This window comes from Equus caballus, chromosome 5 (assembly GCF_041296265.1).
Source record: "Equus caballus isolate H_3958 breed thoroughbred chromosome 5, TB-T2T, whole genome shotgun sequence".
NCBI lineage: Eukaryota > Metazoa > Chordata > Mammalia > Perissodactyla > Equidae > Equus > Equus caballus.
The window spans coordinates 70,031,192-70,175,370 of record NC_091688.1 but is presented as its reverse complement, the minus strand read 5'-3'; the positions used below and the strand labels follow the sequence as shown (position 1 = coordinate 70,175,370).

Sequence of the window (144,179 nt, the reverse complement as noted above, 5' to 3'; positions counted from 1 at the left end):
GTGGACGTTGGGGCCGGGTCCTTGGCCCGGGTTGGAGTCCAGTCTCAAGTAGCCCCTTTCTGGTCTCCCTGGTTTGCCCTCCACATGTTCTCTTTCTCAGAGTTGGTCTTGCCTTCCCCCTCCCGCCCACTCTGGGCCCCCGGAGCCTCAAGTCTTGCCTGAACCTGCAGAAAGACGGCCCTTCGAGTCCTAGAGGAATTCGCTGGTGACATCATCAGGCATCCCTTTTTCAGTGAGAAGTGGGGGTTCACTTAGGGATTGTACTTTTTGATCAACATGTTAATTTTTCTGACCTGTTGGACAGGTAGTGCTTAGATGTCCGATTTGATAGTTGTTACACAGCTACACGTCCACACACCTACGGGGAGGTACTCTTTTACTTGATAGTAAGGTAAGCTTACTTACACCAAAAGAATTAAGGTAGATGTTGTTCTTACTAGCTTAATATGATGACTGTGTTCCCGGTTTATGAATATGTGCGATCACAGAAGAATTTGCTTCAGAGTAACTCTCTTAGCAGCCACCAAAATGATCTTTAATGTCTTTCTCAACAGTTAAAACAACTTTATTCTTCTTAAGTCCAACAAAGACCTTTTTCTGGAGCTGGGACTCCTAATTGGGACTCTTGGCTAGGGTATGACCGTGACCAGAGTCCCACGTTGAGGCTCTCGCACACAAGAGCTCTGGACTCCGGGCCTCCTCACAGCCAGCTGCCCAGGTCAGGGACTGACTTGACTCAGGCCTCACGCGTGTTCCCCGAATTGGCCTGCCTCCCAGCTCGGAGAAAGGATGAGGAGGGCGTGTGTTTTACAACGTAAATCAATCAGAAAAGTCTTCCAGAAAATCGAATGCCGCTGGAACAGTTTGTATAGTAGAGATGAACCCGTGGTATTAAATACAGACCGCCCACCCCAAATTTAGGGTCGTTGGAGTATTTCCCTGACATACATGATGATTCCTCTCTCTGTTCCTAACAGAAGACAGAAGCACGGGAAGCGTCTGTGGCTCCGATATTAAGACGAGTTTCAGAAAGTTTCCCTTTTCTCTTCTACTGAATATTCCTTATGTCAGTAGGACCTGGAGAAGTGATAGGAAGGCCAGGAAAACCCTGACATTTTCGTGCTCTGTTCGAATTCAGGGGATTCCGTTATCGTTTAAGTTAGTGATTCTGCGCTAATATTCAAATGAGAAACTGAAGTTGTCTGTTCATTCACAAATAATTTGAGTCCACAGCAACCATCAGTCTCTTTTCCCTGCCGAATTGCTCTGGCCAAAACCTCCAGGACTATGTTGAATAAGACTGGTGAAAGTGGGCACCCTTGTCTTGTTCCTGTTCTGAGAGGGATGGGTTTCAGTTTTTGTCCGTTGACTATGATGTCGGCTGTGGCTTTGTGATATATGGCCTTTATTATGTTGAGGTACTTTCCTTCTATACCTATTTTATTGAGAGTTTTTATCATAAACGGATGTGGGATCTTGTCGAATGCTTTCTCTGCATCTATTGAGATGGTCATGTGGTTTTTGTTTCTCGTTTTGTTAATGTAGTGAATCATGTTGATTGACTTGCAGATGTTGAACCATCCCTGTGTCCCTGGTATAAATCCCACTTGATCATGGTGTATAATCTTTTTGATGTATTGCTGTATTCAGTTTGCCAGAATTTTGTTGAGGATTTTTGCATCTATGTTCATCAGTGATATCGGCCTGTAGTTTTCCTTCTTTGCATTGTCTTTGTCAGGTTTGGGGATCAGAGTGATGTTGGCTTCATAGAATGTGTTAGGGAGTGCTCCATCTTCCTCTATTTTCTGGAACAGTTTGAGAAGGATAGGTATTAAATCTTCTTTGAATGTTTGGTAGAATTCTGCAGAGAAGCCGTCTGGTCCTGGACTCTTATTTTTGGGGAGGCTTTTGATTACTGTTTCTATTTATTTACTGTGATTGGTCTATTCGGATTCTCTATTTCTTCCTGATTCAGTTTGGGTAGGTTGTATGAGTCTAGGAATTTATCCATTTCTTCTAGGTTTTTCAATTTGTTGGCATATAGTTTTTCATAGTATTCTCTTATGATCCTTTGTATTTCTTCGGTATCTGTTGTGATTTCTCCTCTCTCGTTTCTAATTTTATTTATTTGAGACTTCTCTCTTTTCTTTTTTAGTGAGTCTGGCTAAGGGTTTGTCGATTTTGTTAATTTTTTCGAAGAACCAACTCTTTGTTTCATTGATCCTTTCTACTGTCTTTTTTGTTTCAATATCATTTATTTCTGCTCTAATGTTTATTATTTCCCTCCTTCTACTGACTTTGGGCTTTGCTTGTTCTTCTTTTTCTAATTCCGTTAGGTGTCATTTGAGGTTGTTTATGTAAGATTTTTCTTGCTTATTGAGGTGAGCCTGTATTGCAATGAATTTCCCCCTTAGGACTGCCTTTGCTGTGTCCCAAATAATTTGGTATGGTGTGTTTTCATTTTCATTTGTCTCCAGATAATATTTGATTTCTTCTTTAATTTCTTAATAATCCATTGTTTGTTCAGTAGCATGTTGTTTAATCTCCACATTTTGGGCCCTTTCCCAGCTTTATTCTTGTAGTTGATTTCTAGTTTCATAGCATTATGATCAGAAAAGATGCTTGATATTATTTCAACCCTCTTGAACTTATTGATGCTTGCTTTGTTTCCCAAGATATGGTCTATCCTTGAGAATGTTCCATGCACGCTTGAGAAGAATGTGTAACCTGCTGTTTTTGGATGAAGTGTCCTATATATATCTATTAGGTCCATCTGATCTAATTTTTCATTTAATTCTATAATTTCCTTGTTGATTTTCTGTCTGGATGATCTGTCCATTGGTGTTAATGGGGTGTTGAGGTCTCCTACTATTATTGTATTGCTGTTGATGTCTCCTTTTAGTTTTGTTAATAGTTTCTTTACGAATTTTGGTGCTCCTGTGTTAGGTGCATATATAAGTGTTATGTCATCCTGCTGGAGTGTCCCTTTTATCATTATATACTGCCCCTCTTTGTCTTTCTTTATCTGTTTTGCTTTGAAGTCTACTTTGTCTGATATAAGTATGGCAACACCTGCTTTCTTTTGTTCATTATTAGCTTGGAGTATTGTCTTCCATCCCTTCACTTTGAGTCTTTGGGGCTGAGGTGTGTTTCCTGGAGGCAGCATATTGTTGGATCTTGTTCTTTGATCCATCCTGCCACTCTGTGCCTTTTGATTGGAGAGTTCAATCCGTTCACGTTTAGAATGACTATTGAAACGTGAGGGCCTACTGTTGCCATTTTATCACTTGTTTTCCAGTTCTTTTGCATTTTGTCCTGATGGAGAGCTGTTACTTTGTGTTATTGTCCTTCTGCTTATCTCCTTTGTTCTGGATTTTGTAACCCCTTTCCTTTTTTTGATTTTTCAGGAATGAGGTTCTTCCTGAGCATTTCCTGAAGAGGAGGTTTTGTGGTGATGAACTCCCTTAACTTTTGTTTATCTGGGAAAGTTTTTATTTCTCCATCATATTTGAAGGATATTTTCGCTGGGTAGAGTATTCTTGGCTGCAGGTTTTTGTCCTTCAGAGTTTTGAATATTTCATTCCAATCTCTTCTAGCCTGTAAGGTCTCTCCTGAGAAATCTGCTGATAGCCTTATGGGGTTTCCTTTGTAAGTTATTTTCTTCTGCCTGGCTGCCCTTAGTATTTTCTCTTTGTCGTTGACTTTTGCTAGTTTCACTACTATATGCCTTGGGGTTGGTCTTCTTGCATTAATAAAGTTTGGAGATCTATTGGCTTCTGTCACATGGAGTTCCATCTCTTTTCCCAAGTTTGGAAAGTTGTCAGGTATTATTTCTTTGAACAGGCCTTCTGCCCCCTTCTCCTTCTCTTCTCCCTCTGGTACACCTATAATCCTTATGTTGCATTTCCTAATTGAGTCAGATAATTCTCAGAGAGTTTCTTCATTTCGTTTTAGTCTTAGTTCTCTCTCCTCCTCTGTCTGCAGCATTTCTATATTCCTATCCTCCAAATTGCTAATTCTGCCCTCCATATTATCGACCTTACTGTTCAGAGAGTCCAGATTTTTCTTAATCTCCTCCATTGTGTTCTTCATCTCCAGTATTTCTAATTGGTTCTTCTTTATAGTGTCAAGCTCTTTTGTGACATAGCTCCTGAACTCATTGAGTTGTCTATCTGAATTCTCTTTTAACTCGTTGAGTTTTTTAATAATGGCAGTTTTGAAATCATCGTCATTTAGGTTATAGATTTCATTGTCTTTGGGATTATTTTCTGGGTGCTTATCATTTTCCTTCTGTTCTGGAGATTTAATATATTTTTTCATACTGCTTCATGGCGTGGATTTGTGCCTCCGCATAGAGATAGAGTTTAGTCTCTGCTTCCACTTGTTGTGACTGGTGTCAGGGGTGGGGGGCAGCTGTTTAGACTGCACCAACCAGGAACTCTGTCAGCTGTTACTGACTGGACCTGGACCCCTCCTCGTAGTCACAGTGGTCCTGTGGGGTCCCTTGTCAGCTGTGGGGGTAATCGCAAGGGGGCCTCAGGCTGCTGGTGCCTACTGTTGCAGCCCACTTAGACGCGCTCCTTCCTTGGGGTCTGCAGAGGTGTTGTGGGCTTTCCCAGCAGCCAGGAGCAGGATCACCTCTAATCGCCGCTTTGTCCCTAACAGAGCCCACAAGATCACACTTGTCCCCTATAGGTCTCAGCAGAGCTACGGGTATCTTCTGCAGTCTGTCATTAGCTCACCTAACTGTGCTACTTTTGCCCCAGGGCCTTCCCGCCTTGCAATTGCCAGTTGGGACCTCTCCACTAGTGCTGTGCAGAGGCTTTTGCTGAGGCTGCTGTAGGAATCTGGAGTTCCCCCCTGGGCTACGTAGCCATTTCACTGGAGCTCCACTCTGCCCCACTCCACTCTCACGGGATCTCTGGGAGCCCCTTGCCTTGTCTGGGACACGGCCAGAGTTTGTGGGCCTGGTGGTGGCTTGTAAGCTGCTGCCTTGTGGGGAATTCTGCTCTAGGAAGCTTCCTGGTGTTCCGAATGCTGGGAGGGGCCTCCCTGCCAATGCCGAGCATAGGCTTTCCCTGCTGGGGGGGTGCGGGACCCTGGAGCCTCCCCCTGAGCCGCAGAGCCGGGCACTGGAGCTCCAACCCTGTCCCCAAGCACATCCACGGGAAGCTCGGGCGCCCCCTGTACCGACCCATGTGCCAGAGACCGTGGGCCCAGCAGCAGCTTGCGGTCTGGTGCCATGCCGGAGAGTCCGCCTGCTGGGAGCTTCCCTTTATTCTGGATTCTGGGCAGTGCCTCCCTGCTAATGGCGAGTGGAGGCCTTCCCTGCCAGTGGGTGCGGGACCCTGGGGATACCCCCTGGGCTTAGGTGTAATCATGGGGGGCTTGATTAGGGCTGTTGTCACCTGTTTCCACCATCACTTCGTTGGTGAGTGCACACTCCTGCCCTTGGTGTGTGGCAATACTATGGGGGAGTCTGCTGGAAGAGAGCCTCCTGCAGGAACTAGGCTGTCCGGGGGTCGGGGGTCGGAGAGTTTTCACCTATTTCCATCTCCTCCCGGGGGGAAGTCCGTCCGCCTTCTGATGTATAGTAGCACGAGACTCTTAGGTGTCTTGAGATGCTATCTGGATATCCGTAGGTTGGCTCCTGCCTGGCCAGCTGAGAAGCTCTGCTGCTCCCAAAGGTGGCTTTTTTCCTCTCTGGCCAGAGTTACTGCCTCTTCTGCTTTCGTCAGGACTGTCCCTTGTTTTGGGGGTTCTTTTTATCCAGTTTTCAGTTTTCAATACAGGGTGATTCTTCCTAAAATTGTTGTAACCTGGTTGTGTTTGTGGGAGGAGGCGAGTTCAACGTCTGCTCACAGCGCTATCTTCCAGGTTGAATCCCTCAGGTATCTCATTTTTAACAGACTTCTCAGGTGATACTTAGACACAGTAATGATTGAGAATCGGTTTACAGGCTTGGGCATCAGGAGAGAAGCCCGGTGATCAGGGTCACTATGATCCTAGTGGGAAATGTAGTAAGTAGTGTACTATAGTATGATGTAGTGCAAACTGAGTATGATGGTTAATTTTATATGTCAGCTTGTCTAGGTCATGGTACTGAGATATTTGGTAAAACATTTTTCTAGGTGTTACTGTGAAGGTATTTTTTAGATTAATTAACATTTAAATCATTTAGACTTGGAGTAAAGCACATTATCTTTCACAATGGGGGTGGACCTCATTCAATCAGTTGAAGGCTTAGATAGTAAAAGATTGACCTTCCTGGAAGAGGAGAGAATTCTGCTAGCAGTCAGTCTTTGGACCTGAACTGCACCTCTTCCCTGGCTCTCCAGCCTGCAGGCTTACCCTGCAGATTTTGGACTTGCCATCCTCCATGATCACGCTCCTGTTAGTTCTGCTTCTCTGGAGAACTCTGACCAATACACTGGGACACAAGGATCCCCTTGGGGGATGTGAGGACGTAGTCTCTGGCTTTCAGAGTGAGAATTTAAAAATTTTGTGTTTGCATTTAACAATAATCTTGATAATTGAATACTGATATTCAGGATCATCTAGATGTTTACCTCCTATCGGAAGGCCATCATATGATTTTAGTCATGAAATTTGTGATTGGGTCATGATTCTTGGGGCTAGTTGAGAGGCTTAAGTGACAGTATTTAATCTTTACAGTGTTTCTGAGACTTGAGTACATAGACCTTTATATAGGGTTGCCAGAGAAAATGCTGGAGGCCCAGTTAAATTTGAATTTCAGATAAGCAACTAATAATTTTTTAATATAAGTATGTCCTAAATATTGCATGAGACATATTTATACTACTCATTTTGTTGTTTATCTGAAATTCAAATTTACCTGGGTATCCTGTACTTTTATTCGCTAAATCTGGCAATCCTAATTTTGAGGGTATATTTCCGCAGGTCCGGGCCTTCTCAGATTTGAGGGTGTTCTTTGCATGTACTTTTGCATGTGGTTGTGTACACGTGTGTGTGAAGCAGGTAGGCGCTGCTTCTTGATTACTGCATTTTGTCATAGTTACCTCTATGGTACCCTTCTTGGTCCTCTGTTTCATCAGTCTCTGGGAGATTTATTGACATTAACCAAACTCTCAAAAGACCTCTTTGTAATTCCTAAAGACAGTATTGATTTACAACAGGAGATGCTTTTGGCCCATTCTAGTTAAGGTTTTTCTGTGGCTGGATTCACTTAGAAAACCAAATGGCATAAGAAAATAGAGCTTGAGGGGCCGGCCCATGGCTGAGTGGCTAAGTTCACGCACTCCGCTTCGGTGACCTGGGGTTTGACCTATTTAGATCCAGGCATGGACATGGCACTGCTCATCAGGCCATGCTGAGGTGGCATCCCACGTAGCACAACTAGAGGCCCTCACAACTAGAATATACAACTGTGTACTGGGAGCTTTGAGGAAGAAGAAGGGAAAAAAAAGAAAAGATGGGCAACAGATGTTAGCTCAGGTGCCAAAAAAAAAAAAAAAATTAGCTCGATAAAGTCCTTTTCATTTTTCTAGAATTTTTTTGGATTAAAATAATTTGGATTAAAAAAAGTTCAGATGCTCTCTTCCATTGAACATGGCTGAAGCACAGAGCTGAAATACTCTCTTACAACTCTCCTTCCTGTAGTCCCTGCACTGGCCCAAAACTCAGCTCTTATTTCAGTTTTCTACCTCGCTGCAAACCTTCCAAACATCTTTACAATGTCAACATCCAATTTTACAGTGACTACCTTTTCAATGGACTGTCTCCTAATTGCTTCTGAGATGTTTTCTAAGTGCCAACGGCTCTTACTCATTTTGTGTGGATTACTTTAGTCTCACAGAATGTGTCCTTCTTATGTCCTTGCTCTTTCCACCTGTTTTCTAATTTTTAATGTTCAGAGCTAAGCAAATAATAGGAGGGCATTTAACTCTTGGACCTTATGTGGTCACTGCCTCTTCTCCAGGTAAAGTGTAATACACATCCTTCTTAAACCTGGAATTGTAGTCATACGCTTATTTCATACAACCATTGTGGTTGTCTAATAACCCACAATCTAGGCTCCTAAGTGAAAGTTGAATCTTTATCCATAGGAAAAAAATTCGCTCTGTAGCCTATGCATTAAAAACCATATGACTTTTTAATTGCATTCCTTTCTTTTCTAAGTGCTCCCATTTACTATAAAATCTAATTTAGTTGGTGATTTAGAAGAATGGAAAGTATTAAAGTAAAACTAACCAAAAATTAAAGTTACTTTATAGAGGAGGGGTGGGAATCCCATAACATTTTCTTATTATAAGCACTCTTAGAAGAGTTCACAATGCAACATATACAGTTAAAGAATGACAGTAGTTTTCCCAAATACTATAATTTAATATAGAGATATTACCTTTTATTCTAGAAGATGAATTTTCTTCCAGAGTTCAGATTTATCCTTTAACACCAAATATGAATTTATTCAACCAGTTGGAAACCTTGAAAAAAAATAACAACAAATGCCACTAAAGGTGATGCCATCTAAAATCTCTTTTAGCCCAACTTTTCTCTAATATTGTCATAAAACACACACACACACACGCATAGACACTTATACATCTTCTTTCTCCAAATGCCTAAATTTGTATTTAGCTTTACTGTTTAATAAAGACACTCAGGACACTAAGGATGCAGTTACATCCCAACAATGACATTATTTCTCATTTTTAACAATTATGCTTTATATTTGCAGATGCTTTGGCATTTACAAAAAACCTAGTAGGCATGCAGGGCAGATACAACTACCTTTTATTTTCATTTTATAGGTGAAGGAAGTGAGGATTATAGAAGTTCAGTGCCACGTGCAGTTAAAAACTGAGAAAGTGGGAACTAAAAGTTCAGTCTTTTTAACTCCAAATTCTGTTCTCCTTTCAATACAGTAAGACTTGTCATGAGCTTTATGAGAGGTAATGTGTGAAAAATGCTCTAGAGTATTAGTTGTTATAATATGTTCTCCAACTCAGTGTTCCCAAACCTGGCTGACTATCAGATTCCTCAAGAATCTGTACCTTTTTTTTTTTGGTGAGGAAGATCTGCTCAGAGCCAACATCCATTGCCAAACCTTTTTTTTTTTTGCTGAGGAAGATTAGCCCTGAGCTAGCATCTGAGCCAATCCTCCTCTACTTTGCATGTGGGTCACTGCCACATCATGGCTTGATGAGTGGTGTATGTCTGTGCCTGGGAACTGAATCCAAAAAGCCAGGCTTCCAAAGAGGAGCACTCTGGACTCAACTGCTATGCCACAGGGCCTGGCCCCAGGAATCTGTACTTTTAAAAATACTCCACAGGTGATTCTAAAGCTCCGCTAGAATGGAGAACAGCTTCTTGGGTTACATTCCCAGAAAATCAACTGCCTGGGGATGTCAGTACACTGTGGGCCGTGTATTTCATTCAAACATGTTCCCTACTGCCTACCTTCAAGTTGTAAAGTCTTACTCTCCTCATAAGAAGACATCATGATAATGGAAATTATCTTTACCTTTACCTTTACATCTCTCACTTGTAGGTCACGTCTTAGAGGCCATGGGCATTATCAAAATGTGAGGGAGGTAGTATTATCACCATCTTACAGACTAGGATGCTGCGGCTCAGAGGAATAGTAAGTTTCCCAAAGAAATTGCCATTGAATAAGTTGGTTTGGTTAACATAACGTTGATATTAGTTCATTAATGATAACAATCTGGAGTAACCGAAGCACCTTCAAGTTCAGCCATCAGTGCCTTTCCAAAACAAAGGCACACGGGCTCTTTTATTTAAACAGTTTTATTCAGAAAACTTCCAAAGTCTCTCTCTTTCTCATAGCACATGCACACACACATACACACACACACACACACACACAGAGTCATTTAAAAAAAAAATCTGAAACGTGGGGCTGACCTGTTGGCGCAGCGGTTAAGTGCACACGTTCTGCTTCGTTGGCCCTGGGTTCACCAGTTCGGATCCTGGGTGTGGACATGGCAATGCTTATCAAGCCATGCTTTGGTAGGCGTCCCACGTATAAAGTAGAGGAAGATGGGCACGGATGTGAGCTCAGGGCCAGTCTTCTTCAGCAAAAAGACAAGGATTGGCAGCTGATGTTAGCTCAGGGCTAATCTTCCTAAAAACAAAAAAAAATCTGAAACCTGATTTTTCAAAACTCTTATTTGATAGAACAATTTATTTATGTAAATGAATAACAACTTTAAAGGACTTTCCAGACCGTATTTTCTTTAAACCTTAAATATTTTAGTTCATCCCTTGAAGAAACATTTGCTTTTTAAAAGGGCTGATGGTTTTCGAGTAACATACTTTGCTTCGATCCCACTTTCTGCCTGGGGAAGAACATGTCTTATTCATCATTCAATGTGTAAAGTTTTATTGTTACTCCAGTGTTAGGGGAAGAGAAAAATAACCGAAGACAACTGCAGTTTGAGAGAATACCCAAGGGCTTGGAAGATGATATGAGATGATTCTAGACTTAAAAATGATATTTTATGTTCAAAGTATCCTCTAGAGCTTGCAAATTTGTTTACACATTTAGCTTAACTTTGAAAGGAGAACCTTAAATCAAGAAAGTGGTTTTAACTATACCATGCCTAGTTTTAAGAATGTCGTCAAGTCAGCTCTAACTTGAACAAAACAGTCATGGTTACAGCAAATGCAGCTTTTCCTTCAGCCTGTCTAGAGCCTTAGTGTGTGCAAGTTACTGAATCACTCTTGTCAATAAGGCTAGTCATCCCTGTCTCACAATAGAAATTACAAAAATCAATGTGTCACACCTCGCTTCCTTGGAAAGCGGCACTGAGGATCTATCAGTCAATAGCAACTACAACAGAAACTATTAATGTCACCTGCCCCTTTGTCCTTTGTCCCCACCAGAGAGAAGCCTGGGTTAGTGGCCTCTCAGTGGGCCCTGCTTATCTATTTACTGTAACAACAGCCAATTAATATCTATTGAACATTCATAATGAGCTTGACATTGTGCCAGGTGCTGGCTCCCATCTTACAGGCTTTGCAGTATCTGTTTGTCTGCCTGGAAGGTTCTCCTCATTGATCTTTACATGACTGGTTTCATCTTGTCATTCAAATATTAACTAAAATCTTCCATGTCACCACTCCAAAAAGGTCTTCTTTCAATCTGAAGTGAACATCTAGTCACATTCTATTATATCGTCTTATTTTAATTCTCTGCATAGCACTTATTATCATGTGTTATTCTTCTTATTTGAAAAAATGTATTTGTCACTGTCTGTCTCCTATTACTATAGTGTCAGTACTACAACAGATGGAACCTTCTCTATCTTGTTATTACTGTGTCCTCAGTACCTAGAATATTTCCTGACACATGAGTATTTGTTAACTGAGTGAGAGATATAGGATGCAAGGGTGGGACAAAAGTAGACATGGTTCCTGATTTCATGAGCCTGCTTGTAGTTTAGTGAGTGCGATAGACATTAATCAGAGAATCCTACAATTTAACGCATAAATGTGGAGATGGATAAATGTGGAGGTGGAGGGCTTCTAGGATGACTTGGGAATGGGGCAATTAACCACAAAATGGAGGTCACACTAGGATCTCAGAAAGGGCAACAGGGTGAGATAAAATCTAAAAGAAGAGGTGAAAGGAGAACGAGGTGGATAGAGAGATTGTTTAAGACCAAGGAAGTTTTATGTTCCAGGTTCCATGCCTGGAGGGAACATGCCCACCCCACAAAAAAAGCCAGTATGGTTGGCTTGCAGAGGGAAAGTGGAAGGACGGTTTTGAGATGAGGCAGGCCAAGGCGAGATCTTGTGGGCAATGTTAAGCATTTGGATCATCAGCCTAAGATTGTTGGGGGGCCTCTGATGAGTTTTAAGCAGTAGTGGGATGATATGATCAGATTGCAATTTGAAAAAGATCACTCTGCATTGTAGAGAATGGACTAATGGTGGTGTAAATGGGAAAAATACTGCCACTGTTCAAGCAAGAGATGTAGGTAGTTTGGATCAGGATACTATAGAGGAGATGCAGTATAGTAGACAGACTCAGGAGGTATCTCAGAAGTCAAATCAGCGAGGTATGGTTTTGGAGCAGTTATTAGGGCTGAGAGTGTTGTCAGAGACGATTTTTAGATTTCAGGCATGCTGACCAGAATGGAGGCTTGTGTCATTCCCTAATAGTGGCCACTGCAAGAAAACCATGGAGATGGGGTTTGGAGCTGGAAACAATAAATTCAGTTTTGCATTATGCTGTGCTTGAAGTGCCTTTCAGATCGCCAAGTAGGGACATTCGGTTGGTAATTGGTTTTATGAGTCTGTAACTCCAAACAGAGATCTGTGCCTGAGAAATACTCACAAATTTGTGAGTCATGTGTAAATAGGTGAAAATTAAAGTCATTGATGTGGATATAACAGCCTGAATATAAAAATTGGAAAGAGAGACAGGCTAAGACAGAGACTTGAGGAACTTCCATCATTTAATATCATGTAATTATTGGATAGAGAGGATGATCATGCAAAGCAGAGAGAGAAGGATGTGCCAGAGAATAGGAATAAACCAGAAGAGAGTTGTGTGATGGAAGCCAAGGGAAGATTCATCCATGTCAGAAGCTGTGAAGAGACTGAAAAAATGACATGTCTATTTCCCCCACTATCATGTAAATTTCTTACATTCACTGTTGTACACAGAGCAACGAACAACTTTGGCCTATGGTAGGCTTTTAACAAATAATTTTTTAATTAGTCAATGAATATTGAATAAGAGGTATGAAATCTTTGAGGAAGATAGATGTAGGGCATAAGGGAAAATGGGGGAAGTCATAACATAAGGTGGGATTGAGGAGAAAAGTGAAGATTTCTGAAAATATATCCATTGTGATGTTTGTGGTCAATTATTAGTGTTAGACTTAAAATACAGAACCTAAATAGATCACCTCCCTGCCTTCTAGGCATTATATGGACATGATGGCAAATTCCGGAAGAAGAGCAGTGGGGTCCTGTGTCACTGGGAGGTCTCACAAAGAAAAAAAGGTGCGGGCGTGCTTGTCACTTTGATACTTATGGAGTGCTCTTTGACTTTGATCTTTGGGGAATTCTACAGCTACTGCTCTACAGCCAGCCCTAGTGGTCTAGTGGTTAAGACTCGGCGGTCTCACCACTGCGGCCTCGGTTTGTTTCCTAGTGGGGAACTGCACCACCTGTCCATCAGTTGTCATGCTGTTGTGCCTGTGTGTTGCTGTGATGCTGAAAGAAATGTCAATGGTATTTCAAATATCAGCAGGGTCACCCATGGTGGGCAGCAGAGCTTCCAGACTAAGACAGATTAAGAAGGCTCTGGCCATCCATTTCTGAAAAAATTGGCTATGAAAGCTGTATGAATAGAGGTGGAGCATTGTCTAATACAGCACCAGAAGGTGAGAGGATGGTGCAAAAAGACCTGGCAGGGTTCTGCTCTGCTGTATACAGGGTCACTAGGAGTTGGAATGGACTTCACAGCACTAACAACAATTGTTCTACAGCAATTTAAGTTGTAGGCTTCAGAACTTGTTATAAAATGTTGCTGCTTTGGCTAAATATGCATTTATTTTAATTACTGTAGTGAAGACTTAAATTACACATGGTCAGTGCTGTCTATAACAACCCCTAAAATTATTTGGCTTAGCCCAATGGAATCTGTCTCATTCCTATAGCATTTCTGTGTAGGTGTGTGGTGGGCGGGCTTCCCTGAGGTGATTTATGAATGCAGAGTCCCTCTGTCTTGTGGCTCCACTGTCCCTTAGAGCTGTGGAGGCCTCTGCAGAATCCTCTGCTCCCAGCCAGCCAGTGGGAGAAGAGAGAAAAGGGAGAATGATGAGGGTGGTTCTTTTAAGGACTGGGCTAGAGTTAGTGTCCATCTCTTCCACTTACATTCCACGGGTCAGAACTCAGTCCTGGGGCCACACTTTACTGCCAGGGAGGCTGGGGAATGTAGTCTGGCCATGTACCTATGTGGAAAGGCAAACAGATTTGGTAAATGTGTCCATCTCTCTCCATAGGGCCCTTTTTCATATATTCTGCTACCTTGAGAAACTAATTAAGCCCTTATACTTTTCCTTGTGGTGAACAGATGACAAGCAGTAGGATATATTGAAGCATGTGAGGAAGCCATTTGGTGTAAAGCTAATTTGGCCTGTGCTCGTATTTCCAAAAAGGTCTGATGTGGCCTGTTGAGCATGCATTGTACATCTGCTTTAAACATTTACAATGTCTCAAAGACAAGAATAATGCCCTTAAAGACAGGAATGTGGCTTCCCCCATATCTGCATTTCTTTCTTATTTTTTCGGTGATGAAGGTTGTCCCTGAGTTAACATCTGCACCAATCTTCCACTACTTTGTATGTGGGATGCCACCACAGCATGGTTTGACTTGCGGTGTGTAGGTCTGCGCCCAGGATCCAGACCCGCAGACCACGGGCTGCCAAAGCAGATTTCATGAACTTAATCACTATGCCACCAGGCTGGACCCCTATGGGCATTTCTTTAAGGATGAGCATCTCTTCCTAGAAACTAAGGATTAATTACTGACTTGCTGAGTAAGACCTCGCCTCTGGCACTCAAGCTGATTTTCTTCTCCCAAAACTATTATTTCTCTCTGGCTTTACCTTTGAGTTTTAAAAAAATATTTTTATGGGTTCTAGTTCAGCAAAACTTTGGGGAAATTTGGGGTTTAGAGTTTGGTTTTTGTCTAAAACAGTGGCCCTTAAACTTTCAGAATTGCCTGGAGGGCTGCCCCCACCCTCAGAAGTTCTGAATCTCTGGGTCCAGGGTGAGGGCTGAGATTTGCATTTCTAACAAATCCCCAAGTGATTCTCATGCTGCTCATTCAGGGACCACACTCTGAGAACCACTGACCTAAAATAAACTGCTTTTTATTTTTCTAAAGAGGACGTCTTGCTTTCCTAACCCTGAAATTTTGTTCACATGTGAAGATAACACAATAGAAAATACACTTTAACATCAGAAAAAAGCTTAGAGATAAAAAAATCTTCATCCTTGCTTTGAACCAGCCACTTTTTAGTCAGTAGTACGCAAATTGGCAAGTCATTCTACCGCTCAGATTTTCATTTCTTTATTTATAAAATGATGATAATAACATCTACTTTTCCTGGAACAAGAGATTTTTGTCCCACGCTAATCGGGAGCAGAGCAGCCAGGAGATTTGCTTGTTTCTAAGGAAAGAGAGATTTACATCCCATCAGAGAACTTCCCGGGGGCTGACTACCCACAGGGAAAACTATTGTGTAGACTCCATAAATGAGGCCACCTTAGTTTTGTGGAAGGCAGTGTACACTCAGCCCATGGACCAAATTTTAAAACAATGCACCAGCAACAGAGCTGAAAGGTCAGCACTGCATCCCTGTGATTCTCAAGGCAGCTCTGTGACAGAATCACCCCTGTAGCTTTGAAAAAAATGCCTGTGTCTTGGCCTTGTGCATTCTGGGGCCTGCTCATCTGGAAATGCATCTGATGTGTGAACTGGGGTTGAGCACCTTCCTGTGGGAAACCAACTGTGGCCCTGTCCTGGTCAGTGAAGTGGGTTGTACTGTGACTTCTGGTTTACAGATGATGGGCACATTCTGTGCGCTGCAGAGTTTGATTGCATTGGGGATATTAAATTCCCATGCAGCAAGCACTCTATCACAGGACAAACGAGAGTGTCAGAGCAGGCTTTTTAAGGCCCTGTGTTATTATGTTGAATGATAAACTGCTTGCAGGTGATTAAGCTGCCGCCATGGGCTCAGCCCTCACTTCTTTTGTTTTCCAGGTGTGCCGTCTATCTTTGTATTTTTTTCCACCAAAGAGAAAGCACAAACATGTTGAATTGCTGCAAAGCAACCCTGATGCTAGGGAAGTAGATTGAATTTGATGCTTTATTCTTTATTTTCCTAGTCATGCAGAACTGGATCAAATGTAATATAGCTGTATTGTAAGAAATCGGGCAGCTGTAAGTAATCTTGGGTTTTAATATTTGATTTTCAGCTTTTATTTTGGCTTTTATCACTAGGATAAAGGCAAGCAGAGCCATAATTGTGAGAAGGAAGTGAAACAGCCTGGGTAGGAGATATAATTTCCACTATGGCCTCTGCTCCTTTCTCGGTGTACGTTACTTGGGTTTCTGTTGTTTCAGCAGAAAAATGGGCCCAAGGACAAGGTTAATTGTTTGGTAAAGGATTGCTTAAACTTGCTTCCTGAGCTCTCCATGTTTGCTCTTTTGAAAAGCCATTATTATTAATATACTTGACATTACAATAATTTGGCCTGCGTGATATTTGTCTCAGAACAACTTTCATTAGGTTCACACACCAGCACTAAGTGACTTTCGATGATTCTAGAATGAGGCAGTTAGAAAACCCAAATTGTGGAGCTTCTGGTAAACTGAATTCCATAGTTGAATGAACACTTTAGGATTAAGGCCTGTTATTTTCTGCAAATGTTCTGATAAGGAAAGAGCAACTTTGTCACGGGCCTGTCATTTTGGTAATTTTGACTGTGTGGAGGTGATGAAAAATTTTCATCAGATGCTGTGATCAATGTTTTCTGATACTTCTCTTCATCTGGAAACTTATTTTCTGATTACCTATTGGCTAAGCTTTTCTGATGACCTAGCTTTTGTTTAGAATGATTGCTTCTGGAAAAACTGTGTTAGCATCCCTGCAGGAAAAGATGATGGTGTGGCGTTCTCCTGAGGATGGGGAGCTGGGACAGGCTGCTAGTTCAAGTCATTGCAGCTAGTGGGAAACGGGGGCTTAGTGCCAGATGGAATCAGTCTGCCCAGTGGGTGAGGAGGGCGCCAAGCGCAGAAGTGGCCTCAGATTCTAGATAAGGCGGAGAGCAGCTCGTCAGCTGAAGGCACCTTCCCCAACTACGTTGAGGAGCCCGCACGTGGGCTTCCCAAGGCTGGTGCAGGGTTCTAGGCTCCGGGAACAAAGGCTGGCACTACAGTGCCTTAGACTAGAAATGAGATAGAAGAGGCTTGTGTCTTATTGTTTTACTGCCAGGAGAGGGAAAAAAACAACTTGTAAATAAGGTGGATGGAAATTGGGAAATGAGAAAGATTTCCTTGTTGAAGGTAACCCTTTTTTCCCTCTTTTTTTTAGGTACTTGTGAAAAGGCAAGTATGGCTGAATCCCCTTCTGTTCTTCGGGAATTCTGTTAAAGGTATTTTGTTCTTTGTCTTAGATCGGTTCTGAAAAAGTGACACCGTATGTTACTGTTATCATATTCTGTAGGTGAAACACAGACTCCAGAACTTGATGTGGTGTGGTGTAATTTTTCTGTCTAATTAGCCCTAGAACTCTAAGTTAAAGGCTCACACTTCATGTCCTTTGGCAGGACATCTGTCCGCATTGACTCTGATTGTCAGCAGGAGTCTAAGCATTTGAGCCAAAGCGTTTTGCCTAGACTTTACATTAGTGTTCAAAGAAAATTTCTGTGTAAGGAAAAGACAGCATTTTTGATATTATTATTCCGTCTTCCTTGGAATTAGTACCTATCCAAATTAACCCTCCCTAACAGCTCATACTTTCCCAATAGGTACACCTCCTGAACTTCTTTAGTCACCCCCACCCCCCAAAATGGGAATAATAATCCTTTGTAATTAGCTTTCTAGAGATAGAAAAGTCACAGCTTTTAAACCCAAGTTATATCACATGTGAAGTTTCAACCTAATGAACAAGCTGTAAGTACTCATGCTGCCTTTCTACATAGTCGAACTTGATGGAAGCTCTGGTTTTGTAACTTCAGGCTATTGATTAAACAACTGGACTGTTTTGATGATGATTGTTTCTGTTGTTGTACACTCATCATCTTAAGTTTGGAAGAATTATTAAAGATATTAAAGTTATTAAAGGTCACTAATCTGTCCCCTCACCCACCAGTGCTGGTACCCTCTTTACAACATCTCCCCCAAGTGGTAGTCTTAACCATGATAGAACCCATCTAAAGATAGTGAAGAAAAAACAGACTCCAGCATGCAGCAGACAGTTATAACTTAGAATTATCTCTTGATACAGTTTATTTAAAACTATAGTGAGCTTCGGCTTAGGAGAGGACCTAAATATATCAATAGACAAACTGATATAAAATGTAGTGAATGCTTTGATAGAGAGACAAATAAGTTGTTTGGAAACAACTAACCATGTGGAAGACTCTGGGAAAGATATTCAGAGGGGATGTTTAAATTTATCTAGAAGGGTGAGTAGATGTGTGTGCAGGGAGGTAGGAGTGGGGAAGAGTATTTGCACAGAAAGGATGACAGGTGCAAAGATATGGAATCTAGGAAAGGCTGTGTTAAGACAGGTTAAGAAGTTCAGAATGGCTAGACGGAAGGGTTTATGAGGTGGAATGGTGAAAGAGATGACTTGGGCCAGGCTCTTTGGAGCTTTGCCTGCCCAATCAAAAAGTTTAGATTTTATGGGCGAGAGGAGGCTTCAAAAGGTTTAAAGCATGGGAGTGACTTGATCAGATTCCTGTTTTAGGAGGTAATCCCGGTGGCAGTTTTGAGGATTCATTTGATGGAGGAGAGACTGACTCAGGGGTACAGGTTGGATCTAAAGCTCTCTGCCCTGCTGGCAGCCCATGTGTCCTGTTTTTGGTTCAGAAAGTAAGGTCGCTGTATGCAAAGTCAGCCTTAATTGGTTGTGGTGGATTATTGTAAAACGTTATGCCTAATGTTGTGTGAATACCAGCAAAGTAAAATGGAAAATTGTGACTATTACTTGGATTGTGCAGGGAAACAAAAATTGACTTAAAATACTAACATAAAGATTTTTAAGATGAGAAACACCTAGGTCATTGAGCAAGGTTTTTTCCCATGAAATGTCCAACATTAATTTGACTGGATGTGGCCTGAGGCACATACTCTGTAATTTGATGATTTCAGCAGTATGCTATTCTGTGACATCCTTCTGGATCAGAAAGTCATTATGGAGTAGGACAAAATGAAATCACAGAAACATGGTATTCTAAGAAGGAAAGGTCAAAATAATATTAGGAGAGGCATTAGACATTTGCATGTACTTCACAACCTGTGTTCTATCAGCTGGAGTGTGGGTACAGATGATGCATTTTTGATCGTCTTTCAGGAAATGCAGCGGTGGTCGGAAGGTGAGGGGTTGAACCTGCTGATTCTCCCCCACATTCACTTCCACTTTTTGAGGTTTACTTCATCTGCCCTTTTTGGCTTTGCTGGCTAACCAATTCCCATTCCATGTGCCATAAATAAGGGCTCCTAAGATAAATAATCTCACACACAGAACTTTAGACCGTTTTAGAAAAAGATGAGGGGGGATATGCCTGGATTAAAGCCATGAAACAAATCCTCAACTATCCTCACTAATTTAACAGGAAAAATAGGCTTTCAATAGCTTATTTTTATTAATGTTACATGTTTATTTAGTAGCATCCTCCCGTGGAGGAAAGTAGATTTGTTACCAACTGACAGGAGAGTTCAGTCTGGACATTGGATGTCTTCCCTGCAGGGCTGGTTGGCCTCTATGCTCTGTCATCTTCCAGAGGTTTCCTGATAAAGAAATGCGTGCTGGCCAGAATTGATCTCTGGCATTACCGTCAACGGCACCCATGATTTGGCCCACACGGGCACATTTTCTTTTGACTGGTCTGTAGCTGCAACCTACGCTTTCATATTTGCGGCATGCTCCATCAAACTAATAAAGCAGCTGTTTATTATGCATGACATGCTCTGCAGCGTGACTGACAGATAACTGCAGCATGTGAAGTCTTATGCTAGATTCTCCATTATGCTGCCAGCCTCCCCATCAAATTCCACAAAAATGTTTCTTGTTATGGACCATCAGAAGTGAAAGTAAACTGTTTCAGGGTCAGACCAACTTGAACCCTGTAAATTTACTGCCAGATTTGAAGACTGGAGTGGATGGGGAGACGCTGTTTGGAAGAAAATGCAATTAAGGACATCAAACATACATGCAAAAAATAGCTTTTTCATAAGCCTGCACATGTGGATATAGATAGAGTACCTTCTATAGAATGTGTGATTCAGAATGAGCTGGAATAGGCCTTTCTATAAGGTTTGGAGGCTGGTGAGAAGAAAACAAGGCCAGGTGACTGGCATTCATTAAGTCCTTACTGTGTGCCCAGTGCTTTGTTGTGTTCTACTGCATGTATTATATCTCCGGTTCTAAAATAACCCTGAGATGCAGGGCTTTTTATTCCCATTTTTTTGGTAACATGAGAAACAAGCTCCGGGAAATTGTGTAACTTTCTTGGTTTCTCACAACTAGTACATGGTGCGGCTGGGGTTGAAACTCAAGTCAGTCTGGCCGCAATTCCTGTGCCCTTTTCACAACTTTTTCCGTGTTCCCAGCTGAGTGACTCCCCAGGGGAGGAGCTCTTTCTGAAGTCAGCTCTGGAGATTCTCAGAGAGGACTTGACAGGTCTCCAATAATTTGCTTTTTGGGTTTCAGTGGTTCGATAGCTAGAGATTGTTCATCCTAACAACACAAAAGCGGATTTCAGTATAGTCTATTTCTATTAAAAAAACATATACGCTAAGTTGGTATTAGCAAATAATGTGGCAACTTTAGAATCATGTTCATAAAAACACGGTTATTTCTTAGGGTTCTGTAGAACACAGTCTGATAACTACAAGCTTAACATATTCCAATAAATATAACTGATTTGACATGTACATCTCCCCGTCTCTTCTTACCTTGAACTCTTGACCTTCAGTTTACTCAAGGTCACTCATTAGCTAGGGGGAGGTCTTGGCTTGTGAGTTGCAAGAATCTGGAATTTGGGCATCAGAGGCCTTACCCCTGAGAATGGTGGGCAGAGCTTGTGCTGTAAGCGATAGATTTGGAAGAATATTTTGTGGATTAGAGGCAGCTTTTCTGATATCCAGATAGATAAAGTTTCTGTGGGATAAAAGAGAGGAGACAAATCAGAAGAGAAACACAGAGCCTTGCTGATGAGTCCCCTGAGAAGGGTCCAACACTTTTTCTAGACTCTTGGGGCTGAATGTTTTTTCAAATTTAAAAATTGTGTATATTTAAGGTGTACAACATGATGATTCGATACACGTATACATAGTGAAAGATTACTATAGTCAAGCTAATCAACGTGTCATCTCCTCACATAGTTACCATGTTTTTGTGATGAGAGTGCCTGAAATCTACTCTTAGCATATTTCCAGTATTCAATACAGTATTATTAACTATAGTCATCACGCTCTGTATTAGATCTCTAGACTTGTTCATACTACATAACTATGACTTTGCGCCCTCCGCTATTCCCTGACTCCTCTACCGCCTGGTAACCTCTGTTCTACTCCCTGCTTCTATGAGTTTGACTTTTTTTTTTTAGATCCCACATATAAGTGAGATCTTATGGTACTTTTCTTTATGTGTCCGACTTGTTTCACTTAGCATAATGTCCTCCAGGTTCATCCATGTTGTTGCAAATGTCATGATTTCTTTCTTTCTCAGGGATGAATAATATTCCAGTGTGTGTGTGTGTATACATATCTGAGATCTTCTTTATCTTCTTTATCCATTCAGCCATAGATGGACATTTGAGTTGCTTTTGTATCTTGGCTACTATGAATCATGTTGCAATAAACATGGGAGTGCAGATATCTCTTTGAGAACCTGTTTTTATTTCCTTTGGATAAATACCCAGGAGTGGGATTGCTGATTCATATAGTAGTTCTATTTTCAACTTTTTGAGGAAACTTCAGAAACTATTTCCATAATGATTGTACCAACTTACGTTCCCATCAAGAGTATACAGGATTCCCTTTCTCCACGTCATCACCAACACCTGCTATTGCCTATCTTTTTGATAGTAGCCATTTTAACAAGTGTGAGGTAATATCTCATTGTGGTGTTGATTTGCATTTCCCTGATGATTAGTGATGTTGAGCATCTTTTCATATGCCTGTTGACCATTTGTATGTCTTTTTAGAAATGTCTTTTCAAGTTTTTTGCTCATTTTTAAATCCCGTTATTTGCTTTCTTGCTATTGAGTTGAGTTCCTTATATATTTTGTATACTAACACCTTATCAGATATATGGTTTGCAAATATTTTCTCCCATTCCATAAGTTGTCTCTTGACTCATTTGGTTGTTTCTCTTGCTGTGCAGAAGATTTTTAGTTTGATGCTATTCCATTTGTCTATTTTTGGCTTTGTTGCCTGTGCTTTTGGGGTCATATCCAAAAGAATCATTGCCAAGACCAATGTCAAGAAGCATTTTTCTTATGTTTTCTTCTAATAGTTTTGTGGTTTCAGGTCTTACACTTAAGCCTTTAATTCATTTTGAGTCTATTTTTGTATATGGAGTGAGATAAGGGTCCAATTCTGTTCTTCTACTGATGGAAAACCAGTTTTCCCAAAATCATTTAATTGTAGAGATTGTCTTTTCCCTATTGTGTGTCCTTGGCACCTTTCTTGAAGATTTATTGACAATAAATGCATGGATTTATTTCTGGGGTTTCTATTCTGTTCTGTTGGTCTATACATCTGTATTTATGCCGGTGCCATGCTGTTGTGATTACTATAGTTTTGTAGTATATTGAAATCAGGTAGTGTGATGCTGCCAATTTTGCTCTTTTTGCTCAAAGTTGCTTTGGGTATTTGCGATCTTTTGTGGTTCTGTATGAATTTTGAGATTGTTTCTTCTGTGTCTGTGAAAAATGCCATCTGAATTTAGAAAGCGATTGAGTCGAATCTGCAAATTGCTTTGGGAAGTATGGATATTTTAATAACATTAATTCTTCCAATCCATGAACACAGGATAGCTTTACATTTACTTGTGTCTTCTTTAATTTCATTCATCAATTTTTATAATTTTCAATATGTAGATCTGCTTGGTTAAATTTATTCCTAAGTATGTGATTTCTTTATGCTATTGTAAATGGGATTATTTTCTTAATTTCCTTTTCTGATTGTTTTTAGTGCATAGAAATGCAGCTGATTTTTGTATGTTGATTTTATTCAACCTTATTGAATTTGTTTATTAGTTCGAACAGTTTTTTGGTGAAATATTTAAGATTTTTTTTATGTATAATAAGATCATGTCATCTGCAAACAGAAATGTTTGCTTCTTCCTTTCTGATTTGGATATCTTTTATTTTTTTCTTTTCTTTTGCCTAATTGCTCAGGCTAGAACTTCCAGTACTCTATGGAAGAGAAATGGTAACAGTGGACATCTTTGCCTTCTTCCTGATCTCAAGAGAAAAGTTTTCAGCTTTTCACTATTGAGTATGTTGTTGGCTGTGGGCTTGTCATATACGGCTTTTATTATGTTGAGGTACATTCCTTCCATAGCTAATTTGTTGAGAGTTTTTATTATCATGGAAGAAGTTGAGTTTTGTCAAATGCTTTTTCTGAATCTATTGAGATGGTCATGATTCTTATCCTTTATTAAGTTATATGACATTTGTTGAACCATCCTTGCTGACCAGGGATAAACACCACTTGATTTAGGTGTATGATACTTTTAATATTGCAGTTGAATTTGGTTTGCTACTATTTTGTGAAGGATTTTTGCATCAAAGTTCATCAAAGGTATTGACCTCTAATTTTTTCCTCTTGCAGTATCCTCAACTGGCTTTGGTATCAGGTGATCCTGGCCTCATAAAATGAGTTTGGAAGCGCTTCTTTCTCTTCTATCTTTTAGAAGAGTTTGAGAAGAGTTGGCATTAATTCTTCTTTAAATGTTTGGTAGAATTCACCAGTGAAGCCATTATGTCCCGGGCTTTTATTTGTTGGGAGGTTTCTGATTACTGATTCAATCTCTTTATTCGTTATTGGTCTGTTCAGATTTTCTATTTCTTCATGATTCAGTCTTGGTAGTTTGTGTGTTTCTAGAAGCTTATCCATTTCTTCTAGGTTATCAATTTCTGGCCTAGGGAAGCAAAACTGTAACACGACATAGGCTAACTCTTTTAACTACCGCTTCAATTCCCATTTTTCCCTAGGAGGCTTGCCCTGGGGGACTTAGCCAATGCTCAATTCATTAATTCAACAAACATGAATTGAAAACCTACCATGTGCCAACTTTAGGGGACATAGGGACCGATGAAATGTGGACGTAGCCCATGTGACATTAAAATCTAAAGAGAAAGATGGTTACCTACTCTGTAAAATAAGAAGTGTTATGATAGAGATAATCTCAAGGTAATACTGACATTATAGGAGAGTACAATTAATTCTGCTTCTAATCATTTTTTTAAAATTAAAACCTCTAGTTTGACCTCTGCTTCTTCATTGCATTGAAAATACTCTTATGTGGGTCATCAAAGGCTTTTATGTGACCCACTCAAAGCATTGCTTTTCTGCCCTCAACTTACTAGACCTGTAGAATCATTCCACAGAGTGGATATTCCTTCCATGTGGAAATTCTCCTCTCTTGGCTGCTAAGTCGTTACAATCTCATCGTTTTCCTCTTTGTTTACCTGAGTCTCCTCCTTTACCTGACATCTAAAACTTGGAGTTTCTCAGGACTCAGTCATGGAACTTCTTCTCTTCTGTAGTTATATTTTTTCCTAGGTATTAGAATCTATACCCATGACTTAAAATTCCATCTATTATACTGCTGAATACTAAATTTCTGTCTCAAATCCTACCTATTCTTTGAATTTCAGGCATATCCATCTCTCCATTTCTATCTCTGTATCATCTTATCAATCTGACATCTCACTTGGTTGTCTCATAGGTACTCCAAATAGCACATCCAAATTTGAATTGCTTATTTTCTTCATCTGTTTTACTTCTAGTGCTCCCCATGTCAGTCACTGGTTCCATCCAATCCTTCAAGCCAGAGTAATGATAGTCAATTTTGACTATTCCTTCTCCCTCGACCTCTATATGCAACCAATCAGAAAGTCCTGTTTCTTTTTTTAACCTCTAAAATATATCTTGAGTATGTCCACTACTCTCCATCTCCATTGACAACACCCTCAAACAGGTCACTTTATATTTTACCTGGACCACTGTAACAACCTCTACTTGGTCTCTTTATTTTTATTCTTTGTCCCCCTAATATCTTCCACTTAAAACAAAGTAAGTTTTAAAACGCAATTTGCCTTATAACATCCTTGCTTAAAATATTTTGAACGCTTTCCATTGCATTTTAAATAAAAATCAGATTTCTTGTCATGACTCCAAAGCTTTTCCTCATTTGGTTCTTGTTGATTTTTTGATCTTCACCTTGTGTCACTCTACTCCTCATCCCACTATTCTTAAGGCACATTGGCATCCTTTTAGTTTCTCCAAAATTGTTTTCCAGCACTTGTAATGCTGTTTCCTCTGCTTTCCTTCTGATCTTCAAAAGGATGATTCCTTGTCATTTCTTTGTTCTTCTTTCCAGAAGCTTTTCCTGGTCACTCTATTTCCAGAGTGATCCTTAGAGTGAAACTTGATCACTGTCCCCTGATACTTGTCTCTATAGCAAGTCTTAACAGTGTAATAAATATATTTATTTATTTTCCTTGTTAACTGTTGGCCTCTTAAATTATATGAGTGTCATAGATATGTCTAATTTATTCACCAGTATATTCTTGCCTTTCATGGGGCTTGAACTATAGAAAAATTCAATGAACATTTATTGAAAGTCTATTTTTGTTGAATACTAACTATCTGTTAGATGTCACGCCAAGCACTATAGATAAAAAGATGTCTAAGATATAAGCTGTGTTCTTAAGTTCTTGAAGAGTAGTAGTGAAGAGATATGTAAACAGATAAGTGCTTTAGAGTATTTCCAGTGTTAAAATAAAATCATACACAGGGTGTAATGGGAACCCCTGAAGGACAGCATCAAAAGAGTGAAGTTGAACTAGAAGGAAATTATCTCTCAAATAGACTAAAATCTAGGTTCTATTAATCTAGGGGTGTGTGTTGGGGGGGAGGTAGTCAGGGGGAGAGGAGAGAATGTGTGGAAAATCTCAAGCTCTGAACTTGGACTACAATGACCTTGTATTGCCAGTTTCCCAGCATTGTAAAATCTTCTTTGGAAGATGATAAATTAGTGCCACTAATAACTTTTCTACTAATAAATGAAATATTTGTTACTAATAAACAAAATATTCAGCATACAATAAAAACTTCTAGATTCAAAGGGAACAAGCTCCTTAGGCAAGAGCCATTAGAAAGCACAGTCAACAGAAGCAGATCCAGAAGAATTCCAGATCCTGGAATTAGCAGAGACAGAGAATGAAACGACTATAGTTACTACTAATAAAATAAAAACTAAGTATAAAATTGGGGTAGATAACTGAAAATCCTAAAGAGGGACATAGCACAGAAAAATTAATTTTTGGAACTAATTTCAACAATTGAAATAAGGAACACAGTGAGTGAGTTTAATAGCAGATTAGACAGAACTGGTGAGATTAGTGAAGTGGATGATGTGACAGAAGGCATTCACCACAATGAAGCACAGAGAGGTCAATTTAAGGAAAATATTGAATAAGCAGTAACATAAATAGTGGACTCAGTGAGAAGAGCAGCCGTAAGTTTAACTGGAGTCCAAGAAGGAGAGGAAAGAGAGAATATGGCAGATGGAATAGCTGAAAAGACAATGGCTGAGAATTTTCTGAAATTGTTGAAACACAGATTCGAAAATCCCAACAAATTCTAAGGATGGTAAATAGAAAGAAATCCATGCCTAGACATAACAGAGTGAAACTTCAGAAAATTAAAGACAAAAAGAGTTTTTAATCTTAAAAGGAGAGGAAAAAAAGACAAATTTCCTTCAATACATCTACAAGAATAAGACTGAAAGTTGACTTTCCACCAGCATTAATGGAAGACTATAAAATGATATGTTCCATGTGCTGAACTGTCAGCCAACTTAAAATTCTATACCTACTAAAAATATCTTTTAATAATAATTTGAAATAAAGACATTCACAACTGATAAAAACTGAAATATTTCTCTACATGCATCCCTATAGGAAAGGAAATACTAAAGAGTGTTCATTAGGCAGAAGAAAAAAAATTATAGATAGAAAGCCACAGACGAAGGGAAGAATAAAAACAACAAAAGGGCAAATATTTGATAAGTCTGAATGAATATTGGCCAAATAAAACAGCCATAAAATATCTTGTGAAGTTCAAAATTATATATATATATGTATGCGTAATAACATATATGATTATATATGACATATATAACATATAAAATAGCCTCATAATATGTGTATATACACATAATTAGAACCTGTATATTAATATATTATGTTAATAATATAACTATATATGTAGATAAAACATACAACAATAATATAATACGAATTTGGGGAGCAGTAAAGGTATTAAAGTATTCCACAGCCCTTGCATTATATATGTGGCAAGAGGGGAAAAGCATCATTTAATGTTCAATTTTAGTGAGTCAATAATATATGTTGTAATTTTCACAAAGTAATAGAAACAGGGAATAAAATCTCCAAAGCAGTAGGTGGAAAATGGAATAATAAAAAATATTCTCAGTCAATCCAAAGGAAAATGAGAGAGGAGATAAACAGGAACATTGAACAAGAGGGACAAATAGTACATAGTGAGATGGTAGATCTAAACTCAAATATGTTTTTAATTTCGTTTAATTTAAGTGGATCAAGTTTCTCAGCTTGAAAGATGAAGATTGACAAACTGGATAAAAACAAAATAACGCAATGTTATTTGAAATACATCTAAATATTAAAACTATAGAAATGTTGAAATCCATTACCAGAAGCAAAGAGGATCTTACAAAATGATAAAAGTGCAATTCACTGAAAAGATAAAAGCATTCCACATTGAATTTGCCAAATAACATGACCCTGAAACATACAAAATAAAAACTAATTTTTTTTTAAAGATTTCACTTTTCCTCTTTCTCCTAAAGGCCCCCAGTACATAGTTTTATGTGGTTTTAGTTGTGGGTCCTTCTAGTTCTCGCACGTGAGATGCCACCTCAGCATGGCCTGACGAGCGGTGCCATGTCCGTGCCCAGGATCCGAACCAGCGAAACCCTGAGCCGCTGCAACGCAGCATGGGAACTTAACCACTCGGCCCCAGGGCCAGCCCCTAAAAACTAATTTTTTAATGGTTTATGGACAAATTTACAGTCAGAACAGGACATTTTAATATACTTCTTTCAGTGATTGACAGAATATGAAGATGAAAAACTTTCGAAGATTGTAAAAGATTTGAATAACAAATTTAGCAAATCTGTTCTATTACATATAATAAATAATGCAATACATAGTATAATGCATGGATATATTAGGATGTATAACATTTAACATATTTCAATTATAATTATATGTTATTCCATATATCATATATTATTTAGCAATATAATTATATATCATTATATACCATATTATATATAATATAAAACATATTATATATATGTTATATAACATTTAATTTGCTTAATGTATATAATAGGTCAAGTTTCATAAATTTGTTGTTCAAAGTTTTTACTCAAATATAAATATATGTAGTCAAGCTTGCTAATTTTGTTTGCTAAGTTTGAAATAGGCCAAATTTACTAATATGTGTACACTCACACATATGGAAATCTCTGTATATTTCCTAATTTTGTAAAACCATGTTTTTACCTTGATGCTGTGCTACTTCAAAATTTGTGTTTGTATTACCACCATAAAACAAATATTTTACTCATCATTAATTTTAAATAGAATTTACAACAGCATTCACAATAATGTCAGATTATTCTCCTTTGGCATAACGATCTTTCAAAAGCTTTGCTGTAACTTCTTGAATTGGATGAGAAAATCAAATCGTTATTGGAATTAACTTATTTTCTCTATAAAGATCTGCAAATACTGCTCTACAACTAGCATCATTTAACAGTTTGCAAAGTTCTGTTGCTGCTAATGGAGCCAATATGTTCACAGCTATTGCTTCACTGTTTGAACGTGCACAAGAAAGCCTGGAATCAAAATGAGGGAAATTAATTTAGAAGAACAGGCATTTGCTTTAAAGGAGAAGATAAACTTCACAGAGTCGTCTGTAAATGCAGTTTCCGCTGCTGCACGTGTTGAATTGTTATTTTCTGACTCAATCTTCTCTTAGCTACTTTTGAAATAAATGTTGAGAATTCTTCAGCAGATTTGTGTGTTTTTATGTGTTCAGTGATATCACTACAACCTTCATAGTGGATGGTAAATGTTGACAATTTTTGTAAGTTACACGGCCATCATTAACTTTCTCAGAGATAGGTAAGTATGACATTTTTTAATTAAACATACACTTCCATTCTTCTGAACTCCCACTGCCAACAGGGTTTATTGAAAATTGAAAAGTGATGAAAAATAATAAAATAAATAGTTACACATTTACAATTTACGCTGAAAATAATGGCAAACCATTGTAACAAGTATGTTCAGACTACTCTCTTTGTGCTCTGCAGCAGGATTGCTCATCGTCCATTTTCCACACATACCTCATGTAGCCCTAACCTATAATTCCCATTTTCCACTGACTCTGCTCATTCGCAGCTTGTGGCTTCGTGTATATCACAGCCCAGGGCATGGCCCAATTAGCTGGTGGACCAGACGGTTGTCAAGGCCAATGGCCTTCTTGTTTGAGTGAGTGTAACTGTTCTACTGGTAAGCCCCTGAGTTTTCCTTGAAAGAAAAATGTTAGTTCTGTGTGTATGAGAAAGAAGTGGAAAAAGAGAAAATGGTTAATGCTGACTGTCTCTCAGCTTTAACCATGAGTTAAAGCTAATGGCACAAGTCTCATACACAAGATGAGACCATGGCAGCAACCAGAAGTACACAGTGGAGGTCTGCTAAACCCGTGAAACACCATGTGCTATGGGTGTTTATTAGATACTTTTTACCAAATTAAGGAAATTTCAAATCATTGTTTGTCCTGCTTTTTTTTTTTTTTTCCCAAGACCGATCAAGGAAAACAGGGAAAGTATGAATAATAATGATCAGGAATAAAGAATAGGACATTATCACATATCCTGCAGTATCAGAAAAGATGATATAGGATATTATGAACACTTTTATGACATAAATCTTAAAATTTGAATGCAATGGAGACACTGCTAGAAAATTACTGTTTATCGAAATGGACATAAAAGAAATAGAAAATGTAAGTTGTTGTACAACTATTATCAAGATTGAAAAGATAATTTGAAAACTTTCCATAGAGAAAAATATCATGCCTAGATGTCTTAATTATTGAGTTTTATCCAATTTTGGGGACACAAGTAACTTCTATCTTCCACAAACTTTTCCAGAGAATTAAAAGACTAGTCTCTCAATTCAATTTATGAGGCTATCATGACTTTAATAACAAATCCAAAGGACATGATGAGAAAATAAAAGTGTAGCAAGTATCTCCTATAAATATAGATGAAAATATCCTAAACACAGGGCCGGCCCCATGGCTGAGTGGTTAAGTTTGCATGCTTCACTTCGTTTCCGCTGCCCAGGGTTTTGTGGGTTCGAATCCTGGGGGCGGACCTAGTGCCGCTCATCAAGCCATGCTAAGGCAGCTCCCACATAGCAGAACTAGGACCTACGACTAGAATATACAACTATGTACTGGGGGGCTTTGGGGAGAAGAAAAAAAAGAAGATTGGCAACAGAGGTTAGATCCTAAACAAAATGCTAGTAAATCTAATACAGAGATAAATAAAAACGATGGTATATGATGAACAAGTTGAGTTTATTCCAAGAGCATGAGGTTGATATAGAAAACTGATGAAATTTATTACATTTGTATATCATACCCTACAGTAAATTTAACAGATGAACAGAGATATTTGTGAAAATTCAGTATCTTCATTAAATCTTTTTTAAAAAAGCTCACAATGTAGGAATGGAATGGAATGGAAGTTCCTTTATTTGATAAAAAAATATTTGATAAACACCTACAGCATGCAGTTGTCCCTCGGTATCCATGGGGGGATTGGTTCCAGGACTCCTGCAGAAAGCAAAATTCATGGATGCTCAAGTCCCTTCTATAAAATGATGTAGTATTTGCATATAACCTATGCACATCCCCTCTTATACTTTAAATCATCTCTAGATTACTTATAATACCTAATACAGTGTAAATGCTATAAAAATAGTTGTTATACTATATTGTTTAGGGAATAATGATGAGAAAAAATTCTATACACGTTCAGTACAGGCGCAAACATTGTAGGCCTTTCAATCCTTGATGGGTTGAATCTGCAGATATGGAACGTGAAAATACGGAGGACCAACTATAGTGTGTTTAATGTTTAATCATATTTAACGCTGAAGCTTTGTAGGATTTTTCTGTGATTTTGGGAGCAAGACAAGGTTGCTCACTATCACTAACTCTATGCAAATTTTTTTCCTGGAGGTTTTATCTGGTTCAATAAGGGAAAAGCAAAAAGAAAACCAACCAAACAAAAATAAACAACCCCCCACACCAAATAACAACAAAACCAAATAAAGCTTATACTCGTTTGAAAGAAAAAACAATATTTGTATTATTCCTGGATAATACAATAATACTGTATGTAGAAAATTTAAGACAGTCTACAAATAAACAATTAGGATTAGTAAGATAATTTAGCAACATAACTCTAGAAAACCAATATGCAAAAGTAATTGTATATACTCGTAATAAGAAAAAAACTGAGGTTTAAATAAGACACTATGGGGCTGGCCCAGTGGCATAGTCGTTAAGTTTGTGCCCTCTGCTTCTGTGGCCCGGGGTATGCAGGTTCTGATCCCAGGCATGGACCTACACACTGCTCATCAAGCCATGCTGTGGTAGCATCCTACACAGAAAATAGAAGAGGATTGGCACAGATGTTAGCTCAGGGCCAATCTTCCTACCCTCCTTCCCCCCAAAAAAGACTTTGTAGGATTAAAATGTCAAGTAGCTAGAAATAAATCTACAGAGAAAATTATAAAACTTTATTAAAATAAACTAAAAAGACTGAAGTAAGCGGAAAGATGGACATTGGTCATGGATTGGAAGATTCAAATTTGCCAAAATGTGACTTTTCCCTAAATTGAACTATCCATTTAATTCAAATCCAATAAAAATTCCAGTAAGTTTTTTTTTTTGTGGAATATGAAATGTTGATTCAAAAATTTATATGAAGCTATAGAGATTAAAGAATAGCCAAATTAATATAATCTCCATTAATTTATACCATGTGGTATTAGCACAAGGATAGACGGGGAATGAGCAGACTACAGTGTCTGGAAACAGAACCAGGCGTATATAGACACTAGATTTATGACAAAGTGACACTGCAGAGCAGTGGGAGAAAGGCTGGTATTTTCAATAAATGGTGCTGGAACAGTAGAACACTTTTATTGCAGAAAATGAAATTGGATCCCCTGCCACATCTAACACAAAAGTCATTTCCAGGTGGATTATAGACTTTCATATAAAAAAACAAAACAATAAGGAGCTGGCCCTACGGTGTTGTGGTTAAGTTTGGAATGCTCTGCTTTGGTGGCCCTGGTTCTTGGGTTCAGATCCTGGGCATGGGCTTACACCACTCATCAGCCACGCTGTGGTGGCAACACACAAGTAAAGTGGAGGACGATTGGCACAGATGTTAGCTCAGGGTTAATCTTCCTCAAGAAAAAAAAGGAGGAAGATTGGCAACAGATGTTAGCTCGGGGCTAATCTTCCTCAGCAAAAACAAAGAAACAAACAATAAAGTTTGTGCTAGATAATTAGGAGAATATCTTCATGACCTCAGGCAGGAAGTGATTTCTTCAACATGACACAAAAGGCATTAGCTAAAAGAGGATTGATAAAGTTGATTTCATGAAAATTAAGAAGTTCTGTTCATTGACATACAAAAGCAACCACAGGGTGGGAGAACCCATTGGCAGCAATTTTAACCAAAATATTTAGAATACGTGGAGAATTGTTACAGATCATTAAAAAAAGAAAAGAAAAAGACTGCCAAACCAATAGAAAAATGAGCAAGAGTCTTCACAGATGAGGAAACCTAATCGACCGGTGTACATTTAAAATGGTGTTCATTCTCATCGGGGATCAGAAAAAGCCTATCAAAATCTCAGTGAGAAACCACTGCATACTCACTAGATTGGAGAAAATGTAAAAGTTGGATAATTCCAAGACAAGAACATGGAGCAATAAAAGCTTTCAAAAACCGGAAGCAGTGAACATTGGTCCAAACACTTTGGAAAATGTTTTGATGGAATCTGGTAATGTGCAGGTGTGCAGAGCCAGAAATTCCTCTCTCAGAGATGTACCTCATTGTTGAAATGTATGCTTATGTGCACTGTGGTGCACTTGACAAGAATGTGCAGCGTTGCTTGTAACAGCCCCAAATGGGATCCTGCCTCGCGTCCGTCGATGGCAAAACGAATACACAAATTGTTTATTCATGTAATGGAATAACATTCAGCAGTGAAAATGGAAAAACTGCAGCTACCTGCAACATATATGAATTCTAAAAACGCAATGTCTATGAAAGAACAAGACATAAATAGACAAAAGTAAACCATATTGGCTAGAGATTCCTGCTTAAGAGGCAAAACTATAGCGCAAAGCAAGGACCAATGATCAGAATAGTCGGGATAGGGGTTACTGCAGGGGAGGGAGGGATTTGAGATCAGGAAGGGACACGCTGGGGGTGTTCTCTGATGCTGATGATGTTCAATATTTTGACCTTGGTGAGTGCTATATGGGGATCCACTGTGATATAATTTGTTAAATTGTGAAGTTTGTTGTAATTTGTGAAACTGTACAGCAATATACATTTTTCTGTGCGTCGTATTTCACGATTAAAAGATGTGTAAGAGTATGCAGGGTATAGAGGGGATATAAGAGCGGGAGAGGTCAGTTCTGTGGGAGGGAGGGAGCAGGAGAGCTTTCTTAGGAGATTGCCCTTGAGCTGAGATTTAGAAGTGGCACAAGGATCAGGAGAGTCACCTCAGTGTTTAATCCCAGTCACAAATGCTTACTTGTTTGTTAGAATGTCTACACTGGGAAGATTGTTTCAACTTGGCTATACCTGGGGGTGGCAGGCAAGATACTGGTGAACACACTGGCCAAAAAAAGTCAACTAATTTAAGGTCCATAGGCAGCATATGGAGTCTAGTTAAGTGTTGTCCTGGGCAGTTGGACTTAGTTGCACAACATCCCTGTTCATTCATTCAATTATTAATCCATTCATTGCCAAATATTTTTTGAGCATCCACTATATGTCATGCATTATTCAAGGTTCTGGGGACACGATGGTGTGCAAGACTAATGTGGTTTCATTGACCGTGATTAGCATGGGATCATTACAGGCGTTTGCAGCGTAGGTTGAGTGATTTGGTTATCTTAGAGTCACCGCAGAGTAAATGTTTGCTTCTTGATATCCTCTAGAACAGTCCAAATCAGGTGTGTTCTTTGATGTAAGGTCTATTAGGTTATATGGGTTTACCTTAGCCTAATACATGCCATCTGGGGCTTTACCTCGCCTCAGATTTGTACCCACAGGGCTCAGCTGATCTTGGCCAATTTTTTAATTTGGGGAAATAAGACAGTATTTACCTATGTAAGTACCTAGGCGTCTCCACCGCTTCAGATTCCTTCAGATTTTAACTTAACCTTCGGCAGAGCTTGTTGGGACCACAGTGGAAGGAAAAAATATGTTTGTAATGCTTTTCTTTATAGGAGACAATTTCAAAAAATAGTGAAAGGTAAAATGAAATAAATCACAAGAATATTTCTGAAATAATTGCTGTTTCAAACTGTAGACACTGGCTTGCCTTTTACTCTAGAAGTTGAAAAGTGTTTGAATTGTTCGTTTCTCAGGAAATTTTACCCCCTCATAGCATAAAATTTGTTGTATGGTGAATTTCACTGGATAGACCTGGGGAAGATCCTAAGATGGAGTTCTTGAGAAGAAATTATTTTTGCACATTTAGTTTACAATATATATGTATTACATGAGTTTCTTTATTCCACATCTCAAGGACGGGTATTAATTCTCTGTTTTTAGTTTGATAACTTTGGCTTTTATCTGATCAAAAGTGGCACGAGGGGCCGGCCTGGTGGCAGCAGTTAAGTTTGCACGTTCCGCTTTGGCAGCCTGGGGTTTGCTGATTCGAATCCCAGGTGCAGACATACACACAGCATATCAGGCCATGCTGTGGCAGGTGTCCTACATATAAAGTAGATGAAGATGGGCACAGATGTTAGCTCAGGGCCAGTCTTCCTCAGCAACAAAAAAGAGGAGGATTGGCAGCAGATATTAGCTCAGGGCTGGTCTTCCTCAAAAAAAAAAAAAAAAAAGTGACATGACCCTTAATTTCTTATCCTGCTGACCTTTCCTGCATTTGATTGGCAAGACAACAACTGATTCATTCAAAGTTTCATGGGATATTTGTTTCCCAAAGTTTACAAATACTCATTTTATAGGACCATATAAATGGCAATTTCTGAATAATTTGTCCTGCTATGGCTTTTTTCTCTTATCATTCTCTTAAAAGAAAGATCTTTTCCCAAAACTACTTCTGAGAGATTATAAACATACTAGAAAATTCAAAAAATGTTTATTGAGTGTCAACTATATTCCAGATACTTTGTTTTGCAGAAAAAAAAAAATAAAAACTAAGATGCAACACCTGTCCTCAGAACTTCACAATTAGTTGAGGATTCAGAGACACAAACTGTCAATGACCAGACAGTGTGATAAGTGTGATGGTAGAGGCTGGAATAGAATGCTAGGTAAGAAAATAGGGTGGATATTTAGCTGATATAGGAAGCAAAAATGAAGGAGTTTCTAGGTGGAAGTTACCAGAGCTGAAATTTGAAGAAGGTGTAGGGCTGGGTCGCTAAGGTAAAGTTGAGAGGATAGACAGTGACCTAGGTGGAAGGAACAAAAGTCCTATGGGACAGAGTGGGAGAGAATGTGGCGAGGTCAGGACTGCAAAGAATTGCATGAGGCTGAAGAACAGGCTGTGAAGGGAGAAGTGGACAGAGTGAGACTAAAGAGGCTGGTAGAATTCAGGTAATCCAGGTAATTAAGGGCCTTATATATCATTCTAAGGCATATTAACCTTATCCTGAAGATAATAGGGAGCATTGAAGAATTCTAAGTATAGAAATAAGAAAATATTTGTATTTTGGACTGATCTCTCTGGTGGTAATTTGGAGAACGGATTGTAGGGTGAAAGCCTGGTGTTTTGGGGATCAGACCATCTGACCAGAGGCAAAGTAGTAGCACTTAACTGAAAAAAATAAATAACTTAGATCTAAGGAGTTAATTTTTTCCCAAATATCAATGTAATTCATATTTTCCTTTGGAAAATTTCCAGATTATTTCCACCTCAATTTGTCAGACTTGTCATAGACCTATATAAGGTAGTAAATAATTTAGTAGAGTTTATGTGAATGAAACATCATTTATTCCTTCTTTGAATAGGGTATGAGATTTCAAGGAAAAAATCTGTCAGATATAACAGCAAAAATACAATGTCAAGAGAGGCCTGACAAATTATTATCAATAAGCAAAGGTGAGGTCTTATGACAGCCTGAACAGTGTTTCAGCAGTCACCAATATCTGGTAGCTAGTGATTTGTTCAATATTTGTCCAAGAGACGGGTTAATGGAAAGTTTGTAGATTACAGCAGGCATCCGCTCAGTCTTCCAGCTGGACAACGTCATCATTTAATAGTGTGACTGGCTCAGTCAGGATTGATAGAGAGAGAGGGAGAAGTTAAGTGAGTCTTCAGAACATTCTATCCATTAAAAAGGAGAACTTGAAAAAAGATCCGAGGGAAAGGGTTCATGCGTCTTTTCTACTTTAGATATATTGGTACATTGAAAGAAGGAAAATAGAAAAGGGAATGAAGAACAGACCTCAAATGGCAAGTTCTGATCTTTTCCCCTCCTTGAGAACCATTAATACAAAACCTCATGATGGCAGCTGAAGTCGAGGGACCTAAAAGCATATATGTTCTAAATGGGTGTCGTAATATGGTATTTCCCATGACAAAACATAGAAATCTAAGCATTATTTGTCAAAGCCTAGAGACCAAGAATCTATGTATAAACTCTGTGGTGTCCAGCTCATCCATTTAAATCTGGAAAGAGCCAAATGTGTGACGTCTTATTTTGAACAAACGCTTGACGTTGCTATCAGATCAAATTACAAGCTGGGACTCTATTCAAAGTCACATTGTAATTAAGCTGTTCTAATTGAATACTCCATCTTTTTTAATAGTTACCCTTGCCTTTGGTTTATTAGTAAACATTATCTAATAAAGTACTCTATTGTATTAGAAATTTTGAGCACAAGGGAAATTGTTTGGGGAAATGAGTAAGCAATGAATAGAATCTGAAATAAAATGTTGCCTCGTAGCAGCCAGGCAATTATGTTCCTTCACAGAATAAGTACTTAGTATCAATTTTGTGCATGGAGAGGGTATCTCTAGTGCTTCAGAGGAGACGGAGAGGCAGTTCTTGGTGATTTCCAGTTCTCATATAAACCATCGCGCTGAACAGTCATGCACTGCCTAATGACGCTTTGGTCAATGACAGACTGCATAAATGACAATGGTCCTTTAAGATTAGTACCTATAGCCTAGGTGTGTAGTAGGCTATTCCATCCAGGTTTGTGTAAATACACTCTATGAAGCTCACACAATGACAAAATCGCCTAAGGACACATTTCTCGGAACATATCCCCTTTGTTAAGCAACGCATGACTCTGGTTAGATGTTTAAAGAATAAAATAATTTTGTTTCCACTACTGGTCATCAGATGATGAATGAATGGGTCCTATGGATCCATTGGATCCTATGATTTCATGACATAAGGAGACTACCATTAGGTCAGTTTTGCCACACTCTCCCTGATTGGCCTTTCTGGAGGGGAGATAGCCCAGTCCTTGATTATAATGATTTGTTCCTTCAGTTTATGTATCTGAAAAAGTTCTTGGCTCCTAAGAGAGCGGTCTGTACTTCCATCCAAGGAGTCAGAGTACTTTCCTCACACAAACAAAATTCAGGATATGTGCTTTGAAAAGTAAGGATGTACCTAATACTAGAAATGGGATTTGAGCTATATATTAGTTACCTACTGCAGTGTAACCAATTACCCTAAAATTGAGTGTCTTACAACAATATACATTTATTATATCACAGTTTCTGTGAGTCAGGAATCTGGGTGTGGCTTAGCTGAATTCCTCTGGCACAGGGTGTCTCACAAGGCTAAAATCAAGATGGTGGCCAGGGTGACCGGTATCTCAAGGCTCAAATAGGGGTGAATCTTCCAGGCTCCCTCAAGTGGTTGTTGATTAGGCTCTGTTCCTAGTGGGCTGTGGGACAGAAGGCCTGAGTTTCTTGCCACATAGAACTCTCCATAGGGCAGCTCACAACATGGCTACTAGCTTTCTTTCTACTAGCTTTCTACTAGTGAGTGAGAAGAGAGTGAAGGAGTGCAGACCAAAATGGAAGGCACAATCTCTCTGTAACCTAATCCTAGAAGTGACATCCCATTATTTTTGCTATGTCCTAGTTGTTAGAAACCATTCTCTAGGTCCAGCCCACGCTCAAGGGGAGGGGCTACACAAGGGCATGAATGTTAAGAGACAGGGATCACTGGGGCCGTTTTAGAGGCTGCCTTCTGGAAACTGGAAAACCTGCAAGTGTGAGCTCTTCTTTAAGCCCCTACTCTTAGTCAAATTCCCGCGACCAAGATTCTAGATACTCTTTCTCTATTGGGATACCTGTCTTGAATCTCCCAATTTCTTCACTTTCAAGGATATTTTGTCTGAAGCTGTTTTTTTAGTATCTGCTTCTAAAAGCCATTAGCAGTGGCCTAAAATTAGACTGGTGGTATGTTCTCAGAGACAGGCATGCTAGCTATAGCCTGTCGTCTCTTTATATAGCAATTTTGAGGATTTAGAAAAACTTTAGAGCCACCTTAGAATATTTTTTACACATTCATTATCAATTTTAAATGTAGGGGGTGTGAAATGTGCTTAAGACTCCAGGCCAGAGAATTTGGAAGATTTGACCTCTGGCTTTGTTTGACTTCTAGGCAAAACTCTTTGTCCTTCAGCCACACATAATCATTATACTTGAAACCTGCTTTATGGGAGGATGGCACATGAAGAGGAAAAATGTCTTGAATTTGCTATCACCCAGGCTGTTAGATCTTTTGATAACTACCAGGCTTCAGTAACTTCTGAACATACCCCTCATTAGGTTTGGGTAATTAATTGCTGAGTTCTGCTGCTTTCTTTTGAGAAAGGGATGGTACATAAAATACATTTTGTAAATAATAATATATTTACTGCATCTGCTTTGAGAATAAATGTTCAATTTCAGGACTGCAATTTAGCAATGTGTTTTAAATTTGTCTATTCCGTTATGAATAAAGCTAGGTCAACAGTTTAATTAGCTGAGCATTTATCAGGCATCAAGTGTTGCCAAGTGTGATGCCAGGGCCCGGGAGGATGAGGATGAGTTACCAACATTCCTGCCCTTGTAGAGTGCTCAGTCTTTTGGGAAGAACAGTCAGGTAAACCAATAATAACAACATAGCGTGATAAAATGGAGCTACGTATGGAGTGCAAAGAGGGCACCGAACAGGGCGTGGCTGATTCTGCCTGGGGCTTTGTGTTCTATCGCTCCCCTTAGAATATAAATCTCAGAAGTATGATGAGTTCGGGAGGAGGGGCAAGGATGCTTGTGGGCTGTGCAATGTTTTTTTCAGCTGTCCTACCCCCAGAGGGGAAGCAGAATTATGTCTTCACTGAAAATTCAAGTTTTTAAATAATGACTAAAGTATTCTCTCTAGAAGGTGGAAAGTAGTTTAATTTTATGATGATAATTCTGTCTTGGAAAGCAACTTCTAAATGGCAAACGCCAAATTGACTTTCCTAATAAACTATTAGCCAGGAAGTCCTTTCGCCAGGAGATGCTTTATTTAGTTTCCTGAAGGTGGTCCTAAAAGACAGTAGAGGGTATGTGTTAAGAATACTTCGTGCTTCGCAGCATGTACAGTGATGTTTCTCACAATTTAATATATTTATTTATGCCTACAAGGCTGTATTGACTTACGTGAAAAATACCAGCTATACCAAGTAGCACAAACTGGCTTGCTTAAAACAAGGTGTCAGCAGAGGCATGCTTCCTGAGAAGGTTCTAGGGTAGAATCCTTCCTTGCCTCCTCCAGCTTCTGGTGGCCCCAGGTGTTTGTTGGTCTAGCAGCATCCATCACTCTGCTCTCTGCCTCCATCCTTTTGTGGCCTCCTCCCCTGTGTCTCTCTGTATTCTCTCTTCTCATTATAAACACGCCAGTCATTGGATATAGGGCCCACTCTAAATCAAGAATGATTTTGTCTCGAGGTCATTAACTAATTTTACATCTGCAAAGACCCTACTTCAAAACAAGGTCAGATTCTAGGTTCTGGATGGACATGAATTTGGGGGAATGCTATTCAACTCGCTACAGCTAGATTTCCAGAAGCAGCAAAAGGTGTGTTTGTAGCTCAAGGGTAAAAGCTTTATCCTTCTTCACATTTAATAAAATGGATCTCTTAATATTATTTTATGTCTGGTGGTAGAAAGAAAAAGAAGTGGGGAAGGGTAGCCATTCAGGGCAGTTAGGTAAAATCCGATAGAGGCAAGGAGCTTTACCATGTGGAAGACTATGAAATGCTGAGGACCAAGATGCAAAGCAGGAAGTGCTGGGACAGCCTAACTGACCCAAAGTTGTCCATTCAAGAATGTTGGCAGATACTTAGAATGGAAGTCAGCAACTTTATTCAAAACAGGGATGGGAGAGAAAGGAACACTGAAAAGTTCTAAACCATTGACACTCTTAAGTATTGACTTGGCAGTTTGAAAGTCCATCTAATTTTTCCTAAGATATAAGTCTGATATGCCATCATTTCATTAAATACCTATATTTAGTTAAATCAAATCAAATCAATACTTATTTATTGAAAAACTGCTTACAAGGGAAGATGCTATATTGTACATAAAGAAACACAAAACTCAGTCTTTTTAAGAAGCTTAGTTGTGGAGATGATCTGAATACATATGAAGAAAGAACTCAGAGCACAGCAGTAAACAACTGTGTTAAGGCCTTATAGCAATTCAGAGGAGTGAAGCCTATGTAGGTAGATTGAGTAGAAAGCAGTTTAATGCAGGGACTTAGAGGCCCACACAAATGTTGGAAGGGCTAGGGAGTGCTGGCTTTCCGGAGACCTGAAACTGCAGGAGTCACAGGGGAGCTACCACTGAAGAGCTCAGCTGTCTGAGACATTGGAGTGGCTGATTCTCAGGAGGATCATTTTATTCTTGGGGAGTCCTCAGTCTGCTGGGCGAAATAATCAGGTAAACTAAACACCATAGTACAATGTGGTACGTGATGTGATAGTTATATGCAGAGTGCAAAAGCGGCACAGAGAAGGGAGTGCCTCTGACCATACACCACATTTGCCACGTGAGTGTACCCACTCATCTACCCGCAGATGCCGCAGGGGAATACCAGCATGTTCACCTGCCTTCCGGTTCTGTTCCTTATTGGTAGAATCCAACGAGCTCTGCTAAAAAAAGCCTGGAAGTGCAGTTTCCAGGATTTCATCCCCTTCTGTACAGGAGAGGGCTTAGAAAGGGAGTGAAGTTTCTGAGAATCTACAGACACATCTGCTACCGTGGCCAAGAAAAGCAACGTGGAAGAGGGATATAATGTGGGCCTTGGAGAAAGGTAAGTTTTGGATAAAAAGGAAGGATGAAGTCATGTTCTCAAGGTGGAACCAGGGCTTAGGGTATCCTAAGATATGTTCAGGGCACAATGATTATAGCAAATTGAATGGAGAGATGTGGGAAGTCAGCGAATGATAGTTCTAAAGGTAGGTTGGGTCAGATTCTGAAAAGTTCAATGCTGAGTTGAAGGGACTGGAATTGATTTTAGGTTAGTGGATCACAACTTGTGGGCCTGAGACCTTTGGGGACCCTGGAGTTATTATTGTAAGGGGATCTCTGAGCCATATGCATACCAAGCATAGCCCGGGCACTGAATAGATTCGTCTCTCACATGTATGTGAGCTACTGTTTATACTTGTCTGTAGGTGATCTGACTTAGAAAAATACAAATTATATGTCTAAATATATATTTAGACATATAAATATACAAGTTACATGTCTAAATTTATTATAGCATTTTATCATCTATTTTTTTCAATTAAAATGTTCTGATAGTAAAACTAGTGTCATGTGGTGATCTGTACAAAATTGTTGATATTACAAAGAGGTTTTCATACCTAAGAACTTTAGGATCACTACTCTAGGCCATATGAGTCCATTGAAGGCTTTTGAGAAGCATAAAGACAAAGTGGATTGATGGTTTAGGGAAATCAATCTGAGAGTGCTCTATAGATTTAGAAGTGGAGACCAAAGGCAGCTAAACCGATAAGAAAGCTCTTGTGGAAACTAAGTTAGAGAAAACCAGTGAGCTGAGAACAAGCAATTTCTAAAGCATGATGTGATGTGTGACAGTGGGTACAAATAAAGAATGGTGCACCAGCTATGAATGTATTACCTCTCAACTCAAACCCACACTTGAATGCCTGCTCTATGATAGGGAAGCTGGGCTCCGTTGCCTGGCTGAAAGTTGTTATGGTTTGTCAGTGAAGGGTGCTGTAGGGTCACTGGAGGAAGGACTTTCTTTTACTGGCCCAAGTGTGCGCCTCTCTGGACTCCTGTAGCACACATGGCTTCTCCAAGGTCTGGCTTTTGTCACATTTGCAACTTCTTCTCTAGCACCTGGTTCCTGTAGCATAAATGCAGCTTCTCCTGGCACCCCTTCAGGTGGCTTTACAGCAAAGCCACCAGTGAAGGACACCTTGTGGGTGGCTTCCCCCATCACCCCAAAGGGCAAATTTCCAGGAAGTTCTGCTGGCACAGCAGCTTAGCAACTGCTCTGCCATCCAATGAGCCATAACTGCACCCTCTCCAGTGAGGTCTGCATCAGCCCTGGTCGGGGAGAGTGTTCCATGGAGCTCTGGCTCAGCCCTAAGGGTACGGCTGCTCCTTTATCTGCTCTTTCTATACTCCTTAGTGTTTTCCTTGTTTCTTACTAGCCAATTCCCTGTTGAATTTAATAAACCTTTATATTAAACATTTGTCATTCAAATTCCTATATAATTCCTGTCTGTTGATCAGACCCTGACTGATATAAATGGTATCCGATTTTGTTGGTCTTCCATACTTAAGCAACATCTTCCACATCTCTCTGTATCTGAAGATATAAAAGGCTATGTATTGTAGTCCAATAAGGTCACGTATTATCCATATTTTTCTTGCTGCTGGAGAACTGTGAAAGCAACATCATATAGGCTTTTTGAAGGCTGCATATATGAGTTTTTTGAAGACATTCTTTGTAAGTCGAAATTAATGTATTAATATTGTTTTTCATATCTTTTCTCTGGTTGATAGAAATTTTATTTATTAATTCTTCTAGTCATTCATTCATGTCTTTTCTCTTATAAAGTGACTTTTTTATGATATTGGTGAAATCCATCTGGGATTACAACACTGGATTTCATCATTAAAACATACATTTGCACTCTCCTACTTTAGGAATTTTAGCAGCAAAGTATCAGATACTGTATTTCCATATTTTTGGTGACATTTATCTAGACCTTAAGGTTTGGAAGGTCAAGAGACTTTTGAGTTTAACTCATTTTGTTCACAAACTTATGCTTAAATACATACTTTTGCTTGAAAAATTATTGCTTAGCTGAGGTTTGGATAGATTGACAAACACTACATACGGGCATGTATAAGAAATATTCGTAAGTTAAAGTGTATGTGTGGGGAGGAGTGGGGGGAGGCCAGCAGAAGAAAATGTGTTTCCTTTTCTTGTTACTTTAATGACTAAAAATAGCCCACATGACAAATTAGAGAATTTAGCAAGATTAAACTTTTATTAAGAAATAAAATGATATCAATGTTCTTATGAGAGTGAAGTCACTTATATATTATCAAATTTATAGTCAACTAATGTTGATTCTTTTTCAAGACATCTTCCTATACCAAGCGTGAAGAAATTGAAAAGTGTATTTCTCCCCTTGCCTTTTGAAAGGCTGTATACCAAGTTCAGAACTCTACAAAATCTAAGGAATGCTTAAGTGGGTTTTCCAAGGTTGACAACGCAGAATTCAAGGACCGTTAGCCTTGCTTTGTTAGATGTTACCGAGAATGTTAGTGATGTTACCCAGCATGTTTGCTAGATGGCGCTAGAATTCACAACTCTTATCGAGACTCCTCTCCACACATCTCATTTGTCTAAACATATTTGGAGAGCAGTCCCTTATTTTTAAAGTCATTATTGTTGGATTTCAAAACTTACTACCTTAAAATTTTTATTTATTAAGAATCTACAGAGTATTACTTTGTTTGACATCATTTTTGATGTCCTCTTCTTCTAGCCCATTACATGAAAAGATCTGACAATACAATATAAAAACATTTTCTCTGAATATTCGTTTAGAGAGTAGAAGACTAAACATGTCCAGAGGAGCTTTTCCAGAAAAAAGTTTTTAGTGAAAATTGAGCTTTCCGTATGTGTATATACTTGAGAATTGAGTGAGGGAATTGAATAGTTACATGCTTACTTTCATCTTAAAAAACATCTTTGCTGCAATTATTTCAATGTTTTAGTTGAAGGGCATCTGTATATGTATATAAACATAGTCTTGTATACTTGTATACGCATATACAAGACTTGCATAGACTTGTATATGCTTACAAACATAGTCTTTATTGACTACAAGAGGGATTTGATATGAAGAAAAAAAATTACCTGTAACACACAGTTTTTATTTAACAGTCATAAATAAGAAAATGTTACATTTTTGAAGAGGTAATATCTTACATTTATTTTCTTCATTTGTTTCAGCTAAAAATTATATTACAGGGGCCAGCCCCATGGCCCAGTGGTTAAGCTTGCTCGCTCTGCTTCAGTGGCCTGGGGTTTCACGAGTTCGGATCCTGGGTGCAGACCTAGCACCACTCATCAAGCCATGCTGAGGCGGCGTCCCACATAGCAGAACTAGAAGGACCTACAGCTAGAATATACAACTGTGTACTGGGGGGCTTTGGAGAAGGAAAAAAAAAAAGGAAATGGCAACAGATGTTAGCTCAGGGCCAATCTTTAAAAATTACAAAAGATGCATATATATATATATATATATATATATATATATATATATATGATATATAGGTGTATATACGAAAAAAGTCTCCTGACCATATCTTCTGCTTTCCCTCACCTAGTCTGACTTTGTAGAGGTGACTGCTGTTAACGGTTTGATGTCTATTTTTCAATAAATTTTCCTAAACATAAAACATAAACTATGTTTTCATATTTGTACATTTTCTCTCTATATCTTTATATGTTGTTGTCTGATCTGTTTATAATACAATTGTACCCCTTGTATACCCAGCTGTCCCCTGATCTAATTAAATGAACAAAAAAACTGTCTAGAGTCCAAGAAAATATTTAAAAGTACTGTGAATCCTACTCCAGTCTTGCACAAAAATATCCAAGGGGGAAACCTTCCCAATGTGTCACAAAATTTCTTTCAAAAATGTCTTTCCCCTAGTCCTTATTGTCCATGTTAGTCACACCCATGGCCATGCTTTAAAGACTTTCTCGTTTCACACTCCAGGCTTCTCTAAATTCTCCATCCAATTCAGTCCAGACCAACCATTTTGTCTTGTCTTTTCTCCTCTCTCTGCAATAGCTCTTTTTTATGTGAATCGGTTTAGCTTCTTCCAAGTTCCTTCAATACCTAGATTCTGCAAAACAAAGTAGAGTCTTGAAGCCAACTGAGCAAATAAGTCAGTCAGCTTCATCTCTCTTCTTTGTGATGGAGATAGAGAGGGGAGAAGATGGTAAACATTACACAATCTTTTCTTTTTATCCCTCTCAAAACACACACACACACAAACACACTCTCACATATCCAGATTCTCTTTCTCTTTTGTAGTTATATAAATGGAAAATAACACTATATATTTTACGGTATCTTGCTTTTTCTGCTGAACAATTTATGACGGACTTTTTTATAACAGTATACGTATATCTACTTCTTAAAAAAATCATGCACTTCATGGTATTCCATGCATTGATGAGCATGGGTGTACTTTATGTAACTGTTTCCCTACTGATATTTGGGTTATTTCTAGTTTTATGGTAATATTCTAAGAATACTCTGGTAGATACATTTGTGTATTTCTGAAGACAACTAGGATTGAAATAACTGGTGTGTAAATTTAAAATTTTAATTGAAAACACCATATCGCTTTCCTAAAAGGTCCTACTGATTTATGCTTCCATCAATAATGCATAAGCATGCCCATTTTCCTATTATCTGGCAAATACTGCTTAGTATCAATCTTTAACATTTTTCTAACATGAATATTAAAATTATTTTATTAAGTATTCTCAAAATTTTTAAATCAAATAAATGAATGTATATCATTTATAAAGTAAAACAGAGCCATAAATGCTATATCTAAAACACCAGCATTTTTTCCAACACTCTTATTTTTGAAACTCCTGTTAGTCAAATGTTGAATGCCCTGGGTTGATTCTCGTTTAAGGTGGATTTTGCTATGATAAATTTCCACTGTGAAGTCTCATTGCTGAACCAAATAACTGCTTGTTTCATTATCATGATCAAAGTGAGTTAGGTGGCACTGGATCTGCTCCACCTGGATCAGATGGACGCTCCACCATTTGCTGCAGAACTAGTCATCTTGACAGGCCAGAGAGTGGAGAATTTCTCCCTCCTCAGCCTGGAGGTAACACATGTTACTTCTGTTCGTATTTCATTGGCTGTTGCTAGTCACATAACCTTGCCTAGTCCCTAGAGTGCTGGGAAATGTAGTAGAATATTTGATGAGTATAAGTATCTCTACCACAAACCTATGGGGATCTCATCTTTTCTTGCCAATTTTTCACCTCTGATATTTTGTTTTGTTTCTTATAACTATAATTTAACCTTTAAGTCTTAAAAGTTAATTCTTTTAAATTTTGCTGTCACATTTTTAATCTCTAAAGTTCTTTCCTTTCATGGTCTTTTTTTTAAAATGTACTTTTTCCTCTGGTTTCATGAACTCAGTATATGTTCTTATTTCTCAGAAGATAATTTTAGTTTTAACTTGTTTTCTTTTTGCCACCTACCAATGCACTGTCATTGTCTCTTCAAATTCCCTTTTTCTGTTTGTTTTTGTGGGCCTTTGTCTTTCCTACTGGAGACTCCTGAAGGGTCTGGTGATCCTTGACTTCCTTTTTATATTTAAGACACTTAAAAGATGATTGGAATCTCTTTGTGCCGCTGCGTGGGACGGTGGGGGAAAGGCTTGTTGAGCGATGTGAAGAATAGTCAGATGCGGGATGTGTGTGGGAAGTCCTGAATATTAAATATTCATATTTGCATATCTCTTCCCTTGGGCTGCTCCGTTCCTCCAGAAGAGACTCCTCCAACCTCTGAATATTTGGGGTGAATAAGCCTTGCTGCCAGTGTTCTGGGAGTCAATTGAGGAAAGGAGTATGCAAACTCACCATCTTGTACATACAGTTTCACTTGGCCAGCCTGTTTCCAGTCTGGTGTTGTGGCAGAATGGCTAACTTGCCACCAACATTTACACTTCTGCATCCATTGTGTATGGAGTTACTATTGGAAGCAGCTTCCCAGTGAGAGCCTATATTTCCCAGGCCCTGTTATATCCAGGTGTATCTAGGTGCCTAGTCCATATGTCTTTGCACAGGAGGTGCTTCATACTCTTTCTTCTTTCATCTGGTTGTGATGGAGATAAATCTCACTTAAACCTTTAAATTTACATTTTGAAGATGGTATATTTTCAGTTTGGATGCCTAGATGACTCTGTAGAAGATGTATTTATTAGCTTCCTATTGCTGCTGTAACAAATTACCAGAAACTTAGTGGCTTAATATTACATATTTATCTTTTGTTTTTTGGTGAGGAACGTTAGCCTTGAGCTAACATCTGTGCCAAACTTCCTATATTTTGTCTGTAGGTCACCACCACAGCACAGCTTGACTGGTGGTGTAGGTCTGTGCCCAGGATCCAAACCTGGGAACGTAGGCTGCCAAAGCGGAGCGCGTGGGACTTAACCACTACCACACGTGGCAAGCCCCCAGATTTATTGTCTTATAGTTCTGGGGATCAGAAGTCTACAATGGGCCAGCTGGACTGTATTCCTTTTGGAAGCTCTAGGGGAAAATTTGTTTCCTTGCTTTTTCCAACTTTCAGAAGCAACTTGAATTCTTTGCTCATAGCTTCTTGCTCACATCATTCTGACCTCTGCTTCTGTTGTCACCTTCTCTCTCTCTGACGCCTCTGTCTCCCTCTTATAAAGACCTTGTGATTACATCGAGCCCCCCAGATATCCAGGATAATCTCTCCATTTCAAGGTCCTTAATTTCATCTGCAAAGTCTCTTTTGCCATGTAAAGTAACATATACATAGGTTTTGGGGATTAGGATGTAGAAATGTTTGGGAGGCTGTTATTCTGTTTACCAAAGAGCAAGACTGCCCTCTCCACCTGTTTATGTGCTTACTGCTGTTCTATAAGCAAAAAAGTCCCAAACATCTATCATATAAATGCAATGAAATTTGAGTGTTTATTTGCTATAACTTTTAGCATTACATTAACTAATACAAAATTAAAGTGGAGTTACAAAAAATACTTAAAACGGTGACGTTGAGTTGGGGATTATATAGTGAGTGGTGAGGAAATATATATGAGAGCCTGTAAAAATGGGCATAAGATTTTGTAAGACTCTTGTTTGTGGTAATACGGAAGGCAACAGGCCAAGTTCCTACTGAGTTTGTAAGTCTCGTGAAAATGGCTGGGAAGAGCAAGCATATTAGTGTGCATTGATTGTTTATTGATGCACTTAGCAAGGCATTTAAAAGGAAGAAATGAGAATTAAGGTGATTAGAGAAAGTTCAGAAATTTGTGGAGTTACAGAATTGGAAGAGCCAACTCCTAGACACCAAACTTGAGGAAATAAAGACTACAGATGGCTTTGAATGGCAAAAACCATTTAAGAGTTCCCAGTTAAACAAATGACTCAACCCTGTGGCAAATATCACATTAAAGACATTACCTTCTCTCTCAAGCTCTTGTTTCAGATGGCCTCAAGGTTCCATTAAGTTGGTAGAGAAAGAGAAATTAAGTTGGAGAGAAGTAACAAATTATAGGAGGCTTGTCTTTGTGACTTTGGGGGTGCTTACGGGCACTAGGAATTGATTGGAAGCAAATAGATCAGAAGCCTACTAAGACTAAGACTTTTGGAGACTTGTGTTACCTAAGAAATTAGGAACTTGGCCTGCAAAAAGCACGTGATGATAAAATAACCATTGAATCTCCAAAATTTTAGCCCAGATTGATGCCCAAAGAGTGTATAATCTCTAGAGCATTTGTATTCATTTTCCTTTGCATGTCACTCATCTTCTTTGTTATCAGCTCCAGTTAGTTTCCTGGGTAGTAGGATTCAACCCACTAAGCAACTTTTTCTATGGCAAAAAACACAACAGGCCAGACATCCAGAAATCTGAAACTCTATATCCCATTATACTTAAAAGGTGAGTTTCCCCCCCACAAAGAAATTACACTTGGGGACCTTTTTTAGGAGCTAGACCTTGCTACAGAATTTTCATAGAATTAGAGCTTGCAAAAGAGCTAGAGAACAGGTGGCATATGTCCAGAGGCTGTTTCCCTTTTTCAGATCTTTTAAGAAAGCTGTGCCACTTAGGACAACCCTAACGTTTTTTGGCTTGAGATCTACCTGATGACCTCTGTACGACAAAGTTCATCACCTGGCACAAAAGCATTCTTGATGAGTGATACTAAAATATTTCCATGCTATGTGACAACCTCATAGGATATTGTGGCCAAAAATACATCAGTGGTTGGTTCCTAATGACTGGGATTGGTCTAGTGTCAAAAAAGACTATAACCTGTAAAGTTTTTAGAGCTCTCTTATCTTGCTATTCTGATGACTGCCTTCAGAATAGTCCCTGATGATTATACATGGTCCATTTTGATCCATCAATTTCTCTTCTCAGAAAAAAAAATTCTTATATATATAACTAAACTCAAGAATTAAGAAAACTGGGTCTCAATTTGCATTTAAACTGTTAATCACTGAAAGAGAATTTGAACAGTTTTCTTCTGCCACCAAGCTTTTTCAATTTATACTTTACAAGAGCCCCCAAAACGTAGATACTCCTACACGCAATGTTCAAAGTATAGCTGGAGAACTAGATAATGTCACTAAGGCTGTGGAACTTGCTAGAGAGGTTCCTGAAATTAGACGGGTGGTGGTACAAAATGTTTGGGATACTGACATCTAGAGGTAGAATTCATGCTGTCATATAAGAATGTTGTACTTACATCCCTAAATACCTCTTTTATATTAATCAAAATATCCAGGAAACAAAGGAACGATGAAAGTAGGTGATTTTGCACGCTCTTTGGTTTGGGAATGGGGTCTTTCCTCTTGGTTTAATTTAGGCAGTCTGGGATCCTGTGTTATGAGTGGACTACAAATTCTGATTACTATTCTTCAATTAGTATTTGTATTTTTCAGGGCTCAAATGTGAGGTTTTCAGAAACCCGAATGCTGTGGAGGAGTCATTTCCCATCAAATGATCCAATTAATGAATTTTCCACCCAAAGAATAAGAAAATCTAGCCCTTATTAGTATTGTAATGACTACCATCATAAGCTTGTGTAGACACAACCAAAACACATAATCCAGCAGTGCAGAACTGGATTAATCATGTGCCCAGTTGATAATTATCTACTTTTCATCTCAGGAGGAAGAATGACCTTAAGGGGGACTATATTAGTTCTCTCTTACAGAGTAACAAAATTATAACAAACTTAGAGGCTTCAAACAACACACATTTATTATCTCACAGTTTCTGTGGGTAAGGAATCTAGGAATGGCTTAGCTAGGTCTTCTGCTTGAGAGTCTCACAACATTATAATCAAAGTTTTGGCTGAGGCTACAGTCTCATCTGAGGTTTGACTGTGGAAGAATTTGCTTCTAAACACATGTGATTGTGGGCAGCTTTTAGTTCCTTGTGGGTAGTTGGACTGAGGACCTCAGTTTCTTGCTGCCTGTCAGCTGGAGGCCACTGTCAGGTCCTTGACAAGTAGGCCTTCTCAACATGGCTGCCTGTTTCCTTAAAGCCAGTAAGAAATAAAATCTAGCAAGACAGATGTTATAATGTCATGCAACATAATCACCTATGTCCCAGCACCTTTGCAGTATTCAATTTGTTAAGAGAAAGTCTTGGGCCACACCCACACTCAGTGGGAGGAGATCATACAGGGCATGAATACTAGGACGCAGGGACCATGCGGGTCACCTTATAAAACTCAAGGGGCTGAGAATTGAAACCAACTAATAATTTCCTGTCCTTGTGTTAACTTACATTATGACTGAGAATACTTCCTGCCCATATGTTAAACCATAATAAGACTGAGAATATTCTTCTCTTCCTATCTTAGATAAAGTTAAGAACAAGCAAAAGTAATTTAACTACTTGCTTCAGGAAATACTTGCTCTTGGAAGTTAAGACTCTGAGCCCACTGTACCTTATCAAGACTAGCAGATTGCTTTTCATGACTTTTTGTTGACTTTTTTCATGACTTTTTGTTAAGACCCTCACCTCTTTCTGCTCATGTGTCTGAAACTATTACATCATCAACTCTCTCTACTACCAAATGTTCCTCACCTTACAAGAATTGCCTTAAAATCACCCAGTTCAGGCTGTAGAACCCTATAAATATCCTCTTGTGATTTCCCTCCTATGATACATTTGTAAGATTCTATCAGGGCATGGTCTGCCTTACTGCAGAAAGCCTAATAAAGTTAGCTTTGTTTGTTCTGGTGGTCTTCTCGAGGAATTAATAATCAACATTACAACTTTATATATTTTTTGGTATCAGTTATGGAATATATCCCTTCTGTGTTGATACAGAGGCTAATATCAAACCCATTTTGCTTAGTCACACTTTGGTCAAAGATAAGGCCTTCTCTTCGTGTTATCTTTGGCCCATAAGTTTACCAAGTTTCCTGTCTTCTATTTTGGAGGAAAGTTTATGAATATTCTGGGTGTGGCATTGTCCTCATTGGAAAGGATTTGCGGCAGTGTCCCATACTGATTGTCTGATGGAAGAAAGGTCTTCTACAGGTGACTGAGGTCCTTTGTGGGGGGCAACCAGGAAAGTTGACTCAGCTTCTACGCAGCCTCCATTGCTGAGGGTGAGAGAAGTTTCCCCTTGGGCCCTTGATCTCTCATTTTCCTTTTCTTAGAGTAACTGGTCTTCTTTCTCTTCTGTGGCCTATGACTTTTTATCTAGTGCCTCAGAGAGAGAAAGACTTAATTTGAAAGGACACGTCTGAATCTTTTTATCTCATAGTAGCATTTAATAGTCAGGGATTTACAGCAAATGTTTCTAATTATGTAGTGAGTGGCTCAAGGCTGGCCATACAAGCTGGGAGGCAGAGTGGAGGAGAGGGGAAGAGGTTTCTGGAGAAACACACATTAACACGTCAGGATATTTTACCACTGTATTTCCTCCCTTTCTACCACATTCCTCCCTCTTTCTTTGCTGAGCATGTACATTTGAAGTGATGTAAGTTAAATAAATATTTCATATGACTCTGTATTTTCTTTTTTTTCAACCTGAAGAAAAATTTTTAAACAACTTTCTTGTTTTAGAACAGTTTTATATTTGCAGAAAAAGTGTGAAGCTAGTATAGAGAGTTCCCACATACCGCACACCCAGTTTCCTTATTATACATTATTATTGAGTAAAGTCTGTACTCTCTTCAGACTTCCTTACTTCTTACCTAAGTACATTTTTCTGTTTCGCCATCCCATCCAGGATACCACATTCCTAGTCAGCACGTCACTTGAGTCTCCTCTTGACTGTGACAGTTCCTCAGACTTTCCCTGTTTTTGATGATCTTGACAGCTTTGAGGAGTACTGGTCAGCTATTTTGAAGGATATCCCTAAACAGGGATTTGTCTGATGTTTTTCTCATGATTAGACAGGGCTTGTGGATTTTTCGAAGGAAGACCATAGAGGTATGGTGCCATTTTTATCACTGACTGGGACACCTGTGTTTGTCAGTTTTCTCTACCGTAAAGTTACTCTTCCTCGTCCCTCATCTTTCCATACTGTATTTTTTGGAAGGAAGTCAGTATGCTCAGTCCATAGGAAAAGAGTGAGGAGTTATGCTCCATCTCCTTAAGGAAAACCTATATAAATTATTTGGAATTCTTCTGTCTCTTTTCCCTCATTTATTTATTCAATCAATCAGTTCTTAATGTCAGTATGACTCATGGATATTTATTTTATACTTTGGGTTATCATCCAATGCTACTTAATTTATTTTCTTGCTCAAATTGTTTCAACTTTGGTCATTGGGAACTCTTTCAGTTAGCTCTTGTGTTCCTTTGACATACCCCATTATTTTTTTTAAAAGCACTTCCTTACTTTCTAGCACTAAAAACTACAAAATCCTCCAGATTCTTCTTGTATACTTCCTGTATTTTCTTTTTAATTACAAAAAGGATGTTAAAAGAGATTTTGAATGAGAATTTATAAATACTTGTTTCACCACAACTAAACTATTTGGTTTAACACATTAACTTTTCTTGTAGATATTTTCCTATTCTCTCTTTTTTAAGCATTGTGATATGAAATCATTGATAACATCACAAAAATAAGATGATAAATCAAGTTGGGTTAACTTCAGAATTTAGGAACCCTGATGAACCTGACATACTTTCCTGTGAGCTATAGATGACATTTCTAAGTGACTAGCTTTGAATGATTCAAGTAATCAGTTGCTGACTATTCATACCCTCATTCCTTATATCTTAGCACAAGGCAGTAGCTTCTACTTTCATATATGCCTAAGCTTTCTTGCTGAGCGAACAGATAGCCTAGAGCTCTGAGTGGGATGGAGTGTTGGGAGAGATGGTTTCTGGTTGGAGGCATGGAACTATGGGAAATTAAAGTCCTCATTCTGGGAAAAGACTGGCTTAAGATGCTATATAGGGAAGAATTCATCCTAAGTCAAAAGGTCTGCAACAAAACAAGAAAGAAGAACAAGAAAGAAAGTAAGGTAGTTCTGGAAGTGAGACCTGGAGATACTCTCAGACCAACAGTATGAAGGGGTGAAAATCTTTTATCTGGCACCTGCTGGCAGGAGAAAGCTGCTAAAAGAAGAAAACCTATCTGAGAGTTGGGAGAAAGTCAACTGGCATCAGACTTTGGTTTCAGACCTGACTATTCCTCTTACTAACTATGCATCGTTGAGAATTCTATGTACCTTCCCTGAGCCTTGGTTTTCTCAAATATAAAAATGGAGCAAATAATGATACTTACCTCATTACATTGCTGAGAGGATTAAATGAGATAATATACAGAATACTTAACAAGGAATTGGGCACCTGATAAGCTCCCAGTAAGTTAGCCACAGTTGTGCTGCTTATTATATAGAGTCCCAAGTCTATTCAAACTAGCCCTAAGCATTATGTAGCTCATTAAAAGAAATTGAAGGTAGGTAAGAATCTAGAATAACACTTTGTTTTTAAACTTTGTGATATTTGTGGAAAAAAAGGTATTTTAAATGTCATGGGAAACATTAAACCTGAAATATGTTACCCAGCCTAGGACTAGGCGAAGATTTATACAAGCTTATTAGTTATGTATTTCCACATAATAAATTACCCTCAAATTTAGTAGCTTAAAACAACGAAAATTTATTATCTCATACAGTTTCTGAAGATCAGAGATCAGACAGTGGCACAGCCAGTAACTTCTGACTCAGGGTCTCTCCTGAGGTTGCCGTCAAGATGTCAGCTGGGTTTCAGTCATCTGAAGGGACTGGAGAATCCACTAACAGGTTCACTCACATGGTTGTTGTCAGAGGCTTCAGTTCTTTACTGTGTGGGTTGCTCAAGAAACATGGCATGTAGCTTCCCCCAAGTGAGTGTTGAGAGAGAGAGAGAGACAGAGAAAGAGATTCAGGATGGAAGCTGCAATCTGTTAATAACTAATCTCGGAAGTGATATACCGTTACTCCTGCTGTATTCTATTTGTTAGAAGCAAGTGACTAAGTCTAGCCCACATTCAAGGAGAAGGAGATTAGGCTTCTCTTCTTAAAGAGAAGAGTATCAAAGAATTTATAAACACATCTTTAAAATCACCACAACAAGTATCATTGTTGTCCTGAGATTTCATGGTGTTTGTTCTTGGTTTTCTTGGCCATGAGTAAGCAAAATTTGGCACCAAAATTGAGTCATTTCCTGGAAAAGATGCAAAGGAAAGGTTAGCTGACAGCCCTAAGTATTTTAGCTTTTGGCATCTTCTCCATTTCCTATAACTCAGGCTTTGTTTACATGTGTAAAGTAAAATGGAAGTTTGATTATTCTTCAGCTAATTGATCAATATATACAGTTGCACTAATTTTAGTAGGTTTTTATGTAGCTGATTTACCATCTTATATGGTATTAGAAAAGCTATCTACTTTTAATTTTTAGGTACTATTTTCTTCAATAGAAGGATTCTTTTATTCTTCATTAGAATAATATATTTTGAAGAAATAAATCACTATTAAGGTGACATGCAAAATAATGGTGTTTACAAAGGCCTTTTAGTTCACTAAGCATTTTCATATAAATTTTCTCAAGACAAACATCCTAGATGTCTGAGATCCAATGAACGAAAAGGACAGAGCTTCCTTTTTAGAATTCCTGGTACCAGTTTAGCTGCAAAATCAAGAGTTCAAATTGTAATAACCTTAGTATATTAGTCAGTGTACTCCAGAGAAACAAAATCAATGATATATATAAAGATTTCTTATCAGGAATTGGCTCACATGATTGTGGAGGCTGAGAAGTCCAGACCCAGGAAAGCCACCTTGTATTCTTTTCAGGCCTTCAACAGATTGATTGAGGTCCACCCACATTGGGGAGGGTAATCTAGGTTACTCAGTGCACAGCTTCAAATGTCAATTTCATCCAGAAACACCCTCATAGACCCACCAGAAAAAATGGTTAATCAAATATCTGGTCATTCGGTGGCCCAGTCAAGTTAGCACATCAAATTAACCATCATACTCAACCACCAGTTCTTTCATCCCAGTGCTTTTCCCAGAGCTTACTGAGCCTCCAGTATTAAGAAGTTCAGGATATAACTAGTGGCCAAGATAGTAAAGTACTATAATTTATAAAGAAGACAAACAAACTCACAAACAATCAACAACTGAAATACCCAGTACGGGTCTATGAAGAACAACAACAATGTGACCCTCCAAAATCCTGCTTTGCTTTAGCCCAGGCCTTGTTCACTGTGGGTAGGGAATATATCAACCAAGCCAGCTGGCACTTGGTCGAAATAACATAGGATTATGGGCAGTATTCCCCAATTGCCTCCTAATGAGTTGTGGTTATAAAGTGGGGTCCAAAGGATCTGTAAAATAGTTGGGATCTAGGATGATAATTATGTACAAAGTATTTGCCTTATGATGAAGCCAGATGAATTTATTCTATATCATTGCTTAATAATAATATTATCTTATACAACATGAGTTTGGAGTACAAGAGGTTAATATCAGTTAGGTCTCAGATTTCTTCTAGTTTCATTATCTTCCCCCAAGGATCCTCTGTTGTCTGTTAATTGGGATAACATAACTACAATATGGCATAAGGACCCTAGGATGTCATGTCTCTCTCTCTTCTCACTGACTCCTCAATCTGTATCTCCATCTTGGACATCTCTTCTCAGCTCAAGACCTTATATCCAATGTCTGACTCTTTCTTGTCACCTTATCACACCATGCCTCATACAGATAATGCAGTGATCCTCAATGAGACTGAATCCTTGATTAGGAGGCCTTAGAAAATTTTTATATAAAGTTTCAGGCAATTCCAAAACCCAGAAGGTAGAAACTGTCTGAAACTTTACCTGTCCTTCGGAGACTCAAGCTTTCTTTAGAGACAACTGCATTTTTGATCTGGGGAAAAGTAAGCACAGGTAGTAGGCACTTTTAGATATTATGTTCGACATGCCCTAAGGCAAGCCACCAACAATTCATACCCTTGTATAGTCCACTCCTCTTGGGTGGGGGTGGACCTGTGACTTGCTTCTAATCAACAGAGTATGGCAAAAGTGATGGAGTTGACACTTCCCATGATTACATTTCATTGTATATGAGTGCATCTTGGCAGAGTCTGCTGGCCTTGAAGAAACAACTGCCATGCTGTGAATTGCCTGTGGAGAGGGCCACATGACAGGGAACTGTGAGTGGCCTCTAGAACTAGAGGGGGACCTCCAGCTGACAGCCAGTAAGAAGTGGACCTTCAGTCCTACAAGCTCAAGAAAATGAATTCTGCCAACAACTTGAAAGGGCTTGGAAGTATATTCTTCCTCAGTCAAGCCTCCAGATGAGAATGTAGCCCAGCCAATACCTCGATCTCTTGTGAGACCCTGATTAAAAGACTCAGCTAAGCCATGCCGGACTCCTGACACATGAAAACTGTGAGATAATGGGTGTGTGTTGTTTTAAGTTGCTAAGTTTGTGATAATTTTGTTATGCATCAGTAGAAAACTAATATACATGCATAACTCCAAGGGAATTTGTCTTCTGTTCTTGGGGAAGATTTTCAAAAACTTTATTGAAATATAAATATATAGAGAAAAGTATGCACATCATAAAAACACAGCTCAAGAAAGTTATGCAAACAGAACACACCAATACCCAAATCCAGAAACAAAACATTACCAGCCCTCCAGAGTCCCTTGAGGAAGATTTGAGTGCCAGGAGCTAACTGAATACTAGTGCTTCAGATGGAGAAGTATTGTGTGTATCACTGCAAACCGGGTAAAACTTTTAGTCATCTGTGTTTATGGAGCTTATATTTAGAGAATATTTTTTTAAAAATAAAGATTTAGACTGTGTTGTATCTGAAAGTTAATGTTTGTTTTTGGGAAATGTATACGCTTAAGGAGCACTGATTTAAGAAACTCTTCCTTCATTTGTATAATACTTTACACCTTGCAGTGCCCTTTCATAGTTATTATTTCATCGTGTTCTCCTGACAGCCCTGCTAAATAGGTATTGCCAGATCTGTAAGTGAGCTGCAGTTATTCATTATTGATTAAATATGTTCAGTATAAATACTCAAGTCATAGCTGATCTTCACCTGGTAGACAGAGGCATAGGTTACTGGTTGGTTTCAGCTGGAGTCCATCCTGACTGGTTGCAGCCCATACTATATATGTTAAGTGTTTTGACTACCACTCTTGGTCTAAGTACACTCAGGATAAAATAATTTCAAACTGAAGGAGTCCATGGAGCTGATGTGTTTCATAGGTCATCCATTGTGTTCCTCAGAACTCTCAAGGTTTCATAGAAGAGCTAGCAGAGGAGGCTGTGGCAAGGATGAAGGTGAAATGGGAGGTGACGGAGAAGGCTCTGGAGAAGGAGCACCACACGACATCCAGCTTAAATTTGAGCCACTCCAACTTTGGTTCTTTTGAACATTGGTTCTGGGTAAGCTTTCACATGAACCAAAGGGTTTTACTACTAAAAGAAAAATTGAAAATCACTTATGTATTGCAACCATCTCATCTTACAAATTAAGAAATTGGAAATCATGAAGATTAAGTGACTATGAGAAAACGACACAGTTATCATAACCTTAGGTAGCAGCAAAATTTAGAAGTGAATTCAGGTTTTTGATTTTTAGGCTTTTTCTCTTTCAGGGAGAAAGAGATGTCTACAGAGTGTAGGATAAAGAACTACGTCAGCCTAATATGTGTATGACTTTAACATTGTCTTAACATGTTTCTCCATGAATCTGCTTGAATATGTGAAAATTATTTATTTATAGCCAATCTTATTCCATGAAGAATCTGAGATGGTTGACAACAACAAATTAGGAATTTGGAGGAGGGAAGTAAGATGGAGCTAGAGGCACACATGCCTACAGGAAGGTCTGGATGGTTGTAGAGGTGGGCTATAAATGGATTGCGAGCATGGTAGACGTCAGTGCAAGGGAACCAATTATACACAAGACACAGTGAGTTTCTGGCATCTTGAAAATGTATGAAATGAAAGCTGGTAGAAAAAACACTGAAAAAATCTGGGCAAGCAAAGATAAGTGTTCCACACTGCCTGTCAGCTCTTCCTGTTCTAGATGTGCAGAAGGCTTACTTATTTCCCTCTGCTCTAACGTACTCAGACTCCAGTGCCCGAACATAATGTGGAGAGTTAAAACAGAGGAGTGCCTCAATTCCCAAAGTGCCTGGCGTCTGTCAGCTTAAGAGGAAACCACTGCCTTGCTTTAATGTTGCATGTGTGTGTGTGCGCCTGCACACACTTTTATTAAACATATGCTGCCAGCCACATTCCACTTGGCAAGATCACAAGAGTAAATAATAGCTACAGGCTGTAAAGAAAAAAATAAAAGAGAATTTTACCAGTTTTTTTAAACGATAAATAAGACCGCCTAAGCCACTTTAAGCATTCATTTACACACTCATTGAGCGTGCATACTAGCTTTCCTTCTGTGTCTGAGTCTCTGTTTACTCACTTCTGCACAAAGATGAATACTGTGATTGTACGTGATGCAAACATTGGAAATCTGTGTGTACATTTGTGTTTCCAGCTGAATATGCTAATAGTGTTTAATCAGCAGTGATGCTGCTTTATATCAATGTTTTGTGTCACGCACCGCCTCAGCGATAATGTTGTGATAACCGAAGTTTTCTCCACATCAAAACTTGGAGACTATCCCAGGTTTTTGAAAGCCATTTGGTTCCAAAATACGATGAAATCCTTTCATCTTCCTCAGGATTATTTCTATGTTCTCAGGAAGCATTAACTATTCCCCTTGTTTCATAAAGGAGTGTGGGGGTGGCTTGGAACAGGCTTCCTCTTGCAGCTGTCCAGAGGTTTGGGTATTCCAGACAAGCTCACGAGCTGGCCAGGAGAAGCGTCAGGAGGAAGCCCCAAGCCTGGTGATGCTCAAGGAAGAAACACTGAGGGCTGCTTGGAGCCTGATTGGGATATTCTGTGGGGAAATCCAGCAGCACGCTGGCCAGAAAAACAGGAATACAGCAGCAGTTGCCTGAGAAGAAGATGGGAAATGACAGGATTTTAGTCTCAAATTTTCAAGAAAAAAAGTTGCTAACTTTCTAATAATCCAGCTAGAGGAGATATAGGGTCTGCAGGAGACTTGATGAGTCTCTGACCTTAGGCGAAATAAGTACTGCAAAGATAAAGCATTATATTCTTGAAGCACGGATATCCGTCTCCTCTCTAAAAAAAAAACAAAAGAAAAGGCAAGAATAGCAGCCCGAAACTGCAACCTTCCTTTCTTAAAATAGAAGTATTTCTTATTCTTGTCTCTGTTCAAGATTGGGAATCCTCTTTTCCAGTGAGTCTGTGAGAACTCTGCTGGTTTTTTGACAGAAACATGACATACTTTTTAAGGAATACTGTCATCTGGGAAACAATCCACACTTTGCATTTTAACCTTGTTAAATTGTATCCAGATTCTCTCTGATGCTGCTTCTCTCACAGGACATAAAACATTTTGGTTCTTAAACACTTATGAGAGGTACGCTGCTTGAGATGTACAGATAGCTTTCATTAGTGCTAATGGGAGTGATGCTTCGGCACCAGGAGAGAATAGAGCCTGAAGATTTTAAATTATGCTTGATGCAAATCTTCCAGATGGAATAAATTACGAGAGATGCTTAGGGGGAAAAGGTCTAAATATCCCCTAAAGCCATATTGTAATAGCAAAGCAATCCTTCTGAGTAATGGAAGTGAAGTCAACAGTAATGGCTTTGCGGCTATCACCATGCTAAGTAGCTGATATTGACTCTTGAAAATTCTTATTGGATTAGTACTGCACTTGAATTCCATTATTTTCCAAAGGACCTGAGAGATAGTTCTCCATCTTGAATAGTCTGCTAAAATGGAATCAATTTGGTTCAGCTTTCAAGGCCATTTATCTTAAAATCAGTAAATTTCTAACTGGCAAGCACAATACCAAGGAGATCTTTATTTTTGTTTCATAATAACCCTTTCTGAAAATGGTGTTCTTTATATCTTTCTTTTGGCGGCATATCTTTTACTTTCTTGTTTTTGAAATGTTTACATTTTATATTGCTTTAAGAATTATTGCCCACACCTCTGAGATCATTTTATTTCTTTCTTATATTGTTCATTTTGTGACATATCTCTTACCTTCTTGTTTTAAACTTTGTTACATTTTATTTTATTTGAGACTTTTTGCTTTGAGAATTATTGCCCCCCTCCCCACACTGAAATGACTGAATAATTGGAGGAATTTATTTTCTATTCTATTGACATAATGGGTCATCACTTTCAATTCATTTCCTGTGAGAGTATTGAGGTCACCTGGAAAATTCCTTCTACTTTCAAATGGAAATTAAACTCTATGTTTAATCAACACTAATTACTATTATAGGTAGAAAAACGGTGGGGCATAGAAGTAGTTAATGAAAGGCAAGGCGCCACCAGGAGAAAACAGGATCGCTACTAAAAGACCTAATCAGCTGATGAATTTACTGTGGTTCAGACCACCTCTGAATACTCAGTATCCAGTATTCACTGGACGTGCAGTAACATCAGTCAAACTTAAAAGAGATTGAAGTGGATAGCCCAGATCAAGAATTTATGAATATACAGTGGGAGATGTGATTTTTCTAGAGTAACATGGTGGTGCTTGCTATTTGGGACATTTTTTCCACGTCTGGAATCAATATACCCAGAAGCCAATCAAACAATCAGAAAGTTGTTCAGTAATCATGCAATCACAGCAGAGGAAAGTGGAAAAATTTGAAGGGATATTTCATCCAAGCCAAGTGATGCCCAGTGAATCATACTGCTCTACAATAAGGTAACCTATCTGGGGCATTCACATGCTCCACATTCCCTGTCACTCTCCCCAGGGTAGGCTGGACACTATTGTCAGTTTCTGGGATGTTGGCATCTTTTTCTTCATCTGACCTTCCTCCTTTGGTTCATTTAGTCCCTCTCTAGACATGGTACAAGTCAATCAAAATGGCTCCTGCTTACCAAGTTACAGTTGCTTTGGTTTCAGTTTTGAGCTTTTCTAAATTCTTTAGATCTATTAGTTAAAATCTACAGATGCTTAACACAACCATCCATCACATATGCATTTTCTAGTTCAGAAGGCATACTCATTTTCTTCAGTTTTGAGTTCATGAGAAGAGAACACCTCATTGTTCATCATCATATACTGCCGCAAATCTGCATCATGATACAATGATAAATTTTTTGAGTGCTTATGATGGGCTGGATACTGCCCTGGCATTATGCGAAATCCTAAAATCAGTCTTTTTTTATAGATGAGAAAACTGAAGTTCAGAAAGGCTAATAAACTTGCCCCAAAACTCCCAGGTCTAAGAGTGGGAGCTGGAATTCACAACCAGGTCTTTCTGGCTCTTTTCACTATGCCCCTCAGCCTCTCATACTGTCTTTTTGATATTTTGTTTGAAATTACTGAAATAGAGAATGGCATTAAGGCAGAGGAAGACACTGCTTTACTGTGTTCTTTTTAGTTCTTTTTTGGGAAACTTACATCATCTCTTCCCCGGACCCTATGTTTCCTTTTACTGTGCCCTAGGATTTGGTTAGTATCCATGTCTGCAATCAAGGAAAATGTAGTGGAAAAGCCATGAAAAGACATGGAAAAGACTTAAATGCATATTTCTAAGTGAAAGAGGCCAATCTGGAAAGGCTACAAACCATATGATTCCAACTATATGACCTTCTGGAAAAAGCAAAATTATGGAGACAGTAAAGTGATCAGTGGTTGCCAGGGACTAGCAGGGAAGAAGGGGTGAATAAGCAGAGCACGGAGGATTTTTAGGGCAGAGAAACTGCTCTGTATGATAATATAATGGTAGATGCATGTCATTATGCATTTGTCAAAATCTGTAGAACGTACAGTGCCAAAAGTGAACCCTAATGAAAACTATGGACTTTGGATGATAGTCATGTGACAATGTAGGTTCACCAGTTGTAACAAACGTGCACTTTGGTGGGGCATGTTGATGATGAGGGTGGTTCTGCATATGTGAGGACAGGAGGTATCTGGGAAGTCTCTGTACCTTCTGTTCAATTTTGCTGTGAACCTAAAACCGCTCTAAAAAGAAAATCTATTTTCAAAAAATGCAGTAGAAAGTGGCAGGAAGAAGTGGGTGTTCTTTGGAAATGACACCTACTCCCTCTTTGGAGTAGAGGTGGCACATCCACTTACACAATCATTTCTCTGCTCTCATAAGCCTCCTTTCTCTGCTTCCGCTCACCCATCCTCGTCCATTTTCCTCACAAAGCTTAAGTTGAAAGTAAAGCATCTTTACGTTTGTGTGTTGATCTGCTATTGCAGGAAGGAGGGAAAATATGATTACCATTTAGGCTGAAGAAAAGAAATAATTATTTTGGTTTCTCCTCTCTCTCCATTTCTCCTCTCTCTCCGTTTCTCCATATAAAGGTGCTTTATTTACCCCCAAATAATTTAGTCCTAGGATTTAAAGCCTCTGTATGACATTTTTTGTGTCAAAGATCGCAGCTCCAAAAATCCATCAAATCAGGCAGCTCACACTGTTACTGGAAAGGAACGTTTGAATATGTGAGCAAGCCTAATGGCCTCTCTTGCGTTTTCAGAATATAAATGGACAATTCTTTACGTGCACACTGCTAACATTAAATGAGCAGCATGGGATAACAAATAGCAAAATAATGACGTGAAATACCTGGGATGACTGCTCCTTGCACAGTGGGGAGACGGAGACTCCATGGGAGGCAGAAAGAAAAAACCAGGCTAGGCTATCTAGATGGCATACTCTGGTTGGCATGGGAGAGGCAGTTGGGCAGCACTGACAGCTGGGCTGCAAGTTTGAAGAGGATGGGAGAGTGGGAGGAACAGACAGGCTTGACTTCAAGCTGTTCCATTTGCATACGGTCCACAAGCTGGCTCCCTGTCAATCCACCACCCTCTCTCCCCTCCTCATCCAGGGTAAGTGTCTGTTTTGGACGTAGTCTGTCAGCCAAAGCAACTGGACATTGAATAGTTGATCTGCTCAGACAGAATTTGTTCCAAAGATAGCAATAAAAAAAATTTAAAAATGAAGAGTGAAGGATGTAGTACTCTGGAGACTTTCCTTTATTGAGATATTAGATTTCAGTCTTGTTGGAATGAAACTGACCTCTCAGGTCAAGGTTGGTGAAGGACATTCCAGGGTAGACAAGGATGGATTTAAGGAGAGGCCTGGAATTTAAGTTTGTGCCGTGGAATTTGCACACCCAATCCCTTTTAACCCAACTGTTGCTAGTATTTTGTTAATGATGGTCTCTGAGAGCTATTGCTGCACTCTGAGAATCACTAGGAAAGCTTTCTCCTCCCATCAGACTGTTTCAGCTGTGCATAGCATAGTTTCTTAAAGGTTTGATAAGAATAGCTGAAGATGTAGAAAAGAATTGTTCAAACAGGATTTAAGTAAACAGCTATCAACATCTGTATTCCATGAGAAGTATTCCACTTAGTATTCCTTCTATCTGTGTTCCACTTAGAAGATTCTGTGTATGTGTGTATTTGTTTTTGGTGGGGTGATTGAAGAGGAAGCATGCCAAATAAATACGGTATTCTTGATGCTGGGCTGTTGGTTGAAAAGATAATGGCTGTGCAAATGTTTAGTAGAGAGCTGTCAACAGTTTCATTTGTGGAAATAAGACCATAGATTTAGACAGTTTTGAAACATAGCTTTTATTGTTTACTCAGGATCTGCATGCAGGAAGAAAAGAGGGATCATCCATCAGTCAGAAGCCAGGTGACCATTCATCTCAATTTTAAATATATCAGTTTTACAAATTCTCTTTCACACAGGAGTACAGCTTCAGCAACCCCCCCCCCCCCCACCCTTCCAGTAATTATTTGAGGATCCATAGAAGAGGGGGGTCCTGTACTCACAAATAAACAAATCTACAATATACATCTGAGAAGCAATTCAAGCTTATATGTTGAAAATAGAGAGAATAACAATAAGCATAGGTAAATATAAATCTAATCAGAGATGCAGACACATATTTGAAAACAAGAGTCACCCTAAACAGGTAAGCTCTTTGTTCTGATTTAGATGTGCATTTGACGCGAGCGGGAGTCACAGTATTCATTTGGAAGTATAAAGGGAGTATGACATTGAGGTTGTAAATCACTAAGGATAATTTTTATTAGTTGAGCTTTTAACTTTCACAATATAAAGCATAAAGGAGGGGGTGTGTGTGCGAGGATTTCCCTTAAAACACCACACTGAACATTTTTATGCTGATATAATTTACCTTTATCATTCAAAATAATTTGGTTTATTTTTCTCCCCATTTTAGATCAGTAGACCAACATTACTACATTTATTTAAAATGGCAGTTTGTCCCAAGTCACATAGTTAACTGGTTCCAGAAATATTAGACTTTGAGAGATGCTGTGAATAAAGCTCCTTTCTCTTGCCTAAATTATTAGCTAAGACAACCTCATGGTTTACTATATGTTGGTCTAAGTGTTCATTGCTTAAATAAACTAAAGTGACTAAAGTGTGAGCATGCCTATGTTGTATTGAGAGTCTTTCCTCAATGTCATTAGACAAGAACTGTTCCTTTCAAACTTTGATCTAATGTTTACAAAGGGTTAGATGTCCAGGAGGTGGCAGTAGTGAGCAATGATTAAGAGTTTGGGCACATCCCTCGCCGAGATTGATTACCTTTTCCAAAACAAGAGGGAACTAAGTGGCTCGGATGTGGCAGATACATGAAGACATCTAAACAAATGAGATACATTTTTCACAGACTGATACCTTTTAAAGTCAGCTGGAGGAGGCGACGTATCTCCAAACCCTATACCGTCTCCTTGATTCATTGAACCAACATGACTATTTTAAAATATGACATCATGGAGATATTTTCTGAGATCTATGAGAGAAGGAGAAGGCATGACAATAGGATTAGTTAGGCCAGATTAGTCTCATACTAGCCTTCCTGGAGTGACTGATGAAATTTAATTCAATCTCGTCAAACGGTCACTTGATTACACTTGATTGCATCTGTGTGTGTGTGTTTGTACTTTGAATGAGCATTTGAAAGGAGATACTAGTCAATGTATTTCCCTATGGGAATTAGCCAGTGGGTAAAAGCTACAAAGAAGAGGGTTATGTATGATTGTGTGTGTTAGTTATCTATTGCTGTGTAACACATTACCCCCAAATTTAGAGGCTTAAAAACAACCTAAACATTCGTTATCTATCACCATTTCTGTGCGTTAAAAATTTGGGACCAGTTTGGCTGGACTATTCTGGCTTGAAGATTCTCATGAGATACCAGTCAGATGTCAGTTGGGGCTACAGTGATCTTAAGGCTTGACTGATCCTGGAGGATCCTCCACCAAGGTAACGAACTCATGTAGCTCGCAAGTTGGAGCTGACTGTTGGTTGGAGGTCTCAGTTCTTCTCCCTGTAGGCCTCTCCATAGGGCTAGTTGACTGTCCTAATGGTACTGTGGCTGGTTTCCACCAAAGTGAGCCATCCAAAAAACTCAAAGCTTCAATGCCATTGATAGCCTATCCTTGGAAATCACGCATTGTCTTGCCTGCTCATACTTTAGTTATCACATAGACCAGCTCTGATTCAATATGAAAGGAGACTGACACAGGGCACAAACACAAGAAGGTGAGCATCATCCGGGGCCATCTTGGAGGCTGGCTACCAACTTTAAGAGAAGTTCCCTTTCCTTTTGCAAGTAGTTGTGGTAGAACATGTTTTCACTAGAAAGTTCTTGTGGATACTTGTCATCAAACTGTGATGTTGAATCATATGGAGGAGCACTGACAGGAGGCAGGAGTGCACTTTGATTACCCCGTGGGGTAATTTTGCTAGAATTTCTATCAAATAGTGGTTGGAAAGAAAGTCTCCACCCCACCAGTCATATTGTCACATTAAAAGAGCAAAACTAAATACAAGTAAACAAAACGAAAAAACTGAACGTCCGTGGAATGCCAACTTTCTGTATTAGAGACCAATGTGAAAAACTTGTCCTCTCTTGAGAAAATATGTATCTTCTTAAAAGAGAAAAGAAGAAGCTTTTAGCCTGTGAATGTTCCAAAACACGAGACAAGTATTGCCAAGAGGCTTTCTTCTGCTCTCTCCCAAGTACCTCAGTGATTGAACTGTACTCCTCATTTGAGTTTACTGGATTATTGAAACTGTCATGTTCTCCTAATTGGAGCCATTTGTTTCTGCACACTGGTTGATGAGTGTTTTAGGTTGCCATTGTACTTAGCTGGCTTATATTCTAGGGTATGATGACTGATTGGCCTGAACTTGGATAATGGAGAGTTGAGAGAGAATTAGCGAGTGGGTAGCAAGGTGTCAATCCATGTTTGCCAGCTCCTATCTCAAAATTTCTTGTTCCGGGTTTCCATTTACCACCCATACCAACTTTCTGCTCCCTTCGTTCCTGCTTGACATTTAAATCTTAATTTGGGTGACCAAAGGCATTCTGATATGTGAACATTCCTTTGAGCAAGTGAATACTTTGTTGTTAGTGCCGTCCACTCGATTCCAACTCCTAGTGACCCTGTGTACAGCAGACCAGAATCCTGCCCACTCGTTTTGCACCATCCTGTCACCTTCCAGCATTATATCAGACAATGCTCCACTGCTATGTATAGGGTTTTCATGGCCAATATTTTGAATTGGGTGACTAGGTCTCTCATCTTAGTCTGTCTTAGTCTGGAAGCTCTGCTGAAATCTGTCCACCATGGCTGACCCTGCTAGTATTTGAAATACTGGTGGCATAGCTTTCAGCATCACAGCAACATGCAGCCGCTGCAGAATGACGAATGACAGACAGGTGGTGTGGTTCCCTGACCAGGAAATGAATCCAGGCTGTGGCAAAGAGTGTGCCGAATCTTAACCACTAGTCTACCAGGGCTGGCAAGTAGGAGAATATTTAATCAAAACGAGTCCCACAAGGGGATTCTGGCCACTGTGATTGATTGGAGACTATTTTAGGGCTGTAAAACTTGTGACATTAAAAATAATTTTTAATGTGTGAGGACCTCGGAAATGTTGTAAGAGAACTCTGCAAATTCAAGTTGTACTGATTCATGAGTGAGTAACAAAGCCAAGCACCATAGCATTTCCTTTCTTTCTAGATCTGTGCTCTACTGACACCCAAGTTTCAAAATAGTCTTTGTCTTGTCATCTACTCAGATTCTTGGCATTTCAGCTGCCGTGGCATAGATTAGTGTTGCTCATCCTAAAATTCATCTCCTCTTCTTAGAACTCTAAGACATGTGATTGTGCCTAGGCATATAATTGGTTGGAATAAGGATGACATTTACAACTAGATATGGTCATATGCCTAAAGTCTAGACAAAAGAATGTAAGTGAAAGTGTGTGGCAGCTTCTGGGAAATATCCTTAAGATAGGTGGTTGGTGTACTTTGACCATGCTTCCCCCTACTTGCTTCCTGCTGTTTCAAACTCATATACGATGGTTGGAGCACCATGTTGGACCAAGTATAAGTCACCACGAAGTGGAACTGAAAGTAATCTAAGTTCCAGGCAATGATGAAACCACTATATCAGCTTTTGTTTGCCTATCCCGGATTTCATGAGAGAAGAAAACTTCTATTTGGTGACACTGTTATTTTGGTGAAAAGCCTCATTGCTGGATCTTTATGAAGGCTTGTATAAGAAAGTGGTCTTTTAATGTGCTGGTAGACACATGTCATTGCCTGTCCCTTTGTAAGCTATGTAGAAATAATGATGACACTTTTCATGTGACAGTCAGGGAGAAGTTGCTTTAGTAGCATCGCAGGGGAGAATCTCAGCACCTTGGTGCAGTCTGTCTACACAGATGCTCCAGATGCTGTCACTTCTGCTGCCAAGCAAGCAGCTGCCTCTCTTGATTCCCTGTTGGTTCCAGTGCACATTCTTGGGTAATTTATCATGGGACATACTCGTTTTTTATGTGACACACTCATTTTTTATGCATCAAAATGAGGAACACTGATTTCAACTTTTGCGATTCATTAATGTTTTCACATATGTAAGGCCATTGAAAGTTTTTGTGACAGCTGTTTTATTGCATTATGACTTCAGTGATAAAATACTAATTTTTTCTTATTAGAGGACAACACATACCAGAAATTCAGGGATCTTTATGTGGTCAAATCAGTCCAAATTTTTTGCAGACAAAAGATGAAAAATAGACTTGGAAATAAATATGCAAAACATGAAATCTATAATTATTTGACTCATAAGCTGTAATCCTTTCCAAATCAAAGCTCATATTTAATATGGATGTTTCAATAGTATCATACCCTTTAAAGTGAAATCATCCGTTGTTTAATTAAAGAATTGCATTTGTGTTCACTGTGGCTATTTTTTGTAAAGTAACTACAGAATCCTTATTATGTATAAAACACTGACTTATGCATTACAATGGGGGGGTACATAAGTGTCTAAAATAGAGAAAACAGCATGAATATGTCATTGTTAAGATGCTGTTATCAGTATAGACTTGCTGTAATTCACTGAAGACTTGAAGGAAATGTGCTGGACTTTTAGCAATAGTTTTTAGTAAAGTGTTGGATATTTGGTGAATCTTTAGGATCACTTGTTTGTTTCCATGCGTACTTGAAAAAAGACTATGTTTTGCAAAATCATGGGTATTATTTGATTATTCATGTTTTCATCACTAGATACCTGTATATAATGTATCTTATAATCTCTTCCAATTAAAAAATGGTGCTACTATAAACATGACTGGCAACTACCTTTATGTCCACATTTTGCAAGTGTGATGAATGGCTTTTCATTTGCTACTGTAATCAGTTCACTAAAACATTTGTTTTTCTATAGCTGACGGTTCTGAAAGCCTTGGCTAAAATAGAGTCAACTCATTCCTTAATGGAGGTGTGGGAGACATTTTTCTGTTGCTTCCTATCATCTCTCAAATGTGTTTTCTACTGGATATATGTTTGCAATAGAGCAGTTTCTTAAGGATCTGGAGAGTGATAATAATGCTTACTATGTGCCAGATATTATACATCTATTTTTATAAACGTCATAATGATTTAAAGGGCAGTTATCATAGCTTCTGTTTTGTTAATGATAAAACCAAGACCTGGAGATTTAAGTTACATCCTTAAGATCCAAATACTCATTAATGGAAAAATCTGGTTTGAACTCAAGTCTGTCAGCAACAAAATTATGCTGTTTCCACTACATGATGCTCCTTTCCTCCTGATACTAGACTTTCACTACTGATAGACCTTTTTAAAGCAGCTGGGATAGTGTAATGACCATTGCTTTGTTTTTAGTGGGTTGAAATATTTCAGGACTTTGTTGTGGAGACCAATTGATTTACCATTTATGTCAGGTAGTGTTCACTGATAATGTGTGTGAAGTTACATAAGAAGGCAAAAATGTAGGCCAGCGATATGACCATACTCTAAAACCACATTCATGGTCTCTTTTCCCCAAAGATCCTTTTTATTGTTAAAGAGGATATGCTGATATGTGATGTTCTAAAATTAAACACTTGGTGAGAATATTTTAGGGAGTCTCAATTAAGAGAAGAGGATGAATATTCTAGTCAGTTGATGCAAACACTACTATAGGGATGGGTGAAAACGACCAAGTGATAATAGACTGTCATTGCAATGGTTTGTAATGCATGGACTGGTCTGTGGAGCAGGCCATTCAACTGGTAATGAGGCAGCAGATACTGCCTTTGGCTTCACATTTAAAGCTTTCTGCCCAATTTCCGGAATGGTAGAGGGAAGCCTGGTAGAACTTTAGAATAGCATTCCTTTAAAGTCATATGCAGAACAAGTCGGATCAGTTGTGTGTTCCTCAAGGCAAGATTCAGGACTGTTCAGATACTCCCTTCTCTCTTGCCCCAATTTATTGTATTGTGTTACAAACGTAAGGCAAACAACGTATTTTCTTACCACTACAAAAGAGAAAACATCACCCAAAGGCTCCATCTCTCTCTCATGTATAAAAATTAAGCTTTTTGGGATCTGTCTACTGCTTTTAAAGGCAACCGAGCAAGGCAAGGTTGGGGATGAGTTGGCCAATGAATGTGCTTAGAGACGACAACATCCTAGAATCCTGCAATTCCTTGAGCTCAGATGCAGCATCTGAAGGGCTGAGAGTTTTCCATATGCAGATTTGAAAATCTCACGTTTTCTAAGAGACAAGCCATTTAGCTCTTGTTTTATCGCTGGCAATTTGAAGCTATCAATGAGAGAGAAAATATGACCTGTGAGACTTCATGGCATACGTAAAACCTTAACCATTTTTCAAGTTAGTCTCATTTGTTTAGCCATTTAGTGAAACAAGATTTCTTGGAAGATAAAACACTACAACCACCACATGCACAAACAAATAAATCAATAACTAACTCTTCCCTCAAACACCTTATCACAAGAAATTCATTCGTTCCTTTCCAAATCCATTATTTGTTTATTTGGAACTTGATTTCTCTGCAAGTTAATCATTGGTTGTTTAAATCAGTACTCACTGCTATTTGAACAAAATCATTCTCACATTGGACCCATTCTCCTTTGAAGTTGGAACTGGAAGCAGGAAGGAGTTGATTATTGTTTGTATTTTGGTACTGTTAAATTAATCAAACAAGGAGGCTGTCAGACTGAGGTAGCTTTAGTGCTCTGGTGCCCTATGTAAGAAAGCCAAAATCTAAGCCTGTAAATGCCTCAAGGCTATGAAATTGAACCCTAGAGACAACCAGTCACAAACAGCCAAGGAAGGCTTTAAGCTCTAGCCAATCAAATTTCCTTTCTTTGTTCCAGCCTTTTCTCCATCAACGTCTCTCCCCTGAGCTCCCATCAGTGGAGCACTCCTAACTCCTTCCAGTTTGGTGCTGCCAGATTCCAATACATTTTTGCTCAAATAAACTTGTTTTTTGATATGCTGCAGATGATCTTTTAACAGTATTAACTGATTTCCCACTCCTTATTCCCCAACTGGTTGGGTAGGCATTTGCTAAATCATATATTCTTAGAATTTCCTGATGACTTTGAACAACGATACTGAGTGGAAGGTTAATTCTTTTGCTGTGTAAGGTAATAATAGTACCTCCCTTATACCATTAATGTAAAGATAAAATGAGTTAATACTACAAGTAAAATGTTTATAATAGTTCCTGACACATAATAGGTGCTCAGTATAAATTGATTGTAATTACTATTTCATTGCTTTAGTCCTGGTCATCATTGTATTTCACCAGAATAACAGCAATAACCTTTTAACTAATCTTTTTTTTTTTGGCCATCAATCTATGTTCCCTCGAGTCTTTTGCCACAGAACAAGCCAGAGTGATCCTTCTCAAGGTGCAAATATGCTTCTCTTAGAGTTGCCCTCTCTTGCTCTCCTTTAGTAGCTTCCTGTTACTCACAAGATGTAATCTAAACTCACTACTGTGATCTGGTTTCTCCTTAGCTCTCCTGCCTCATCTTGTAATCCCTTTACCTCAACATCCATACCTTTTAATTTTATTTGTAACTCTAATGTTAAAAACTAGAATTATTACCTTCAACTTGTTTTGTGATCAATAATCAATTAATTCATAAATTAGTAGATTAAAATTTCCCCAGCAATTAACTCCATTTACAAATTGTTATTTTAATTTTTAAATTTTTTTTTTAAAGATTGGCCCTGAGCTAACATCTGTTGCCAATTGTGGGGACCTGGAAATGGCCACCCCAAGATATGTCTCTTTGGCATCAGGATTATTTGAGGCTGATTGCTTTTGATAAACTGGGACAGGGATGGAGGCTCTAAGGAATGGAACTTGCCCTTTCTTAGGACACATTTACATTTGTAAGGTAAATCTCTATCTGTAAAATGTGCCTCCCTCTCTGTACCAGGAAGAAGAAAGGAGATGACCTTCTTTCTAGAAACTCTTAATCAATACCAAAGGCAAGGACTTAAATCTGCATTTTATTGTGCCTGTTTCTGGTAACCTCCTGTAGCTGACTTCCCTCCCCCTCCCAACTTTGGCATTTCTTTAAGGATTAAGCATCTTTCCTTAGGCTAGGAACTGATTGCTGAGCTCACCTGTGACCACCAGGCTCACGACAATAGACTTGCCTCTGGCTACGCCCTCTGAGATAGCAGACCACTACCTGCTGTGTCCATCAAGTGCTGTGCCGACAGGGCAATCTTGTGACTATTGTAGGAGGGACATTTCAGTCATATGTGAAACACCCTGTTTGGGGGTATAGAACCACTCTGTGCACCCCACTTCTGCGGTGCCCTTTCTTCCTTCGGGGAGAAAGACCCTGGGCCATGGTTCCTCATAAAGCTTTGTTTATTTTCTCTTGCTATTCTGTCTCATGTGAATTTAGTTCGTTCTCCAGCCAGAGGAACCCCCATTTGGGCAGAGGAAATGTCTTCCTCCCCTACACAATCATTTCTTTCTTCCCTTCTTCTTGTCCCCAAAGGCCCCCAGTACATAGTTGTATACTCTAGTTGTAGTTTCTTCTGGTTGTGCTATGTGGGATGCCACCTCAGCATGGCTTGGTGAGCAGTGCTGGGTCCACACCCAGGATCAGAACCGGCGAAACCCTGGGCAGCAGAAGCGAAGTGAAGAATGCTAACTTAACCACTTAGCCACAGGGCTGAGCCCTCAAATTTAGTTATTTTAAACTCCCATAAGTGTTCTTAACTACATTTAAAATTTTTACATGTCTTGATCTTAAAGGTTTTTTTTTTTAAAAAATAACAATCCTTTTTTTTGTTACTATGGTAAAATATGCTTAATATAAAGCTTATCCTTTTTACTATTTTAAGTGTGTAGTTGAGTGGCATTAAGTACATTCACATTGTTGTGCAAATGAACTTTAACTAAAGCCTTAAAAATAGTGTTTGTAAGCACTTAAGCAAATTTGTAAATCTGATAAATCAAACTTATAAATGTTGTAAATAGGTTATCCTAAAAATTTGTATTCTGTCCACAAAGTTAATTTAATTCTTTTATATCCTTTATATTAAAAGAAAAATATCAATTAGATATTTCAATGTAAAATCACGAGGCTATTATGTCAGATTCTCTGAAACATTTAGAACTTTTAAAAGACAGTAAACTAAAACGTTTCAGACAATTTAGTTATGAGAATATGTCAAGGTTCTATACCATCTTGATGGCAAGGGAAAATAGTCCTAGTAGGCCAATAAAAATATTCATTTTCTGTAGGGACGTTATACAGGAAAAGAGAATGGTTACATAATCAATGTTAGATTTGTCAATAAAAAATTCAAAGATTTAGAAATGGGCAAAAGAGATGATTGTCCTTTATGGGAGTGTTGGGGATTCCCTTTAGGGATTATCTGAATTTATAAGGCTATGCTCCTTTGATTGTCCTCTATGGCAATTTTATACCTCTGTAGAAGTAGAAATTAAGTTGTAGAAAATTGATATTTCTCAAATGATTCTCAGTCATAGCGATACAAGTGAACTGTGTCCTGTAGAGACACAATTCGTTTCTATTCGGTAGAGAAGATCACCTGAAACATTATATTTTAAGTTATTAACCAGTTTTCATCTATTAGAAAATTCATTTTAGCAGTCCTGATTGGCTATATATATGTCTGTGCTTCTAATTCTCCTTTGAACCAGTTTTAACACCTTATTGATTTCCTCATTAATTAATGAATTAAATAAAATCTTTGACAGTATTCATTTTATATTTTTATGAGAATCATGTTCTTAATTTTTTAAATAATCAAAATTTAGTAGATTAGATTTAAAGTGTGGGGACCTGGAAGTGGCCACCCCACAATATGTCTCTTTGGCATCAGGATTATTTGAGACTGATTCCTTTTGATAAACTGGGACAGGGAAGAAGGCTCTGAGGAATGGAACTTGCCCTTTGTTAGGACACCTTTACATTTGTAAGGTAAATCTCTATCTGTAAAAGGTGCCTCCCTCTCTGTACCAGGAAGCAGAAAGGCGATGACCTTCTCTGTAGAAACTCTTAATCAATACCAAAGGCAAGGACTTAAAATCTGCATTTTATTGTGCTTCTCTGGTAACCTCCTGCAACTGACTTCCCTCCCCCTCCCAACATTGGCATCTCCTTAAAGATTAAGCATCTTTCTTTAGGCTGGGAACCGATTGCAGCGCTCATCTGTGACCCCCCAGCGTGAGGTAACACACCTGTCACCCTGCGGCGCTCACTGAGACAGCAGACCCATCTGCCGTTTCCATCAAGAGCTGTGCTGACAGAGCAACCTCGTGACTACTGTAAAAGAGACATTTCAATCATATGTGAAACACCCTGTTTGGGGGTATATAACCACTGTGTGCACCCCGCTTCTTCGGTGCCCTTTCTTCCTTCGGGAAGAAAGGCCCCGGGCCATGGTTCCTCATAAAGCTTTGTTTAATTTTCTCTTGCTATTCTGTCTCATGTGAATTTAATACATTCTCCGGCCAGACGAACTCCCATTTGGGAAGAGGAAATGTCTTCCTCCCCTGCAAAAGAAAAGAATGTCTGGTTAAAAGTCTCTTGACTGGTAATTGACAGCACAGTGAGAGTGAACTAGTCACTGGTAGAATAAGTCTTATTCCCTATAAAGTTTATCAGAAAATTGTTTGTGCATTTTATGAAGATTTATTTCCAGAAGAAGTTGTGAATTACAGCATGGAAAACACTTCTGTTCCAGACCAGTTTCGGAAACAAAATTACAAACTTTTATAGTGCTTCCCCAAATTATTCTTAATATTCCTGAGGTTGCAAAACCACTTACCCATCTCTGGCTGTCATTGGGAGTAAAGACTCAGAATGATTCAGCCCAAGACGCAGGTACACACGCGGAGCATCCCCCATCCCTTTCCAAGAAATTTTTTGAGCCGTGTGTGTATATGATATCCATGTATCTTTCTTAGATTTTGGCCTTTCTACTTTTCATCCCCTGATTTTGATAGAGACAATTGCTTACTCCTTTAACCAGTTGCAGCTAATCCCTTTGCAGCACAGTTACATTCAACACGTTTTTATCACCTGATTGAATTCTTCATTGTTATCTTCCTCATTGGACACCATTTGGTCATCGACACCCATCTTCACTCTGCTCTAGTTCACACAGAATTACACATGTTCCCTTAGGACACCAGGTTCTCTCTCACCCTCAGATCTTTGTACCTAAACCTGGAACTGTCCTGCCCCTACTTCTGAGATCAACTTCCTGTGGGAACCTTTTCCTGCTTTGCAACTCAGGGTTAGGTTGGTCTTCTGTGTTCCCACCACAGCTGTATATATCACTCCTGTAGTGCTTATCACAGTGGATCATAAACACCTGTTTCTTTGCCTATTATTTCTACTAAACTTTAATTTTTCTGAGGAGAGTGATAATGTCTGGTTCACTGTTGGATCCTTCACACTAAAGAGAGGCACATAGAAGGTGCTCAATACATACTTATAAGAAAAAAAAATAGATGAAGTTCAGGGAACAGCTCTGAGACCTCAGCACTATATTCTGATCTTCCAAAAGGATTGAGCACTGTAAAGACAAATCTACATTGTTGAAGCTACTAAGGAATCTAGGCCAACTTCAGTAGGATTTTTGCCAGTCTTGTCAATTTATTGATCTTACCTCCTTCATTCTTCATCACTAGTGATATAAGCAGCCTGAGAGTATGGATGGCAAAAGGCACCTGTGGTCTTATTAGGAATGCTTATAGTTGATGCCCTGGATGAGTTATCTAAAGACAAAAATAAAATTTTCTATTGTTCCTACACCGTCTCCTCTCTGCCCGCACAGACAAAAGATTTATATCACAATAAATGATGAGATAATTTGAAGACATCGTATTTTAGCAGCTGCCAGTTTGGTATTTTCTACTGCAGGCAGACATGCTGTCACAGAGTCTTTGCTGCTGTTAAAGGGAAGCCCTGACTGCAGACCATTGCCACAGGTGAGGACTGCTTCCTGGTTTTTGCTTTGTTTTGCCTTTTTTAAAATTTCTTTTGAAATTTTGCTTTGGATCATTGTACATTTCCAATGTTTCTGCAGCAATCCAGTTGGCTATGGCCTGGAGACTTATAAAGAAAACAATTAACATTTTATATTTAGCTGTAATTTCCAATGTATCAACCACATGTGATTGCCCCATATTTCTGCCGAGTGACTCCCTGATTAGTGAAAGTCACAGATGCTGTTGCTACATTCTTGGAATCACTATCTGAACAAAAATAAAGCTAATGTGCTCTTTTTTTAGTTGTAATAAATTTTCAGGTACCACACAAATCATGAAAATAGTCAATGCCAACAGATGTTACCAATTACTTTGTGTTCTGTATTTGGAAAAGAAAAATCAAGGGTTGACTATGCATACCAAATAGAATTTCTTTCTTATATATTTAAATTTGTGAGGAAATGATTGCTGAGAGAAATGAAATAACTCAAAATTATAACACTATTTGTGAAATTGTTGTGCAGAATACCTTTATAATTCTAATGTTAGGGAAGGAGTTGATGCACACTACTATATTACCTTGGGTAATCATGTCTTAATGATTGTCACGTTTTGAGGGATGTGATTTGCCTTTGAGAGCCAGATGGATGTCACAAAGTGTTCCCCCCCAAAAAAGAAGATTCTGAGAGTCCTCTCAACAATTGCGAATTATCTCTTTTAAAAGTTGGAGATGTTTGGCATTCATTTGCTGTAATCCTGTCCCTTCTCTAACCAAGCACCAAAGTCCATTGTCCTATAGTCAGTCTGTATGACAATGATTTCAAAATACATTTCAGTTTTGTGTCATATCTCATGTAATCAGTGAAAGTATTTTCTTACTATCTATTCTGACGATGAAAGAAATGTCTGTATAGGGAAACTTGTTAGCTAATAAAGAAAGCCATCTCATAGTCCAATGATATGAAATGTTATATTATGAAAGTAACTGAAGTGTTCTTCTTTCTTCTAATTATTATCTGTCTTATTCCACATAGAATGTTAGACACTAGAAAGAATATCGCTATTTTAATTTGACTTTTTTTAATTTTTAAGAATTAAAAAAATATATAACCTAAGGCTTTGAAGGAGGAATGATGAAAATGATTAAATTAAGTATTCCAAGGACTAGAAAAAGCTAATCTTAAAGTTAAGAACTATTTTTAGAAAGAATGACTAGAGTATCCACTGTGTAAGATGGCCCCCATGATCCCTGCCTCCTGGTAGTCACATCTTTGTGTAGTTCCTTCTGTCTTGCATCAGAGTTGGTAAGTGCAACAGTAGAATACTGTAGAAGTGATGGCATGTCACTTCCAAGCCTAGCTTATAAAAGGCATTGCGACTTCTGTACTCCAACCCCCCTTTCTCTGATAATGTACTCTGATGTAAGCCAGCTGCCATGTTGTGAGGAGGGGCCCATGTGGTGAGGAACCGAGGCTTCAGGCCAACAGCCAGTGAGGAATTGAGGTCTTTTGCTAACAGCTACATGAGTAAGCCATCTGGGAAGCAGGTCCTCCAGCCCCAGCCAAGCTTTCAGATGATTGTTACTCCAACTGACATCTGAATTGTAACCTCGCGAGAGCCTCTGAGCTAGAGCTGCTCAGTTAAGCTACTTTGGAATTCCTGATCCACAGGTAATGTGAGATAATAAATGTTTGTTTGTAAGCCACTGAGTTTTGGAGTAATTAGTTACACAGCAGTAGATCATCAATACAAAAACTATCAGGGAGCTTACATTGGTTGCACACAGCTTCACACATGCATGCACACAAACACACTTGTACATTCAGAAATATCACATCTTCAACTGCTTACATTTTTAAACCTTGAGAACTCCCAACTTTCCCTTCCTGATAAGATATAAGAGGGGGAATAAAGAACCAATTTCATGATAAGCATTTGTGTGTATGCAGCTCAGAAAGTGGAGGCGATGGAACATGAATGTTATAATAGCAATTTTTTTTTTAAAGATTTTATTTTTTTCCTTTTTCTCCCCAAAGACCCCCGGTACATAGTTGTGTATTCTTCATTGTGGGTCCTTCTAGTTGTGGCATGTGGGACACCGCCTCAGCGTGGCTTGATGAGTGGTGCTATGTCCGCGCCCAGGATTTGAACTGATGAAACACTGGGCCGCCTGCAGCGGAGCGGGCGAACTTAACCACTTGGCTTCGGGGTCAGCCCCTGTAATAGCAAATTTTTTTGTGCGGGGGCTAGACTCCCTGCCAAACATCTCCTGCCTGGAGGGATGGAAAGGATCACTGAGCGACTCAGAGTCATACAAGTAGGGCATTCAGCTAGGATATAGAAGTTACTTTCTCAATCAAAGGCAGACAGCTTAAGTTCAGGGACCATTATGTTGGTTTCTTCTTGGGTAGATCTTGGCATTGTTCATGCATATTAATTTCTAAGACTGTCATAACAAATTACCACAAACTGGGTGGCTTAAAACAACTGAAATGTACTCTGTCACAGTTCTGGAGGCTGGAAGTCTGAAACCAAGGTATCTGTAGGGCATGCTGCTTCTGAAGGCTGCAGGGGAGAATCCTTCCTTGTCTCTTCCAGCTTCTGGTGGCTCCAGGCATTTCTTTGTTTGTGGCAGCATAAATCCCATCTCTGTCTTTGTCTTCACATGACTTTCTTCCCTGAATCTTTTTGTATCCTCTCTTCTTATGAGACGTTTGTTAGTGGATTTCGGGCTTACCCTAAATCCAGGATGATTTCGTCTCAAGATCCTTAACTTTATTACATCTACAAAGACAATCTTTCTAAATAAGCTCAACTTCACGGGTTCTAGGGGTTAAGACTTGGACATAGCCTTTTTGGGACCACTATTCAACCCACTACATAAAGCAAACATGGGGTTTCTCCACAGGCTGAGGGGGCTGATTCCACAGGGGCTTGACGGCTACTCTTTGCTGGCTTGTCAGCTGGGTTAGAGCCACAGAGTTGTTAGGTGAATGGTGGCAGCAACAGCAATGATGATGAGACAGGTCTCACATTTTGGGAAAACTTTCTTTATGCAGTCCATAGGCTTAAGGAAGGAAAGGAAAGCCTTACTTCATTCAAAAAAGATAAACGATGAACAGCGGAGAGAAACTCTGGGAGCAAACTGAAACAGATATAGAGTGAAACAGATAAATAGCAATCATTTCAGTAAAGAAACTTTCTGAATCTCTGACTATACTTTTAAGTATAAATCTATTTCTTTCTTACGTTTAAGTAAAAATCTATAGATGAAGGCAAAACCAAAATCATGGAAAAAAATGTGCAATTGGGTATATATTTAAACCAACTCACCAACCCACTTCACATACCTTGTAAGAAAATTCCAGGCAGGAAGAATGGCAAGGATCCCTAGCGCATGTGTCGAGCCACTATGCAGACCTATTAAGTCTGATTGCGTTTAGATCATCTGCAGATTCAAACTCCCAAGGATATTTTCTTTTTAATTGAATTGAATATGTTATTTCCAATTATACATAATTGACAAGACGTTTTTATTTTATTTCTCAGATCCTTATGCTAACACTGTGAAATATGTATGGTCATCACCATTTGTGATAGACACTTTCCAAAAATGGCCGTAATAATTTCTCCCATCCCTGAACTTACACTCCTTTACAGTGTTACTTTGCCACCCCCTCATCAAAAGATTTCTCTACTCCTTGAACGTGGGATGGCTTTGGTTGTTGCTTTAAGCAATAAAATGCAGTGGAAATGCTGCTCTGTTACTTCTGAGCCTAGGCCTCAAGGGGTTTTGTAGCTTCTGCTCCCATCCTTCTGCAGTTCTGGGCTGCTCTTCTTGAAGAGGCTTATATATCCTGGAATAGCTGTGTCTTGTACAGTGTAAATGAGAATTTCTTGTACATGGGTCAGGTCTAGAAGTAAAGTAGGGGATCAGTCAATATATAGGCGTGGCTGCTTGGGGACCATAAAAGGCCTAGCACTATATCAGTGTAAGGGAAACAAAAAGACTTACCGTTTTTGAAGGAAGTGATCAGCAAACTCTATGGAAAAAGTTTGGTTTTGTTAATAGCCTTGATTTTCCTTCCTTTCCATAAAAATAATAAATAATTTACTAATAGATATATATTCCCCATATAAGTATTTAAATGTAAATTAATTAATCAATCCACTTAATTACTTTATATATTTTTATTATTGTACCATTTTAATAGTTCAATTTAGATAATACGTATATGTTATATATAGCTAATGCTAACTTTCAGTGTACTCTACTTACCCATGAGTGGCTACCAATTAGGGGATTGTATAACAGTGTCTAAGGTGATAATAGTAATAAGAGGTTTTGTTTTTAAAATATCTTTTGGTCAATTCACTCCCACTTGAGGTTTTCTGGGATGCTAATCAGCACTGGGGCAATTGGGAGCCACTGTGGTATTTGTAAGCTTCTTGTTGAAAAGGAGCTTAATTGGGTATCCTGACCTTTGCTCTGTGACTGAGTAGTTCCTCTCATTAAAAAGATGAAGTTTCTTTCTGTCCCGGATTCTGAGTGTGGTCATGCGATTTTCAGATTTGTTGGACGGAGACGTTTGAAAAAGTGCCTGGATAGTGCTGCTTCTGCTCTTGACCCTCTGCCTTTCCCATGGACCACGCCCAGCCTGGCCTGCTGGAGGGATACAAGACATGCGGAGGAGAGTCAGACCTCCCCACCACAGTCAGCCGATCCCAGATGTGCAAGGGAGTGCAGCTGATATCAGTATTCCACCTAGTCTGAGTTGCTGATGCTCAGACTAAATAGAACTAAATAGAGGCTGATTTGACGGTGTTATTGTGGGACAGATAACTGATACCAATCTCATTCAAGATTTGTTTCTTTTTGTGGGGGAGTGAGGATTCCCAACTGATTGCTTCAGGGACACTTTCTCTTTCTTAGATTCAGATGGTTCAACTACTGCATTCCAGTGGCCTTATACTTTGGCTAATGATAGGATTATAATTGTCAGCTTAATGATGAGGATCAGTAGGGCACGGGTTTTAGGGTTACTAGTGCGTGCCTCAGGTGCAAGAAGAAGTATTAGGCCAAATGCAGCATATTAATTACCAGAGAACACATACTTAGCCATGTATTTTTGCTAATGGAATGCAGTAAAACCTGATTACAGTAAATCCTAGTGGACTCAGGAAAAAAGCTAGTGACGTTTTATAATGTCCCACTTGCGCTGAGTCCTAAGTTAGGTCAGGAAGGATTTAAAAGCTTTCCACCATCCAAAGACTTTCTTGGTACAAAAATTGTTCATAAGGAATTTTCAGCATATTTTGTATTCATTATATAATCATATTTTTTTGCCCTTTCTAGAAAATTTTAGAAAGTAAAATTTATTTTATTTTGTTCTTTCGTGTTAGTTTTCAGTCCTACCACTTTTGACTTTGTTATTTCCTTCCATTTAAAAAAAAAATACCAAAGTGCTGCAGTCTGAAATTTTACCTCTACTTTTAAAATAAAAAATTTCATTTACAATTCATCACAAGCATAATATTTATGGTCATACAAGATTTAGTCGTTGCAGGAATACCGTAATTTAATCATTTCCTCTTTTTTCCACTTGTCACTATTCAAAATACCACTGCAGCAATATTTTTTGTTTGCATTTCTGATTATTTCCTTATGATGGAGTTCCAGAAGTGGGATTGCTGGTTGAAATGTTGTACACATTTTAAAGGTTTAACATCCTGAATCAAACTTTTTAAGAAATGTTGTGTTGCTTCCTGAAGTGTATGAGAATGTCTTTCTTACAACAGACTTGCCAACACGGAGTATATCCTTGAAAAATTACTCTTTGATACTGCACATATATTATGCAATTTACGAAGCTTAGTGCTAAAAAATAACAATAAAAATGTAATCATTTCAATTGCAAAAGACAGTGACTTCTCAGATTAAAGATCACTGAAGTGGTTGTGATGGAGCCAGAAAGCCAGCAACTAATTTCCTCTCCTTCCCTCTTTCCTCCCCACTATGCTTCTCAAGTGGCCTAGAACAATGATTCATGATTGGATTCTAATTTTGAGCTAATTGAGGGTATGTCTTGGTGCTTTTATTTTTGGTACTCTAGGTATATAAAGAAGAGGGAATGAGGTGACAGATGCCACAAGGAAAGTAGCAACTGGTCCCAAGGGGTGTCTCTGAGACTTCTCAGTGCAGGTGGAGATACACTTATGGATAATAACACTATGTTATAGCACTTGAATGTTATAATGCTTAAAAGGAGGAGACAGCGAAATACAGCAGGAATAGTGGGAGATTTAGGATATGACAGTCCTGGTTAGAATTCTGTCTCTGTCACTTCTGAGCAATGCTGTCTTGGGCAACCCATCTGAGCCTTATTTTCCTCCTTTTTAAAGGAGATAACAATCACCACACAGTAAGATTATTATGAGATATAAGTAAATAACAGCACAGTGTAAATTCACCTGATAATGACACTTATCAAAGAAAAGAAAATGCAAGTGGATTGGGTATCATTGAGTGTCAGAAATTTTGGGAGACCTACAAAATGTTGTAGACTAAATGAAAAGAGTTTCCATCTCTGGTGGGCACTTGGGCATTTTCCCATAGACCTACAAGATATTTCACTCTCCCAGTGGTTGTGCCTGATGGAGCAGTGACCAGATGTGAATACCTGTGCTGCCTCACCTTGTGCATCTTGAACTTCATCCTTAGTGAAATGACTATTATCAGAAGCCACGTGACCATTTTCAGAAGCTTAGGTATAGGTGCCATACACCTAGAGATTCTTAGGCATTAATTGGAATTGCCCCAACTCAGGGCATCTGGGAGAAAGGCTGTATCTTGGTGTGTCAAACTGATACAGAAGTCGGGGGCTGAGGTATGGCTATAGCCAAGCCATGATTTCAGAGAGAATCTGCCTCCATATTTAAGAGACCAGAAAACAACACAGATGCTTTTTACCTCAAATCCATTGTTGTTAAGAGACTATAATGAAAAACTTTGTAGTTAGCAATTATCTAAAAATTGACAGAGGTAAGTTTTAATGAGGACACAAGTGGTTTGAATTTCCCAATGCTGATATGCCAAGTTTAGACTTATCATTTTATATTCACAAGAAAAGAAATGTAGGACATGTGTTGACATGTAATGCCACATTTGATTAATTTTGACCATTAGGACTGTCAGTAATTCCTGTAGCTGAATTTATTGTGTAGACATATGCATCGATTATTGAGTTAGGAACATCGACGTGGCAGCTATGCCACAGGCAAATCATTTCAGCTCAATATAAAAAGGGCAAATTTGATATCCTGTAAAACTATTTTAATAAAACTCCTGATAGCACTAGCCCTACTTAAACGGACCGTCATGATTAGGAAAGGGACTTTGGTTTCCCCAAAGAGGAGTCTTCTACTAATGAGGATTAATTTGAGAATTAGAGAAATTACTTAGGATCAGAAATAACTGAGAAGAAAAGGTTTTAAAGATTTGAATTGGGTTGTGTGACTGTGGCTCAAAAATTGGAGTTGTTCTTTGTGAGAAATATCATTAACACAAACTGAAGGATTAGAAGATTATAAAGAAGTAAATGAGGCAGTTCTTATTAAAATACAGTTTCTTTGGATTGAGCAAAGATGAACAAAGTGCACTGCTCTCATATTGTTCTTCGTTAAAATATTAGTGGGACAAAAGGATCCACATAGACTTAATTTGTCTTGTCTTTCTTATTTTTCCCTCATCTATGTTATGTGGACTTTTCATTCCACAAGGGGATGTTTGCAAGCCTTCACTACCAATGACACAGAAACTAATAGAACCATATGCTCCCGGAGTTGGGTGGGATTTTCATTTGACTTTTTGCCTACGGTCTCCCAAACAGTAAGTTGGAGTCTCTGCTGGAATAAATCCAGTCACAGGGGAATTCAGGATCTCCAGAATCAGCCCATTTCCTTTGCTGATAGAACCAAATGTTAGAAAACTCTTCCTTATGTTACAAGAAAAACTATTTCTGCGCCCTCCTGGGGTTTGCTCTGGGTAGGAGGAGAATCAGTCTTCTATTACCTATTTACTCTTCTGCTTTCAGAGCAATAGTGACGTAAGGGAGCACAGCGATCTTGAGCCTCTTCTAAGAATTTGAGAATTTGTGAAATCCTAAATAAAAGCTCAAAGTTTAGATCTGTGATATTGAGATTTATAATAAGAAATATATATTTGGTCTTCATGTCTGTTTCTGACACAGAGCTCCTAAAACCTTAGGAATTTCCTAAGCGATGAGAGAGACAAAGATCTCTTTTGTTATGTTAATGAGGTGGGTATCCCACCTAAGAATGGGGGCTAGTTGTTAGTGGAGCCAACCAGTTACTAATGGATTAGAAATTTCAGTCCACGGCCCTTACCCTCTGTGAGAACATGTGGAGATTCCTGGAGAGTGGTGCTCTGCAGATGGCATGGAAGCTCTGTGCCCTTTCCCCATGCCTTGCCCTGTGCAACCAGAGCTTGTGAATAGCTTCTGAAGTGGGGTAGGGGAAGTCTTGTAAGACTGAGCGCTTAACCTGAAGTAGACATTGTCCGAATTGAGTAGAATTCTCAGATGTACTGCTGGTGTCTGAGAATTCTTGGTGGTGGTGTGAGACCCCCTCTACACCTTCATCCCCCACCCTAACACACATTGTAACTGGTGACCAGAATCTTTAGGGTCTTTAGGTAGTTCTTTGACTAGTTAAAGATGAAAATCTGGCTAGAAATCTCTTTTCTTTAGGAAAACAAATAAATTATTAAAGCCAGACCCACAATATACTATGTGAAAGGGGAAGAAACGAGTAAAAAGGAATAAAGTTTAATAAAGGAGTAGGAACTTGGCTTTGATCTGGTGGTGCTCTGAAGTCTGGAGTTTGTGGTTCTGGGACACAGAAAAGAAACAAGAGTACAAACGGTGTCCAAAAACATGGTGATGGGGAGATCAACTCCAAGAACATTGGTTTTGATATTTAATTATAGACTTCTGTTTGTTTATTTGTTTTCTTGCTATCAGGCTACTCAGCAAACCAAATGTTTCAGTTAAAGCCTGTTACATAATAGCATCGTGTAGTGGTGCTTTGTGAGATGAAAAAGAGGGTTTGGAGTGAGAAAATCTAGGACAATTGTAGGGAGAGGGTGAAGCAATCAGAGCAGCACATGAGAAAAAGCCGGGAGCAGGAAGACCAGGTGAGAGTAGAGTGAGTGGCTTATAGAATTCAGGCAACTTTCCCCTCCCTCCAGGAAATCATGGAAATATGGAGAAGGGAGGAATGTTATTTTGTTTGGATATTAGAGGAAAAGATGATCAAGAAAACTAGGGGAGTCATTTGGGTTATAGGAGCCAACAATTACATAGCGCAAATTGATTTTAGTTTTCAGAGGCCTCCTAGAATACGTTTAATACTTGCTCAACAAGGACACTCCTTAAATATTTCAAAGCAGCTCTGTCTTTCGCAAGTCAGACAAACACAGTTCTTTCAAGGATTCCACAAATACCTTCACTCCAGATCCTCTCCTCTTGCCATCTTGGCCTTGGTCATCTGGACGTGCTGTTTCTCACTCTCTCTCTTAAAATGTCATAGTTAGAATGGAGTTTAGTATTCCCATTTGGTTTATTCAAAGAAGGAAGACATGAGCTCTGTACTTCTAGCTGTGCAAACTGAAAAGGACTCAATTCTTTTTTTTTAAAAAAGATTTTATTTTTTTCCTTTTTCTCCCCAAAGTCCCCCAGTACATAGTTGTATGTTCTTTGTTGTGGGTCCTTCTAGTTGTGGCATGTGGGACGCTGCCTCAGCGTGGCTTTATGAGCAGTGCCATGTCCGCGCCCAGGATTCGAACCAACGAAACACTGGGCCGCCTGCAGCGGAGCATGCGAAATTAACCGCTCAGTCACGGGGCCAGCCCCAGGACTCAATTCTTTTTTGAACTTCTTTTCACACTACTGACTCACATTCAACTTAGGTTTAACCAAACACCTAATTTTTTGATGCAGAGATATTTTCTATTCATATCTCCCTTATCTTATAGTTGTGGAGTTCATATTTTTTAAAATTGAATTTTATTATGCACATGTGGTCCATATTTATTGTTTCTTGAATTCACTTTGGATACACATTTATGTCTTATAAAGATTTAATAACGTTACAAGATATATATATATACTTCCTTTTATTTTTTCAGCTTTATTGAGGTATAACTGACAAAATTGTAAGATATTTAAAGTGTACATCATGGTAATTTGATATATATATCAAATTGTTAAATATATACACACATATATACACATATATATACACATATACACACTTATATATACATATATACACATATATGTGTACATATATATACACATTATTAAAGGATTCCCACCATCTAGTTAAGTAACACATCCATCACCTCACATATTTGTCTTTTTATGTTTTTGGTGAGAACATTTAAGTTCTACTCTTTTTGCAAATTGCAATTATACAATACCCTGTTATCAACTATAGTTACCATATTATATATTAGATCCTCAGATCTTACTCATTTTATAGCTGAAAGTTTGTACCCTTTTACCAATCTCTCCCTATTTCTTCCATCCCCCAGTCCCTGCAACCTCTTTTCTACTCTCTCTTTCTGTGAACTTAACTTTTTTTTGATTCCACATATAAGTGATACCATACAGTATTTGTCTTCCTCTGTCTGACTTATTTCGCTTGAAAATGGCAGGATTTCCTTCTTTCTAATGGCTGAATAATATTCCATTGTGTATATATATCTCTCACCTCTTTTTTATCCATTCATTCATTGATGGACACTTAAGTTGTTTCCATAACTTGGCTATTGTGAATAATGCTGCAATGAAAATGAGAGTGCCAATGTCTCTTTGAGATCCTATTTTGATTTCTTTTGGATATACACCCAGCAGTGGGGTTGCTGGATCATGTGGCAGTTCTATTTTTAATTTTTTGAGGAACCTCCATACTGTTTTCCATAGTGGCTGTACAAATTTACCTTCCCACCAACAATGCACAGGTGTTCTCTTTTCTATGCATCCTTGCCAACACTTTATCACATCTATCTGATGATAGTTATTCTGACAGGCGTGAGGTGATATCTCATTGTGGTTTTGATTTGTAGTTCCCTGATGATTAGCGATGTTGAGTACCTTTTCATCATGTTGGCCATTTCTATGTCTTCTTTGGAAAAATGTCTATTTAGTTCCTCTGCCCATTTTTTAATTGGATTGTTTGGTTTTTTGCTATTGAGTTGTATGAGTTCTTTGTATATTTTGGATGTTAACCCCTTACCAGATACATGATTTTCAAATATTTTCTCCCATTCTGCATGTTGCCTTTTCATTTTACTGATTGGTTTCCTTTGCTGTGCAGACGCTTTTTAGTTTGATGTAGTCCCATTAGTTTATTTTAAGCTACTTTCTTGTCAGTGGTGAAAATACGGAAAAGAAGAAGGCAGAGGACAACACATGGTATGGCATTCTTTGGACACAGTCACTCAATCAAAAACACATTTGTGTAACTGTACATCATCTGGCTCTCATGTCTGTCTTATTCATCCAGAGATTCTGAAGAAGAAAGCAGCCTCCATAATTAAGAGAACTTCATGTCACATTTCATAAAATTTTAAATTTCAAGTAACAAAGAAATGTAATGCTTTATTCAAATGGGAAAATGTTATAACCTATTTAAAAATCTTCAATAGTTTACAAATACTATGACCTCTTCCAAATTTATCTTCTTAGCATTCTTTTAAAATATCTTTTTTTTAATGCTTTTTGGTGAGGAAGATTGGCTCTGAGCTAACATCTATTGCCAATCTTCCTCTCTCTTTTCTTTCTCCCCATAGCCCCAATACATAGTTGTATATCCTAGTTGTAGGTTGTTCTAGTTCTTCTATGTGGGATGCTGCCACAGCATGGCCTGATGAGCAGTGCATAGGTCTGCGCCCAGGATCCAAAGTGGCAAACCCAGGGTCACTGAAGCAGAGCCCACAAACTTAACCACTGGGCCACAGGGTAGCTTTTTGGATGTTTGCCAACTTAGAACTTGAAGCTTCATTTTCTCCTCTCCTCTGAGTAACAAGAGGTCTCATCTACCCTACCTGAATATCGTGAGTCATTTTCTTTCCTACCTAAGTGTCATGAGATCCTTTTTCCCCTCTGTCCTCATGACAATTCTTGGAAAATGTCTTAGATTTTGCTCTTATGGTAAGGATAGTCTATAATTTTAATTCGTTAAACTAAAATGTGGTATTTCTCCAGCCTTCGGTAAATGACAAAATATTCTTTTTAAAGATTTTTGAAATGTCAAGCTCCCCCCAACAATTCTATGCCAAAAGAGCATTCTGAGCTGCTTAATATAAATTTAGTACAAACGTAATTTAACATCATTATAATATATTGTATATTATATAAATAATATATAAAAATGATATTGTTCTATTAGGTTAATATAAATGCTATATAAACACAGTTTTAGTCTACCAGAGCCTCAGCTATATATATATCATTATCTCCTTTTGTTAGTTAGTGTTTTTAGTTATAGTCAAATCCATTCTTGTTAGTTTAAATGGGAAGGAATTTATTCCAGAGTATTAGTTGGCTCAGAGAATTTCTGAGCATGCATTGAACTAAGGTTGTATTACACAGACAGAAGCGACACAAGTAGAAGAAATGCCCAAACTGTTCCCCAAAAAATCAGGAAATCGTACTGCTGCCATCTGTTTTTCCACACCTATTCACCAAGCCTCCCCTAGAGCTGCTGCTGAAAAACCCAAGGCTTCCTTTATCATGCTTGTCAGACCTGTGCAGGCCCTGCTCACAATCTCATCTCCAGCATCAGTCTCATAAGCAAGTCTGTTAGGGGAATGTAGTCCAATGTGTAACCTAGCTACAGGGAACTTGAGAAATAGACTTAATTTTCTAACCTCTAGTGAACAGGGAGATACACTGTAAGGCTGCTGGAGTGGTGATGGGTGAATCAATCTGTAGCGTCTGCTGAAATTACCCTTTAGGCCACCTCACATGCATATGTATCTTCCTCCCAGATTTAAACATCCGCATGACAATGGGAGCCAGCAGCATGCTACAGATATAAAGAAACCTAATATAAAGGAACTATTCTTTTCAGGATTGAAGAAATTCTGACCTTCTCCCAAAAGTGAAAGCTCAAAATTTCACAAATCATTACATCTATCTAGATGATGTTCAACCTCCCCCAGTTCAGTCACTGTTCTGTATTGATATACTTAGTATATGTACCAAATTTATAAAGTTCTTCATCACCAGCTCATTCTACATAAGATAGCAGGGGAAATGGAAAGGAGAAAAAATGGTTAATGGATAAGGGAAAAAAACTCCTAATTCCTTCCCTCCTCTGATCCATCTAATTTCTTTGCCCTCAGCCAGTCCTTCCAGTGCTGAAAGTGTCTCCCTACACTGGGTTGAATAGTTTTTCTAAAATGTATTACTGGGTAATACATTGGTATTGGTACTAGGAGGCAACCTAGAGGAGCCCATTAGTTCCAGACTTACTCCTACTGCCAGCGTTGCACAATAGCATTCCTATTTCCTCTTGATAACCAGCATCAATTTTTCTAGCCAATATAGTAACTTCCAGCCTGTTGGACCAAGGATGCCAGGAGAGAAGATTGGTAAATTGCAGGTCAACATAGAGTTCAGTGGAATCAATACATCCCCTGTACATGGACGGCTGAAATTTTGAGCAAGTGGAATCAAATATTTGTCATATTCTCTGAACTTACCTGAATAAATTTCTAGCAGATGACCAAGAGGGAATGCAGATCACTGAATTCCCCCCTTGGAGCTTTTTATACACACAGAATCTCTGCTAGTTGTGTTCCAACTGCTTCTGGCTACAAGGTTTATGATGACGTTTTGTTTTTTCTCTCCATCTCCAGGTGTTCTCCACGATGCTTTCCTCAAGTCATTGAATCCCCATGTACATTTCACTCTAGCAAGGTATAGTGCTTGGTAAATAATAGATGATACACACTGTGAAAATAAATACAGGAAACCTCATTTAAAACAGAGTTGGGAAGCCCTAAAAAAGGAGCTCTTGTACTGTACCACTCAGACCCCAAACAAGAAGCTTAGTTTACATACCTCAGCAGGAGCAAGGCAGAATTTCTTCTTGCCCAGAAACAGCCGGGTCAATGAGAAACCAGCACACTCAGCCAATTAGAAGTTGTCACCACCCCGAAGTCTTCGAAATAGCCCTCTCAACTTCCTCCTTCCCATTATAAAAACAAATCCCTTTCCTCTGTTCCCTGGACTTGCTATGGTTCACCGTAGTTTGTTTGACCTGAATTCCAATTCCACTGCTATCCTTGAATAAACCCATTTGCTGGTAGAATAACCTGGCCTTTTTGTTTTTTTAAGGTGAGCAATACATATAGAACGTTGGTTTTTAATCTTGACTTCTAATTAGATTCCCCTGGAGAGAAGTGAAAAAAGGAAAAAAAAAAAAAACCTGAGCAAAAACTCCAAAAAGCAAAAGAAATAAGACTCGTACTTGGACTCTGCTCAAGACCAGTTACATCAGAAGCTTTTTGAACGGGCACAAGACATTAGTATTTCTAAAAACAACCTACATCGTTCTAATGTGTGGCCAGATTTGAGAGACACTATAAAATTATAGGCCTGGAGAGAGCCCCGAAAGTCTCTTATTCTCTACTTTTACTTTTCAGTAGAAACACCTACACCAGCTCAGCCAATTAACACTAAAACTTTCTAAGCAGACATACATACTTTAAGTGTTATACATATATATATGTGTATATATATACATATATATTTTTTTTTTTTCCTGGGAAAGATTGGCCCTGATCCAACATCTGTTGCTGATCTTCCTCTTGTTTTCCCCTCTCCAAAGTCCCAGCACATAGTTGTATATTCCAAGTGTAAGTCCTTCCGCTTCTTCTGTGTGAGCTGCCACTATAGCATGGTCACCGACAGATGAGTGGTGTGGTTCCACGCCCAGGAACCGAACCTGGGCCGCCAAAGTGGAGTGTGCCAAACCCCAACCACTAGGCCATCAGGGCTGGCTCCCTATATGCTTAATATTACCTATTTACTGGAGATAATTTTTAAAATAGAGACAAAAAGAAGAAAATAATTATCACTCAATCTCTTCACTTGGAGGTCACTGCTGTAGACATTTTGATTCATCTCCTTATTTATAAACATGTACACAAATAATTGGGATCTTGATACATTCTTAATTTTCATCCTGCCTTTTGCCCTTACCATTTTATTTTGAGCTGTTCTTCAGGTTATTAAATGCTCTTTGAAAAGAGGAGTTTTAGAGGCCACATAATATTCTACTGTGTGGCTGAACCAAAATATATTTATCTTTAAATAATTATTATGGAAAATTTCAAAGTAGACAGAAGAGTGGAATGAACCACCACACCCCTGTTATGGGACTTAAACTTCGCTATCCCGATTTAATAACTTAATTATAGTTTATCCGTTCCCTGTAGGTACAGAGGAGTAGTTACAAGGCTGCAGCCCTAAATGATCACTTTGGTTTGTCCTTGGGACCCCTTCTTGTCAATGGCCACCATGGATGTTCATATATAGTCCAGCTCCAGAATGAGCTTGGTTCCTTTGATGCAGTTTCAAAGCATCTTCGGCTGCCCTAAATTTTAAAAAAATGTTGTACTCACCATATCTTAATGTATATATATATGCAGTTCTTAATCTGTATTATATTATATTATATATTAATTTACTATATGGAATACTTAGACTGCATGTTTTTCATAGTTTTCTTTTCAATTATTGTTATGGCTGTATGATTTTTTTTAACCATTTATCTTTACCTGGAAGCTTTTCAAACTGATGGATTTTTAAAAATAGCTCTACTGAGATATGAGTGATAATATAATAAAATGCACATATTTAAAGTGTATAATATGATAAAACTTGAAATATTTTTACAGATATGGTCTGAATGTTTATATCCTCCAAAACTCATATGTTGAAATCTTAACCCACATGGTGATGGTGTTAGGAGGTGGGCCCTTTGGGAGACTATTAGGTCATGAGGGCAAAGCCCTCATGAAAAGGACTAGTGCCCTTATAAAAGAAGCTCCAGAGAGAGCCCTTGCTCCTTCTACCATGTAAGGGCACAGGGAGAAGGCACTGGTTATGAACCAGGAAGAGGTCCTCACCAGAAGGCTACTATTCTAGTGCCTTGATCTTGGGCTTCCCAGCCTCTAGAATTGTGGGAAATAAATTTCCATTGCTTATAAGCCACCCAGTCTGTGATATTTTGTTCTAGCATCCTGAATGGACTAAAACATAGATACTCATGAAACCATACCCAAAATCAAGATAATGAACAAATTTATCATCCCTAAAAGTCTCCTCATACTGTTTGTAATTCCTCCCACCTGACCCATCCGTGTCCCCTCCCCAAGTCTTTAGGCAACATTGATCTGTTTTCTGTCCCTACAGATTAGTTTACATTTCTTAGAATTTTATATCAATGGAATAATACATTATATACTCTTTTTGTCTGGCTTCTTTTACTCAGCATAATTATTTTGATATTAATCCATATTATAGTGTGCACTAGTTTATTCTTTCTTATTTCTGTGTAGTATTCCATTACATGGATATACCACACGTTATTTATCCATTCATATGTTGATAGACATTTGAGTGGCTTCCAGTTTTTAGTTATTATAAATAAAGCTGCTACAAATATTCATGTATAGGTCTTTGTACAGACATACGTTTTCATTTCTCTTAGATAAGAAAGTAAAAGTGAGGGGCTGGCCCTTTGGCTGAGTGGTTAAGTGTACACTCTCCACTTCGGCAGCCAGGGTTTCACTGGTTTGGATCCTTGGTGTGGACATGGCACCACTTATCAGGCCATACTGAGGTGGCATCCCACATGCCACAACTAGAAGAACCCACAACTAAAATATACAACTATGTACTGGAGGGCTTTGGGGGGGAAAAGAAGGAAGAAAAAAAAAAGACTGGCAACAGTTGTTAGCTCAGGAGCCAATCTTTAAAAAAAAAAAAAAAAAGAAAGTCAAAGTGAAATGAAAATGAAAGTGAAATGGCTGGATCATTTGGTAAGTGTGTATTAACTTTTTAAGAAGTTGTCAAACTGTTTTCCTAAGTGGTTGTATCACTTTCTATTGCCACCAGCAGTGTATGAGAGTTTTAGTTCCTCTTTATCCTCACCAACACTTAGTGTGATCAGTCTTTTTAATTTTAGCCATTCTAGTAGGTGCATAGTGTGTGTAGTGGTACCTCTGTTGTTTCAACTTGCATTTCTCTGATGACCAATGATGTCAAGGGTTTTTTCATGTGCTTATTTTCCATCTGCATATTATCTTTCTTGAAGTGCTTATTCAAATCTTTGCCCTTTCTTCTATTAGTTTTTTTCTTATTGTTGAATTTTGAAAGTTTAAAATATATATATATATATATATATGTGTTCCAGGTTCAAGTCCTTTTTTATATATATGTTTTGCAAATATTTTCTCACAGTCTGTGGATTGTCTTTTATTATTTTAAAAATTTGTTTTGAAGACCAGCTTTAAATTTTGATGAAGTCTTGATGAATCTTTGACAACATTGAATAATCTCTATAAGATTTGCTTTAGAATTTGTTATAGAGCAATCATAAAAGTTATTATTTGTAATTGAGAACACTATATGTTCTTTGTGAGAAAACCAGAATTTTAATGAAATACTGAATTTTTTCCTTTGGAAAAACGTCTTGACCAAGCAAAACCAAAATTATTTGAGATAGTAAATATTTCCTTATTTGATTAGACATCAAAAGGAAGCCATGCTTTGCCTAGAGATAATGCTGAGCTCTTCCTCACCCTAAGACAAGAAAGCACAGAGAGAAGCTTTACTATTCTTTGGATCGTGTTCTTCATGTGTGTGAATAACAACGTGTCCTTGTCTTTGTTTCTACCATGAGACTTTCCCAGGGTCTTAATTGCCTAAAGAATCACGAATAAGAATATTTTAGATCTATTCTTCCAAAGTCGATGTAAGTGGGGAAAGTGATACTTATGTGTGGTTTCCTGTTCTGTTCCTTAGCATAGGATGGCCGGTGGCTCCCGTTTATAGTCAGGATTATATTCAGGACAATACTCTGCATTTTGGGCTGGCTTGTACACATGGTAGTACTGGTGATGGTGATAATAACAGTGTGGAGAGAGGAAGAGTTGTAGCATAAAGGTTTATTTCCCTTAATTTGAACATTTTCCAAAGTGCCTATGTATGGACAATTCCCAAGGAAATTCTTTTGAGAGCAAAAAGGGATTTCCATATCTCTATTCCTTCAGCCAGATTAATAGATTTTTGTGTTTGTAATGGATATCTAATATATTTGCCTTCAAAGCATTCCTTTTTCTTATAACAGTAGTTTGATTTTTCCTTGGAAACTAACTGCCTCTTCCTTATTCTTAGTTCATGTATTTTAGATGGCTATGACTTCTTCTCTTGACTTTAGATGAAGACACATCACCCAAAACCTAGCCTGTCATATCCCTGCATCCCCTGGGCCACAATGATTGGTTCAAGGATGGGAATCCAATTCTTATGACCACTGGAATCCTTTTTAATGGTATTTACTGAAAGTGTCTGAAAAAGGTCCCTAGAACATCCCAAATGGAAAGAAGTCTGGAGTTACTGATGGCCATTTTGTCACCATCATGGGAAGGATGTTCCTGAGAAAGAAACCAACATAGAGAATGGAAGAGTTAGAGGTGTGTGAGATAGAAATAATGTATTCCAAGGACATTATTTGAGACTGCGGACTCTGCCATCCTACTAAACTAGTTTTAATTTTGAACTCAATAAATTCTCTTTTACTTAAACTGGTTAGAGTGGATTTTTTTCTAATTCTGACAGACACAGTGTTCAAATAAAATTAAGCCCTTGACCAAGAAGATTCTTATTACAGAGAGTTCTGTTGTATTCTTGTTCTCAAGACCTGTGATCCACTTCCACTGAAAATATTTGTAGGTTCTATTAATAGAATTTGGAAATCAGCGCTTGATTCTTGTTTGGAATCCAAATAGCCTAGAACTCTAAATGAATTCAGTTCTTTATTTTTTTTCCTGTGACTATTTTTTTTTTTAGTGCTTTTAGAATACATAGGAAATATGGATGGAGAGGAGTTAATGCTTTGGTTCAGGGTAAGTTACAGGCAGGACATGTTCAAGCTTCGTCTGGATTCTCCATGGAAGGTCTTTAGACTGCAGCTGTAAACCACTCGTGGTTCTTTGCACTGATTATCTTGTCCCTTGTCTTTCTGCTGACACTCATGTTGCCTCTTCCACCCAGTTTTCTCTACTTGGTTTACTCCTAACTGTATTTTAACACACATCTCAAACATCACCTCTTTCACAAAGGTTTTGCTGATCTCTAGACTTTGTTAAATGCTCTTCTTTAATACTCTCTGCTCTGTGTTAATTCCACACCTTATGTCTGTGCCCTTTAAATGGTGAGCTCTTTGAATGCAATTATTGTGTCTTATTCATCTGTATTCCCAGTGTCTGGAACAATTCCTAGCTCAAAGCAGATGTTCAGTAATTGCTCTCTCAAAAAACAAAACAAACAAAGAAATAACTGGAGTCGAATTTTGGATGTTGGGCTTTATCTAGATTTGGTCAATAATCAGAATCTTCTGGGGATATTTTTCCCCTGGCTTTATTGAAATATAATTGACATGTAACATTGTGTAAGTTTGAGGTGTCCCATGTGTTGATTTGATTCACTTATATATTGCAAAATAATTACCACCATAGCTAGCATCTCTACCACATCACATAATTACCATTTTGTTTTTGTGGTGAGAACATTTAAGATCTAATCTCGTTATATAATTTCAAGTATATAATACATTATTGCTAACCGTAATCACAATGCTGGGCGTTCATCTTCTAATAGGAAGATTGGACCTTTTGACCAACATCTCCCTATTTCCTCCACTCCCCAGTCTCTAGTAACCACCATTCTACCCTTTGTTTCTACGAGTTCAACTTTTTTAGATCCCACATATATGTGATATCATGCTGTATTTATCTTTCTCTGTCTGACTTCTTCCACTTAGCATAACGCCCTCAACTTCCATTCATATTGTTGCAAATGGCAGGATTTCCTTCTTTCTCATGGCTGAATAACAGTCACGTCTTCTTTGTCCATTCATCGTTGATGGACACTCAGGCTGTTGCCACATCTTGGTTATTGTGAATAATAACTGCAATAAACAATGAGGGTGCAGATATTTCTCTGATATCCTGCTTTTATTTCTTTTGGATATGTAAATTTGGAGATATTTTTAAGAAGAAAAATTATTTGGGCAATACCGACAGATTCTGATTTAGTGGATATATTAGTCTTCTAGTGTTCCCCTGACAAAGTGCTGCAGACTGGGGGGCTTAAACAGCACAAATGAATTTTCTCATCATTCTGGAGGCTGGAAGTCTGAAATCAAGATGTTGGCAGAGTTGATTCCTTCTGTGGCCTTTCTCCTTGGCTTGTAATGGTTGTATTTTCCCTCTGTTTTCACACGAACTTTCCTCTGTGCTGGTCTGTGTCCTAATCTCCTCTTATTGGGACAGTCATATTGGTTTAGGGCTCACCGTAATGACCTCATTTCTCCTTAATCACCTCTTTAAAGGGTCTTCTCCAAACAGAGTCACATTCTGAGGTACTGAAGGTTAGGACTCAATATATGAACTTTGGGAGGACATAATTCAGCCTATAATACTGGGTCTGGGATAGGGCCCAGGAAGTAGAATGGTGCAAAATCTCCATAAATAATTCTGAAGATTAGTCTGGTTTGGAGATCCTGGATCTAAGTTGCTTTTTAACAGTTCTGATTCTAGTAAAAGTAACATGTGTTACTTTTCTTTCAGCTATGAAAGCCAACATTGGTGTCTATTTCTTTGTTATCTTGAAATTCACGTTACAGGCAATATGTTCATGTGAAAAATTTACCTCTTTAGTCTATAATGATAATTATTATTTTATCTATAATTATTATTTTTGACAAAGCTTTGCTTGAAGACAAAGACCAATTATATTAGAGAGTTATTCTGTCAGACATACTGTGAATCTGGTTTCTAGAGGAAAATAATTTCTAAAATCAGAGCTTTTTTTAGCTACAGATCATGAAAGCCTGTACATACAACTCCTATGTATGCTTTTTGAGATTATCAAATGCCTCCCAAATGATGTGTATCTGAAGAGCTTATTTTTTCAATTGCCATTTATTTGCTTTGTCGTTTCAGAGTGATATATGGGGTCGAGTAGTTCCCAACACCAAGCATCAAGCCCAACGATTGATTGGAAAGGGGACTCTGTGTCCTTCACCAGAATAGCTGGAGCCATTATCCTCCCATGTAAGTTTTATTGGAGAGTTTTATTGGAGAGTTTTTTTCATTGATGGAGTCTAGTAAATGTTTGCTTCCTCCACTGCTTATTCAAAGTCATTGAACATTGTAATTTCTTTCCATTAATCAGCATTATACCTATATGCATGCTGTATGAACAATGGAAAGGAATAATGAGGCATGCTGTTTACTCTGATGTTTTTGGTGGGAATGTTCATCTTAGAAAGAAATGAACTGAGACCTAAAGCGTTTTCCCAAGGAGCACCTATTATACATTCCACTGAATTTGCTTTTCACTTTTCTTCTCCCTTAGGAGAGAGGGTTTCCCCCACCCCTCTGGTCAATCAAGTATGGCACAAGGGTAATGACAAGTCTAATAGATGCTGTAAACCACTACTTTTAATGCGCAATGTAATTGAGTCAGAATATAGTGTCTATACTGATGGAGTCCCTGGTGCTTTAATGGCTGAAATTATGATTAGAGAGATCCAGATAATGCTGACTTCTATTATATTAAACCACAATATTATACAATTTTCCTTGCTGCAGCATATCCATTCTTTTCTTTTGAATTATGCAGTATTGTCTTAAATGGTTTAATATTACTTTGGAATAGAATTCAAAAAACTGCTGAAAGAATTTAATGTTTTTCGTAAAACAGATGCAACCTCAATTTCTTGTGATATTTTTCAACACACAATTTCTCGCCATAGCTTTCATAAGATCCTTTTTGTGTAGCACCATACGGCAAACTTTCCTAGCCAGCTGAGATAGGATAGTACAGGGGGCAGTTCAATGCCCCATACATGGAAAGATCGTTACCCTAATTGCTGTGTGGTATTCAGAAGCTGTATTTGCACTTTTCACACTGTCAAGGGTGCAAAGTGAGAAAACCCTTTATGGATGGTAGTGAAGAGTGGGAGGTACCTGTAAAATACTGAATTCCTCCATAACTCAGATGCAGTGAGGTGTGAGTGAAATATGTTGTTTTCTCCTTTTGTGAATAAAGATAATCAATTACTGCTGTAGACTAAGACACCTTTATTCATGATCTAAAGCCACCCAATGTAATACCCCAAAACTGTTAGTTTCACCTTCCCTTAACTGGCTTATTTATAATTCATTTTAAAGGGCATTAACTAGAACTATATGTGTAATAAATAACAAAAATGATTTTGTGTTGATGTTAGTAATGCTATTACTAATAGTGTTGAGTTACAATTTACTGAGTAGTTCCTTGCCCGGCATTTTACATATAATAAAATCCAATCCTCATGTGATAAGGTTGAAAGAGTTTAAGAAACTTGCTAAATGAGCAACAGTCAGCAAGTTGCAGGACCAGGATTTGAACTCTGGTCTTTTCAAAGCCACTATGCTTTTTGACATCTCTAGCAAATCCCTTAGAGAGAATTATCTATTTTAGTGAAAAGAAAAAAGATAATTACTAATAAATTGTGGAAAAATTGGGTTGTTTACTCTGACTCTACGTGTAAGCATCAAGTAAATTGGGAACACAAGGACCTTCCGGTGTTCCAGGGCCTCTGCCATGTAGACAGGGTACTATAAAGCTGGACAAAGAAAAAACATTTTTATTTAGTAAGAGAACAGTTCATATGAAACAAAACAAGATGGATAGAATTTCTGCAATAGTTTACATAGGGTGCTGTACACAGCCATATATTTAAGCCATTATGAAAAAAAAGTTCAAAGTAAAAAGTATAACAATAATACTAGCTAGCATTGAACACTTTGTGCCTGGTACTGTTCTAAATACTTAGCATGTTTTAAACCATTTTCCTCATGGTAAATGTAAAATATTACGGAAGTAGCAACTGCAGAAAATATCTGTAATTTTGACAGAGAGCTTAAATAACCTTCCTAAGTGGTAGGGGCAGGATGTAAATAGGCTTCATGATTTTAATGTGAAGCATGAATCCTACAGAGGCAGAGGTGATCATGATTTCCACTACAGGCAGCCAAGTTAGAGTCATCATCAGAATTATATGATCTGCAAGCTTATTTGTGGAGGCCTCTTAATTAATGTTGGGGTCACTAGGATTGAAATACATAAGTAGCCTACTAAAGTTTCATTTGAACTGGAAAACCAAAAACAAAGAAAGATGGTTGGTCTGGTAAGAACAGCCTTATCTCAGGCCACTATAACGGAGGGTCGTGGGAGTTCTTGAATTCCAAGAACAAAGTCAGTTAACAGAACGAGGCACTCTGAAGAAAAGGGGCGGCATAGAGTACTTGAGGAGAGGCTGTGTGATAATATCATATGACTTTACTTAAATCTTCCACCTAACCTTCCCTACACTTCCATTCATTTGTGGGATAACTGTGTCCAGTGCCTTCAACACTGACTTTAAGCCAATGCTAATCAATGAAAACCTCATTTAACTTAACCGTTTGGCCATTCAGAAGGCATATTGGTCTTGAAAAATGTGACATGATTTCATCAGCTTATTCAGATAGTGACTAATTTTTAGTTGCTGTTCCACACGTTATCTCTCTATTGGAGAAAATTAGCACCGTCTGTGGCATCTACTATACAGCTCTTGATTTTTATTCCTTCCAATATACAGAGAACAGGAGAAACAGTTTTATTTTACCTTACAGGGAGAGCAACACATTTCATCATCTTGTCTCAGGGCCTAATAAGTCTTTAGATTCATGGAAACAATGTAGCCATCCAACACCCTGATTTTCTCACCATTTCACAGGACATTGTGTGCTCTACTACCTAGATGCCATCATACTGAAAGGACTAGGAGATCAGGGAGTAGCAGGTATTCTAGTGCCTCTGTGTGGGGAGCCAGAGGGAGGCAGACGAAATGCATGAAAATGCGGGGGCCTCAAGCTCCATTTACCTTTTAATGGCTCTACAATTAAGGGATCTGCTAAGACATCCTCTTCAAAGTAAAAGACAAGTTGTGCCCTTTATGCACAAGTTTGGTGGTCCTATTTGGATACTGGAGAAATGCCTACCATATTTGGGAATAAGCTTCTAAATAATTCAGCCTATCACTCAAAAGACCGCCAGATCTGAGAGGGTCCCAGATCAAGGGAAGCCTCTCCAGCAGTGCCAAGCTATAGCGTAATTTATTCTACCACTTGGTTCTTATGACATAGTGGATACAGTGGTATTCAGAGCATGTGTCGCACATTGGGGTGCTTTGGGAAAGCACTATTGGGAGAATCACAGCAGACAGCCCGAGAGTTTTGGAGCAAAGACATGCCTTCTCTGACAAGTAGCTATTCTCTTTTTGTTTATAGGTGGTAGTGGAATTTAAGCAGCCAATCATTGACCATGTTTGAGCTGCACATTATCATGAACTTGGACAACTTGGTGAGCCAATCCACCAAGAAGAAAAGTTAGCATGCCCAGTAGCATTATATTATCAAGTGGAAGTAGTATATATGTAGGGTGAATATATATGATTTATTATCCAAACCAGGACAATTTTGAAAGTAAAAAGAGCACTGCTAATAATTATACTGGGACAATTGGAATAGACTGGTACTTTTCCTGACAAAGCAGGAATATGCTTCAACGTGACAAAAAATAAATTCCATTAGCAGGTGGCTTACCTTCTCAGCTCTCCTTTATCATCCTACGCCAGTGACCTTTGACAGGAGAAAGTCAAAAGTTAAGAGAAGATTCATTAATACTGTGCTGCTCCTGGCTGAAAGTGGACTCTTGTAGCATTATTGCCCCACTGTCAGGAGGCTCTAAAGACTTAGGGGAGGGGAAATCTTCCCCATGTGTAACTGGTTGAATAGTGTGTCTTGTTCATTTTGTCTAAAAGGACAGATGCTTGAGGTATGCATTTACATTGATTCATGAGCACATCCTAATGTTTTGGCTGGATAATTCAGGAGCTTTGAGTGAACAGACAAGAGGGTTTGTGAAAAGAAGGTCTGAAAGACGAATGTGTGAATTATTCTTTCAGATGAGGTAGTGTGAGAATATTTGAATATCCAGCAAATACCCTCCATTATAGAAGAGGCTCTTGATAATCAGATATGCATTATGACCATTTGTCTGTAGCCTTTTCCGAGCCAAACCAGTGTTTACTCAATGCAATATTAAATAAAGTGGTTGTGGTGGCAGGCCATGGTGGCATCCCCTAAGGGCTATTTGACATCACTGTTGAACGCTCAATTTTCTAGTAGTAGAGAAAAATCTTTGCTGGTGGGAGCTAATTGTTAAATATTTAGGAACTGTGTGTTAACTAATTTACCTCTATTTCTCTCCATGTTTCCTTTGCTGTTTTACCTATTTAATTTCACTATCCCTGGTGGTGATGGTTGACTTCTCAACATTGTCCATTTGTCGGAGACTATTAGAATGAGGTCAATTGGTTTTGGACTTAGAGCTGATGCAGTAACTGAAGAATTGTTGAGTAGCCCCCCTTCTGGGGAGAGAGGGAGTGCATTTTCATTTTTTAAAAATGGTTGCATTATGTTAGATATAAACATTTGTTGTTGTGGTAGTTGATGCTCGGAAGTTTAGGCATAGGGGAGTGGAATATACTGACGCTAGGCAGAGACTGTAGTGAACGCTTGTCTTGTTTATGGTCTTCCGTGAACCTTCTGAATACACCTCCTGAAATCTCTTACCTTAAGATATATTCTAAGGTAGAAGACAGAAATGCTTTCCTACTTTCCATTAGAGCTAGAATGTAGGTTGGAGAGAACTCACTTGGGACTCAGTCCAGAAGAGAGTGATGTGAAGAGGTCACACACAGAAAATTAATTCTTGTGAGAATGGTGGAAAGACAAAGAGCTTTCAGAAGTCACACATACAAGCAGACATGTTCTAGGGGTACAGTTCCATGCTCCCTGAGGGTGGGCAGTTCACACTCTAGGGCTGTGGTGGTGACAGTGGAACCCTTACTGGAGCATTCTATTGGTGCAATTTGACTAATCTTCCTGGCTTGTGTAGTTTGCAGGAAGATAGCTCCAGTCTTCCCTGATATTTTATGAGTGACTTCATTACCTTTAAGATATTCTTTTTCTGTATATCCTGGATGGAATGAGTTCTGCTGTTTACAGATAAAAATGATTCCTGATACATGGATATTTGAGGTAACCAAAGGGAGGAATATAGACAATAATCTAGTCAGTTCTCATAGAGTGATTTTTTTTAAAGCAGTCTACTCAATGTTAAAAAGATTGAGCAATCTCATCAAAGTCCCAACTCATGTAATTAGAATTGTTTCTTTCTCACCAACAAGCTATACGAATCTGCCTCAATTTAAGACAGTCTCATACACTAAATCTTAATTCACAAAACAGGCATATTAAAGGATCTTTTTCAATTCACCAAAAGATTCACCTTATTAAAAGATTTACTATATATTTTACTTAACTGCGCAATTCTCCAATTATTTACTACATGGTAATTTATTAAGAATTTCTGTCTTTAAAGATTTCTTCAAGACCATATCTGCTACATAAATAGAGATTTGCTTTTATTTAAGTATGAGAATTTAAATATCTGGTTGAGAATTTGTGAAATTACTACTCTCCAAGGCCTAACAAAGAATTCCAACCACCACTTTCAATACTAGAAAAACTTTTTTAATATCAACATTATGAAGAATGTATACTATTGAGGAATGCTTATTATGTAGAGTTCTTAAACAAAGACAATAAAATACACATCTAACTGAAAAATTCAACAGTGCAAAACTGCGTGCCATTCAGTTCCTAAACGTTTTTGTGTTAATGTGGCTAGCTATTGATTTTGTAGAGTCACTATAATCCATTATTTTTTTTTCCAGTTGTAAATTTAAAAAATCTTTTTTTAGGATCTAAGATAGTATACAGTGGGTTTTACAGCAATAATAGTGCACTGACTATGCTTGCATTAGATACGTGTATGTATCTGTGTGTGTGTGTGTGTGTGTGTGTGTACTATATGACACCACACTTATAATACCCCTAAATTCCTTCTGGGTTCACAAGTTCACAGCTGATGTTGAACACCTATTAGGCATTTAAGAGCATCATAAACAGACTCTCTCTGCAGGGCGGTGTTTATGCTCGGAATAGATCTCCTCCCCCCCAAGTTGAAAGCCCATTAAAAGGATTTGATCTCAGCCTTCGTGAGATGTTTCCTTTTCTATTAGAGACCCGACCTTACAGATGTAACATGGGTCGTTCTCTCTTTAATTTGGCTTTGTAAGAACTATAGGAGCAGAACTTGGCCACTGGATATTTAACATGATGATATAGATGTAAAGATTTCACAATTAAAAAAAATAAATAAAGAGATTTAGCTTATCCTGCTACCCAGGACAGCTGAAAACGATGTTAGAGCTACATCTTTCAAAGCTTTCCAGAGAGGTGCTGGATTTCAGATTACGTAATAAATTCTGCTATTTAAGTTCTGTCTTCCAAGCAAAGCACTGGATCTTTTTACAGTCCAGGAAGACTTTCTTTTCCATAAATGGTATCTCATGAAATATTGATTTAAATATTTGTAGGCTGCACTTTATAGAGTTTTACCATACTTGAACGGCAACAGTAAATGGCCTATTTGATATATTTCACTTATTAGTATTTGTAATATCACTCAAACCATCAAAATCTTGACCCTAAAAACTCCTTTTCTCAGTTAATAATTTCCTAAAAGTCTTTAATTAATGAGCTGCCTCAGAGTAACGAAAGGTTAGTGGAAAAGTTTTAAGGAAGAGTTGAAACACAAGTATTGGGTTTCACTGGTGAGGAGAAATTGGAATTGAGGTTGTCAAATGTGTTTAGCCTGATTTTAATGATAGCAAAAAGCAAAAACTGAATGTGGAGATTAGTGGGTGTGCCTTCATGCTGTTTGATCTGGCCAAAGAACAAGCTACGTCAAACTGAAAGTTTACCTATTTTCATCTACAATCTGTAAATATGCATGTGGTTATGGCAACTACTCACTCAAATTATCCTAATAGGTTTATGTCATTTTATCTCCTGGAGACTCCAAGATGTGTTTCGTTTATATACTTCCTAAGGTTTTCATGAATAAAATGCCCTAGGAATTCCTTAAGTGTACGAACTGCCTGTGTATCTACCTTAGATTCTAATCGAAGGCTTCTGGGATCATCTCCATGTGGATTTCTGCTTGTGGGGGAAGGATGTCAAAATTTCCAGGGCTGAAAGCTCATTAATCTTTCAGGCCTATTGATCATGGCATATTTCTCTTGCTGTTACAACTCTTTCAGTGACCTCTCTCCTGCCCTACCTTTCTTTCCATCCAATTACCTCTATTTCTGTATATCTGCCAAAAACCTACAAATTTTACTTTACATTATTTTTTTCTATGTGGTCCTTCCTTCTCATATACTCATATATTGCTGCTCACTAATTTATCAGTCTCCGGTCTTGACTCCTTCAAAACATATGACTCTTGTGCTGAAAAAAATTACCATTACGTACTGGATAAAGTTCAGACTTAGCAAACGAGGCTCTCCATGACCTGGTCTGTTAGCCACTCTAGCCCTACTGGTTGTACCATCTCTATAAATATGATATTTCATGCCCTTGAACCTCTACTTTGCCTCATCTTAAAATATTTTTCTATTTTACCTCTTTAGTTCCTATGCACCCTTTTGAGATACAGCTCAGAAAATATACTTTCCTGCATACTTTCCCTGTGCCTGGACTTAATTAAATGCCCCTCCTTTGGGCATCCATGGAATCCTGTGTATAACCTTATCATTGCATTACATTAATATTAGATGCTTATATGTCCACCTTGTCTGGTACCCCTTCCCCATGTCTACTTCTGAACGGTGTCTGCTCAATAAATGTTTACCGAAGTGAATTAAACTTGTCTTATTCTTGTCTGCCTCTGGTCTGTTCAGTTGGTTCTTTCTCTTTCTTTGTTTTCTGAGCTCCTGGTTGTTGGTTGGTCTATTTGTGCCTTACTGTACACGTCTCCAACTATATGTATCTCCCATCTGCTCATCCCCCTGTCGGTGTGATGGCTTCAGTACAGTTAGGCATTACTAGGGTCAGATGGAGTTTTGATTTTGGAATGTTTTCTCTAATGAAAAATAGAAGTCAAGAACTCCTTAAGTTAAATTAAGTTAATTAAACACAGGTCCCATTCTATGTTTAATTACTGATGACCTGTCCTCTTAGGCTCCTCACTGGCAGCCCGAGGCAATCTACCTAGGATAAAATCATATATAGGGAGGATTTACAGGAAGGCTTTTGAAATTAGGAAGCTTCTGTTCTCGACCCAAGAGCCATATTGTATTGGCTTCAACTAATGTAAAAATAAGACCTAACACTTGACATAAAAAGTTCACTTTTTAGGTATTTAGTCAGCCTGAATTCTCAGTGAAATCAGAACCTGGTTTGAATGGAAGAGGGCTTCTGATTTTGAAACAGTCACTATACATATTATGTTCATTGTCAGCCATACAACTCTCTCAATCTGCAATTTAATGAATTAAATCTTGTAAAAACTGCAAATAAACTCAGATTTTTTAAAATTTCATTTTGTGATGTTTTTCTCCTGCAACCGTCTCCACCTGCACTAATTTGCCTAAATGGTATCAGACACTCAAAGACTTTTGACCCAACTCATGGGCAATTAGTTCAACAGCTCTCAATAGTGAGCTGATGAATTTTTCATAGATACAGTGGTGTGTAAGTTTAAGCAATCTTTAACTGAATGACTGTTTCAATTCTTCAAGTGATTAGTGGAATGTTGCAATTTTGTGCATTCAAAATGTATTACTCCAGGAAGATACTAACAATGCAAGTTTGCACAATGGATCTAAATCAGTATTTTACATTGGAGAGTAACTTCTCTTTGGACGCATTTTATATCACTAGGTTTGCAAGTCATTGTGGAATATTTTGATTTCTGGAATCAAGACACTGATCCCAGGCGACTCCTCTTCTGAATGTATTTTGTCTTTATCTTTCACCAGCTGTATTTCATAGCAGAAGTAAACTCCCCTGGTATGAAAAGTTCTCTGTGTAATTTTGATTTGTAAGTCAGTCCTTTTTTTTTTTTTTTTTTTTTTTTTTAAATAAGATTTCCCTGAGCCGGTGCAGTTTTCTTAATCCCTGAGAATCCTGACATAAACATCCAATTTAACATGAGGGAGACTAAGTATGCCCATGCCCTTCCTTTGCTTTCTGTTGTACTTGAAGATATGTTCCTGCTCCTGCGTAAGGCCAGCCCCTCTGATTTTAGTCCATGTATTCAACAACTTTGTTCCCACAGGTGTCCCTTTCTTTCCTGAACTCTGTCTCTCTCTTGTGAATCGTTTCAATTCATCTTTGAACATACTACTTCATATCCCATCTTAAAAACAAAGATCTAGTAGACAAAATAGAATCCTTGACTCCACAGCATCTCTAGCTTGGCACCCATCTATCTGCTACTTTTCACAGCAGAATTTTTCAATATAGTTGTAGTCATCTCTGTGCACTGTCCTCCTATTCTCTTCTCAACCCCTTGCCCACATATGGTGACCTAATTGCAATGTGGGCTGTAATTAATAACCTTCCTGTATCTACACCCTTTGGTCTCTAACTTTGTAGTCTTCACTCACTCTAATTGTGGGACAGTCATGGGCTTGCCTTTGTCGATAGGATGTCGGGGAAGTGATGGCATGCCAACTTTCAGCCGAGGTTTCAGGAGGCCTTGTGCCCTTCTTCCCCCTTTCTTGGTACGCTGCCACCATCTGAAAAAAATCCGGGACTGTCCTTTGGGAGGTTTAGAGACCCTGCAAAACAGAGAGGAGTCATTGTTCCAGTTGAGGCTATTTTAGAGCAGCTGACTGCTAGGCTCCCACTGGTTGATTGTAGGTACATGAGCTAAACCAGCTGAGATCAGCTGAGACTGGTCCAGATTAGCACAGCCACCCAGTTGACCCATAAACTTGTGAGAAATAACAGTTCTTATTTTTAATCACTGAGTTTTGTGGTGGTTTGTTACACAGCAATAGCTAGCTAACATATCCCACTGATCAGGCTTTCATTGCCACCAAACATCTGAAATGTTCTTATGAAGGTCACCAGGGCCCTCTAATTCACCACATCCAGGAGTCAATTATCCATCCTCTTCTTTCTTGACCTCACAGCAACCACTGACAAAATTCTCCTTCTTGAAATTCTTCCCTAGGTCTTCATGATATCACATTTACTTGGCTCCCTCTTACCTCTCTGCTGCTCTTTCTCAATCTCCCTTGCTTCTCTTCTTCCTCTGCGACATCCTTAAATACTGGGGGCCACAGGGGTCTATGCATGGCCCCTTTCCTTCCTCTATACTTTTTCTTTTATGATATTATTCAATTCCATAATTCAAATACTGTCTATCTGATGATAATTCCCAAATAAAAATCCTTTTTTCTATATCTATTTTTTTTCTAAATTCTAGAATCATATTTCTAGAAGCTTATTTAGCATCTTCACTCAGATATGTAATAAGCATTACAAACAACATGGCAAAAAGTAACTATTTTTCTGTCTTACAATTCTTTTTCAGTTTCTTTCTGGGTCTTATCTTTATCATGCCCCTAAGCCAAAAACCCAATTTGCAAGTATGTTGTTGGCTCCACTTCCAAAATGCATCATGAATGTGATCATACCTCACCAACTCCTACAACTAGAGTCTGACCCACCATCATGTCTTATTTGTTTAACTGCAATTGCCTCTTAATTGATTTTCCTGCTTTCATTCTTTTCTCCTATGGTCAATTCTCTTCGCTGTAGCTAGAATAATTTTTTAAAGTTTAAATCTAATCACATTATTACTTTGCTTATATCCCTCCAAAGGCGTTCTATGCCAGTTGGAAGAAAATCCAACCTTCTTACCCTATTTCTAAGATCCTCTATGATCTGTCTATAGCTGTCTTCCCTGGTCTCATCTCTGACCACTCTCATTCTTTTTCAGTATTCTCCAGCCACTCTGCTTTTCCTTCTCCCTCAAGCACTGCAAGATCACCTCAGTCTCTGAGCCTTTGCACTTGCTGTTCCTACTGCCTGGAATTCTCTTTAATAGATATTTGGTGGTTAGTAATACTTTGGCATTCTAACCTTAGATAAAAATGTCATATTTTCAGAGAGGGGTTTTAGGACCATCCTAGCTAAAATGGCTTCCTTGTATAATCCTCAATTCATTCTCTAGCCCACCATCCTGTTTTATTTATTTCCTTCATAGCACTTATCTATCTTCTAATTCTTATCTAAAATTAGCTTATTTATTTATTTCTTACATAGTTATTGTCAGGCTTTCTCCATTAGAGTATAGCCTTCCTGGAGCTTGACTCTTGTTTGCCTTGTGAATTGCTGTATGCTTCATGCCCAGAACAGTACCTGGCACTGAGTGGGTGTTCAGTAAGGATGCAATTGAAGTGGCACACTACTGATTTATTTGTCAAAGTATTATATCTTGATATTATTCCCAAAATAAAATGACAGGAACCCACAATATATTTCCAAATCCTTAGATTCTTTTAAATGTGTGAAAATAAGGCATTTCAATGGATTAAACTTGAGAAATCTCTTCACTAATGATGTTGATCTAGCCATTGACGTAGCTTTTGTATTAGGTAGCAGAAGGGTACTGATGTGAAGATACATGTGTCTATTGTCCTGGCAGCTGGCCTTTCACTAAATTGATTTTCCAAATGCCATGTTCCAAGTAAGACTGATTTGCAATATCAAAAGTTTAATTGTGTCCACGAATGGGCTACACTCTCAAGGTTGCACATCTATAATGTACCAAGGAAATATCAAATATAATCAATGGTTTTATTTAGGAATAAAAATTTGTGTTTTCATATGAGAAATATTTCATTCACAGAAATCCTAAAGATGTATCCTTTAAGATTTAGCTTAAATCATTACCTTTCCTGGCAAGAATTTCTTGGTCTTCTAGGAAATGCCAGTCACATCTTCTTCTTGGGCACCTAGTGCTTCAATGCATTGACTACACTGAAATTTTAATTGGTGATTTATTAGCTTACTTTTCCACACTAAACCTTGAGATCCTTCAAACAGATCTCACTTCCTTCATCTTTCTTCTTCTTAAATGTAGATCCTGATATCGGCATCTTTATTCAGTTTGTAAAACAGAGTAAGCTCAAGTAAATGTTTATTCAATTGGATAGGATAAATATATATGGGGTTGAATTACTACTTAATTGTTTTATGTGAATATCCAAGCTTACTTTTAGAATGTAAAACTTTGGATGGTAGAAACCATGTATTATATTTTCCTTGTATTCCTCTTAGAGTACAGTACACTACTGTGCATATGGTGGTAATGCTCTCTTCTCTGCTGGATTTGGGCTCCATCCAGACTCTTAACAACCACCACCAGGATTAGGAGAATTGGTAGTCAACTTCCACTCAGGGTTCTACATTAACTCTCTATCTAGTTTACTGTCTTAGTGAGCTGACTGGATAATATGAAAACTTCAAGAACTTTTAATAGGAGCATAGTTTATAGTTGCATGACTTTGGGCATTTTACTTAATCTCCATCTATCTCAATGTTTTTATTGGTACCTAACTCAAGCAGTTGTTATGAAGATCACATGAATTAAAACATACAAAGTATATGAAATATTCTAAAGGTCTGGCTCATATTAATTATAAATAAGTGTTAGGTATTATTTTTATTACTATTACTTTTTCCTAAGGCCTACATCAGAGTTCAGTCTAAACAGCCACATCTTTACTTCCTATTTTCCACTTTGCTTAGACTACCAGATCTGGGGCCTCAAGAGGCAGATTGAGCCAACACATCCTAGGAGAATGTCCAAATTGGGGAAAGTGGTTTCATTAATTTATATCAGATTCATGCAAAGATTTCTTTACTCCCCCTAATGGTGGTTCTACATCCAATCTTGAGAAAGAGATAAGTGGTAAATTTGAAGGTGAGAACTTTATGTGCCGTTTCTTCTATTCTAACTTTATTCATCAGAAATACAAGTCGGTGTGGGAGAAAGCTGGCCATAGTGAGACAGTTAAAGCAGAAACTGGTCAATACATAAAAATAGTTGCTGAGGGAAATAAATTTTCTTTGCGTTGATGTTTTCCTTTAAAGAAGGAAGTCCAGTGGAATGAGCTGGCTCTTCAGGAATATATCACTAGAAAGAGGGTACAACGTCTGTGAAAAACGAGTAATGGATTGGGAGCTGTGGCAAACAGACTCCTGAACCTGAGGCAAGAAATCTTATTGATTACCATGGGTGTATGTCTCCAAAATATGTATAAGCTAAACTAACTGATATGAAAACCAAAGAAGCTAGTTCTTATCACTCAAGAGTAGACTAGGAGGGGTAAGAGGGATTTCAAGAAATCTGGGGCCCGGCCCAGTGGTGCAGTGGTTAAGTTTGCACGTTCCGCTTTGGCAGCCTGGGGTTCGCCGGTTCGGATCCCGGGTGTGGACATGGCACCACTTGGCAAGCCATGCTGTGGCAGGCATCCCACATGTAAAGTAGAGGAAGATGGGCATGGATGTTGCCTCAGGGCCAGTCTTCCTTAGCAAAAAGAGGAGGATTGGCAGCAGATGTTAGCTCAGGGTTAATTTTCCTCAACAAACAAACAAACAAACAAACAAACAAACAAACAAAAGAAATCTGAAACTGTTTAATGAAATCTACCCAGATCTTTGTTGTTAGTGCCATCAAGTTGATTCTGACACCTAGCCACTCTGTGTACAGCAGAGTAGAACCCTGTCCATTCTTTTTGCAATATCCTCTCACCATCTGGCACTATATCAGACGATGCTCTCCTGCTATTTCCAGGCTTTTCATGGCCAATTTTTTTGGAAGTGGGTGGCCAGGTCCTTCTTCCTAGTCTGTCTTAGTCTGGAAGCTCTGAGGAAACTTGTCCATCATGGGTGACTCTGTTGGTATTTGAAATACCAGGGGCATAGCTTTCAGTATCACAGCAATCCTCAACTGCCACAGTATGACAACTGACAGATGGGTATTATGGCACCAGCAAATGAACCCGGACTACAATGAAAGCAACGAATCTTAACCACTAGACCACCAGAGCTGGACAACTCAAATCTTAGGGAGCACAAAATAATCTTTTTACAGGCCAAATTTCCTCTTCCTTTACCTCTTCTTTCCTCTTCCTTATAGGTCAAATTTACAGCTTTATGATTATTTTAGTCCCCACTGACGAAGTAGGCAGTACAACTGTCCCCTATTTTTGATTTTATTGTTTTCTCAGAGAACCATAGATAAGAGTTTACAATCATTTGATTATTCAGTTCGTGCTGGAATGAGTCAATAAATTCTGTGTATTTATCTCAACCATGGAAAAAACAATATACAATATTTTTCCTCAGGAAGATGATAAGAATTATGATGTTAAAAAGTACAAAAGTGAATTATAGCTTTTTTCTGTATCTTTCTGTTAAATCATATTTAAAATTAATTTGACCTCTGTATTCGATGGATAAATGACCAAATTTACTTACTAAAATTATTGTACTATAAACCATGTGACAAAGGCTACATTTTGATGAAAATTTCCAAGTTTCACCCACTTAGGTGTCAATTACAGTTGACTCCCACTTCTTCATGATGATATGTTGCTGTTAATTATTATGCCTATTTATAGAACTAAAAAGATACTCTCATATTTGGCTGATGGGCAAGTTGGTTTCCAACTTACAAATTAAGCTCTCCAAAGTGACAATGTTTTCAGAGCTCCCACTGTGCTCACACTCATTTCAGGCACCTGGTACATCTATTTTCTCTCCTCCTTAGAATGCTATGCTCTTTTGTTGTTATTTTTAATCTTTCTGTTCTAACAATTTTGATATCTTAGCCCTTCCAGAGATAGAGAAGGTATCAATCAATCAATCACAAATAAATAAAGAGTATATATGGACCAGATCATGATTATAGACATGAGGATTGTGCGGCTATCATTGAAGGTAGTGTGCCTGGTATATTTGAAAGGATATGTTCCAGCCTTAATTGTAGACTTTAGAAAAGAATTTGGATTCTTCTTTGGAAATATCCTACGTTTAATAAATCTGAAAGTGTCTGGAGTATTAGGAGCTTTTCTCCCATTATATATAATGATCTGTTAGAAAAGGATGTAGTCAGAGGAAAACATTTTGCTAGAATTTCTAGCCAAAGTTTAAAATAAATTTAAAAAGTTAGAAAGTGTATTAGTTTCCTAGGGAAGATTTAACAAATTATCGCAAATTTAGTAGCTTAAAACAACAATAATTTATCTTCTAGTTCTGGAGGTCAGAAGCGCAAAATCAGTCTCATTGGTCTAAAGTCAAGGCGTTAGCAGGCCGGTTCCTTCTGCAGGCTCTGAGGGGAGAATCTGTTTTCTTATCTTTCCCAGCTTCTAGAGACCTCATTCCTTGGCCCATGACACCCTCCCACCCTGTGTCTCTCCGTAACCTCTTGCTTTCTTTATTACGTCTTCTACTTCTGCAATCCCATCTTCCTCTGCCTTCTTCGTATAAGGACACTGGTGATTATTTGGGCCCATCCTGATAATCCAGAATAATCTCCCCATCTCAAGATCTTTCACTTAATCACATCTGCAAAGTGGCCTCCTACAAAGAAAGATAATATGTTGACAGGTTCTGGGGATGTGGATGTTGACATCTTTGGAGAGCCATTATTCAGCCTACCATAGAAGGGAACATGCACAACAATTATATAGATGATATGACTGTCTATATAATTTACTAGGATTTATAGGAGAGTTTAGCTTGGTGGCTAGATATAAGATCCATTTAAAAAATGCAATTGCATTTTTATATACCAAGATGAAAGAGAAAAATGTAACGAAATGTGAAAAACTCTAGAAAAAAATTAGAAGTCTGACAATGCCAATCTTGGTAAGGATGTGGAACAATGAGAACTCTCACACATTGTTAGTGGGAGTAGAAAGCAGAACCACAAATTTGGAAACAATTTGTATTTTCTTGACAATTGAAGATGCACACAAAGCTATGATCAGAAATTCTCCTCCTAGGTGTGGCCCTAGAGTAACACTTGCCTCCATGTCTTAGGGAGCATAAGCAAGAAAGCTTATAGCAGTATCATTAATTGATTACAACAGAAAAAAATGGAAACAGTCCAAATGTCCAACAAGACAATAGCAATTAAATGCAGTATAGTATACTTCACCATAGAATATTATTCAGCAGTGAGAGTGAATGACACCTACACAGAAAAACTGTATGAATTATAGAATCATATTGTTGAAAGAAAAAGTCACAAAAAGTAACATACAGAATGATATAATTTTAATAAAACCCCAGAACAAGAGATCTAAAATGTATGTTGTTAAGTGTACACGTGTGATGGGAAATTATATTTTAAAAAGCAATGAAGTGATAAACACAATATTCATAGTAGTGACTCATTACGGGTAGAAATAGGCTATTGGGTTTTGGAAGAAGCCAACAGAAGGTTTAAAGGGGTGTTCTAGTTGGTGCTGAGTTTATTTATTTATTTTTTCGATTAATATGCTTCAATATTTACATATATGTTATTTACTTTTGCATCTAACAAATAGTTTGTAATATATATTATGTGTGTCTATATGTGTGTAAGCATACATAAGTTTAGAGAAAAAGAAGGCAGGCAGTATAGCAGTCTCACTTTCTCTCACATGTGTCCTGCAAGTGCTCCGGTCCTACCACTTGACACAAACACAAAGGCATGTTAAATTCTCTGGCCCATTTCTGACACACATGGGAATAAATAATTACAAGATATCAACTTTAGAAACAAATATTCGTGTTACCTGAAGACATCATACTGGGGTGCTCTCTCTATTTCAATCCACTGATTAGCAAATGAGTTTTTAAGGGCAGTTAAAACTGCTATATTTTAGCTCAGAATATCTGATTTAAAATTTTTGTGTTTCATTTTTCTTTCCAAGGAATAGAACTGCCATCGTGTTCTATATTCCAGATGAATAATTTGATGGCAAGAGTTCCTGTGGCTCTGTAAAATCAAAATAATTCCTTCTTTCAATAAGTCCAGAGCTGACTTTGAAACAAGATTGTTTTTCTTTTAGAGAACAGGGTGCTGCTGGCTCCCCCTAGTGACCAGGAGGTACCAATGGCACTGCTGAGATCATTACTCCTCAATATTACACAATTAACACCGTGCTACCAGCCTGGAGAAGCACTTTTAAACACAGTATCCCAGTTTGATTTTCGATATTCTTTCTCAGATTGATTCTAATATTTTCTCTCTGGCCCAGTGCACAATTTTCTTCCCTTTAGGGTGGGTCCACTCCGTCCATTCTTTACTGGAGCTCTCTGCCAGGAAAGAGGCTACGTGGACATACTTAGGGAAATGGGATACCCGTTGGTTATATCACATTATTCGTAAGTCAATGACTTATGTTTCCTGGAATTTAAAGCTTACTCTTTTACATATAAGGCTTCTTTATTTACGTAACATCAACATTTATCTAATCCTGTGGGTTTGGTGGTAGAGGCCTCTCCCGACACTGTCTAGGCTGTAGCTTGTTGTGCTTATATCTTACATATATTCATACAAACCCTTGAGATTGATAGCAGTGATATTTTTATTCCAGATAACTAAAATGAAGCCCAGAGAAGTGAACGGTTTGGTAAAGTGAACTATCTAATGAGTTGCAGAGTTAGAATTAAAATCTAGCTCTTTCAACACTTAATCCAATGCTCTTGTTACTCCCGTACACAGTGGATGAGTAAGTCTAGTCCTCGAGCTGGTGATGGCTCTCCTGTGCGTAGCAGGAAGGTGCTATGCGGAGGATCTAGAACACACGGCTCTTGTTTAGTGACCAATTGGCTCTTTTTTCAGTATTAGTGTCTTGATCCAATAAAATACATTTCATAACTCATTGGAAATGTTCCTTTGAGTGGAGACCTTGTGGAACCTCTTTTCTTCCATTCCCAGCCAGGCTTACCGTTGCGCTGTCAAGCCAGGATGTCCTTTCTGTTTCTTTTTTGGTGGAAATGTGAAGCCTTTCTAAACCCTAGAATAGATCCTGTACTCTGCTTTAGTTATTTTAGAAGGCTACAGAGTGATTATGGGATTGCTAAAATATAACTTTAAATTGATTTTTCCCTTAGATTAGACATAGATATGAGTATATTCTGGGAAATTTTTTTTTTAAAGTGACTTGAGATCTTTTCTTGTTGTTGTTGTTTCAAGATTGGCACCTGAGCTAACAACTGTTGCCAATCTTCTTTTTTTTCCCCTTCTTCTTCTCCCCAAAGCCCTCCAGTACATAGTTTTACATTCTAGTCATGAGTGCCTCTGGCTGTGCTGTGTGGGACACCACCTCAGCATGGCCTGATGAGCGGTACCATGTCTATGCCCCAGCATCCAAACCAGCAAAACCCTGGGCTGCCAAAGCGGAGCGTGCAAACTTAACCATTTGGCCATGGGGTCAGCCCCTGGGGAAAAAATTTAATGAGAAAAAGAGCAGCATCTTCTTTGGTCCTTGTTCACCACATCAGAGGTTTTCCACCTATTTAATCTTACCAATATGCCCCACTCGCTGTGCTCTTCCTAGTTAGCTTTGCCACCCACATGCCTCTGTCTGGAAGCTAGTAGGGAGTTTTAAATTCCTGTATGTAGTTATACTTCAGGGGGAAAATAAGCTTTTTTTAAATCTGGGATAAACTGCAAGCTATTTCCCTTGGCTTATCTTATTAATATTTGATGGCATTTACTTTCAAAGTGACTTTGCACAGTTGCCCTGGAGTGTTTGCACAAAGGAGGCTTTCTAATGCAAATCTAACTGGATTGAAAGTTAAAACAAATTTGGCCCAAATGAGACTGCCCTCAAAGTCAAATCTTACTCATCAAAGCAGCTATTCATTTATTCATTCATTGATTTGTTTGTTAATTAAATGCATGCGATAATTTATTAACCAAATATTTTCAAAACACCTTGTGGTGGTTATTAGCACTGGTCTACGAGCTTATAGTTTAGTAGGGAAGATGAAATACTGCAAAAAACACCACAAAATTAAAAAAAAAATCTCTGTTGATAGAAATGGATTGCATCAAGGTTGGAGGAGAGTACCCACCAGCCAGGCTCTGGGGAATGCCACATCCTGTTTCTTAAACACATCAAAAATACAGGCTTCCTTTTACACTTAAGTATAAAAGACCCTTTCCCGGGTTTGTCTCATGGTCTGCGAGAAACGAGGTGTCTCGAGCACTTGGGTAAGGGAGATGAGATATAGTGAATGGTCAGCAGCAGAGGGATGCTGGATTCCACCATTCCTTAGTGAGCTTTAGGCTATTTGAAAGGAATACCATTGAAATTCCAAATTAGAAATATAGCATTTGAAACACCATACTGGTTACAATTGTTGGCTAATAAAACATTAAGGATCTATTAAAGGCTTATAGAATTTGTTCAGGAGAATAAAATATTCAAGATCTGTGAAGGGATTTCAATGTTTACGCAGGGGAGTAAAAATTAAGACTCTGTTAGTTGAGATGTTCACTTTTAGAATATGAGACATGAAGTTGTGTTAGCGCTGGAAGGACTGATTTCCTTGCCAATGTGGTCCAGCAATGATAATGCTAAGAGAAAAGAGTCAACTAGTGAAAATGGTGAGAATGAATGCTCTGGGAGGACTGAGGAGGTGGCAGGGCAGGCTTACATAGGAGGTTTTTGCTTAATTGTACTGGCAGAACAAGTAAACTATGAAAAACTAAAGATGACGGGGACCGTCTTTAAGAGGAAGTGATTTGTATACTGAAAATTGTTTATTGAACCATTATTGTGAGAAAAAAATGTGTTAAATGATGGAGAGGATATAAAGAAGCATAAGCTTACAATTTAATAAGATATAAAGCCTATACACAAAACTGAGAGATAATAATTAAAGATCACATTAAGTGATACAGAGAGAAAGTGATACAGAGTTCATAAGGGGCTTTCTGTATAAGGTTGTCAACTTAAAGACCTGAAACATTCAAACTCCCATCATCATCTTCTCCTTAATAATGTACCTTGTTTAAAAGGTGATAATTTTTCTTGAAAAGGAAGGTTGATCACATCATAAATTACATTCTTAATCATATTGGTTGGCTTAGTCATTTTTACTTTATGACATTAAACGTCCTGAAAATGAGAACAAATTGAACAATTTAGCTTAACTTGAAGATTTGCCAAGTACACCATGTCATCTAGAGTAACATTCTGAAAGTTCATTTTCAGATGTAGTTATGAGATTCCTTGATTCCTCTTTTTCCTTCACCTGCTTCTTATAAATCCTACAGTCTCTGCTTCCAAGTGGATCCTTTACCTTCCCCCTTCTCTTCATTTCAACCTCTTTGTCCAAGATACCATTATGTCTCCCCTGGGCTATCATAACGATTTCCTACTGGTGTCCCTCATTCTGATCTTGAGGCCTCCAGTCCAGCCTTCCACCAGAGCCAGAGTGATTTTTCTGAGTGGGACATTAGATCACTTCATCCCCTTGTCTAAGACTCCTCAATGGCTTCCCAAACTCACCAGTGCTGACAGAGCTCCCAGACCTCGTCACCTACCATTCTTCCCCTCGCTCCCCATATTCCAGCGTTCTAGATATCTGTCTGCTTTTCCTGCGTTCAAACATACGGCCTCTTCAGAGCATTTGTGCATCAGTTCCCTCTGCTTAGAATGCTTGTCTCCCAGGTTTTCATGCGTCTAGAAATTTTCACTTAGATCTCAGTTAAAATATCTTCCCAGAGTAGATTTCTCTAACCTGGTCATTTTCTAATACAATACCTTTTTAATTTTAAGGATATTTTGTTATCTCTGTCTGAAATTATTCATTTGTTTGCTTTATTATCTCTGTCTTAAATTAGAATATAAGGGTTATCATATCAGAGTCCTTTCTGTCTTCTTCACGGTTTTATCTCTAGCACCGAGAACTAGAACAATATTTCTATCTTGGTGAGTACTCCATGAATATTTATCAGATGAATGTTGAATTACAGTTGAGGTGTTTTTTCCTATTCATCTTCTACACCTTGAGGCAGAGTTTATAGATGTAGCTTGATTCTCAAAGGCTGATAAGAGGAATTATTTTCACCAGAATTATAGTTTAAGACACTCTTAAGCTCACCGTGGAGTAAAGGCTCTTTGATGGCCTTTTGGGAATCTGAGCTCGTGATTCTGAGACTTTATGTCTACAAGACGAAGCTCATCAACTGATGGTAAATTTAAAATAGCCTTCCAAAGTAATACGAAGAAAGGAAATGCAGGAGGGGGTTGCTAATAAATTGTAAATGTTTCTAATACTATATGAAAGTCTTAAATCATGAAAATGAAATAATAAGCATCTAGCCTTGTAGAGTCTTCTATATTATACAGGATATGCAGAATATATGAACTTAATGTTATCTTTTTTTTAATATTATTAGATTTAATGTGAAAGCAACTATGAATTGAAAGTGCACTGTGAGCAAAATTTTTTGCTTATTCCAACAGCAATTTTGAATTTTATTTACATCTATAATGAAATATATTTTATTTAAATTTACAGTAATTTCTTGTTTGATCACCCCGTTTCTGCTAGGTACTCTGGGGTTAAAAGCACTATCTGTTAAAGCACCGTCAAAGATCGTTGTATTTGTCATGAGCTTCCTTGGGCGAGTGGTAGAAACTCGGATTAACTTCAGCAAAAAGGAAATTACTAGTCACCAGAAATTCCAGAAGGGTTTCATGAAAATTCTGTCTCTATTCATCTCTTAGTTATGGTTGTCCCTGTTTTCCTCTAATTTCACTATTATCATTAGCATATTACATTAGCATCATTATCATCTACTGATGGTGGGCTTCCTCTAATAAGTTAATGAAGTTTGGTGCAGGCCAGGGTTATAATCTCCTAGCATCATAACCCTGAAAGAAAGAAATGGATCTAGCTTTTTCCCACTTGCTTACTCATTCAGGTACCCAAGATTCATTTAACCAATGTTGACTGAGTGCCTTTTGTGTCAGGTTAATTCTGAAAAATTCCTAGTTCTTAAAGACCTGGTTTAGGCCATGTGCCTCTTCCTCGCCAGAGGAATAGGCTATGTTGATAGGAAGTACAATGCCGAGTGCCACTACCTTGGCTGGAGGAGTGGAGGGTACCATTATTTATGGACTTGAAGTGGTTCCTAGAAAAAGGGCATATTGTTCCCAGTTATAGGAAGACGGAAAAGGTGCTGAGCAGACTAAAACTCATGGCTATATTTCACTCAAATAATGAGAGTCCCATATAATCAATGATTTGAGCATGAAGTTCAAGTTAAATTGAAAAAAAACAGTAGAAGACAAGAGTTGTTTTTTCCATCTCTTTATTTTCTAAATCCTGCTTTGGAAAAAAATCTTAACTTGGCCAAAGTTGCTTACACATTTGTTTTCATTTCTAGAGGGTTCCTTATGTGATTCCCCATGCTATTGGGATGTGGCTAAAGCTTTGTGAGACTCCTTCAAGGTCAAAGTGGATAATTTTTTTATATAGTTAAAAAAAGGAAATTCCTAAGCAAAAGTCATAAAGTAATTTCTGCCTTGTGCCCTACAAAAGCAAAGCTTAATTTTGTCCATCTTAATTCTTATATAATTCTAAATTTGGATAAATACTCCTGCTTCTAACCCTTCCCCAAGCAAATTTCTCTTCTAAATATTCATAATCCAAATACAGAGTTTTATGTATAGATCAGTTCTTCCTTATTCCTAAATTAATTACAGTCTTCTCTTGATTATTTCATCAGTTTAGCTTCTGTGTCAGGAAAGCAAATTTTCTCTATTCTTTCTTGTTTTCTACAGCAAATATGTATTGACTACCAGATAGAAAGCAAGCACTTGGCTAAATTAAAGGAATACAAATTCTTCTCAATAAGGTCCTTGGTAACTCATTACTAGTTAGATTTCTTGACCCCAATTTCTCCCCATTACCTCCAGCCCGCATCTCCACTGGGTTTCTGTATATAGGAAGAACTTATGTGGAACAAATTTCAAACATATTTGGGATTTGCTAATATCTAGTGATACACTTTACTGGACTTATATTATCTTTTTAAATTTTCACCACATTTACCTGAAATGATTTAACCTTTAGGAAATCATGCTGGATAGTTTTTATCATTTCATTTTTTCTGGGTGTTTTGTGATTTCATCCTCTGTTCATTTCTCTAACATCTTCCTGCCACTACTGTCCATGTTGATTGTATAAGCTTTGAACATTTCTTTTTCTTAGCTTTTTTGGGTGAAGAAGATTGGCCCTGAGCTAATATCCATTGCTGATCTTTCTCTTTTTTCTTGAGGAAGATTGTTCCTGAGCTAATATCTGTGCCAATCTTCCTCTACTTTGTATGTGGGATGCTGCCACTGCATGGTTTGATGAATGGTGTACAAGTCCACGCCTGGGATCCAAACCTGCAAACCCTGGGCTGCTGAAGTGGAGTGTGAGAACTTAACAACTATGCCACTGGGTCGGCCCCTGAGCATTTCTTAGTGAATAAAGAACTATTTGGTTCCTGTTGGTCCATTTGAGGAGATAAATGCCATTCTTATTAATAGGTTCTTTCTTGAAGGTTTCAAAAGGATAACCTTGGTGACTCTGACATTGTGTATATACTTGAGGATTTTAACTGCCACAAAAATCAACAATATTGTGACGGTGAATGAAATTTTCATTTACTTAACTGAGGAATTACTTTGTTTTCATTGTTTTTCCCCCTGGTTTCCCCTATGGGCACTAAGAAAAATGACTTTATATTTTGGTGGCATTCTTACAACACGGCCTCACTGTTTTCTTTATCTTTCTAAGAACTGAACGTTTCACTTTGAATAAGAGTTTAATATTTCTCATAAGTAAAATTGCTCATTTCAAAGCTGAATAAAATAGTCATTTAATTCTTTTCAGCTTTTTTTCACAAATACTAATGAGTAAGAGTTTCACCAACTCATTTAATAAATGAAGAAAAAAACAACAGAGGCAGATAATTTTAAAACCTTGTTATGTGATAAATGGATGTTCTGACCAGTGAAATGGGTCATGGCATATTCAGAATAGGCTTATGGTTTCCTGCTGCTTGTCATTATGAAACTTGACAGCAGCAAAACAAGGGGCTCATTTTACTCTACTAAAGATCGTTTTCTCAGGATGAACACAGACCCACCCACTACCATTGATTTTGGATACTATAACATAAAGTGGTGAATGTATTGAAAGAGAAATTGTGACCTCTTTTCCTGTCTTGGCTTTATACTGACCAAGTTACTTTCTTTAATTACTTCCAGCACTTATTGTCAATATCAGGAGTTTCGGGGCCAGTTTTAAGTCATGCAACATTGGACAACCCACTTAACCTCTGTCACTCAATAATGGGGCCAGACTGAGACTGTCCAAGGTTCACTGTTGTTAAAATGTCTATGAATGAATAATACCTGAGCTATATCATACATATTATCTCATGCTACTATTTACTCATTGATTCTTTTATAATTATTTTTCTCCTTATATTGCTAGTAAGTTTCTAGAAGCCCTTTCCTATTTCTTTACTCTTTTATGTTCTTCCCCCCAGAGATTTGCACAGAGGACTCAGTAAATGTTTTTGGATGAAGACAATGATGGTCCGTTGGAATGATATTGGAGATGCATTAAGTTAGCTATGACTCATTCCTACTTAAGAAGAGTTGGGTTCGGGAAAAGCTAATGGTAAGACTGTTTATAATTCCTACCACTTTTCGTTTATGTAACAGATGCTGTTTGTTTCCTCCCTTTCACATCCCCACAGCCCTAAACTCTACCCACTAAAGGCTGATCATTGTTAACAATTGACACTCTATCCTTGGACTTTTTTCTGGTTGTAGGAGCCCACTTGGCCTCTAAGGAGAGAACATTGTTCCAGAAGCCGCCTTCAACCAATGACAGAAGTGGTGTAATATACCCCACATCACAGGATCTCACTGAGTTGGAGGACAGTGTCCATTCAAATTCCTAACGCCCTATCTATTTTCACTATCGTTTTGTTGGCAAGCCCATCAAATTGCAGATTGTTTGATTTAACTCTCATTGGGTTTTTAGCAGAAAGTACACAGGGAATGATTGCATAAGTAGATTGTTTGCCTACATTTCCTCTGCTGGAATCATTAAGGCAAAAATGGGCCTTCAATAGTGAGATAGAGCAAAGGGAAGGAAATAACGATTTGAAAATAAGGAGTGCTTCAGAGGAAAGCAAGTTGTTTGGGGGCTTAAAGAAGGATCTTTGAGCAGTTTCTGTGTAGCATGATGGACATCAGGAATATGGCAGTCATAAGAAATAAATGCTAAAATGAGATACATATTAGATTCTCAATAAATGAAATAATGAATGAATGTATAAAGTGTAAAACGAAGTTGGAGATACCAGAAGTAAGTTTGTTTGTTTGTTTTGAGCAAAGACATGAAGATTTTTTGAGCAAAGAATATTGTGTTAATTTTACAAAAAAGAGAGCTCTCTTATCTTGGGCAATTTCTGGCCTAAAACTGAAATTTAGTCAGTAATGAAAAGTCAAATTGAGATGAATATGCTTGTTATTTTCCATTAGTAGTCTTAGAAGTTCAATAATTTGGAACAGAAAAAATAAACAAGATCAATATTGGTTTTTCCCATGCAGTTACATAGTAACTTTTTCAGCCTTATTTTTTCCTAATGATAGTTATTTGTCCTGTTTTTATATAATTAATTTATGCTGCATGAGTTTACTTGAATTTAACATATTAGCAAGAAAATTAATCTTTTATTTCATGTTATCTTTCTTGTTTTGTAAATATAAAGTTATGTTGAATAAACATGCATTTAGGCACTTCTTGAAACACAGATAAGCTGCCAGATTATAGATAAATGCGTAATTTTTGGTGCCACACTAAAATTATGGTTTCCTGAAAAGAAGTTTGAAGGTCAGATTTGAAGTGCTATTTCCTTCTGGTTATATGGGGGTATTTATACTTTGCTAATACGTTGACGTGTTCCATTCACTACATATCTATTTATACCATCTCTTAGCTTCTCCCAGATGATGAAATGCATGACCAACTACCATTAAAAATGCAATTAGAAGAAAGAGGCTATCATAAAGTGCTAATAACCAAATTGAATGGAATCTTGTTGTTATAGGATGTATGCATGTTAAATATTGACTTACATCACATTAGATTCAGCATTCTTTTTTTTTTTGTGAGGAAGATTGGCCCTGAGCTAGCATGTGTGCCAATTTTCTTCTACTTTATGTGGGAGGCCACCACAGTGTGGCTTGATGAGTGGGGATAGGTCCATGCCCTGGATCTGAACCTGTGAATTCTGAGCCACTGAAGCAGAGCGTGGGAACTTAACCACTACGCCCGCCACTGGGCCAGTCCCCAATTCACCATTCTTTTAGGAGTTAAAACTCAAGCCAAACACATTTTAATTTAATATTTTAAATGGTCATTAACCCATAGAGACAATGAGGAGGCTAAAATACTTACACAGAGTACAAATAATGGGAAATATAAAGGAAGACTACTAATGTGGGCCTATGAGTTTTTATGTAAATTAGATAAATCTGTGAATTAAATGACCTAAGACAAACGGAAACGTGGAATAAAAAGAAATATGAGCTAAGTGTTCAATGGGAACATTTGTCACATCATTTCTATCTGTGATCAACATAGCAGCAACTGATTAAAGCTGCCCCTTTGAGTAGATAAATTCATCTACCAATGCAGTATTCTTAACAGTAGTTATGAACAAACAGCAGTCTTACTCTAATGGCTACGAAAATCAATTGAACAATTTTCTTGATGTACTACAAGCTCCTTGAAGTTCCGATTATGTAGCTGAGCTCATTGCTCTCTGTTTACATAAATTACTTTTTTTTTAGATGTCTATGAACCCTTCCATTAGGCGTCTATCAGAGGGAATGAATTCTGTTGACATAAAACGCACTCAGGAAGCTTCAGTGTGTTGTCTCCTATAGTCCAGGACTACCTTGATGCAATATCAGATTTACATCTTATGGGGAGAACTACTGCCACCCGGAAGTACTGATATTGGTCCCTTCTCAGAATGGACTCCTGGGATATTAATACCAACATCATTTGGATATTCTCTTACACGCCTCTTGGTCTTAAGACCTTGAACATGGACTACTAACTCCTTTCTTTTCACTTACCCTAGTGAGTAGACTTTCTCTGGCATGCGATTCTCCCAGTCTCTGGCTGCATTGGTCCTGGCTCAGTTTCTGTGATCATTCTTCATCTCCTTACTGGGATTCCTGGTCTCTTTATTCATTTCGCAAATAATTAGAGTGACTACTACATGTAAGGCACTGTTTTAGATTTCATGGAAATGGTAATAAACAAAAAGGTCCCTGCTCATGGAATTTACATCCTAGTAGAGGAGGACAAAGATTAGACAAATAAATGTTGATAACCACTTGGTGCAAAATAAGGTCAGTCAAAGACAACTTTACGTAGAGTGATTAAGGAAACCTTCTCTAGTGAGCTTGCATTTGAACAAAGCCTGAAAATGGTGAAGATGTGAGGCATTCTGAAAAGTGGGAAGAAATTTCTAAGCACGACAGCAATAAGAGAAAATGTCTTGAAATAGAAGCATGGTTGGAGTGTTCAAGGAACCTGGAGAAGTAAGCAAGGGCAATAGTAGATGAGGACAGAGAGCTAGCAGGGGGAGGTTAGGGGACAAATCATGTAGAGTCTTCCAGTTCAGTGAGTTCTGAATGAGATGGGAAGTCATTGAAGGTTTTTGAGCAAAGCCCCAGAAGGCCCTTTGTGCTCTCTTCCAGTCACTATCCCAAAGATAACCTATTCTGACTTTTAATACCATCGATTACTTTGGCTTGAATTTTATATAAATGGAATTGTGCAATATGCTTTCTTCGGTGTCTAACTTATTTTATTCAAGTTATATTTGAGATTCATCCATACTGTTGGATGTAGTTGCAATTTACTCATTCTCATTGTTGCCCTGATTTTCATCAAACAAATATGACACTATTTACACATTTTACTAACGATTGACTTTTAAGTTGACTTGGCTATCATGGACACTGTTGCTATTAATATTGTTTAAATGTTTTTTTAATGAATACATAAATACATTTTGTTTCATCATCTACAAACAGGTGAAATTGCTGGATCAAAGGTTCTATGTATATTCAACTTTAATAAATATTACCAAACCATTTTCCAAGATGATTATAACAATTTATACTGCCTTCAGCAGTTTTTGAGAATTCTAGTTGTCCTAATAGTCATGTCTTCGTGTAATCTATCACCCAACCTTGCTCCCTTGTTTGTGTGCTGGACCTAGTGACTTGCTTCAAGTCTATAGAATATGGCAAAAGTGATAGGAGGTTACTTCTGATGTCATGTTGTGAAGACTACGACTTTCATTTTGCTGACACTCTTGCCATCTTGTTTGCTTCCTCTGATGAAACCAACTGCTATGTTGTGACTGGCCATATGGGGAGGCCTTGTGACTAAGAACTGAGGAACTCAGAGCTTCAGTCCAACAGTCAGGTAGGAAGTGGATGCTGCCAATAACCATTGGAATGAGCTTGGAAGATTCATTTTTAGATGACATTAGTGTAAGATGACTGAAGCCTTGTAGGAGACTCAGAGTCAGAAGACCGAACTAAGTATACAGATTCTTGACCCACAGGCTTAATAAGGGTATGTCAGATAAATAAATGTAATATAATAAATGTATGTTGTTTTTTTGCCACTAAATTTTGGGAAATTTGTTGCACAGCAATAGGTAACTAATACACTGCTAATTTGGATATCTTCTTTGTGATGTGCCTGCAGACCTTTGCCCGTTTTTCTGTTGGGTTATACGCTTACTTATTTATTTGTTTGCTTTTTATTTACTTACTATAGTGAGTTTTTTAAATATTCTGAATATGAATTCTTAACGTATATTGCATATATCTCCTTCCAATCTTTAGCTTGCCATTTCACTCTTTTAATGGTGCTTTTTGATGAACAGTCATTATCAATTTTATTACATTTTTACCCTTTATAATTAATGCTTTTTGTTTCCTTTTAAAAAAATTTCTGCTTACCTCAACGTTGTAAAGATATTGGTCTTTGTCTCCTTTAAAAATTTTGTTTTGGGGCCGGCTCCGTGGCCAAGTGATTAAGTTCGCATGCTCTGCTGTGGCGGCCCAGGGTTTGGATCCTGGGCGCGGACATGGCACCGTTCGTCAGGCCACGTTGAGGCGGCGTCCCACATCCCACAACTAGAGGGACCTGCAACTAAGATATACAACTATGTACGGGGGGTTTGAGGAGATAAAGCAGAAAAAAAAAAAGAAGATTGGCAACAGTTGTTAGCTCAGGTGCCAATCTTGAAAAAAAAATTTTTTTTGTTTTACCTTTAACATTTAGATCTATAATTCATCTGAAATTGATTATGTTTATAGCATGAGCTAGGCATCAAGATTTGTTTTTTCCCCTTATGGATATCTAATTGATCCAGGAACGTTTATTGAAAAGATCATCCTTTCTACATTGTAATGAAATGTTGCATTTGTTATAAAATTGTCGAACTATTTTGTATTAACTTGGTTAAGCTGAGAGCTGTGTTTCCCAGAGTCTCCTTCTCTGAATGGTTTTCCATTAAGTTTGGCTAATAAAGGAATTTGTACGAGATTTGCAGGGAGAAAATAGGAAGTAGCCATTACTCTTTGGAAGTTTTCTTGGTTATACCCATGGACTGACACAAAGGTACTGGTGGGTTCTGGCCTTTCCTCACTCTTTCCATCTCTGTGTTGAGCTTTTTTCTTCCTGACTGCTACCCAACAGCAACCGTAGGCCGCCACAAGTTGCTTGGCCGTGCACCCACAAGAGTGGTAGTACATGGAGCCAACAGTTTGCTATAGACCTTCTACTAGATTCTTCTTTCTGTCTGCAGCTGGACATTTTTGTTTTTTTTGCTTTGTTTTGCAGGTATCTCTGCAAGCTTTAACTTTTTCACCCATGCCAATGTATCAGGAGGATTTGTGAGTCCTTCCCTGATTTTCCAACTCCCCTGGGGCACAGAAGACATAGGCATTGGATGCAAGCAATGTGAGAGATCCTGACCTGGGTTCAGGCTCATATGATGTGTATGTGTGAGTCTGATTCTGGGCTCTTCTACCTGTACTACTGGTCAGTTTTTCTATTCTTGCATCAATAATACAATGTCAATTATTATAGTTTTATAAGTCCCGATATTCTGCAATAAAAGTCCCCAGCTTTGTTCTTAAAAATTGCCTTGGGTATTCTTGGTCCTTCTTATTTCTACACAAATTTTTGAATCAGCTTGTCAATTTCTATACTCAAAAAAACTGCTGCGATTTTTATTGTTATTCCACTGAAAGTTTAGATCCATTGGAAGAAGATTGGCATTGTCACAATAATGTAGCTTCTGATCCACTTATAATTTAGGAAGAAATAGAATCAATCTTCCACAAAATCTTCTAGAGAATAGAAAAAAAAGGAAACACCTCCCAAATTGTTTTGCGAGACCAGTCTAACAGTGAGATCAAAATGAGTTACAAGTTGGAGATTATAATATTGGACAAAAATGATATCCAACAATATGCTGTTTGGGTACAGGCACGCTTTCAGCTCTCTGATAGCCAAACCAGGGCTCTTTTCAAACTAGGGCTGCTCCAATAAGGAGATGATATTTGGCTTAGAAATAGAAAGCTCTGCTTCTGATCCAAGTTGTTATAATTCCTCAGAATCACAAATTTCTATATATATTTCTGAGCAAGGTCCAGACTTTGTCATTTCCCCTGAGGTAAATCTTTGGATAGAAAAGTGAACTTAGACTCCAGAGCCTCAACTTCTAGATCTGAAAGAGATGACCAAACGTTATTTGAGATCTTCTTTTGGAAAAGGGAAGAGTTCTTAGAAGATGGAGCCAAGGTTTTCATCTTAACCCTAAGAATTTGCTGTTGCTGAATGGACCCATCAGGAGCCCTTGGGACCTGCCCTGAGGATCCTTAGCCGGAATCTCTCACCCTGTGCTCCAGGAACCTACTGCAGACTCTCTTATAGGAATATTTAACTCTTCAGTTTTTCTTTCTTTACTTCTCTGCACCAGGAGGAAAGGAAACAAATATTACCTTTCATTTCCTGAGATGTTTTAAATATTAAGCCCTCACTCTCCTTGAGGAAAGGAGAACTGGTTATTTGATTGCTAATGATTTGGGCTCAGTGCTTAATGCATCATAAAAGAATAGTGTGAAAAAAGCCAACACGTTTGAGAAGAGAGGGAGGGTGTCCCTTTGAGGAACACTGTAAAAGGCTATAGAGGACCGGATTACCCTGAGATTAAGAGGAGGTGAGAAAAGAGAGAGAAGGGGAGAGAGTTACCAGAGGGATGTCAAAGAGCCAACAGGCTGATCTTGGTGATGTTTCCCAGAAGGAGAAAGGACCTAGGTAAGTGTTCTGGCTAAGATACTTAGGATGTTTAGAAATCCGTACTAAGTAGCCTGTCGTATTGCCCACACTCAATGCCTACACCTTCTGCTCTGTCCTTGTCGGGTAACTCTAGCAGATTCCCTGTGCTCTCTGCTCGCTGTTCATCACCCTCTTCCCAGCCCACCCGCCAGGAATTTGTAAACTGCAGAGAAATGGACAGTCTGCTTGTTTCTTCACTGAATTGTGGGAAAGCACCCTTGGACTTGCTCCTGGGGAGTGATGAAATGAACAAACTGGATACCCTCTGACCTGGAAAAGCAGGTGGTGACATCCTTATTCTCCTGTCATTTTTTTGGTGCACTTATCAAGTAATTTTAATCACTACCTGAGTAATGACATTTACCACTGAAGAATTCCTATTCATTCTTTACGTCTCAACTCAGATGTGATCTCTTTTGAGAAGCCTTTCCTACTTTTCTCAGGCAAAATCCTTAACTTCTCCCTTGGTGTTCCTATAGTCCTTTTGATTTGCTTCCATTACAGACTTTGTCACAGTTTTTTGTAATTACGTGTAAATATTTGTTTGGCTATCAGTATCATCCTTGAGGACATCATCTTATTTGTGCTTTATATCCCCATAAATGGTGCTTGACATATAATAGGATCATAAAAATTGTTGTGGAATGAATTTGTCCTTGGGGAGCAGGACTGGCTACATAATTGCAGATTTCAGTGCAAAATGAAAATGTGTGGCCCCTTGTTCAATAACTATCAAGAATTTCAAGACAGTAACAGTTGGGCATTCAACTGGGGGTGAGGCCCTCTGAGTGTGGGCCCTGTGCCACTTCTCAGGTTGTACATCCATGAAGCTGGCCCTCATGAGAAGTTAGTCTTGGATTCAGCAAGACCTATAATGTGAAATAAATTCTACCATGTTTTATTGGCCCAGCCGTAGAATTGATAGTACTCAATGGTGTTTTAGTTTGAAATTTTACCCTTTTTAGTGGAGCATCATAAAGAAAGGGTCTATGAAATTCATTTTGTGTGTGTGTGTGAACACACCCACATAAATGTTGACTATATTTTGAATGCAAATATAAATGTTCCATATATTATACAAATGTCGTTGATACTATATACTATGTCCTCAATTCTGATTACTTAGAAAATATTCCTGTTAGTGTTAAAATAAAGAATGGTTGTACTTTCTTCTGAGTTAAAGGAATTACCAATGAGATTTCATATTTATTCATTCTTTCACTCAACCACTATTTATTGACTATATACTATGTGCCAGATAGTTGGCCGAGTGTTAGAGACACAGTTGTAAATAAGACATAAACCATCTTTGAACAAGCATTGTATCTAATGGGAAAGATAGACCTTAATAAAAAAAATATTCAGTAAATTGTAACTGCTACAAAAACTGTGACATGATTGTATAACATGAGATTCTGACCTTGTCTGGGGAATAAGAAAGAATTATAAGGAAGTACATTTAAGCCAAGTCCAGAGCTGAATAACAGAGAGTGTTAGTAGATTAGAGAAGGAGAAGAGGCATGGAGCATGGAAGGAATCAGTAAAATTGAAGTTGAAGGCAGAGAGGCCCGAGGTTCACATTAAAGGAAATAGAAAGCAGAAATAAAATGGGAATGAGAATCCTTGAGAAGAAAATGGGAGGTGAATAGGGGGAGTAATGATGTGAAATAGGATGCTGCTGATAAGGTAGAATTCGGGGAAGCTGAGTAGCCATAGACATTGAAAAGGTCTATGAGAGACCATAGGAGCAGAGGTTAATGTTCATGAATATCAAAATCTTGTGGGAATAAACTGAAGCTGTAGGAGGAGAATAAAAACAGGTTGCAACAAGCATCCATCTTTACCATTGCTGTATTAATTTTCAGTGGCTGCTGTAACAAATTACCACAAACTTAGTGGCCTAAAAACAATATAAATTTTTTATCTTACAGTTCTGGAGGTCAAAAATCTGCAGTGGGTCTCATGGGCTAAAGTCTAGGTGTTGGCAGGGCTGGTTCCTTCGGGAGGCTCCAGGAAAGCGTCTGTTGCTTTGCCTTTTCCAGCTTCTGGAGGCTGCCTGGATTCCTTGGCTATGGCCCGGGCCAGAAACTTCATGACTCCGACCTCTGCTTCTGTCATCACGTTCCTTCTGACTCTCCTGCCTCCTTCTTTCACTTATAAGGGCCCTTCTGTAATTATCTTGTGCCCACTTGGATAATCCAGGATAATGTCGGTATCTCAAGATCCTTAAATTAATCACATCTGCAAAGTCCCTTTTGTCGTGAAAGGTAACATATTCACAGGTTCTTGGAATTAGGACACGGATATCCTTAGGGGGCCATTATTCTGCCTACTACAGTTTCTAAGCAGGATTTAGGTGTTTATCTTTTTTAAAGTAAAGCCAATGTGATTAGAGTTTTAAACAGAGTATTCTATTATATCTCAAAAAGAAGGCAGAGCAAGCTTAAAAATGTAACACAAAATATTAATTGAAGACAAGAAATAAATACTTCTTCATTCTTGGAGACCAAGTAACCTAGGCCCACATCTTGGTTGTACCATTAGCCACCTGTGTCACCCCAGGACATTATTAAACCTCTCTGAATTTCGGTTTCTACATCCAATAATGAGAAGGAAAGATTATAGTGTCAGGCCTAAAATTAAGGTTTAAAATAAATGCTGCCTTGACATCTAGTGAAATTGGAAGGGCCTCAAACATCCTAACCCAGAGTCCCCTTTCCTATTCTGCTCCCACAGATAAGGCCCCCTAGGTAAGCATCCTTCCTAACCAAAGGGTCAAGTGCCATCCCTGCTTATCCCTGTGGATTTAGTTCCCTGCCAGCCCATATGATTATTCAACAAGTCAATCATATCCTCCCATGGGAAGCCGGCACACCTCACCCTCTTAATACTACTAAGCCTGCCTCCCACAACCCCTTGTTCACTCTGCTCCTGAATGCAACTCCCATGTGGTCCTGTATGGCATGTGGTATCCTCCTGCCCTGGGCTGTGATTGTATGTGACTAATAAATTGCTGTCAATCTCATCTATCAAGTTTTGGGTGTTGTGTGTTCAGCCATCCCTATAACCCTAGGAAGGGTTAACTCTTCCTCACCAATGGTGAAAAGGAGATGATTAAAACAAATATCTATCTCCTACATTTTTGGGGAGTTAAATTTTTTAAAAGTATGTTAATATCTTAGCAAAGAATTTGGCAAAGTTCTGCTATACAGGGCATGCTTAATAAGTGGTAGCCATTATTATTATTGTGGCTAAAGAAACATTATTATTGTATTTTTAAATTCCCATTCTCCACACTTGCATCGCGTGAAATTATATGCTTTTCTAGTAATCCATACGATTGTATTCTAAAGAAATGAGGAGACTAAGTTCCTGTGAAGACACACTAGGTGAGCAAAGTACAACTTAGAGTAAATGAAGACTAGTTAGTAATTTTCTACATATCCTAACCCTGAGGAAATTGTCCAGCAAAAGTACATTTTAATATAGAGAACAGATGAAGTCATATTTGTTGGAGAAATGATAATCCTCACTTATTGTACATAAATAGACTTCAGATGTGGCCAATGAGCTATGCACCCTTGATTTGTACAAAGATTCCCAAGGTGGATGGTTAAAACATCATAAAGAATAAAGCAAAATCCAGATTCAGATGTAAATGGAAGAGAAATTAAGCGATTTTGGATTGGGGGTATTTTTTATCCTTCATTAATGAGCATCTGAAACATAACACCATCATTTTCTCAGAAGGGGACTATAGGCTAGTTTTAAATTTAAGTGCTGCTCATGGACTGAAACTCAGCAAATGATTTCAAAGGCAAAGCATTGATTAAACCCAAAAGGATGTGGCAAATATCAGGGGAAAATCTGTTACTGGGATGTTTATGAAAAACATTTTCTTAAGCATCTGATGTAATTGGCAAAGAAATTGTTCATGGTTACAGAGCGCCCAGCTGAGATTTCCAAAGTAGAAAATAAATAAGGAAAGCTTCGGTTTCTGTTTGCAATTGTGTGCTGATCAGCACACACTCTTTTATGTCCTGTTCCATTTGCGCAAGAGCTCTGCAGAACAGTCTCTCAAGCTTGCTGTGCTGCAAACCTGTTTCTCTTACAGAATACAGAGAACCTGGTTTGCTCTCTTAGCTCCGCACCATAGAAAGTCCCCACTTTTCATTTCTTCTCCTCAGACCACGTTTGATGAAAGCTTGCTACATGTTCGCTGAGGTAATTTGCTGTGGCAGCCCTTTTGGATTTACTTATATGGACAAATGTTTTGAGAAAATAGCAGATGTATAGTGCACCCATTGAGCAAATTCAGTTTTTTATACAATAACTGTAGTTTGCTGGCTTTGCATACTGAGATCAGGAGGAACATTCTTTAGAAAAATTATAGGTGTCTTGGGAGCAGAGCTGGCAGATACTTAAAGGCTTTCCTTGTTGCCCTTACCTCAGCGTTTTGCCGTTTTTTGAACCCCAATGACCAGAGAAAGTATGAGCTGAACTGTTAGGTTCAAAAGATCATCGTAAGGAAAAAGCCAGCATGAGTTAATGAATGAAACAGATTAAAGGAAATAATGTTGACACATCCCAAAACTCTCTCCTAAATGCTACACACATATATCCCACTGCCAGCCAATCGCCAATTGGCTTTTTCCTCATGGCAAACTCACCTGCTTCCTAAGGGGCATTCTAAGAATGTCTAAAACGGAACTCCCCCCTTCCCTTCTCTCAGTCTGCCTCTCTGGTTTGCCAGTGAAAGACCCCATCATCATGCAGTTGTTAAATCCCAATTTTTTGTCTTCTCAATTTTATTAATTCCTTTCTGCCCCCTCTCAACCTCTCTACCCCTCTCTACACACATCCAAATAAATCACCAACTACCTTTTATTATATCCCCAATTATCTACAACATTTATCTTCGTCTATTCCAATTGTCCTTACCCCAGGCCATTTCTCCATCCACTCCCCTCTGGAATGACATATCTTTCTTCCAGCAGAATCTTTTCCTTCTGTATGGCTCCATTGCAATCCAATTTTCAAACTAAAGCAAAGGGATTATTCTAGAATTCGATTCTCATCGTGCCCCTCCTTTACTTAAAGATCTTTTATTTGTTTCCTATCTCTCTACAACAAAGTCCAGACTCCTTAAGAGATCTTTATTTTCTATCTGGGCCCTTTCTTCTTTCACACAATGTATTGAAGCTGCCAATCCCATATAAACACAACTTCTTTCACTTTCTAAAATAAACACTGTCTTCACTCAACTGTTTTCTCTGCCTGGAACAATATTCCCCCCTAGGTGGCCTGGCTAACTCTTACATATTTTTTAGTAATTTTTCCTGCCTCCTGCTAGACCAGTACCAGTGCCTTACAAAGCTCCCTGTAATTCCATTATCAGAGCACTAATGTGATTTATTATGATTGTTTCATTGTCTGTCCTGCCATTAGATCTTAGGCTCCAAAAGAGCAAGTACCAAGTCTGCTTAGTTTCCTATTCCATCTTCAGCTCACTTATGTACCAACTCAGTCTGAGTGACACAGAGCAGGCTTTTAATAAATACTTGTTGGATGAGGTTCTATCTATATGCCAGGCAAAAAGTTAGGTATTCACATACATTACTTTCTTTAATGTTTATAATAACTCTGTGAAGTAGATATTATGTTCATTGTACAGATCAGAAAAGTGAGGCTCAGAGAAGGATTGGGCTTGCCTAAGATCTCAGAATGGGGTCATTGGTGGGGCTGGAATAAAAAGGCAGTTTCCAACTTCCTACCGAAGGTTACACATTAAGGTTACACATTGCTTTCATGAACGCAGAATACTGGTTGAAGGTGGCAGAAAGGCTGATAAAGAAAAGGAAAAGTTGAGTACAAGGGGCGAATGAAAATGTGGGGAGACCATGGTGGAGAATAAGAAGGATAATAGACTGACATTCTCTCCTTAATTTCCTGAATGCATAGAGCCTGGCTTTCACCTAGAAGGCAGGGATCCTCTCAGTATTTATGTGTTAGAGCAACTCCTCCCCTACCTCCCTCCTACCTGATGCACCTGAGTAAGGTCAGCTATTTTAACAAGGAAAACTGGGGGCTGGTCCAGTGGCATAGTAGTTAATTTAGTGTTCTCCACTTCAGTGGCCCAGAGCTTGCAGGTTCGGATCTCTGGTTCGGACCTACGCACTGCTCATCAAGCCATGCTGTTGTGGTATCCCACATAGAAAATAGAAGATTGGCAGCAGATGTTAGCTCAGGGCCAATCTTCCTCACCAAAAAGAAAGAAAGAAAGAAAGTAGGAACATTGATGACAAGATCAAGCTCCAAATCTGATTCATGTGAACTTTCCAAAAGATTAATTACTTACTTTCTATTTCCTTGATACCATAATTCCATCTCTTTGTTGGAGTTGAGTAAAATGTATTTGATTTAATTTTTTACTATCTTTGCCTTCAAGGGCCCAAAAGTTCACTTACAGAAATTATATTAGAAGATTTATTTACTACCCTACTATGTAGGCCTGCAAGAAGTTTTATCCACACAATTATCCTTTTGTGTTGAAATATTGATAAATACAAGTATAGCGCTTTGTGTTTGGCACATCTGGCCTAGAACTCACTGCTTCAATTCTGTACCACACGAAGGCTCCAGGGAGGGCTAAAAATAGCAAATTTTCACACTTTTCATTTTACAACATTGGGTTCTATTTTATGATGTCTCTAAATTTCTGCAAATTTAGTAGACAGAGAATGATTAAAAAGGAGAACATTCTCAAAATTAAAGCTGTCGTTTAGTGATTTGACTCATTGAAAATGGAGAACAAAGCAATCTGAATGAAGAATTTTAGAATAAATCATCATTAACCATACATGACATGTTGTACACCAACTAAGTTCTGATGCACAATTAGTCACCTAATTAGGTTTAAAAATCATTTAAATAGATGGCTTCAATCCCTGGCCCACCCACTTATTTTCATTACTCCCATTTAAACACTGAATACAAGTTAAGGCTCATATTGCAGACTTCTGTGGCCTAAACAAATGTGTGCTAGTTGGAGAGACAAGTGACCTATTTGGATGATCAATGAGTCAGAGTCTGTTGAGACCCACATATTACATCAAGTTGCATATGCTTTGGACAGCTTTCAACCGGAAAAGTGTCTTTCTGCAGAATTCCTCAGACGGTGGTTCCTGAAGTAAAGTATGCACCCTACTTGTTTCACATGGTCATATGGTGAGTGAGGAATAAACAGACAATACAATCAAGAAAACCATTTTCTGTAGAGGTGTTTATTCTGTGGCTGCCAGGGTACCACATAATAAGTTCCCTATTTCATTGATGCTAAGACACAAACTTTTTCATATTTTTATTACCCTTGAAATTGGGGTGTATCTTACACCCAATGGTGATGTCATATCTACTTTTCAGAGTTTTTCGTTCTTGGTTGCACATAAAAAAATGATGTGCCTTATAATCAAGGGCATCTTAGATGCAATGAAACATGATGTGTTGCCCTTCTGGAAACTTTAAGTGGAGTTTCTCTAAGTAACACATATATCTGAATAAGCTTACTTAATAGACACGATATTTATTCCTTCATTTCAGTACACATAATTAACACCATTTTTAGCGCTAGGTAAGTAAAGTAAGGCACTGATACTGCTCTCTAATAGCCTATAGCCAAGTAGGAGGAATAGATATATCAAATATATTATGGTGCAAAACACTGTGGTGAGTGCTATACCTCAGAGTAAATACAAAGTACCGTGTGGAGTAGTAGGAGCTCAGCATATTTCATCCAAATAAGCTCTTTGGAAATTTGTAATTTTATGGAATGTCCTTGTCATTAGTTCCCTCATTTGTGGTGACAGTTCATACAGAGTTTTTTTTTTTTTAAGAGGAGGGGTAAGGGGGCCGGCCCAGTGGTGTAGCGGTTAAGTTCACATGCTCTACTTCGGGGGCCTGGGGTTTGCCAGTTCGGATTCTGGCATGGACTCATGTACTGCTTATCAAGCCATGCTGTCGCAGGCATCCCACATATAAAATAGAGGAAGATTGACAAAGATGTTAGCTCAGGGCTAGTCTTCCTCAAAAAAAAAAAAAAAAAAAAGAGGAAGAAGAGGGGTAAGTGTTCATTGATTTGACAATGAGTTTCAGATTTTAGTGCATAAGGAGCATCAGGGCAGTTTGTTAACAATGCAGATTCCCATTGTCCTCTCCAAGACATTCTGATTCAGTAGTTGGGGGCCCAGGAGTTTGTGTTTTTAATAATCTGCTCCTCACACCCAGGAGATTCTAATGTTTAAGATGGTCTTTAGTCCACACTTTGGGAAACACTGCACTGAACAGAGACTATTAAGATGGATCCAGTTATAATAATAAGAATTATCCTACTTGCTTACAAAGGTTTCTATTTAGCAACCAGAAAAATAACCAAGTAAAAAAAAATCTCTGAAAGTACTGGTTAAACCAGTGTTTAATTAGCCTCTATCTGCTTTCCAAAATGAGGAGGTAGCTGTATTGAAGGGAGACACTAACAGATGCATCTAAACTTTGGGGATAAGGAGAGAAAGAAACAAAGGAGAGGTGTTATAGGTAGGACTGGAGTTTTATCATTTCATGCTTTTCTGACCTGTCGCATGCCAACCCAGTTCAATGGCAGTTATAGAAATTGCCGGTGCAATAGGGGCCAGATTGCAATAGGAGGCATCGTGGATAATGAAGGAGGTCTCCACTAACCAGTTCAGGCCCTTGAGATGAGCTGGGCCTATTAATTTCGATGGCTGGGCCAGCCAGTGAATTTTACGTCGTTTAATTGAGAATATTTTGCTGTCATCTACGTCAGGATTCAAAAATCATATCTCGTGTAGACATGGAAGAACTGAGTATACTTCCGACCTCTGTAAGTTCATTATTTTTCACTTGGGTGGTTGAAAACCTTTTATACTGACTTCAAGGTTATGGATGGGATGTGGATGGCTTGATTCAACTAATGTGTTTGTTGAATATTTTACTCGAATATATAAAATGACCGTCACTGATCATTTGCTTTTATGTCCTGGTTTAGGTACCATAAAAACAAACAGCCAAAAATGTACCATTGACAACAGCCAACTGTAGTTAGCAAATGCTGCCTATATTCATTAGTTAAGTGAACAAGATTCAAGGATGTCTCTTTGATTAGCCTGCAAACATTAAATACCTTCTTAATTGAATACAGAATTTTTTTTAATAAGGACTCTCAGCTGTTTAGTGATATATAAGAACTGAGAAAAGTTATTCTGGTCTCAGAAAAACCGCACCAATGCATGTCCCAAGGACAAGCTGGGCTCTGTGTTGCTACGTTTAGTCAATGAATATATAGGTAAATGCTCTCCAGTCTTCCGTATGTGTCAACGTGAGGGAAATGTGAAGTGTGGGAGGAAATGCAAAGAAGTTTCTCATTTTCATCCATTGGCTGCTTTCCTCTCACATCTAATGCTAATTTCCCCAATAATCTTTGGATTATTCAGACTCTGCTAACTGTAGATGTATTTTACAAATGATAGATTTGAGTTCTTTCGTCATTTGCTTATTGCTCATTATGGAGCTATTTATATTTAAAGAGGTACTTGGTCTTTTCCAACCAGAATCTCTCCAGGTTGGTTAATTTTACCTACTGAGGTGATTTAAATGGATTCTCATCTCCCGGGAAATCCTGCACTATGTCTATCAGGATCATTTAAGAAGCCTCTACAATAGCCCGTTATTACTGAGGTGATTTGGGAGAAAGTCTGCAGGCTTCCTGTGACAGGTGCTCTGGGGCAACTCGGGCCATTACCAACAATGAATAGAGGGATTTGGGGATTTTCCTAAATTCAAAGTTAGTTATATTTTCTCTCCATTTCTGGGCTTTCTTTCTAAACCTCTAAATTTTATACTGCTTCTTATCTAGACGTAGCACAATGATGTACTTAGATCTAATGTAACTACAGAGAAGTACTCTAAACCATCAGGGAGCTCCTAGCTAAGGCTTTCAATGATAGAGGGCATTTTTTCATTGATTGATAACTTGTTTCTGTGAAATTATCATTAATTTGTTGACAATCCAACAGGCTCACTCACTAAACTGATAAACAAAGTTCACTTATAGAAAATAATCATTTTCTTTGAATTAAACTCTCAGAGTTTGCAACTTCTATTTTCTGCTAAGAGATTTACATCACTTATATTCTACCACACTGATAAATATAATCAATCAACAGAGAACATGCTCTGAGGAATTAATTGTTGTCAGTTGATGTATTTAATGGGACATCACACTTCATTAACTTAGCTAACTCATCAAGCCTAATCAGACATGTAAGAGAAAAAGTTAACGATCAAAGTTAAAAAATAAAGTCTGGACTCTAGAGATTTTTCATTTGCAATACAGAACTTTTGGTTCCACAGAAATGGATTGTTTATTCCAAAAGACTCTTTTTGCAAGGTGCAATTCTGTGCCAAGGAATCATATAGGGTTTTCCTTCACTTGGGGTTTGTAATATACGCACTATTAGAGATGATAAAAAAGAAGCCACTGTGCTTTTTACCAATGGTTCATGTTATATATAATTCTCATATGCTGGAGCTATTTATGATTTAGCAAAGGCAATTTGAAACGTCGAAATCCATGAAAGGCTGTAAATTTCTTTGGACGCAGAGATGTTGAATTAATGTGCACCTCCAAGTCACAAGGGTTACACAATTCTTTTCGCTTTTTCACATTCGTTTCAGTTAACCCATTTTGATCTGATTGTCCATTTTCCTTGAGCTTTTTGGCGTATTTTAACTTAAGAGAGACTAGCTTCAGCATACCTTATAAGGACAAGCAATTGCTACCCTACTATAGCAGAGCCAATTGTTTCAAACCATGAGTCTCTGCAGAGGCTGAGCTTTACACAGGATGGGGTGGGAGTGGGGCGGGGGGTAGTCACACATCAGAGAGGTTATTGATCGTTCCTTTCCATTGCCTTGCTTCCACTGCCAGTCTGGCATGTCAGTTTGTGCGGAAACAGCCACAATGCGGCTGCTTTTCTGTCAGCTCTGCCTTGACGCTGTTCCACACGTCTAAACTGCATTATTCCCTAATGGGCCTTTTCATGCACACTAATTTGGGAGGCACCAATTTTGCCTCTACCAAGTTCACATGGCTCTGCTGGCGTTTGCGGTCCATCACCACCTAGTTAGAGAGGTCCTGCTGGGCTTTCCTGGGAAATTGTATATCTTTTTCTTTTAACCACACCTGGGAAGGAAGGCTATTTGAAATGAAGTGCAGCCTAAGAATATCATACATTATATTTAGTTTTTTCATGGATTCACATCAGAAACTATATGTAAGAGCTGGAAGGGATCTTAGTGATTATTTGGTTTAACAGCCTCATCTTCTAGATGAGGAAACAACGGACCAGGGAGGTAGAGTAGTTTGTTGAAGATCTCACAACTGAATAGTCTAAGAGGGAGAGTAGGTTATCCGATTCTCTCAGTGTGGAGCTTCTCTCATTATTCATACTGACTCGCTGATGATAAAGCTTTCATTTACTGGGCATAACAAATATTTGCAATACCACATTAGAGAAAGTCATATCAAGACAGCTATCTCAAAGTATAACGGTATGGTTAATCTTGTGTTCCTATTATCTCACTGTCAAAAGTATTTAATTACTTTAGACCAAATTTGATTATTAAGATGGTCTAAAAGACCTATTTTCTCCAGCAGGACTGGTATTATTTTTTTTTTTTATCGTAAATTTACTGAGCATCTATTATGAACAAAGTACTATAAGTGCTGGGGAGATAAAAATGATGAACCAGACACTGACCTTGCCATCCCAGGGTTTACAGTTTGTGTTAATCTTTGAGACACAGTGTGCTTCAGGGCTGGTGGAATAGTCTTTCAATCTCAATTAGCTAGACTCCAAATACTCAAGCATAGAAGAAGGAATGACAATATATTTAAATAGCATTCTATAAACTGCATGTGCATTAACAAATCCTGTTTTCTGCTGATATGGATAGTCTCTTCTCCTCAGAGAAACAGCACATACTCTCCTATGACTGTCTTGAAGTGTTTGACATTTTCAATGAATCTTTCCACAGTTTTCACATTGAATTTTCTTATCTTCTCATGCATTTTTCCTTCTATTGGTTTTGATAGTTTCCATATTTCACTTTCCAAGTTCTTTGACATATCAATTTCATTTCTCTTCCAGGGTTATACAAGGCTCCTGTTTAGTTGAAGATTTTATTTTTCCATTGTACAAATTTCTTTCCTTAGCTTTAGAAAGCACACTTTCTGACTGCTATGCCTTTGAGAATTCAAGTGATATCTTTTAGAGTTTTGCAGATGTCATTGTACTTCAAGTTATTTTGTGTGTTTATATTGTGGATGTGGCCCTTAAATGTTTTTTACAGTTACTGAATGCTCATATTTGGTACAATGTCACTGATTCCCAGTAAATATCTTAGTACTATTTCTTACCCTTAAACAAAACGTATTTCACTGCTCACCTTCTGTTAATTTTGTTGTCAGGAAGAGGTCTCATGGTGATTTAGGTGGTGTTAAAATGATAAGCGATATAAAGATGTGGTATAAACTGAAAGTGTTTCCCTATCTATCATCTTACTCAGCCAAGAGCTAAGTGCTGTTTTGTAATGCATCACTTTGCTGCTCTCAGAGGATGAAATCAAATATCTGTATTGTCACTCTTCACATCCTTATTCTATTACCTTTCTGTTTGTCTAGAAATCTATCTAGCTATTTGTCTGTCTATCTATTTACCTATGACTTTGTAATCTCAGCACAAAGGAGATGGGCATACAAGAGTTTACTTTGAAAATAATTCAAAAAAGGAAAATTGCAAAGAATAACATAAGAAAAGTCTATATTTCCTACATCTAGCCTCAGAATTGATACCTGTGAATATTTGCTTATGTTGTTAAATTGTTTTCCTCTCTTGCTAAAGAAATAAACTATTAAGACTGAAGTCCTTTTAAATCATCATCTCCAGTTCTATTTCTGTCCTCCTCTCCTGAGAAACAGCCACCATCATGAGTTTGGTGTGCATATTCCTTACCTCTTATTTTTTTTTAAATATGAAATATTTGCTATGAAGAAAACAAGGTATTTAAATTATAAAGAAGAATAATAAAACTAACATTTATGTCTTCTCCACCTAGCTTAAGCAAGAGAACGTTACCAAGACTCTTGATGCTACCTGTACATCTCTTTAATCCCCTTCCTCTGCCTACCCTTCAGTCAAGGTTAATCAGTACTCAGAATGTCGTGTTTAGCATTCCTTTGTTTGTGTTTTTCCTTGTTTCACCAAGCATGCATGCATATTGAAACAGCATGCTTAGTTTTGCTTTCAAAGGTCTTTCAAAAGTCATATCATCCTGTATGTTGTCTTTTATGACAATTTTATATGTCAAAAGCTTATCCACATTGTTTCATGTAGTGCTAGGTCATTATTTGTCCTTAATACATAATATTCTATTGTGCAAATATACACAATTTATTTACTGTTAACAATGCTCCTGCAGATGAATGTTGTTTCCAATATTTGGCTATGAGGAACAATGCTACTATGAAGTTTCTTGTATAAGTCTCCAAGAAGACAGGTGCAAGGGATTTTTTAGAATGTATACCTAGAAGTGGAATTGCCAGGTTGCAAGAAATAAATATGTTCAACTCATTTTGAAATTTGATGGAACACATCTTTACTACTTGTCCTTGTACCCTAGGAGTGCCTGGCTATTCTTAGCATTTTTTGTTCTTGCATATTAAATCTTTTCGTTGACATTATTCTTTAAACGTAGTACTGGAACTTCTGGCCACTGCAATAAGGTAGAAAAGAGAAAAAAGACAGGACAATCGGAAACTAAGAAATAAAACTGCCTTTATTTGCAGATGATGTAATTGTCAATGTATAAAATGTCGAGGAATCTAAAACCAAAACCAAAAAAAAACCTCTTACAACTAGTAAATGTATTCATCAAGGTTGCAGAATACAACATCAACACAGAAAAATCTATTGCATTTTTATATACTAACACTGAACGCACGGAAGCAAAAATTAAAAAAATAATGCCATTTACAACCACTGCAAAGAAAGCGAAATATTTAGGTACAAGC

At 38.3% G+C, this 144,179-nt stretch overlaps 1 long non-coding RNA gene across 1 annotated transcript; it reads left to right on the top strand.

Moving 5' to 3' along the window:
• Positions 1-41,501: 41,501 nt before the first annotated feature.
• On the top strand, positions 41,502-128,832 carry LOC138924327 (uncharacterized). The gene is made up of 4 exons (XR_011439326.1): positions 41,502-41,722; positions 98,477-98,587; positions 123,123-123,256; positions 123,412-128,832. It is a non-coding gene; the product is annotated as an uncharacterized lncRNA (long non-coding RNA).
• The last annotated feature ends 15,347 nt before the right edge of the window (positions 128,833-144,179 follow it).